The 144,179-nt window shown below is 41.7% G+C and overlaps 1 protein-coding gene across 1 annotated transcript; it reads left to right on the forward strand.

Annotated features, from left to right (window-relative positions):
* Positions 1-12,822: 12,822 nt before the first annotated feature.
* LOC140477129 (melatonin receptor type 1A-like) lies at positions 12,823-75,530 on the forward strand. The gene is made up of 2 exons (XM_072570482.1): positions 12,823-13,102; positions 74,489-75,530. The coding sequence occupies exons 1-2, from the start codon at positions 12,919-12,921 to the stop codon at positions 75,355-75,357; spliced, it is 1,053 nt and encodes a 350-aa protein (XP_072426583.1). The 5' UTR covers positions 12,823-12,918; the 3' UTR covers positions 75,358-75,530.
* The last annotated feature ends 68,649 nt before the right edge of the window (positions 75,531-144,179 follow it).

Raw genomic sequence — 144,179 nt, forward strand, 5'->3', positions numbered from 1 at the left:
TGTAATGTGGATGAATTTCCACAATTACACATACTTAAAACTCGGGATTGAAAGCGCAGTAGGAAATAGTCATATTTCCTGGTGTTCCATCATGATCTTTTTTCAGTTGTACCTCTTCATTTTCTGGCTTTTTGAATATGTACTTCTAGCAACTGCTCCTCAACCCTCTTTTCATAGACTTATGCCTGGACTATTGATACCAGGAATAGGGGCACAGAGAGAAATCCACATCACAGAGGTGGCAAGAAGAGACCAACTGGACTCACCAAACACAGCGCAGCTTCAAGGTGCTCTGGCAGTGAGCAACTGGAGTGTGGTCTCAAAGAAGTGGATTCAGCACCAGAAAGGTTAATGACCTTATGGGGTCTGACAAGGTGTGTGAAAGAATAGGTATTAAATAATAAAAGCATGATGAAGGGCTCTACAAATAAAAGTGTTCTTTTTGAAGAAATAAAGATTAAAGGAATTAAATGGCTCAAATTTTTAAAATGACAGATGCAGCTTACAAAACAAATACAAGAATCAAGAGGAAGAGCAGGCTATTTAGCCCCTTGAGCTTGCTCCACCAATCAACACATTCATAGCTGAACTAAATAGTCACCTCAAATCTATATGCTTGCATATCCCTGATGGCGTTTCACCTCTTTCTTCAATAAGAATCTGTCTACCTTTGCCTTAAAAATTTCCAAGTACACTGCTTCCATACTTCTTCAGGAAGAAAGTTTCAAAGATTCGCAAACATCAGAGGAAAAAAGGTTCAACGAATCTGTTTTTAAAATGGGCCACCAATGACTTTTAAACAGTGATGTCAAGTTCTTCTCCCATAACAAGAAATAACTTCTCCACATCTACCCCTCATGATCTTCTATGTTTTGTTCAAGTAGCCTCTCACTCTTTCAAAATCCAGAGGATACAAGTCTAACCTGCTCAGCCCAACCTCATAAGGCAACCAGCTCTTCCAGGTATTAATCTGGTAAACTTTACATCCTTCCTTAAGGTGATCAATATGTACACAGCATTTCAGATGCGGACTCATCAGTGCTCTGTAAAACTGAAGTGTAAATACCCTACTTTTGTGTTGAATTCCTTCACGATAAATGACAACATTTTATTAGCTTCCTTGGTTACTTGCCTTAGCTGTATAGTATCATTTTGCAATTCATGCAGGGCATACATGGAGATCCCTCTCCATTTCAGAGCCCTGCAAATTCGCACCATTTAAGCTTTTTTTTCTGTCAAAATGGATAATTTCATATTTTCCCATTTTCACAGTTTGCACATTCTCCCCGTAATTGTATGGGTTCAATCGGGTGCTCCAAGTTCTTCCCATAGTCCAAAAATGTGCAGGATAGGTCGATTGGCCATGGAAAATGTAGGCTTACAAATGTAGGGTTGGGGGATGGGTTTGAGTAGGATGCTGTTTGGAGGGATGGTGTGGACGAGATAGGCAAAATAACTTGCTTCCATACTGTAGGGATTCTATGGATTCCACATTATACTCCATTTGTCACATCTTTGCACGGTCACTTAACCTTAATATACATCTTTGTAACTTCTGGTATGTTCTTCATAACTTACTTCCCTACTTATCTTCTTGTTGATGTGAAGATGCCAGCAATGGACTTGGGTGGACAAAGTTAAAAATTGCACAACAGCAGGTTATAGTCCAACAGATTTATTTGAAAATACAGCTTTTGGAGCACTGCTCCTTTTTCAGGTAACTGCCTGACGAAGGAACCGTGATTTGGAGATGCCGGTGTTGGACTGGGCTGTACAAAGTTAAAAATCACACAACACCAGGTTATGTCCAACAGGTTAAATTGGAAGCACACTAGTTTTCGGAGTGACACTCCATCAGGTGATTGACACTCACCTGATGAAGGAGTGTCGCTTCGAAAGCTAGTGCTTCCAATTTAACCTGTTGGACTATAACCTGGTGTTGTGTGATTTTTAACTTTGTCAAAGGAGCAGCACTCTGAAAACTTGAACTTTCAAATAAATCTGTTGAACTCTAACCTGGTGTTGTGTGATTTTTAACTTTATCTTGGTGTTGTCAGCAATTTTGACAATCATACATTCTGTTCCTTTATATAGTTCACTTAGGTAAATTATAAACTGCTGAGGCCCCCCCAGCTCCGATCCCTGAGGCATACAATCCAGTTTGCTCAGACCGACAATAACCTGACAACATGTCCTGGACTTCCCACGTGGATGCAATGGTCAAGAAGGCACAACATCGCCTCCTCTTCCTCAGGCAGCTCAGGAAATTTGGTATGTCCAGAGGAAGATAATAATTTCAATTGGATAGGTAGATCATCAACCAGTTTAAACACTTTTGGAATCTATCTTTCTCAAACTGAAATAAAACAAAGAACTACGAAAATCTAAAACAAAACAGTAATTGCCATAGAGTTCTGATGAAGGGTTTCTGGACCCAACACATTGCCTGTTTTCTCTCCACAGATGCTTCCTGACTTGTTGAGTTTCTCCAGCAATATCTGTTTTTGTTTCTTAAACTGAACCCGAGGGGAATCATCTGAGACATATTCTGTATTATGTTGTATCTGATGGTCAGTTTGTCAGTACACCTTTAAGAGATATAACTCTTAAACTGCATCATAGCATGCGACCTGAGTGTACATAGATCTCATAATCGATTTTCCCTTGGATCTCTTAAGCATGGCATGTTCTGGAGGCATACTGTTCCATCGTAATTGCTTAAAATTGGCCCAGATATTTACGTGACTGAGAAATGTAATGTTTGGTAAATAATAGTTAGTTATATAAATGTTCAATACCAAAGTATCTGCACTCAGTTTCTTGTGTTATGGGAGATAACATAAGCATTGCCATATCAGGTGAATCACGCTGTTGGAGACAATCTCACACCATGTTAGCAGTAGTGAGCATGTCAAAAAGACACAACAAAGTGGTGGTAGACATTTAGGAAACTAAAAGAAATCCAACCAAACAGCAGCATTAAACATCAGCTGTGCAACTGTATGAGAGGCCAAAGTGAACATAGCCCCCTTAGAAAACAAGGTTTGCAAATTATAATAGAGAATTAGGAAATGGCAAAGGAGTCAAAAAATAAACATGATAACTATCACTTGAGAAAATCTACTACAGAAACTAAAGGATTTAGAGGCCAATATGTCCCCTGGACCTGAGGGACTGTATCCTAGGATTTTAAAGGAGTACATATATGGACAGTGGTACTGGTAGTAATTATCTAAAATGCCTTAGATTCTGGAAAATGCCCAGAGGATTAGTAAACTAACAATGTAACATTCTTATTCAAAAAGGGTTGGAATCAAACACAGTTAATTAAAGGCCAGTTAACTTAACATCTGTCAGAGTCTACTAAACAAGATTGAATAGCTCAACATTTAGAAATACATAACATGAGTAAACAGAGTCAGCATAGCTTCATGAAGTGTAAGTCATAACTGACCAATTTATTAGAGTTTTTCAAGGAGGTTAACAAACAGAATAGATCAAGGGGAACCTGTAGATCTAACATAATTCAATTTCCAAAAAAGCATTTGTCAAGTAACCGCACTTAAGTCTACTTAATAAGATAAGAGCTCATTGTGTTAGAGGGCAGTATATGAAGGTGGATAAAGGTTTGGCTACCTTATGGAGACAGAGAATTGGGCTGAAGAGAATAATTTCAGGATTGCAACCTGTAACATGTGGAGTGCCATGACAGGAGGCTGTTGAGGCCACGTCATTGAGTATACGGAAGACTGAGATAGATAGGTTCTTAAGTATCAAGGGGTTGCGGGAGAAAGCAGGAGAATGGAGTTGAGAAACTTAGCTGGTTTCTCAAATGATCTCAGGTTTCTCAAGCTAAATGGTCTAGCAGAATGCATGATATGTATCATCAAACGTGGAGAAGGGATTACCAATCCAACACAATTTATATTTAAAAGGGTAAGTGTGAACGAACTTGCCTAACAACTAATTGTCTAACCATTCCAGGATTCAGGATGTTCCCAGATAAAGAAGAATGAAAGAAGAATGATGGATGGCAAGTAGAAAATTACCAAAACTGGACAATTCATGACTCGGGCTCCACAACTTTCTGTGATAGTGAATTTGACAGGTTTACTATCCTTTGAGTAAAAATAAATCCATATCTCAGTCGTAAATAGCCCACCCTGTATCCTGTGACTATGACTCCTGGTTTAAGAATTTCCAACCAGGTGACCTAATCTGTCAACTCATTCCGAACTTTTTTACGCTTCAATCAGATTCCTACTCATCCTTCTAAACTGCAGTGAACATAGGTTCATTCAAGTCAATCTCTCCTTTTAGGGCAGTGCTGCCATTTCTGGTATCAGCCTAGAGAATGTCAGTTGCACTTCCTCTGTGGCAAGTATATCCTTTTTTTGGGTACGGAGAACAAAACTGTAGACAATACTCCAAATGCAGTCTCACCAAGGCCCTGTATAACTTCAATAAGGCATCTCTACTTCTGACTCAAATCCTCTTGCAATGAAGATCAATACATTATTTGTGATTTGGAGATGCCGGTGTTGGACTGGGGTGTACAAAGTTAAAAATCACACAACACCAAGTTATAGTCCAACAGGTTTAATTGGAAGCACTAGCGTTTGGAGTGCTGCTCCTTCATCAGGTGGTTGTGGAGTACACGATTGTAAGATTGTAAGGCTATAAACTCTGTGTTTGACAATCGTGTACTCCACAACCACCTAATGAAGGAGCAGCGCTCCAAAAGCTAGTGCTTCCAAATAAACTTGTTGAAATATATTATTTGTCATCCTAATTGGACTCTTTAAATTGTCTGTCTAATTTCATTGACTGGTGTGCAAGGACACCCAGATCCCTTTATATGTCCACACTTCCCTTCATACCACCACTTTGAGAATATCCTTCCTTCCCGTTTTCACACTGAAGTGCACAATTTTCCATCTAGCCACATTATGCTGCATCTGCCATGTGTTTGCCCATCTACTCAACTTGTCTAAATCTTCTCATATTAGATTAGATTAGATTACTTACAGCATGGAAACAGGCCCTTCAGCCCAACAAGTCCACACCGCCCCGCCGAAGCGCAACCCACCCATACCCCTACATTTACCCCTTACCGAACACTACGGACAATTTAGCATGGCCAATTCACCTGACCTGCACATCTTTGGACTGTGGGAGGAAACCGGAGCACACGGAGGAAACCCACGCAGACACGGGGAGAATGTGCAAACTCCACACAGTCAGTTGCCTGAGGCGGGAATTGAACCCAGGTCTCTGGCGCTGTGAGGCAGCAGTGCTAACCACTGTGCCACTGTGCCACCCTAACAATATTCTCCAAACAATTTACAAAACTCAGTTTTGTGTCATCAGCAAACTTTGAAATGTTGTACTTGGTTCCCTTATCCAAATCATTTATGTGTATCACCATTAGTTTGAGGCCCAAGCTCTGATCCTTTTAGTATCTCACTAGTCACTGCCTGCCACTTGGAAAATAATTAATTAATTCCTATTCATTTTGCTTTTTTTTGAATTGTTGCTACTAAAAAGAATCACTTCATGCTACAGTGCAGAAAATTGTACTTGTGCATGTGATATAGTGATAATATGTCACTGGACTAGTAATACTAAAAACCAGTCCAATACTCTGGAAATGTGGTTCAATTCCTATCATATAAGTTGGTGGAACTTCAATTCAAAAAATCTGGAATTGATAGTTTTATGATTATCATCACTGAAACTATCATTAATTGGCAGAAAAATTCATCTGGTAAGAAAATTTGCCATTCTTACCTGGTTCGGTCCATACGTGACTCCAGACCCACAGCAGTGTGGTTGACTCTTCATTGCCCTTAGAAATGGTCTGGCAAGCCATTCAGATCAAGGACAATTACAAAAGGGCAACAAATGCTGGCCTCACTAATACTGTCCACACCCCTGGAAAGAATTAAAAATTAATTATTCCATCAGGCTCTCCATGACCTCATCAAGGTTCACAATGCATCCAAGTTTTGTGACATTCATAACATTTGTAAAGGTACTGAATCTAAATCATTAATGTACCTCTTGAAAGCTGGAGGAACCCCACTAGTCATTCATTGGAAAAGGAACTCATAATTGCTATTTCCTGTAACTCAGGCAATTTCATATCTTCTGTCTTTCAGGAGTTTTGCATGTTCCCGTGGAGAAGATGAATGAAGGATATTAGGAGTCGTCATCGAAGGACCATTATTCTGAGGATATATCATCATATGGCTCCAATACGCCCTCCATCAATACTGATACACACATAATAATATTCTGTTGGAGAGTGAGAAACTTGAAAAGGAACAATTGTGTTTAACTTAGATAAAGGAAATTGCAATGAAGTGAGGATAGCATTAGCTGTAGTGAACTGGGTGAATAGATTAGCATGAATGACAGTAAGCAGGCAGTGGCAGATATTTAAGGAGATAATTCATGATATCCCAGTAAGGAAGAAAGATTCTAAGAGAGGGATAAAACAATCATGGCTAACCAAGAAAGTTAAGGAAACTATAAAATTGAACAAAAAAGCTTACAAGGAGCCAACGTCCTGAAGATTAGGATAAATTCAGAATCCAGCAAAGGAGGTCCCAAAAAGCTAATAAAGACAGGGAAAGTAAATGACAAGGGCAAACTAGCGAGAAATCTAAAAATGACTCTTTAAATAAATAAAAAGGAAGAGAGAGGTCAAAATGAACATATACACCTCAGAAAATGAATCTGTGGAGACAGTTTTGGGGAACAAGGAAATGGCAGAGGAGTTAATCAGATATTTTACATCAGTCTTTGCAGTGGAAAAACCTTAAAATGTCCCATTAATATTTAAGAATATGGGGGAGGAATTAAGTAGCATCACCATCACTAAAGAAGTAGTATTAGACAAAGTAATGGGGTTAAAGGCAATAAGTCCCTTGGGCCTGATGGCTTGCATTTTAGGATCCGAGGAGCGATAGCTCCATTGATAGTAGTTGCAAAGTTGTACATTTTCCTAAATTTGTTGAATGACAGAGAAGAACCAGAGGATCGGAAAACTGCCAATGTGCCACCCTTATTCCAAAAGGGAGGGAGGCAGAAAACAGGTAACTACAAGCTGATTAGTCTAACTTCTATTGTTAGAAAAGTATTTCAATCAATTATTAAGGACGTAATGGCAGAACATTTGGAAAATCATAATCCAATTAAGCAGAGTCAGCAGGGGTTCATGAAAGGAAAATTGTGTCTGACTGATTTATTAGATTTTTTGTCGAGGAAATCTCAATCTGAGTGGATAGAAAATAGATGTGTTGTATTTGGTCTTCCAGAAAGCAAGGAATAGAAGGAACCTCACAACAGGTTAAGTCACAAAATAAGAGTCCACAATGTTGGAGATAGTATATTGGCTTGGAAAGAGAATTGGCTCATGGGTAGGAAACAGTGAGTCAGGGTAAAGGGCTCATTTTCAGGCTGACAGCCCATGGCCAGTGGGGTTCCACAAGAATCAATGCTGGGACTGCAACTGTTTGCAATACATATTAATGACTTGGAGGAAGGAAGTGACTTCGGAAGCCAAATTTGTAGATGGGCTCAAAAATAGGTGGAAAGGCAGTTGGTAAGATGGATACAGTTTACAGAGAGATCTTGATAGACTGAGTAAGTGAACAAGGAGTTGGCAAATGTGGGAAACTGTGAAGTCGTTCATTTTGGAAGAGACAACAGAAGAACAGAGTATTATTTATGCAGTGAAAAACTGCATAAAGCTACAATACAAATGGCTTGGAGGTATTTGTATATGAAACACAGAAAGCTACACACAGATGCATCAAATAATCAGGAAGGCTAATGGAATGTTAATCCTTATTTCAAAGAGGTTGGAGTATAAGAGTAGGGAAGTCTTACTGCAACTGTACAAATGATGCTCAGAACACATTGTCAGCAGTTTAGTTCCCTTATTTCAGGAAAGATATCACTTCATTAGAAGCAGGTCTGAAAAGGTTCGCTAGAATGATTCCTTGGTATGGAGGCATTATCTTATAAACAAAGGCAAGACAGTGGGGACCCTACTCACTGGAGCGCAGAAGAATGAGACATGATCTCATTAAATCATTTAGGAATCCTAAGGGGCTGGACAGGGTAAATGCAGAGAGTACATTTCCCCTCATGAAGAGTCTAGAACCAAAGAGCATAGTCTCAGAATAAAGGGGCACTAACTTACATCTGAGAGGGATTTCTTCCTCACAGGGCTGCTTCCATTAGATTACTTGCAGTGTGGAAACAGGCCCTTCAGCCCAACAAGACCACACCAACCCTCCGAAGAGCAACCCACCCAGACCCATTCCCCTACTTTTATCCCTTCACCTGACACTACGGGCAATTTAGCACAGCCAATTCATCTAACCTGCACACCTTTCGACTGTGGGAGGAAACCGGAGCACCTGGAGGAAACCCACACAGACACGGGAAGAATGTGCGAACTCCACACAGACAGTTGCCCAAGGTGGGAATTGAACCCAGGTCTCTAGTGCTGTGAGGCAGCAGTGCTAATCACTGAACCACCGTGCCGTCCATGGCTGCTTCTTTGAAACTGCTGGGCACAGAGATCTGTGGGGACAAAGTTCTGGTATACACTTAAAGCTGGGATGTTTAGGTTCTTGACAGTTGGGAAATCAAGGGTTACAGGGAAAGAGACGGAAAATAAACGTGAGAAATGTTGCAAGTGTGTTGCTGGAAAAGTACAGTAGTTCAGGCAGCATCCAAAGAGTAGGAAAATCGACACTTTGGGCTGGAGCCCTTCATCAGGAATGAGGCTGGGAGCCTCGGGGGTGGAGAGATAAATGGGAGGGGGCGTGGGGCTGGGGGTAAGGTAGCTGAGAGTGAAATAGGTGGATGGAGGTGGGGGTAAAGGTGATAGGTCAGAGAGGAGGGTGGAGCAGATAGATGGGAAGGACATGCAAGATGTCCCGAGGACATGCAGGTCCTGGGCCTCCTCCACCGCCACTCCCTCATCACCTGATGCCTGGAGGAAGAACACCTTATCTTCTGCCTCGAAACATTTCAACCCCAGGGCATCAATGTGAACTTCACCAGTTTCCTCATTTCCCCTCCCCCCACCTCACCCAGTTCCAACCTTCCAGTTCAGCACTGCCCTCATGAACTGTCCCACCTGTCAATCTTCCTTCCCACCTATCTGCTCCACCCTCCTCTCTGACCTATCACCTTTACCCCCACCTCCATCCACCTATTGCACTCTCAACTACCTTCTCCGGAGCCCCACCCCCTCCTATTTATCTCTCCATCCCCGAGGCTCCCAGCCTAATTCCTGATGACCCGAAATGTTGATTTTCCTGCTCCTCGGATTTCTTCCTCACAGGGCTGCTTCCATTAGATTACTTGCAGTGTGGAAACAGGCCCTTTTCCAGCAACACACTCTCAACTCTGATCTCCAGTATCTGCAGACCTCACAGTCTCCTGGTGAGAAATGTTGAATTAGCCATGATCCAAATGAATGGCAGAAATGGCTCAAGGGGCCATATGGACCCTTGTGTTCCTTTTCTTACCGTCTTATGGTCTTATAATCATGGGTCCAGCTTCTCAGATAAATAACGTGACAGTCTGAGTGCATTCTGAACCCCACTAAAGGCCTATGCAGTCTGACAGTGTCAATAAAATTTTCACTTCAGTGGCTCATTGCCCCATTGCCATGGTCCTTGAAGCTCTGTTCAGATGTAGGAAGCATGGGCCAAAGAATCACAATGATAATGTAGAGGATAATTAAAGTGACAAGAAATACACGATTGTGCACTGAAGGGGATTGTTCTGCAAAGTGGGCCCTGGAACATGGGAAACGGCCATTGGAAACTCTTCTGAAAAGTCTGCATTGTTCTCAGTTCTTTCCCTTGGTTTATTGTACTCATGCCCTTTGGAACTCATTATAGTCATAGAGATGTACAGCAGGGAAAAACACCCTTCTGTCCAATTTGTCCATGCCATCCAGAGATCCGAAATTAATCTGGTCCCATATGCTAGCAATTGGCCCATATCCCTCTAAACCCATCCTATTCATTTACCTTTCTAAATGCTTTTTAAATGTAATTGTACCAGCCTCCACCCCTTCCTCCGGCAGCTCATTCCATGCGCACACCACACTCTGGGTGAAAACGTTGCCTATTTAGTTCCCCTCTCACCCTAAACATATGCCCTCTAATTCTGGACTCTCCCACCCCAAGGAAAAGTCCTTGTCTATCTGCCTTATCCATGCCCCTCATAATTTTACAAACCTCTTTAAGGTTATCCCTCAGCCTCTGACACTCCAGGGAAATCAGCCCCAGCCTATTCAGCCTTTCCTGATAGGTCAAACCCTCCAACCCTGACAACATCCCTGTAAATATTTTCTGAACTCTTCAAGTTTCATAACGTCCTTCCTGTAGGAGGGAGGCCAAAAATTGCACACAATATTTCACAAATGCCACAACTTTGTTTCAGCATCATAACCTCTTTGTTCCCACATCCTATTTGCATCTTCTAATCAAAAGAGATCAAGGTTATTATACACAGAGCATTGTAGAAAATGAATAACTTATCACATAATCTGGCCTTTCAATTTTTTTGAGTCACGCAGTTGACTGCACCAAACAATCCCACAAAACATTTCCCATGCGATAACATAAAAATGATGCCATGTATTTATGATAATACACAGTCAGGCAACATCTGTGGAAGGAATCACATAGTTAACGATTTAGGTCAATGACCTTTCATCAGAACTAGAAAAACTTGGACTTTTGACAAGCATTAAGCAGATCCAGAGGCAGAGAATGTTAGGTTAGGCAGTTGGTGGGGGAATTTGGAGCAAAGAACAATAAAGAAGTGATTAAATGGCAAAAGTAATTAAGTTATAAAACAAAACGGATAGTGACAGGACAAGTAAAGAAACAAAAATTGTAGTCTAGAGGAGTCTAAATGACAATAGCAGAGATATAACCAACACTGCTGTTTCACAAAGCAGTTCAAATAGACTGAAATGGTTGAACTCACTGCCATGTCTAGAAGGCTGTAGAATGCCGAGCTGGAAGGTAATGGTGCTCCTCAAAGCTCTGTTCAGATTTAATGGAACAAGGTAGGAGCTAAGACCAAAGAATCACAATGATAATGTAGAGGAGAATTAAAATGATAAGACACACAGAGTCATAATTGTGGACTGAATGGCATTGTTCTGCAAAGTGTTCACTCAGCCTGTATTTGGTCATCTAACTGTGGAGAAGCTCTCATTGTGAGTGGCGAATATAATAAATTAAATGAAATATCACTTTCAAGGTGCTCTGAATCTGCACCCCTAATTGCTTTGTTCTATACCACTCCCCAGGACTGTGTAAGTGCTGCTCTGGTTTGACCCACCAAAATACAACACCTTGCATTTATCTAAACTCCATCCATCATTTCTCAGCCTACTGGCCCAGTTGATCAACATCTCACTTTATTTCTAGATAGCCTTCTTCACCACCCACCATACCACCAGTCTTGGTGTCATCTACAAACTTACTAACTATACCTCCTCAATGCTCATCCAAATTATTTATACAAATGATGAATAACAGTGGACCCAGCACCGATCCCTGTGGCATACTGCTGGTCGAAGGCTTCTACCTACCTCTACCACCACCCTCTGTCTTCTGCCTTCTACCTCCAATTAACCAGCTCTCCCCAGATCCAGTGAGATCTAACCTGACTCAACAACGGCTTATGTGGTACCTTGTCAAAGGTTTTGCTAATTCCATGTAGAGTACGTCTATTGCACTGTCCTCATTTACTTTCTTGGTCACTCCTTCAAAAAAAATTCAATCAAAATCACGAGACACCATTTCCAACACACAAAGCCATGCTGACTATCCCAAATGAGTCCTCGCCTCTCCTTTTGCCTCAAGATCCTGTCTCTCAGAATCCTCTAATGATTTACCCACCACAGACATTAGGGTCACAGGTTCTGTAGTTCCCAGATATTTCCTTGCAGTCTTTCTTAAATAATAGCATAACATTAGCCACCCTCCAATCTTCCGGCACTTCACCAGTCAATCTTACAAATATTAAGGGCCCTAATGGAATATTTCCCAGACATGCAACTTCTTTTTGTATTTATTTTCTAATTTCGGAACCTGAGATACAGTTGGGAGTTTCACAAAAGGTCTGGAAATTATAAAACTGACAACTTGGTCTAGAAAACAACGAACATCTGAATGGAACGATGAAGTAGCTAAAGGAGTAGACAGAAACTAAAGGACAGGTTAGAAGAAGCACACGTACGGATGTCTGCAATGATGTCAATTGATGAATGAATGAAAGAACTGACAAAACCGAAAGAACTGCGGATGCTGTGAATCAGAAATGTAAAAAAAGAGTTGCTGGAAAAGCTCAGCAGGTCTGGCAGCATCTGTGCAGAGAAATAGGAGTTTCGGGATTCGGTGACCCTTTCTCAGAACTAGCGAATGCCTTGAAGGAGACAGACAGGGGGATTGATGTTACTCGGTGTGAGTGGTGTAGCGTGGGGATGAATGAAAGCTCCTTCTCCCCGCCACATAGGGGCGGTCTTCCTACACAGCTCAGTGCAAGCCGCCGTCACATGATGGCAGAAGGGCCGTGAACATTGAAGGGACACTAACTAGCAATGTGAGCGGGACACTGGGAGATATAAAAGTCCTGCCTCCGGTAGATTTAGCAGCTTCAGAAAAGTTAGATCCTTGGTTTTGTTTTTGTACCCCCCCCCCCCCCCCCCGGAAATAAAACTTTAACCCTGATGGATGTGGTGTAGATTGCTTTGGTCAAATTCATCACTGGTGACCAGGGTTACCGGGCTGGCTTTGGTGCTGAAGGTTGGCTGGATCCCTCCGTAGAATTTACATTTGCGGCGCCAAGTCAAAGTTAAGGAAAATGAGCACCAATGTGAGCTGTTTAAACCGTTCCGTGCTGGTCCCAGAACCGTTCATTCTGGATCGGCCACCCTGGGTAGCCACCATCCTGGCGGGGCTGCTTATATTCACCATCGTGATCGATATCCTGGGGAACCTCCTCGTCATCTTGTCAGTTTACAGGAACAAGAAATTGAGGAATGCCGGTGAGTGGGGAGAGCTCATGTCTCCGATATCAACCCGTTTCCTGTGTGAAATGTTAACCATTGTTTTTTTTTAAACTATGTTTCGCTTAATCAGAAGGATGCAGCTGAATGGTAATGCCCGTTTGAGTTGAATAAAGTGTTTGATATTAGAATGAAGTCTCCCTGATGAGACGACCCCCAGACAGCACCCGGTCAAACTGCTCCCCTAAACAGCGGACAGATTTTTTTAAAAATCGAAATCTGATTGGCAGATCGACTTGGGGATCCAGCTCGGGCAAGTTTTGCTGATAGAGATAGGGGAGACCGTTCGGCCCACTCTGTCTGTTTCGGCTCATTGAATGAACCACCGTTTCTCTAACTCGCTTCCAAAGTGACGATTTGTGCATCTTATACCTTTCAGATGCTGTCCTACAGATGGTTTCCATTTTGTAGAGTAGACTATCTACTTTATTCCAAACTTCACAGGGAATTTTTTTTAGCGCATGGTGAATAAATAAATGAGTTCATAATATGTTTCTATTTTACAAGTCGACAACTGGTCCCAGTGTTCCCGGAGTCCCCATCTCTGTCCGATTCCGACAGGATTTACTGATGCATCAACAGAAATTGCTGGAGATGCTCAGCAGGTCCGGCAGCATCTGTGGACAAAAATCAAAGTTAACGTTTTGGGTTCGGTGACCCGCCTTTATTCCTGATTTCCAGCACCCACAGTTCTTTCGGAGATTTTTTTAAACTGGTACACGACTGTCCAGTTTTACTGGTTTTTCACTCTGATATTAAGCAAAAAGTTGAAGCTGTTTTGTTTTTGTCTTCACAGTCACCCTTCTTTCACTATTATAATTGTGATGTAGATTTTCCATACTCTCGTGAAGAGCTCGATTTTAACAAGAGATCACTTCCGAACAGTCAATGTAGAAAGCCTCATGACGATGGCGAATCAGAATCTATTACAGTACCTATGAAATGATTCATTTGGCGGGAGTTATCTTTTCACTGTAGAACATTTCATTCAGGGTAGTAGAGGGAAGATTCTGAAATCCAGCGGTCCACTTGATGCTCTGGCCGGCACCCCATGCATGTTGATTTCACTTTCAACAGCGAGATCAATCAATTGCAGGAGCCCAGTGACCCCCAGACTGAAATGATTCATGTACGACAAACAAATGCAACATTTGCTGATGCTATCAGACCCAGCCACGATTTATTTGTCCTTGTTGCGTCTTATTGCGTATTTGAGAAACAAAAATGTGTGTCCGAGATGTTTTGAAGTGAAGCAAACACGGAAATTGCTGGGAGAAACTCAATCGGTCTGGCAGCATCACTGGAGATGATGCGGACATTCTGTCCACAGATCCTACCGATTTTCTCCAGCAATTTCCGTTTTTGTTTCAGATTTCCAGCATCCTCAATTCTTCATTTTATTTTAATGCTTTAAATAATACTGAATTTGTTCAGTGCAGGCCATACGCCTTATTGCACTTGCAGAACAACCTGCTGAATTACCTGAAAGAAGACAATTATTGATTCTGGCGGTTACTAGCGAATCCATCCAGATGTGGGAAGCTCCAAAGACAAGTTTTATTTTTCCTCATGTAGCAACTTGAAAAATAATTGATATCCGAAATGCAAGAGGAGGTTTAATAATGCAGAACTTAAAAAATCTGCACCTTTACTAACAAACTTGTTTCATTGAACTGGAGGGAGAAATATTAATTACTATTATTCTACCCTGGTTCATTATGGAATACTGTAAGCGAGCACAGAATGCGGCAATCCATTGGTACATCTGTCGACTTCGAATAAAGGGTCCTTCATTAATTCCCAATCGCTGCCAGTTCCTCGTAGCCTTGCAAGTCTTTCTGCTTCAAATCTTTCTCTGAATCAATAATCATGCTCAACCTTCATTCATAAATAAATGAATTTTGACTTAGTGCTATTTTTGCTTTTTCAACGCAGCTATAAATACTTCTTTATTCCAGCTCTCCCTGTGGTGATGCTGATATCTGCTGAAGTTAGTGAAGAATTCATTGTTGGAAAATAATGCAGCTTTCAAATAAAACTCCCTCTGGCAAATGTTAGATGACAGTGTCTTGTGAATACTGCATTGCCCTTTCCATTCAGGTTTAAGATTAACTCTGTTCCAGTTGGTATTTAAGTGTCCTCATTGATGCTGAGATTTGCTACTTACGGAGATATATTCGTCCAGATATTTGAGATTGTCTGTAACTTGCCTCTGTGTTTCTAATTTTATTGAATATTTTGGCATAACTTTATTTGGCTTCCCTGAAAAACGTCCGATAGGAGCATGATTACATGAGAACTAGCAAAATGGAGAAAATATTTTTGATTTTCAAGATTCATTCAGTACTAACTATGTACCCTTTGGGATAGTTCAATACATATTGATATCTAAAAATATTATTATCAAGGTCCTTTTCTCTAAGTAGACGTAAATGTATTGATAAGGTAAAAACAATGACTGCAGATGCTGGAAACCAGATTCTGGATTAGTGGTGCTGGAAGAGCACAGCAGTTCAGGCAGCATCCAAGGAGCTTCGAAATCGATGTTTTGGGCAAAAGCCCTTCATCAGGAATAAAGGCAGTGAGCATGAAGCGTGGAGAGATAAGCTAGAGGAGGGTGGGGGTGAGGGGAAAGTAGCATAAAATGGGTGAATGGGGGAGAGGATGAAGGTGATAGATCGGGGAGGAGAGGGTGGAGTGGATAGGTGGAAAAGGAAATAGGCAGGTCGGACAAGTCCAGACAAGTTGAAGAGCTTCAGGGCAGAGGAAATGACCTGGGAGTTGCAATGGGAGAGACTAGGTCAGAGGATTGTTAAGATTTCAAAATAGGATGATAGAAATGATTCCACCCTCCCCAGAATTGCCGTGTAATCATTTAATTAACCTATCAATTATATTCTGGGATCTATGTGTTGATACAAGTCTGACAACTTGGACAGACTTTCCTAACTTATTGAAAGGCATCAATAAAACTGTAATACTTCTGTAAAATAAACAGATTTCTTTGTAATAAAGATACAGCACACAACTGATTGAAAGTCAAATGTTGGCAGCTCAATACAAAATGAACATTACCCTTTTCTTATTGCATATTTAGAGAAGGTAAATGCAGAAAAATTGTGATATTGCTGAATGATTAATGTGTCTACAAATTGGAGTTTAATGCTCTTTGTGATGCATCCAAAATATAATCAACAGTTCAAAGCTTGTGAGAAGATTTGTAGCTCAGGTGCTCATTGTTATGGTTCTGTTCGCCGAGCTGGGAATTTGTGTTGCAGACGTTTCGTCCCCTGTCTAGGTGACATCCTCAGTGCTTGGGAGCCTCCTGTGAAGCACTTCTGTGATGTTTCGTCCGGCATTTATAGTGGTTTGTATCTGCCGCTTCCGGTTGTCAGTTCCAGCTGTCCGCTGCAGTGGCCGGTATATTGGGTCCAGGTCGATGTGCTTATCGATTGAATCTGTGGACAAATGCCATGACTCTAGGATTTCCCTGGCTGTTCTCTGTTTGGCTTGTCCTATAATAGTAGCACACAAACCAACAGTCACTCTCAGACAACAACTCACCAGGACGAAGGACCCGATACCCAGTATGAGCAAAACCAATGTAATGTACAAAATCCCATGCAAGGACTGCACAAAACACTACATAGGACAAACAGGAAGACAGTTAACGATCCACATCCATGAACACCAACTAGCCACGAAATGACATGACCAGCTATCCTTAGTAGCCACACACTCAGATGACAAGCAACATGAATTCGACTGGGATAACACTACTATTATAGGACAAGCCAAACAGAGAACAGCCAGGGAATTCCTAGAGTCATGGCATTCATCCACAGATTCAATCAATAAGCACATCAACCTGGACCCGATATACCGGGCACTGCTGCGGACAGCTGGAACTGACGACTGGAAGCGGCAGATACAAATCACTATAAATGCTGGAGGAAACATCACAGAAGTGCTTCACAGGAGGCTCCCAAGCACTGAGGATGTCACCTAGACAGGGGACGAAACGTCTGCAACACAAATTCCCAGCTCGGCGAACAGAATCACAACAATAATCAACAGTATTTCACTGATACTGTACTCATTTATTTCTGATACTCAGTACAGCAGTTTACAAATATTTCTAAAGATAGGCTCAAAGTACAATTTGTCCAAACACATTAGAATTAACACAGTAACAGAAAAAAGCAGCAGAACAAAACATTGGAAGAGATTTTTCATGCAGCAAGTAGTAGATATTTGAAATGCACTGCTCATAGTTTGGTGAGGAATTGAGAGAATTGGATTATTATTTGAAAAGAAAAAAAATATAAAAGGCTGTTGCATGAATGGCTGGCAGTGATATCTGGTGAATTTGATCCTTCAGAGAGGCAGTATTGACACTGGAGGTTGATTGGCTTCCTTCTGTGCTATAACTACTCTGTAATAAGTAAGAAAGTAACTGTGTTTATATCTAGCACAAGATCTGGCATCACAGTGAGGCTGCCAAAAGTATATGTCCTGTTAGGATGTAACAGAAAGCCACGGAGTTCAGATGAAGTTAGTGTTTGGTACTCGATTTTTGAAGTGTTCTCTTTGTAATGTTTTACCTATATCACACATTCTAATCTATCAGGCTACATATTTATAACTTGTTTTAAGATTATGTTTTACCTTAACAGTATTTACTAGTCATTTAATATTTGCAGAAATATATGTCTTCTGTGGGTCAATTAAGATGACTGATAGCTTAGCTATTTTTATTTATCTTCAGTACTGGTTTAAATTTCCTGTCCTATAAACGAAAGAGACTTTTGATATATTGTTTATTCACAATACTTTGTGATTTCAGCTTTTGGTATGAGAGTTTACATTTTAATAAACATACAATTAATTTGTTTTTCTTGGCAATCATATAAGGAGATATGTTTTAAACAAGCCCGGATGAAATACCTTCAATAAGTTTTTCTCGAGAGCAGCTCCATATTAAACTGTTCTTTCCAAGGAATTCAGTTGCAGAGTTTTCAAAAAAACTATGAAACGTTCTGAACAAAAATAACTCATTTGTGCAGTCAAAAATATTCGAGACAATACTGAGAAAGCACATACAGTGTAACAAGATTGATTTGTTATTGCAAATATGAATTGTAACACTGCCGTCTCATACTCAAATTGTAATATTTCCTCCTCAATTCTCTTCTAGTTTTGCTTTGTGAGTTTACATTGAGTTTGAAGTAAGCCATTGATGGTTAGTTGGGCATGCTGGTTCATTAAAATTGCAATTATTCCACATTACTGCTGTGAAATCAATATTGTAGAGTGAGAAGGCCAGCTTGCAACATTACAGTCGTATGGCTGGTTCTGTCACCAGGAGAGAGCACTTGGCATTATAAATTGACAAAGAGCTCTGCTTGGAGAAAGTGAGAACTGCAGATGCTGGGGATCAGAGCTTAAAAATATGTTGCTGGAAAAGAGCAGCAGGTCAGGAAGCATCAAAGGAGAAGGAGAATCGACGTTTCGGGCATAAGCCCTTCTTCAGGAATGAGGAGGGTGTGCCAAGCAGGCTATGATAAAAAGAAGGGAGGAGGGACTTGGGGGAGGGGCGTTGGGAATGCAATAGGTGGAAGGAGGTTAAGGTGAGGGTGATAGGCCGGAGAGGGGGTGGGTGCGGAGAGGTTGGGAAAAAGATTGCAGGTCAAGGAGGCGGTGCTGAGTCTGAGGGTTGGGACTGAGATAAGGTAGGGGGAGGGGAAATGAGGAAGCTGGAGAAATCTGTATTCATCCCTTGTGGTTAGAAGGTTCCTAGGCAGAAGATGAATTGCTCTTCCTCCAGGCATCGTGCTGCCATGGTCTGGTAATGGAGGAGGCCAAGGACCTGCATGTCCTTGGCGGAGTGGGAGGGGGAGTTAAAGTGTTCAGTCATGGGGCGGTTGGGTTGGTTGGTGCAGGTGTCCCAGAGGTGTTCTCTGAAATGTTCCGCAAGTAGGCGGCCTGTCTCCCCAATGTATAGGAGGCCACATCGGGTGCAGCGGATGCAGTAAACGATGTGTGTGGAGGCGCAGGTGAATTTCTGATGGATATTGAAGGATCCCTTGGGGACTTGGAGGGAAGTGAGGGGGAGGTGTGGGCACAAGTTTTGCATTTTTTGCGGTTGCAGGGGAAGGTGCCGGGAGTAGAGGTTGGGTTTGTGGAGGGTGTGGATCTGACAAGGGAGTCACGGAGGGAGTGGTCTTTCCGGAACGTTGATAGGGGAGGGGAGAGAAATATATCCCTGGTGGTGTGGTCCGTTTGGAGGTGGCGGAAATGATGAAGGATGATCTGATGTATCTGGAGGTTGGTGGGGTGGTAGGTGAGGACTAGTGGGGTTCTGTCCTGGTGGTGGTTGGAGAGGCGGGGTTCAAGGGCGGAGGAGTGGGAAGAGGAGGAGATGTGGTGGAGAGCATCGTCAACCACATCTGAGGGGAAATTGTGGTCTTTGAAGAATGAGGCCATCTGGGTTGTTCGGTATTGGAATTGGTCCTCCTGGGAGCAGATGCAGCGAAGGCGAAGGAATTGGGAATATGGGATGGCATTTTTACAGGGGGCAGGGTGGGAAGAGGTGTAATCTAGGTAGCTGTGGGAGTCAGTCGGTTTATAGTATACGTCCGTGTTGAGTCGGTCATCCGAGATAGAGATGAGAGGTCTAGGAAGGGGAGGGAGGAGTCTGAGACGGTCCAGGTAAATTTGAGGTCGGGGTGGAAGGTGTTAGTAAAGTGGATGAACTGTTCAACCTCCTTGTGGGAGCATGAGGCAGCGCCGATACAGTCATCGATGTAGCGGAGGAAAAGGTGGGGGGTGGTGCCAGTGTAGCTGCGGAAGATGGACTGTTCCACATATCCAACGAAAAGGCAGACATAGCTGGGGCCCATGCGGGTGCCCATGGCTACTCCTTTGGTTTGGAGGAAGTGGGAGGATTGGAAAGAGAAGTTGTTCAGGGTGAGGACCAGTTCAGTCAGTCGAAGGAGAGTGTCAGTGGAAGGGTACTGGTTGGTACGGTGGGAAAGGAAGAAGCGGAGGGCTTTGGGGTCTTCGTGATGAGGGATGGAGGTGTACAGGGACTGGATATCCATGGTGAAGATAAGGTATTGGGGACCGGGGAAGCGAAAATCATGGAGGAGGTGGAGGGCGTGGGTGGTGTCCTGAACGTAGATGGGGAGTTCTTGGACTAAGGGGGACAGGACTGTGTTGAGGTATACAGAGATGAGTTCGGTGGGGCAGGAGCAGGCTGAGACAATGGGTCGGCCGGGGCAGTCAGGTTTGTGGATTTTGGGCAGGAGGTAGAAACGGGCGGTGTGGGTTGTGGGACTATGAGGTTGGAGGCGGTGCATGGGAGATCCCCTGAGGTGATGAGGTTATGGATGATCTGGGAGATGATGGTTTGGTGGTGGGAGGTGGGGTCATGGTCAAGGGGGCAGTAGGAGGAGGTGTCCGCAAGCTGGCGTTTAGCCTCAGCAATATAAAGGTCGGTGCGCCAAACTACCACCGTGCCTCCCTTGTCTGCTGGTTTGATGGTGAGGTTGGGGTTGGAGTGGAGGGAGTGGAAGGATGCACGTTCCGAGGGTGAGAGGTAGGAGTGGGTGAGAGGGGTGGAGGGGTTGAGGCGGTCAATGCCATGGCGGCAGTTGGCTATGAAGAGATCGAGGACGGGTAAGAGGCCAGCACGGGGTTTCCAGGTGGATGGGGTGTGTTGGAGGTGGGAGAAGGGGTCATCAGAGGGTGGGCGGGGAGTCCTGGTTAGAAAAGTAGGCGCGGAGGCGAAGGCAGCGGAAGAATTGTTCGACGTCTCGCCGTGTGTTGAATTCGTTAATCCTATACTATACTATATACTATATTATACTATAAACCGACTGACTCCCACAGCTACCTAGATTACACCTCTTCCCACCCTGCCCCCTGTAAAAACACCATCTCATATTCCCAATTCCTTCGCCTTCGCTGCATCTGCTCCCAGGAGGACCAATTCCAACATCGAACAACCCAGATGGCCTCCTTCTTCAAAGACCACAATTTCCCTTCAGATGTGGTTGACGATGCTCTCCACCGCATCTCCTCCACTTCCCGCTCCTCCGCCCTTGAACCCCGCCCCTCCAATCACCACCAGGACAGAACCCCACTAGTCCTCACCTACCACCCCACCAACCTCCAGATACATCAGATCATCCTTCGTCATTTCCGCCACCTCCAAACGGACCCCACCACCAAGGATATATTTCCCTCCCCACCCCTATCAGCATTCCGGAAAGACCACTCCCTCCGCGACTCCTTGTCAGATCCACACCCCCCACAAACTCAACCTCCACTCCTGGCACCTTCCCCTGCAACCGCAAAAAATGCAAAACTTGTGCCCACACCTCCCCCCTCGCTTCCCTCCAAGGCCCCAAGGGATCCTTCAATATCCATCAGAAATTCACCTGCACCTCCACACACATCATTTACTGCATCCGCTGCACCCGATGTGGCCTCCTATACATTGGGGAGACAGGCCGCCTACTTGCGGAACGTTTCAGAGAACACCTCTGGGACACCCGAACCAACCAACCCAACCGCCCCGTGGCTGAACACTTTAATTCCCCCTCTCACTCCGCCAAGGACATGCAGGTCCTTGGCCTCCTCCATTACCAGACCATGGCAACACAATGCCTGGAGGAAGAGCGATTCATCTTCTGCCTAGGAACCCTCTAACCACAAGGGATGAATACAGATTTCTCCAGCTTCCTCATTTCCCCTCCCCCCACCTTATCTCAGTCCCAACCCTCAGACTCAGCACCGCCTTCTTGACCTGCAATCTTTTTCCCAACCTCTCCGCCCCCACCCCCTCTCCAGCCTATCACCCTCACCTTAACCTCCTTCCCACCTATCGCATTCCCAACGCCCCTCCCCCAAGTCCCTCCTCCCTACCGTTTATCTTAGCCTGCTTGGCACACCCTCCTCATTCCTGAAGAAGGGCTAATGCCCGAAACGTCGATTCTCCTGCTCCTTGGATGCTGCCTGACCTGCTGCGCATTTCCAGCAACACATTTTTAAAGAGCTCTGCTTGTCAAGTGGCTACGTTTTAGTGCTGAAAGAGAAAAAAGAAGGCAGTTATTTTCTTCATTGTTTTCAGATACTCAATAGTCCATTCAGAAGTGTCTTGGAGATTCAGTCAACTATATTTCCACACTGAACCTGATTTCACTGAACCTGTATAGATGTGTAGCCAGAACCACTCATCTCCTCTAAGATGATGGGCCATAGCTGCAACGTAACAATAAATATTATTTACAAAGCACAGGGCTGTATTTAGAGAGGTTCATGAATAAATAAAATGAGTAACATCGATGACTAATGCAAAAGGAAAAGATGTGGTGTGATCAGGCTCATGATGATTTTGCATATACATTATAAACATTTTTCAAGAAGCTAATTTGCCTTATTATCAGAAAGATATATTCAATGTAAATTCATTTATTCAGAACTCATTTAACATTCAATGCATTTTCTAGTTACATTATATAATCTTACTTATGAAAGAAAGCGTACTTAGTTTTGGTTACATATATTAATAGTTCATTAATAACCATTCACGCTAACCTAATTTGATTGTAAATGCATCAATATACATATTTTCTAATTTGATGAACAACATCTAGTGTGATGTGACAGGTCTTCTGTTTCCTTTCTACTCTCTTTAGCTAATTGTATGAGAAAAGATTTTGAGGAATATTCTAAATGCTTAACTTGTCTTAATGTTCTCTCTAAGGTAAAAACAATGACTCCAGATGCTGGAAAGCAAATACTGGATTAGTGGTGCTGGAAGAGCACAGCAGTTCAGGCAGCATCCAACGAGCAGCGAAATGTTCTGTCTATCTGAGCTGAAGAATTAAGTTATTTTTGTGTTTTATATTAATTACTCGTCTGAACTGCTAGAGGTAGACAAGGCTTTAAATCAACCTTTTACCCAGCTTCTCTGGGGGGGGGGGGTCTAAAAAACCATAACACCATTTTGAGGAACATCAGCTGTGATATCTTTGGTATCTGCCAATACTTATCACTCAAGTGGCAATATTAAACATAAATAGGTTATTCAGTCATTATCTCACTGTTGATTTTGGAAGTTAATTACAACTTTATATTTTTATTTTTATTCATGGGCTATGCTACTTTTGCTAATACTTATTGCCCATCCCTAGTTGCCCTTGAGAAAGTGGTGTGGTGAGCCACCTTCTTGAACTGCTGCAGTCCATTGCTGTGGGTAGGCCCACAATGCCTTTAGGGAGGCAATTCAAGGATATTGACTTCACAACAGCGAAAGAACAGCAATATGTTTCCATGTAAGGATGGTGAGAAATGTGTGGGTGGTGCTGTTCCCATTTACCTGCTGTCCTTGTCCTCCAAAGGATTTGATTTTCATACATTGAAGGAATGACTTCAATTCAAAAGACATGACATTGTCTGCAAAACATTTTGGGAGATCTTAAGATCATAAAAGTTATTTTACTATATATCTTCAAGCATAGTATAAGCAGTTGAATTTAGGAAGATACCTAACATTCAGCTGTAAAACTAGGATACATTTGAATGGGAGGAAAACTTGTATTTGGTGGTGTTCCCATGCAACTGCTGCCCTTGTCCTTCTGGTTGGTACAATTTCTAGGGAGTCAGAGGTTAAGTTACTCAAATTGCCAGCCTATAACCTGGTGTTGTACCACACTATTTGTATGATCAGTCCAATTCAACTTCTGGTTAATAATAAGCCCAGGCTGTTATAGTGAGAAACTCAATGATAATAATGATATTGATTGTCAAGGTAAGATGGTTGAATTATCTCTTATTGGAGATGGTCATTGCTTGGCACTTGTGTGGTATGCATGTAACTTACCATAAACCAGCCCAAGTCTAAATGTTGTTCAGGTCTTGCTGCATTTGGACAGAGATTGATTTAGTATCTGTGGGGTCATAAGTTAGGCTGAACAATGCAGAAAAATCAGCAAACATTACAACCTTTGACCTTAGGATGGAGGGAAAGTCATTGAAGAAGCGCTAATGATTATTGGGCCTCAGATTTTTCTCCATGGAGGAACTGACAGTTCCCCAAGATAGCAGCTCAGTTTTCTAGTAATCTATTAGATTACAGATTGTTAAAGCACTCTCAGAGTCTGCATGCTACTTTCAGCACAGATCTGCAGCTATGGTGACTGCATGGATCAGGTGAGCCTATTCTGAGCTTCTGCTGGAGCACCTAGCTGCTGGTGCTGTGAACGGAGTCGAGCCAGTAACCAGCAGATACTGTATGAAGGCTGTCGCTGTCATGCTGGAAAGGGTGTGTTCCAAGCTCTGCCTGATGCCCTGATCTGTAGCCAGACTCCTCCATGCTCCTTTTTAGTGACAAGTGGCTATCTGGCAACCTGCCAATGAACAAAACTTCTTGGTGTTCACCATCAACAATTTTTCTGACCAAAGTCAGATCTGAATACCCTGCAATAGAATTGTCTTTGACCTTGCCTTCTAGGAAGTTGGCACTCAAGCCGTCCTTTCCTCTGGCCTGTCTGTCTGTCAGTTTACCCTGTGCTGATCTCGACTATTTGTTAATCTCTATGTTCACAAAGTCTGGTAACTGAATTAGTGGCTATGCTTGTAAAATCAAGTGACAATACTTCCATATCACTGCTAAAAGATTATTGCTGCTCTTCATCTGCTGTTTCTAACGAGGCTATTCAACTGGGAGGTTTTCGAGATCTGAAAGCATACAAGCTGAAAAGAAGTGCTGACGTAAAGGCTGTGTTAGTGAGGGAGAAGCCAGGAGGTCCACAATTACATACTGCAGCATTCATTTCCTGCCCTACATCGGGATGTTGGTGAGGAGAGAGGTGAAAAGAGGCATGAGACAGTCACTTTGCATCACCTTTGGACCACAGACTGGATCACTTCTGGACAAAAACTCCAGAGTCCTATTTCCCTGTGAAGCTTGGGGCATGGATCAGGCAATCCCTCCTCCAGTGTTTCTAGGGCTTTCTAATGTTGGTTACAACCTTCTCCCCCAAGAGTGAATGTTGGTGATCATGTGCCACAATGCTTGGACAGTGTGCCTGCCATGTATGTGAAGGTTGACAATGGTAGCTATGTTGTCGAGAGTGTGGTACTGGAAAAGCACAGCAGGTCAGGCAGCATCTGAGGAGCAGGGGAATTGACATTTTGGGCATAAACCCTTCATCAGGAATGAGGCTTGTGGGTCGGGGCTGAGAGATAAGTGGGGAGGGGGGTGGGAAAGCAATAGGTGGGTAAAGGTGGGGGAGAAGGTGATAAGTCAGAGGAGGCAGTGATAGACAGGTCCAGAGGGTGGTGCCGCGTTGGAGGCTTGGGATTGGAATAATGTGGGGAGAGGGGAAATGAGGAAGCTATTGAAATCCACATTTATTCCATGTGGTTGCAGGGTCCCAAGGCAGAATATGAGGCATTCCTCCTCCAGGCATCGAGTGGTAACAGTTTGCAGTAGAAGAGGCTCAGGACCTACATGTCCTTGATGGAGTGGGAGGGGGAGTTGAAATGTTCAGTCACATGGTGGTGGGGTTGGTGGGTGTGGGTGTCCCAGAGATGTTCTCTCAAATGATCTGCAAGAAGGCATCTTGTCTCCCCAATGTAGAGGGTGCACCCGGTGTGGTCTTCTCTACATTGAGAAGAAAGGACACTTTCTTACTGATGAAGGAGCAGTGCTCTGAAAACTAGTACTTCCAAATAAACCTGTTGGACTATAATCTGATGTTGTGTGATTTGTCCAACACTGGCACCTCCATATTTAAAAAGGGAGGACTCACTGGACTGGGTGGTTTGCATACAGTGCTGCCTGGTCCTCCATGCAAAGATCAGAGACCTCAGGAAGCATTTGAAAGAGAAGCACAGAAGCAATCATTCTGATGAGCGGGGTATGTGGGCATTAATAAACTATGTGTGTCCATATTGATCTGATCACATTACTTCTTGAATCATGACCCCTGCAGGCTAAAAGGATATCTTTAAGATTGTTTTTGCACCCAATTACTTCATTAACTTGTCAATGAGATGACAATGCATCCCTCTAACAGAGGTTCTATTGTGTCCAAAGCTCCAGGAGATGTTTGTTTGTTCATTTGTCAGTTTTGCATTTTCTCTGCTCCTGTCCACTCCATCTGTTTCTTTTTCTTATTTTCTCTCTTTTATGTTTTTTTTTGCTTCTCTCTTCGTTCTTCTCCGCACACAGCTCTGTTTGTAAGGGGTGGGGGGAACTGGTGACTGGGTAGTTTTAAGGTAATAGGGAAGGGGGTTTAGAGGGGATTTTAGGAAAGAGTTTTTCACCAAGAAAGTGGTGGGTATCTGGAACGCACTGCCCAAAAGGATGGTAGAGGCATATACAGACACTTATAAAGTATTTAGATTAACATTTGAAACAAAACAGCATGCATGGCTACAGTGCCAGTGCTGGTAAATGGATGGATGCTTGATAACCAGCATGGACACAAGGTCAGCTTCATGCCATAAAAGCTTTATAACTTTATGACGTTAATGTACCTCATGCACCGAGTCCAATATAAAATGAAATAAGACTATTTAAGCCAACTTCAGTTCTTGGAAGCTAAATTTGATAATCCTCAAAAATGGGCATAAGTATTGTGATCCTTGTTTAACTCAACATCACTTAAAGCTGGCAGTGGAGCTGGAAGAAGAGAAGCATTGTGACTAGGGTGGTTGCTGGCAGTCATGCAGAAGTGAATTTGATGTAGGAATGTTGAATATTGGCATAACAGGAGAGTGCAGGCTCCAAGATTTCCAAATGCTGCATGAGAAGTATTAGTGAAGAAGTTTGAAATGAGAAGAGATGTTGTACATCTTCATACAGGTGAGCAGGGCTTGCAGAATTACACTCAGCAGAGAATGCATGCAGTTAGCTTTTGAGGTTAAAGCAAGGACTCAAGCCCTGAGGATCTGGTTGCAGTGTTGCAAGAACGTCAGTGACATTGCGAATGAGTGAATGCATCTTTAAAGGTTATATTTTTCCAACTGGTCAACTAGTCTCAACTTCTATTCAATTCACTGCAACCCTACCACTTATCATCCAACAATCCCTATCCATCAGGTTTCTTGTCTCACATGGATTTGTTTTACCTGACCCTCACTTAGCACTGCTGCCAGTGTCACACCCACATCCCTCAGAGTTCATTACCAGCTATTCAACTCTGTCCCACATAACTCATATTGCATGGCAGTCACTGTCACGCTTCCCCCTTCCTTGCAGGAGAAGGTAACTATCACTTGCAGGGTGAGGGAGTGGTGCAGACGCAGCATGCACGTTTTCATCCCATGGTGGAGGTGATGCTGGCCATTTTGGGAAGGCATAGCTTTAAATTAAGGGGGGGGTAGATACAGGACTGATGTTAGGGGTAGGTTCTTCACTCAGCGAGTCGTAAGTTCATGGAATGCCCTGCCAGTAGCAGTAGTGGACTCTCCCTCTTTATGGGTATTTAAGCGGGCATTGGATAGGTATATGGAGGATAGTGGGTTAGTGTAGGTTAGGTGGGCTTTGATCGGCACAACATCGAGGGCCGAAGGGCCTGTACTGCGCTGTATTCTTCTATGTTCTATGTCATTTACTGAATCTCTGGCCAGCGGTTGGGCTGAGATCACCAGGTACACTAATTTTGTGTCCCTGTTTACATCTCAATCAGCCCTAAGTTCAATATCTTTACTGACAGCATCAGGTAAATGTTAGATAGTCTGTTCACAAAGTTGGCAGGGTCCAAGATGATCTGCACTAGTAATACAAGTCAGGCTGAACTGCAATGCTGTAACAGGATTCCTTTCGGAGCAGGGTGTTATAGACATGTGGTCATTACAACTCGCTGAGACCAGCCTTGCAGGTTCTTAAACAGGAAGCAGATTTAACTCAAGTAATGTTCAATTTGTCTTCAATAACCAAAAGCAGATCCTGAAAATGCTCACTGGATTCCTGTCAAGCTGCCATGATTCTTTAATTCTGATACAATCCCAGGTGCCTCAATTGTTCCCTGTGCCAGAGAGCCATCATGGATGGATCTGAGATGAACAAAGATGTCTACTGAGCATAAAAAACATACAAATTAAGAGTTGGAATAGGCCACATGGCTGCTTGAGCCTGCTCCACTGATCTGTAAGATCATAGCTGATCTGATTACTGCATATTCCTGCCTACTTCAATAACCTTTCAACCCCCTTATTAACAAGAATCTATCCCACCTCTGTCTTAAAAATATTCAAGAACACCACCTCTACCACATTTTGAGGTCTCAGTCTCTGTCTTCTGTGAGAAAAATGGTCTTTTCGACACTTTTTTTTAATATAATGGTGACATCTTATTTTTAAACACCTACCCTCAGTTCTGAAGCCACTTTGCTGATACCCTAGCAATGGCCCAGTACCATTTCAGAGGGTTCAGAGGGTTCCCAGGACTACAACTTGGATTTGGTTAAATGCGCTTCAAATATTTATGCCCTCCAAATATGAATCCTGAAGGGTCTCCCATAGCATGGTGGTGTTCTATGCTCTGTACATCCTGACACATCGGAGAAGAGTTGAATTAGATGATTCTCTTGAGCACCTCTGAAGAGCATGAGCTAGATTTGATGGACAATAGCCATGTTCAGGAGGCTGTGTGATGAAATCTGTGCCTCCCCCATTACACGAGATTCAGCAAGACTGCCTGTAGGTGCTTTGATAGCCTGTGAAGCCAGGAAAACGGTCTCACCAAGCAAATGGATCACATTTTGAAGTGCCAGACAACAAAACAAGAGTTACAGCTTACAGCTACACCTCTGGATCTGTGGCTAACAGGAGAGATCATGTTTGATATGGCATGTGAGAAGGATCTCTCCAAATTCCCTGAAAAGCAGGATGCACTTCTTGACAAACAAGGAAGGATGAAGATGGCGTATGACAGCCATGCAGGTGTGGAACTATCTCAACTACACATAGGTCAAGAGGTCACACACCCTGTAATATTACCAAGTACCCACTCAGGTTTCCAGATTGTACAGTTGCACTGTAGACAAAGGTTATATCTGGGGATTAATTGGTACTAGGAGAAAGTGAGGACTGCAGATGCTGGAGATCAGAGCTGAAAATGTGCTGCTGGAAAAGTGCAGCAGGTCAGGCAGCATCCAAGGAACAGGAGAATCAACGTTTCGGGCATAAACCCTTCTTCAGGAGGGCTTAATTGGTACTGTCTGTATTAGTTTAGCTGTATATAAATCCATCAGAGATCTTTGAGCTACCAGACTCCATATACCTCATTTGTATTACATTTAGGTGATACAAAAACTTTCTCCAATAGCTGTCAATGACCATCTCCCAATTGTCAATGTCAATGCCCACCATTTTCATATCTCACTTGTAGGTGTCCTTGTTGTCGAGATAAGAACACCAAGAACATTGTGAACAGTTAACCAAACAGAAGATCTTTGCATTCCCAGCTGTCATCCACCAGACGAATGTTGCTGAGCCAGAAAAGTTGCTGTTTCTTTCTCACTGAATGGAATTAATCATTTCCAGGACTTCTTAGCTGGAGACCTTGTCCTGCCAAGAGATGCTGAAGATATGTTTGAGGTAACAAAAGTGGAAACTGCTCAGTATTTGTTGCTGCCTGGCATATGATATCCAAGTCTCACCAGTATTCTGGGAGCACAAACTTGATAAACATTCAGTTTTGTGTTCTCTGTTGTTCTACACTTTCTTACTCAACTTGCATGTAACAATTGCAGTTTTGTGATGAATGTACTGATTTTAGCATCGAGTGACAGATTGATGGTGATTGTGCAGCCAGCTTTGTGTTGTCATGCAGCCATCTATCAATATTGACAACTTTCTGGACCATCACATTCTCAAATATGTTGCTTGATATGTTCAGCCAATATCTGAAGTCTGACAAACTTGACAGCGCAAATTATTTCCACGATGTCCTACAAATGTTGTAGTCACTGGAACTCTTATATGATAATTTTTGCATCACACATATCCTGCCCTTTCTCTAGTACAGACAAGAACTTTATGCAGTTGTGCCTTTTGTTTTGCTTGATGTGGTATATCATCATCACTTGTCTTTAATAAGCAAGTCGATAGCTAATCATCTACACTGTGGTTTCATTATCCGATGGTACCATAATGGACAGGCTTCCTTGATGACTAGAGTCTTCAAGAATACAAATTAAATAATGTTCCAAATATATCTTCACCTGCAATTGTAGTAAATATTGAACTCCCCTACCTATGTTTTCGATGGATTCTTTTCTTTGGTGGTGGACGTGTTGCCTTTTTGATCCCTCTATACATGACCTTGATATTTCCTGTAACAAACGACATCTAGATATTCTGATAAAGTTGAGATCAAAGGCCACATTGCCTAGCATTTTCTTAGACTTTATTTTGAGTGTCTTTTAGTGCATCAGTCTTGCTGTTCCAATTTCTTTTGTAATTAATAGAAGTAGGTTACTTGCCTTCAATGATAGGTTCCATCACAGTGATACTAGCCATAAGACATTCAGCACTTTCTCATCTTGCTTCTTATATGTTGAGTAAGTATGACCATAGATGATGTTTCAACATTTGCTCCATTTATCTTCTGCACTGTGTGTGATAATACTAGACAGCCTGTTTTTAATCAGGTGGAGGAACAGTTGGTTCTTATCTAGTTAGGTAGTGTGGTTAATGTTCACATGAGGATGGAATTTGAATGAAAAAGTTCAAAAATTGCACTGTATCCTATAGGGTGATCTATATGTCAGTCATGCTGCGGGAGCTGTGTATGTTGAGAGAGTTATGTCTGTTCATGATCAGATCTAGCTAGTGCTAATGCCCTGATATGTCCAAAAAATTTGTGGCCTCGTTTGTTCTGAAAGAAGCTATACAGAGTTTGCATTCAAGTTATACAAAGCTTGTGGTAGCAGCAAAACTCAAGTTGTCTCTCTCCATTTTCATTTTTTTTATACCATCATGTCTGAGGCAGGAAGTCTATGCCTTATAGTCTGTACCACAATTGCAATGATATTACGTATTTAAAAACCCTTGGCTTGTTCTTTCACTTGGAGCTGGGCTCCATGGCACTCAAACCAATCAAGTATCCCCTCAACTCTCAACCATTCCAAACGTACAAGTAGAGATCAATGACTTTCAGTGAAGTTCACACAGATAGAACATAGAACATTGAATAATTGTGCCAACTTTTTATCCTACTCTAAGATCAAACTAATCAACATACCCTTCATTGTACTATATTCCATGTGTCTATCCAAGAATCGTTTAAATGTCTCTAATATATCTGACTCTACTACTACTGCTGGCAGTGCATTCCACACACCCACCACTCTTTGTGTAAAGAATCTACATCTGACATCTCCCCTATACCTTTCTCCAATCACCTTAAAATTATGACCCTCGTGATATCCATTTCTGCCATGGGAAAAAGTCTCTGGCTCTCCACTCTGTGTACGCCTCTCATCATCTTGTACACACATCATCTATCAAATTACCTCTCATCCTTGTTTGCTCCAAAGAGAAAAGCCCTAGATCCCTCAACCTTTCTTCGTAAGACATGCCCTCCAGTCCAGGCAGAATCCTGGTAAATCTCCTCTGCACCTCCTCTAAAGCTTCCACATCTTTCCTATAATGAGGCGACAATATCCCAGTGTGTTCTAACCAGGGTTCCATAGAGCTCTGAAATTCAATCTCCCTGCTAATGACAACCAATACACCATACACCTTCTTAAAAACCCTATCAACTTGGGTGGCAACTTTGAAGGATCTATGGACATGGTCAACAAGTACCGTCTGTTCCTCCACACTGCCAAGACTCCTGCCTTTAACCCTGTATTCTGCATTCAAATTTGACCTTCCAAAGTGAATGACTTCACATTATTCCCCGTTGAACTCCATCTGCCACTTATCAGTCCAGTTCTGCATCCTGTCAATGTCCTGTTGCAACCTACAACAGCTCTCTACAGTATCTACAACTCTACCAACCTTCATGTCATCAGCAAACTTACTAACCCACCCTTCCACTTCCTAATCCAAGTCATTTATAAAAATCACAAAGAGCAGAGGTCCCAGAACAGCTCCCTGTAGATAACCACTGGTCACCAAGCTCCTGGCTGAATACTTTCCAACTTCCACCACCCTCTGTCTTTTAAGGGCCAGATTTCCCTGTATCCCATGCCTCCTTAGTTTGTGAATGAGCTTACAGCGGGAAACTTTATCAAACGCCTTGCTAAAATCCATGTACACCACCTCCATTGCTCTACCTTTATCAATGTGTTTTGCCACGTCCTCACAGAAGCCATTAAGGTTTGTGAGGCATGACCTGCCCCTCACAAAGCCATGCTGACTATCTATAATCAAACTATGATTTTTCAAGTAATTATAAATCTATCTCTCAGAATCCTCTCCAATACTTTGCCCACCACAGACATAAGACTAACTGATCTGTAATTCCCAAGATTATCCCTATTCCCTTTCTTGAACAAGGGAATAACATTTGCCACCCTCCAATCATCTGGCACTACCCCAGTGATCAGTAAGGACACAAAGATGATTGCCACAGGCAATATTAACAGATGATAACTTTTATTGTTCATTCATAAGGTGTTGGCATTGCTGGCTAGGCCCAGCATTTACTGTCCATCCTTAATTTCTGAGGGGCCATTAAGAGCCAATTACATTTAGGGCAGACTGGGTAAGGATAGCAGATTTCCTCCCTAAGAGACATTAATGAACCTGATGGGGTTTTATGAGAATCAAAAATGGATACATGGTCACCTTCACATCAAAATTTAATTCCAAATTTCATAATTTGCTGTGATGAGATTTGAAGCCAGGATTACTAACCCAGTGACAATATCACTAGATTATCGCCTACCCAAGAGTTATTTGCAACTTAATTCAAACTTCCCTAATTATTTCTAAGTTTGATCAAATTTAGTTCTGCATTGTCTCCAATTTCTGTTTCTATAATGTATTCATTATACCAGATATTAGTGTTTGAACTGTCCCTTACTTAGAGAAAACCTGTCATTACTTTCTTTTAATGAGGATACAGATTTTTAAACACTTGTACAAGAATCATAATTCTTCTGCTTCAAATTTTGTAATAGCTGATGCTGCCATGCTCTTATTTTACATGGAAGTACTAACTGAATTGATAGCTGTGATGAATTCGATAATATATTTGTGGGATGTGGTGTCTGTTTGATTTAGGCCAGGAATTTACTTGGAGCTGCTTTGGCTGCACTGACAAAACCTCAGTGCAACATTTTAAAGGTGATCAAGAGAGAAAATCAACACAAGATTTGGAGGTAGCTCAAAGAGGAGTGCTGAGGCAGGTTACTGGTAAATGGGACCAAGTTAGGAGGAAAGAATGCAGTAACTTCAAAGATTCAGTCTTGACAGAGGAACAAAGATCAAAGAGGTGACATTTTAAAGGTTAATAACCCAGCGAACAATAACATTAAATCTGGAACAGTACTTCACAAATTAACCAGGATAATTGTTACAAACTAGTCAAAGGAAAATTTACGACTAATGTCAGGAAATTTTATCTCAATATCAGCATGAAAGCATAAATCAGAAAATAAAGAGTTGACAGAGTTGGGAGATCTGCAGATGTTTATGAATGAAATAACTAAAATGAACTGAATCATCCTCTCTGTTGTGATTACAAACTTCGGCCAGAATCTTGCAGTATTCTAATTGTCATGACATGAGGACTTCTGCACATTGGCTGGACGTGTGCAATTATTCGGTAGTCTACCAACTAGACATTTATGGATGAGGGGCCTGGCCAGTGTGGCCAACCATGGAGTAGTCAGCACAACATCCTCCCACTACTTCTTGGGGTCAAAGGCCCAGTCACTATATTAAAAGGCATCTAGACAGGTATGAAGGGCTCCAGCCTGAAATGTCGATTCTCCTGCTCCTTGGATGCTGCCTGACCTGCTGTGCTTTTCCAGCAACACACTCTCGACTCTGATCTCCGGCACCTGCAGACCTCACTTCCTCCTATTCATTCCCCACAATCCAGTAACTTCAGTTTCGCTGTGTGAATGGATGTTTTGAGGCTATAACTGCTGCTAGCACCTTCTAAACTCTGGCTTCTGCATAGCCTCAATCGCTATTACTACTTGCTATTCTGGAGTGACGCCTCAGAATAGATAAGTGGCTGTGTGATTTAGCAATTCCTGTTCTATATTCTTCTCCAGGAATGGTAGAAGCTGCTGTCTCTCAGCGATTGCAGCACAAGGCCTTATCATCTGAGAAAGGCAGTCTCGTGATGCACCCCAATACGCCAACATTTTCATGTGCAAGCTCAAGCAATGCTTCTTTGCTGCACAGGACCTCTAATCAATGCTGTACACCAGATACATTGACAACATTTTCTTCCTCTGGACTCATGGCGAGGAATAACTGAAATGATTATACAACAATATCAATAAGTTCATCCCACCATCAGATTTGCCATGGACCACTCTTCAGAATCTGTCTTGTTTTTGGACACACATTTGTCCATCAAGGACAGACACCTCTGTACCTCACTCTACCACAAGCCCACAGATAACCTCAGGATGCTGCACTTCTCTAGCTTCCACCCTAAACATGTTGAAGAAGCCATCCCCTACAGATAGCCCTGCGCATACACAAGATCTGCTCAGATGAGGAGGACAGTGATGGACACCTAGAGGTACTGAAAGATGCCCTCATAAGAACAGGATATGATTCTCAACACATCAATCACCAGTTCCAAAGTCCCAAAGCAAAAAACCGTGGCGACCACCGCAGAAAACAGACACAGGATATGACCAATAGAGTACCCTTTGTTGTCCAGTACTTCCCTGGAGTGGAGAAACTACGTCATCTTCTTCACAGCCTTCAACAAGGCATCAATGACAATTAGCATCAATGACAACACTGCCCTCCATGTATACGGCAGATACCCATGTGACTCGGCCAATGCTGTCTATCTCATACGCTGCAGGTAAGGATGCCCTGAGGCATAGTATATTGTGAAGACCACACAGATGCCAATCTAAGGAAGGTGCTGCCCAATTATTACCAGAACATTACCTGCCCCACCAGGGGCCCGAACATTTTAGACCACAGCTACATCACTGTGAAAGATGCCAACTGATCCATCCCTGCCCTCATTTCAGGAACTCCAACCACAATGCCATGTTTCTTCACCCGGCTTACAGGCAAAACCTCAAGCAGGAGATCCCCTCGCAGATACAGGCCCAATGCTGGTCAGAGGAGGCAGAGGATCAACTGTCTGGAATCGGCTGATTGGGCCATGTTCAAACAGTCCACAGGTACCTTGGACGGGTATGCTATCACCGTCACAGACTTTATCAGCAAGTGTGTGGAGGACTGCATACCGAGGAAGTCAAACCAGGTGTTCCCCAACAGGAAACCCTGGATGAATCAGGACATACAGAACCTACTAAAAACCAGGTGTGAGGCCTTCAGATCAGGAGACCCACTCAGATATAAGGAATCCAGGTATGACCTTCGTAGAGCCATTAAGACAGCCAAGGACCAATACCGATCCAAACTAGAGACCCAGACAGACACCAGTGACTCTGGCAAGGACTGAATGACAGCACAGGTTCTAAAAAGTGACAATGCAAGATAGCAGACAATGGCCTATCCCTCCGAGATTGTCTCAACACCTTCTATGCTCGCTTTGAGCAGAATTTTGGCAGAGAGGTAATACCTATTCCAAAAAGTCCTGATAAACCTGTCCAAACAGACACTGCATCAGAGATCAGATTGGTTTTCCTTCGTGCGAATCCAAGGAAAGTGATGGGAGCAGACGGAGTACCAGACCGTGTACTCAGAGCGTGTGCAGATCAACTGGCAGAGGTCTCCTCAGACATCTTCAACCTCTCCCTGCAGTAGGCCACTGTCCCTGCCTGTTTCAAGAGGACCAACATCATTCCTGTACCTAAGAAGGCTTGTACAGCATGAATCAATGACTACTGCCCAGTGGCCCTAACTTCGATGGTCATGAAGAGCTTTGAAAGGTTGGTCATGGCATTAATCAGCTCCAGCCTCCCCACTACTCTTGGCCAACTCCAATTTGACTATTGGACCAGGAGATCCACGTCAGATGGAATATCACTTGCCCTTCACTCTTCCCTAGAACATCTTGATACCAAGAACAGCTACATAATAATCCTACTCATTGACTACAGTTCAGCCTTCAGCACTATTATCTCCTCGAGACTGATTACTAAACTTAGTGATCATCAAATAAGCCCCGCTCTCTGCAACTGGATCCTCAGTTTCCTAACCCACAGGCCACAATCAGTAAAGACTGGGAACAATATTTCATCCTCACTAACACTCAACACTGGAGCCCCCCAGGGGTGTGTACTCAGCCCCCTACTGTACTCACTGTATACCCATTACTGCGTCGCCAAATACCAGACGAATGCCATTTACAAGTTCACTGATGACACCACCATAGTTGGTCAAATCTCGGATGGTGATGAAACAGACCACAGACGGGAGGTGGAAGACCTGGAAAAATGGTGCAGTGAGAACAACCTAGCTCTCAATGCCAGCCAATCCAATGAACCCTTTGCTGACTTTCGGTAGGATGTTACTCATGGCCCCCTATACGGTAATAGCACAGAGGTGGAACGACTGGAGAGTGTCAAGCTCCTGGGATTGTTTATCCACCACAAGCTTTCTTGGACTGTTCATGTGGATGCACTGGTTACAAAGGCCCAACAACATCTCTTCTTCCTCAGGCAGCTGAGGGAATTTGGCATTATGGTGAATACCCTTGCTAATTTTTATAGGTGCGCCATCAAGAGCATTCTGTCTGGATGTATCACTACCTGGTATGGCAACTGTACCATTCAAGATCAGAGACAGTTACAGAGAGTGGTGAACTCGGCCCGGACAATCACAAAGGCCAACCTCCCATCTATAGAATCCATCTACCAGGTCCGCTGTCAAGGAAAGGCCGCCAGCATTCTCTAAGATCCGTCCCACCCTGGCAATGTTTTTCTACAACCTCTACCATCGGGGAGAAGGTACAGAAGCCTGAACACATGCAACAGCCAGTTTCTTAACAGATTCTACCCTACTGTTGTTAGAATGCTGAATGGACTCACAAACTCTTAACATTCGCCTGTACCTGTTTTTTTGTTTTTGCTGCTGTTTACCTATTATTTACTTATCTATGTTCCTTAACTCTGTGATCTGCCTGTATTGCTCGCAAGACAAAGCTTTTCACTGTGCCTTGGTACACGTGACAATAAATTCAATTCAATTCAATTCAATGCTACAGCAACGGAGGAATGGACACTGTGCAATAATCACCAGACAGAGATGTTCCCTCCCAGTCACGGAACATTTCAATGCCAAGGATATTCAGCCTGCTATCTTCGAGTAAGTGTCCTCCAAGGTGGACTTTGAAATACACAACACAGAATCGCCGAGCAGAAACTGATAGTGTAGTTCCATACCCATGAAGGCAGCCTCAACCGTGATAATGGGTTCATATCACACTACATGTGACCCCATCACACTGTTCTGTATCTGTAACATCTTCCTTACTGTCCTGTTTTGACACTATCACCTTGATAACCTGTTATGATCTCTCTACCTTAATTAGTTTGTACTGTTTTGGATTACTTGTTACTTTGGTTAGATCCTTGCCATGCAACACTTGCCTTGCAGCCACTTGCCTTGTTATTCTAGCCATTTGGTTTGTCTCCAGCACCAAATTATTTTTAATTTTTTTCTCCCTCACTTAATCAGATTATAGGACATCCCTTCACTTACTATTCAGCTATTGACACTTTACTCACACTGTCTGACACTTTTGATCACCTGCAGAGATTTATTATTCAACCTGTCGACACTCCACTCACACCATTTGTATGACCTTTTGATTTCCCTGCCCATTGAGGTCTCTGCTGATAAATTCTGTGCCTATGTGCTTTTCTTCACTTCACCTGATGAAGAAGCAATGCTTATGATTTCAAATAAACCTGTCAGGCTATAACCTGGTGTTGTGTGACTGCTGACCTTGTCCACTCCAGTCCAACACCGGCACCTCCACATCACAGTGGAGACTAGCACCCATGGAGTCCTCCTTCAAAACTATGTCCAGTGAAGAACAAGAATCAATCTCTTCTGGTACTACACAAGGAAAAGAGGCGTTGGCTGGTTACTACAAAGTGACACTCACACAGGCACCAAACAGTGTCAATGCTCAAGTGGAGAGGGATGTCATGCTGGAGATTGCAAAAAGAGAACTGCGAACTGGCCTCAGTTCCAACGGAACATGTCAGAACTAGTTCATACAATGAAAGTTTTCTCAACTGTAGGAGAGTGATGGCAGCTGTCATAGTTTTGTGTGTTGTGTGTAGAAAAGGCAAAGCTGGGGAAGGAGGGGCTGGAAATGCCCCAGAAATTAGACTCCTGATCAGCACTGAAGAAGAGGCACAGGTCTGGAGGGGAGGGTGGTGACCAATTCAATGTCGATGGAAAGGGCTGGAGTTTCAGGGCATCAGAGTGAGTGAGGATCTTGTGTTCAGATCTGAGAGAACAGGGATACCGATACAGGGCAACTAATGTCTGTGTTCACTCACACAGATAAACAGAGTCATAGACTAACAGTGAAAGCAACCTACAGCAAGCCTAACCTCCACATCTGAGGATGCTGAACTGGACCAGCCCCAGGATACACTGTCGCATCACTCTACATCCTCCACCATCGCAGAAACATTCAATTCAATGCATACATTTTCACAATTAAACTGAAGGTCACAAACACACCCCTGCAGCAGATGGAGGATGTGTCAGTCAGAGGACTCTTGTGGATCAGCTCCTTGCTGAGCCCCATGCAAATGAAATACATTCGTAATGGTTATCAGAACCTTGGAGATGCGGGGTCAGTTAGCGGAACATTTGGCAGCAAAGTCAGAGGTAATGTACAGCCTTGAGGGAAAGGTGGAGTTGTAATCCAAGTCCTGAGTTCTGCCATGGATCTGGCACATGCCTACCTCCATGTTGACAGCAATTAGCAACAATCACAGGGAGTCAGCTTTATCAGAACACTGTAGCTACCAGATATGGACTCAGGCCCACATTTGGGCACACTGGCCATAGGCTCTACATCTCAGGGTGCACTGTTGCCCCTTCTCCTCAGTCGAGGAGATGGAGCTTGCACCCATTACAGGACAACTCAAGCAGGCTGGCACCTCCTGGGTCTTGAACAGCAGTGAAAGGCCACCCTGGAAACAGGGCACAGCATACATAGACTTCCTCCATCTTAGCTGCAGATGTCGGGGTTGTACTAAGGATAGTGTAAGAAAATAAAAGCTGAAGGATTCTAATTGCCAATGATGGCATAGATGCCTCATTTATTCATTCTATGGCTATTATATATCATGTGGAAACAGGCGCACACACGCGCACGCACACGTATATTGTTTGGTCACTATTTATATGTGTTAATAATTATTATGTAGGGAGTTGTGCAAACTGACAGGATTATTTAAGGTTGTGATGCTCATTAACTATTAAAGGGTAGAAGCTTTGGGAACATAGGAACACCATTAAATGTATCATCTTAGAAGAAGTGTCATCTCTGTTGTTGAAGAGTCCAGGTCCAGAGAAAAGGGAAAGGTGTTGTCTTTTAATACCGAGATGAAGACAAATTTCTTGTCTCAGAAGGTAGTGAATCTTGAATTCTTTTCCACAGTGGGCTGTTGAGGTTGGATCATTAAGAATATTGAGATAGACAGGTTTTTAATCAGTAAGGGAATCAAGGATTATGGGTTAATGGCAGGAAGTGAAGTTGAGGATTATCAGATCATCTGTGATCTCATTGAATGGCAGAACAGAAGCAATGAGCCAAATGGCCTACTTCTGGTCCTCTTGCAACATGCAAATCTCTAAGTTAGCAAGCATTTGTAAGGTCAGGAGTTTGGAAACTGGCTGGCAACCCAAGGTGATCATCCCCTTATTGTCTATCAGAAGCTGTTTCAGCAGCATCTCTACCTGAGGCATTTGATATATTTCAGGTGAATATAAAGAGTTCTTAAACAAACACAAAATAACTGCAGATGTTGGAGATCAAAAACAAAAACAGAAATTGATGGAAAATCTCAACAGGTCTGGCAGCATCTGTGGAGAGAAATCAGAGTTAATGTTTCAGGTCCAGTGACCCTTCTTCAGCACTGAACAACGAGTTCTTAATGAGGTATTGCTGGCATTTGGAGTCTGAGTCAAAATCCTGGAATACCTTCCCTAACAGCATTGTGGGTCAACCTACAGCAGGTCAACTGTAGTTGTTGAAGAAGGTAACTCATTACCACCTTCTCCAGGGCACCTACAGACAGGCAATAAATGCTGGAACAGCCAGGAATGCCTAGAAACTATGAGTGAATTAAAAAAATCTGAGACACATGATTACTTGTGGATGCATGAGCATTAGCTTGATGCTGCCATTTTTTTTCTAGATGCCAAAGGTTATGGGAACGTAGGTTGGTCTGGAAGGACTGTGCTGTATCTATTCACATTTCCACCACAACATTTATTCACATGATCAAAAGATCATGTTGGGGGCCTTACTTTTGTTGAAATTTGATTGCTTTGGGATGAGACATAATTGGTCCTGTTAGTGCCCTGACCTCTGGAGTGGCGGCTGCACTACACTCTCCCTTTTTTCTTCTTCATTATCTGAAGAGGTTCCATCTTTTCACCCAACAATTCCTCACTCCTTTGGTGCATGATTTGTGCAAAGCACAACAGACCATAGTGACAGAATCATATGGTATAGATAATGAGTCTGGAGTCTCTCTATCTCTCTCTCTCCCTCTCTGTTGTACACTGTGGTAATCAATCTCAGTGGAACCTCACCATCAGCAGTTTAATGGTCTGTTGTTACCCTTGCTGAGGTATTAACAGTGTTGTATCTCTTCTGCTGGGGCTGTGGGTTCCCACACAACTAGGCCTTGTAGCTATTGCCTGTCACTCCGAAGCTACCCTTACAGATGCTGAAGGGGAACAACCCCTCGTGGAACCTGAGACAGTGAGGCTGGACAAATCATGGGACTACTTGGCTTGTGCCCACTTGACGGAGTCACTTGTGACAGGCTGACATTGCTGCACATTGCAAGAATGGGAACGTCCTTTCATTGTCTCAATGCTGGGTTGTGCCCTGCACTATACGTGCACAATCAATTGCCCCTTGTATTTTTGGAAGTCCAGTAAGGACAACAAATCCTAGGCTTCCCTTTCTCGGGGTCTGTGGTAATCGAACAAAATCATTGGCTCTCCTGAGCAGAATATTAGTGATCTTCCTGAGATATTTGTGTGTGGCTGTCTGTAAGGTGCCACCCACATTCCCAGTGGAGCCTTGAAAAGACCCATGGATGTAGAAATTCAATACTGTGCTGAGTTTTCAACTTCTGGCCAACTGATCACCAGCGAGTCCTACTGTGACAATTACAGGTAGTTAGTGCATTTGCAGTATATTCAATTATGTGCTGATGCTCCATATCACACAGTGCCCTTGTTTCCCCAACTTCCTGACCTTCTGCTAACATCCCTTGTTGAAGTAATGGCTATTGTTACATTGTTCTGGCCTGACGCTGCAGAAGTGCCAATATTAGCAGAAGAACAGGGTGTACCTGTCCAATCTTGTACTATGGAACTTTTCATGTTGTTGTGGCTATGTCCCTGGACACCACCACATTGACCTGCAGCAGGAGGCTATTCCCCTGCCTCCTCCCTAAGTTACCTTTAACCTTCCCACCTTTTGCCCTTACTCTAGCACCTAATGCCCTGTTTCTATTGACCCTCAAGTTATCCCCATTGGCCTTGCTCAACTTGTACTCTGCCTAAAGCTGTCCCTTGTGACCATAGATCTAGCCCAAGCACCATGGATCTGGTTTATAATGGTTGAGTATTAAAAGTGAAGGCTTGTTGGCAAGCTTCAGGAATAAAAGGTGCAAAATGTAAATAAAGAGGTATCAGACCATTAGCTAGGATATAACAGCATAGTTTCTGTATCTATATCTGAGCGTACTTCACCAAATTAGTTTATGAAACTTAGATTGGCCATCAAAACAGGCAAGGAGGATTGACCGGAAAGGATCTATTAGCATTTGCACAAAAACACTGTTTGCCAGTGCACCAAACTGACTCAGCCACATAAGCCACATACTTATTTCCTTTTCTCCAACTGAGGAAAGCAATATGAATGTGAAGGATTAAATTGAGGAGAAATATCGATCACAACTCGCATCAAACTCTACATTTTTGACAACCTTTTGGATGGCAGTTTGATAGAATTTGGAGTTTAATCACATTTATTTAACATCCAAAAAAACAATTTCCTGAGACGGTGTGGAATGATGTATCATTTTTTTTTCAGTCAGAGATAAGAGTCATAGAGTCATAGAGATTTACAGCACGGAAACGGATCCTTTGGTCCAACCCGTCCACGCCGACCAGATATCCCAACCCAATCTCATCCCACCTGCCAGCACTTGGCCCATATCCCTCCAAACCCTTCCTATTCATATACCCATCCAAATGCCTTTTAAATGTTGCAATTGTACCAGCCTCCACCACTTCCTCTGGCAGCTCATTCCATACACGTACCACCCTCTGCATGAAAAAGTTGCCCCTTAGGTCCCTTTTATATCTTTCCCCTCTCACCCTAAACCTATGCTCTCTAGTTCTGGTCTCTCCAACCCCAGGGAAAAGACTTTGCCTATTTACCCTATCCATGCCTCTCATAATTTTGTAAACCGCTATAAGGTCACCCCTCAGCCTCCGACGCCATGCCTATTTTTCTTTGAAAATTGCATACAGTTTTGTGCTTGCATTGCACTGAGTCACAATAATTCAGCTTTATACGTGGTAAGACTTGATGCTAATATGGTCTGATTTTACAAAGATGATTTAAACTACCTTCTACTAAGTTAATAGAGCGATGCCAGGCGACAAAATGACTGTGGAGAAATGTCTGGCTGATTTAGTGTCATCTTGGTTGTGTCAGAATTTAATTCTATCCTCAGTTGAATTTTAGCCTTAAATCATGTCAAAACCTTTTAACTTGCATTCACAGATACACGGGAATCCCCTCATTCCACTGGAGTCCCACATCTTCCTTCGTTTTCAACAGCCATTTATTTTTATAAATAATGATGTCCAGTGATGATTGCGTAATGTTCAGCACTAGTCATGGTCTCTCAGATACTAAAGCAGATTGTGTGTATGTGCAGCAAGTTCTGGACAACATCAGGTGTAAGTTTATAGCTAGCAAATACCGTTCATGCTTCACAAAGACCAGGCAACCACAATTTCCAACAGGAGAGCATCTAACCATGGCATTCTCCTTGATATTCAATGGCATTACCATAATTTAATCTCATATGTCAACATCCTGGGCATTATGATTAACCAGAAACTGACTGGACCAGGTGTATGAATAGATTGGCTTTAAGACTGGGTGAGAGATTTGGCGTTCTAAGGCAAATAGCTCTCCTCCTGTCTCCTCAATGCCAATCCATATGACAAAATCAGAAGTGTGACGGCACAAATTGCATGGCTTTGCCAAGTGTGGCACCGAAAACACTCAAGACATTTGACACTATCCAGGGCAAAGTAGACTGCTTGACTAGCAACTCATCCACCAACATAAATATTCACTAATGGCCCTTCGTGGCAGTGGTGTATAAAATCTATAAAAATGTACTTCACTCATCTAGGGTCCTCTGATGGAGCTTTCCAAATCTACAACTTCAGCCACCTAGTTGGGCAGGGACAGGAATCACATGGGAACACAGCCTCCTGCAAGTTCCCCTCCACGCCCCACTCCATTCTGATGAGGAAGTGTATCGCTATTCTGTCAATGCCACTGTGTCAAAATCCTGAAATTCTAACAGTGCTGTGAGTGTTTGCAGCAGTTTGAGAAAGATACTCATCACCAGCTTTCCAGGGCTGTGCAATAAATAAATGCTGATTTAGCCAGCATCCTGTTAAAGGATTATAAAAAAGAACAATTTAGCCCTAGATGGTATTGAACTTCTTGAGTATTGTGGGAGCTGGAGTAATCCAGTTAAGCGGGGAGAATTCTTTCATATTCCTGACTTATGCCTTGTAGATGTCTGCCAGCCTCTGGAGATCAGCTACTTTCAGCAGGATTCACAGCCCTGGACTTGCCTGGTTCTCCCATTGGCCCTCTAGCCTAGGGAGTCAATCTGCTATCCTCACTGGGATGGTGTGACTGCTCATCGGCCTTTAGTTTGCTGATGGCTTGAAAATAGCTGTGGGCATGTCAGGCTCACAAACAGCAGGCTCAGGAACCAGAAGCGTTCCCAATCTCAGAGACTCAGAGCCAGAATAAAAATCCAGGCGAATAACTTTGTGTCTCTATTGGAAAAGTATTCCAAAACCAGACCCTTGTCTCAGTGTCCTTTACAGTATGTTCCAACTTGTTCATGAAAATGTTACGAGGGAGTTGTGGGATGTGGAGAGGATGGAATGATGAGATATGACCTTGACACATGAGGCAATATCATCCTGAAATCAACATCCTCAATGTGGATAGTGTGCGATAAGATTGCAGCAGATCACAGTCCAGGATTTTATTTTGATGTGATAATTTTAATTCTTTTTATGTTAAGTTTAATTAAAAGAAGTAGAGTGTTGCTGTCATTGTGTCACCATTTGCTTTGTCCTCAGCTCTCACACATCCTAGAGTGGTAGCTCGCCTGTATTCATAGATGATACCTTACCCATCTGCTCACTCTTCATGTTAGGCTAGGCTGCACCTGATGGCAGTCTGTTCAAACTGGGCAGGACCATGAGCAAGTCTAACATTCACAACTGAAGCAACCATATTTTGAATGGGACTGAGAACTCTTACTGAATTTTCTCCTCAGTAGCCAGGGGCGTCAATCTGAGAGTAGCATTGTAACTGCCACGAAGCTGTGAGTCAGTTAATTGAGCAAAATCAGAAATTAACTTTCTGATGAAGAATCACTGGACTCAAATGTTACTTTGCTTTCTCTCCACAGATGCTGCCAGAATTTTGCCAGCAACCTCTGCTTTTTGTTTCAGATCTCCAGTATCTGCAGTTCTTTGTTTTGTTATAGTGTTTAATTCACTCCCATATCTCTCCCAGGTATGCTCACCTTTAAGAAGCTTTGCTCCTTTCTCTGATAGGATTTCCATTCTAACCTTTCTTATTGTTCATCATCATTACTTTTCTCTCCTAGTATTTGGCAAAGTCTTTGGGCAAAGTGTGGATTCCAACTCAAGTTTCATCCTTCATGTTTTGGATTCACCCAGGATCACAGCTATCTCTATGATGTACAGTGCTCCTCAGACAGCTGTTTTCACCTCATCCTGAGATTCACATTCAGTGCTATGTGTCACCATATACATACGCTCAGACTTCTCTCTCCATCACCATCGCCTCACAGTGGCTCCGAGATGCCCTGCCTCCCCTGTTCCACTTCGTCCACTGTCTTATTTGATGTTCTAACAAGAAACATTTTCTCTTCCTTTCGGTCATTGGGGAACATGAAATGCAATAACTCGGGGATACCTACACCCCTCTGGAACCATCCTCCCCTACCCTTCCCTCTGACTCCATCCCCTCCCCTAACCCCACCTCTTGTAGTTTTACTATCCCTACTGACTTCTGACACTGAACATTCTATACTCAGAAAAGGTCTTAGTTTCATCCCCCTGTGCCCAAACCTCAATGACTTTTGGGCACGACGTGATGTTGAACACCTCTTCTGTGACCTTCACCTCTATACCCACTCCTTTGGACAAGAGTCCTCTTCCTGTCCCACATTCCCCTTCATCCATCTTCAACACTGTCCTTCCACCTTGAAAACATCTCTCTGACCTTTTACCTGCACTCAACGTGTTAATCGAGAACTGTTGATGTTAAACTGGTCACCTTAATTTCTCTGCCATCTGTCACCCATTTAAACCTATCTCCCTTTGAACTGACTGCACTCCATGCTCTCAGACCCAATCCTGACATTTTCTTTATGCCTTTTGAAAAGTGTGGTGCTGTTGTTGTTATCTTGTGGACCGACTTGTACATTGCAGAGCCTGGGCACCAACTCTCAGACGCATCCTCCTATCTCCCCCTGGACCATGACCACACCACCGAACACTAGGCCTTAGTGTCCATGACAGTCATCAACCTCATCTCATCTGGGGATCTCTCCCTGACAATCTCCCAGCTCATAGACCCCCCAATCTTGTACAGCCTACTTATACCTCCTTCCAAAAATCCTCAAAGAGGACTGACCGGGCAGACCCATTGTTTCTGACTGCTCCTGCTCCACAAAGCTCACCTCTTCCTACTTTGAATTGATTTTTTACTCCCCTTGTCCAGTCCCTTCTCACTTGCATCCACAATTCTTCTGACACTTTTCAGGATTTCCAGTTCACATGCTCCAGCTGCCTCCTCTTCACCACAAAACATGCAATTCCTTTACATGTCCATCTCCCATCAGGGTGGTCTCAGGGCTGTCTGCTTCTTGCTGGAGAAAAGGCCTTAACTGACCCATGGACCACCACCCTCCCCCGCCTGGCTGATCCCGTCCACACTATGAAAGACTTCCCTTTTAAGTCCTCACTTCTGATGATGAGTCACTAGTCTTAAAATGTTATCAATGCGTTCTCTCCCTAGATGTTGCCAGACCCGATGAGTTTCACCAGCAATTTCTGTTTTTGTTTCAGAAATTAAATCTGGGGCCTTTTCCAGTTGTGTGGCTGCATCTGAGCTCAGGAAATGTCCTTATCTGTTAAAGGAGCAGTTTGTCACTGGCTACTTCAGTGCATAGTTCTGTTTGTGAAGCTGTTCCAGGTATACACTTACCATTTTGACAGTACTCCTTTACAGTCACGAGGCATTGCCATTGGGTCACCTGCACCAGTTTGACCAATTCTGCAAATTAAACTGACAGGTGTGTGTCATGACCATATTACAGCAGGTACATGCACATGCTTATTGCATTCTGCCGGAACAATTCCGTACAATGAGCAATTAAATTTCGACACGTTATTTTAAACCTTGCTTCTTCTAACAGTGAATATTCCTCAAGTGAAAACTCGTGAACTGCTTAGGTCCTTAACCCAGATTGAAGGCTGGATATTACCATTATCTTCATAGGTGGATAATCCTTTAGATACTACTGCACTGTTCATTATTTCAATTGGGGATTAGTCCATTTCACATGACTGTCAGGTACTATCTCACAAACTGTTTATGAATCCATCCATAAATATTACACTGCATGTTTAGCCATAAATTTCAATAGTAACATCCTTTCTATGATTTTATTTTCAATAAGTACTTTGATCAGGTTGGATTCCCAGGAAAATTCTTTTTTCACATTTCGCTCTTCCAGGACTTCTGCATCAGACTGTTTTTGGATAAATACAATGTCAGCTCAGCTCCTTCCCTTCTTATATCTATGCTTGTCAATTATATCTCTTGCAGAGTTTGGAGCAAGAAACTGAGTTATTCATGTTGTTTGGACATACCAGCTCACTGTGTTGTATGAACTGCTGTGCATGATGAAGATTGTTGCCCCTATCATCCTTAAATGCAGGCAACAGCAGGACCTGCTTGTTCCAGTGTGACAGAGGACAACCACATCCTGGTCTAACTATATTGTATTGCATGTTAGAGCTCACTACAAGTTACATTGATATGGTCAACATTAGTACAGTGACTTTGAGGAGTACTACATGTTAGGTCCCACTCTTTTGAGATCCCAAGTTGTTCTGCCCACAATTCATATGACGTTATCATGTGGGTTATTCATAAGGCGCTCCTCAGTGTTGAACATTGGAGGTTAAAGTTTGGTTTGACAAAATTGAAGCACCAACTTTCCCTTTCTATGCTTTATTTCAGTTTTAGATTACAAAAGACCAGCACTTATTACTTGTTTCCCATCGATATACCTCTCAATTACCCACCAATAATCCCTTAAATAAGATATTATTATCACCTGCATTTGGTCTCAGGTATGTATGCCAGACCTGACTAGATGGTAACATGTTTCATCTTTTTCTTTTTTTAAAATAAAATAATGTATAATAATAATGAAAAACTAAAAATATATAAAATGACAATATATTGTGCAGAATTCCTGATATATTTTAGTGGACAATAAAGTTCCAAACATCCTTTTTTCAAATATTTCTAATAGTTTCACAGTGCTGGCTCCTTTCTTTGTAAAACAACTGGGTGGGTGATAGCTGTTATTCACCCAGTTCATACTTGAGATTTCTCTTGTCTCCAGCGCCTGTTTTAAAATTGCAATATTTGCCTGGGTCAAATTGACCAAATACCTAGTTGAGCTGAAAATGTGTTGCTGGAAAAGTACAGCAGGTCAGGCAGCATCCAAGGAACAGGAGAATCGACGTTTCGGGCATAAGCCCTTCTTCCTGAAGAAGGGCTTATGCCCAAAAAAGAAGGGCTTATGCCCAAAACGTCGATTCTCCTGTTCCTTGGATGCTGCCTGACCTGCTGCGCTTTTCCAGCAACACATTTTCAGCTCTGATCTCCAGCATCTGTAGTCCTCACTTTCTCCTCAAATACCTAGTTGAGCATTGCCATGTTGTTATGAACCAGACCAGACCCACTCAAAGCATTTAAAGAAGGTAGCCCAGACCCTAAATTTGCTAGATGTTTTAAGCAGGTGTATAGTGGATATTCCAGGAGTGATGTTGTTGGTCCAAAGATGTTCAGGTCAGGTGAATTGGCCATGCTCGATTACCTGTAGTGTTAGGTGGGTTACTCTTTGGAGGGTTAGTGTGGTCTTGTTGGGCCAAAGGGCCTGTTTCCATATTGTAGGGAATCTCATCAATTAAAAACCACTCAGTTTTAAACAAAATGGAATTTATTTACAGACTACCAAATAAAACACAAGCAAAAGAAAACAGAATTTAGAATGACAACTATTTGAAAACCTCACCGACTCAATATCCCCCATAACTTAACAATGAGCTGTTCTGATTTCCTGCAGCAACCCGTAAACACATCCCCTTGGCAAAAAGGTACATTTAAACACAGGTTCTTACAGGACAGAGACAGATTGCAGAGAAGATCAACCAGGGATCATTGGCTGAAACATGGAACATCTTTTCTTTTCCAGCAGCTTCTTGGGGTCCCCAGTTAAAACTAACCCAAAACTAGAATCAGATCCCTGAACTGGGAGAACTGGCCATTCCCTTTCATTGTACAAGTCATCGAGTCAAAAAAAAACTAAAAGTGTTTTGTGATTGTTGATTTATGCAGCATCTGTTAGCCATTAATAAAGTAGCCAGTTCAAACATTTTGGCTCAGTCTTTATGATCCCTCATGAAAAAAGAACCAAGGACAGAACAACCTTGTTAAAAGAGCAGCATTATCACATCTCCCACATAAAAAGAAACATTAATATCCAAAGATGGCTTCATTTTAAAGCCCCTTAATCTTATATTGTTCGTACACCACAGCACCCATGTACATTACATTGACATAACCATGCAAACATGCACTACAACATTGTATTTCAGTCCATTTACTCCTGTCACCGGACACCTCCGTTTCTTATCCAAGTCTTGACAATGTGTCAGCAAACATTTACTCATCCTGTCCACACGCACAATTTTCAAATTGAATGGCTGTAACAACAAGCTTTATCTAAACAGTCTGGAATTTTGTCTTTAAATTTCTCCACAGACTTCAATGGGTTATGATCAGTGTATATGATTGTCTCCAACATTGTGGATGGCACAGTGGTTAGCACTGTTGCCTCGCAGTGCCAGAGACCTGGGTTCAATTCCCGCCTCAGGCAACTGTGTGGAGTTTGCACATTCTCCCCCTGTCTTCGTGGGTTTCCTCCAGCTGCTCTGGTTTCCTCCCACACTCCAAAAAAAATGTGCAGGTTAGATGAATTGGCCATGCTAAATTGCCCGTGGTGTTAGATAAAGGGGTAAATGTAGGGGAATAGGTCTAGGTGGGTTGCTCTTCAGAGGGTCAGTGTGGACTTGTTGGGTTGAAGGGCCTGTTTCCACACTGTAAGTAATCTAATCTAATCTTAAAAAAAACACATTCATGGTAACATAAACATTGAAATTTCTTAATGCCAACATCAAAATCAAAGAATATTTCTGTGATGAATGTTCAGTTTCCAAGCGAATTACCCGATAGGTCTTTCTAGCTTCTTGTTGTCTTCCTGTAAGAGCACATCACTCACAAGCCACCTTGAATGGCTTTGAGTGGTTAGGTGTGGCTAATACTGGGGCGGTAGCTAACGCAGCTTTTAGGCTGTCAAATCTCTATGACAGTCCGCTGTCCACTGAAACTTCTTGCCTTTCTTTAGTAATTCAGTGAGTGCAGTAGCCACACTGCTAAAATTTGGTTCAAATTTCTGATAAAATCCACTCAATCCCAGGAATTCTGTTCTTTTTGTCAATTGTATGGAAAACTCCCCAATAATCTTTGTTTTGCATTCTGTGGGCTCATTTGTTCACGGCCCAGGAAGGTGACTTGGACTTTGGCAAATTCAATCTTAGCCAGGTTTATCACCAAGCCTGCCTTCCAAAGTCAATCAAACAATTCTGATAAATGTTGCAAATGTTCCTTCCATATGTGACTAAAAATCACCAGGTCATCAATATAAACTACACAATTGGATAATCTGGAAATGGCCTTATTGGTTAGTCTTTGAAATGGGGCTGGCACATTTTTCATACCAAACACCATGACTTTAAACTGATACAATCCATTTGGTGTTACGAAAGCCAAAAATGTCTTCGCTGTTTTGGACAAAGGTTACTGCAGTATCCTCTGAGCAAGTCCAACTTAGAAATATGAGTGGCTTGTCCCATCTGTTCAATACAGTATTCCAAATGTGGAATTGGATAAGAATCAGACTTTGTAACTGCATTGACTTTGCAATAGTCCACACATTAACCGTTGGGTACCATCTGCTTTTGGCTCCAATACTATGGGTGAGCTCCAGTCACTGCAAATCACTTTGATTATGTCATCTCGGAGCATGAATTCAATCTCCTTTAGAACCTGTGTCAACTTTAGAGGGTTAAGCCTGTAAGGATGTTACTTAATTGGAACAGCAATTAACATCATGCATAATGAGATTTGTAATTCCAAGCTTATTTCCAAGTGTCTCCCCATGAGATAGCAATAACTCTTTCAAGTCATTTTAGATTTTCCTCTGGAAGGTAACTCAATAATTTATCCCAGTTTTTGACAACTTCCTCATTGTCCAATTTAATTTGAGAAATGTCTGATTCAGAATCCTTTGAACTTGGTTCTTCACTCTGTGTTGTAAACAGTAACACAGTCTCCTTTTGCTTTCCTTCCCTTCCATAATACATTTTGAGTACATTTACATGACACACTCTATGAGATTTCTGTCTGGAGTCCTTATCAAATAGTTCACCTCAGTCAACCTCCTTCCAACTTGACAAAGTCCACCAAACCTTGCTTTAAAGGGTCCACTCTCTTACTGGAAGGAACACTAACACTTTATCTCCAATAGCAAAATTGCAAGTTTTCGATTTCTTATATGCCTCCTTTTTCATTGTATGCTGTGATACTTTTAAATGTTGTCTAGCCAACTCCCCCACTCTATTGAACTGTTCATTAAAATTTGACACATAGTCTAAGTTTCTGAATTATGACGTACCAATTTCTCCTTAATCGATTTTAGTGGTCCTCTCACTTCATGCCCAAAAGCTAGTTCAAACGGACTGAATTTAGTTGATTCATTCAGTTCATGTCTAATCGCAAGAAGTACAAATGGAATTCCTTTATTCCAATCATCTGAATAGTCTTGACTAAAAGCCTTTAACATGGTCTTTAATGCCTGATGCCACCTCTCTAGCGTGCCCTGCAATTCTCAATGGAATGCAGTAGATTTGAATTGTTTTATTCCTAAGCTGTCCATAACTTCCTTGAATAATTTTGATGTAAACTTTGACCCTTGATCTGATTGTATCTCTTGTGGTTAGTCCATATCTAGTGAAAAATTTGAATAACTCCTCTACAATCCTTTTCGTTGTGATATTGTGGAATAGATTGGACTCTGGAAATTTAGTGGACACATCCAGTATTGTTAACAAATACTGATTTCCTCTTTTTGTTTTAATTAGGGGTCCTACACAATCAATTAAAACTCTTCTAAAAGGTTCCTCAAATGCATAAATGGGATTAAAGTTGTGGGTTTTATTACTGCCTTTAGTTTTCTAATTACCTATCATATATGATATGTCTGGTAAAATCCAACTACATCCTTGTGCAGTCCAGACCAGTAAAAATATTTTTGGATATTAGCTTGAGCTTTCCTTACCCCTAAATGACCTCCTGCCGGTAGTTCATGTGCTACCCGTAACACCTTTTTATAACCCACTGACAATACGACTTGATGAACTTCTGCCTATTTCTTATCTGCCTGAAGATATGATGGTCTCCATTTCCTCATTAAGACATCATTTCTAAGATAATAGCATTCAGGGATACGTCTAGATTCTTGTTTTGTGCATGCCTTTTGATACAATTGCTTTAGTTTTCCATCTTCCTGCTGTAACTTAGGTAATTTCTCTGAGCTAAAGATGTCTACTTTGTCATCCATCTGCTCCTGGTTTGTTTCAACCATCTGATCAAACAGGGTGTCTGATAATTCCACTTCAACTTTCTTATCTGTACTCTTTGATCTCTCCTATTTCAACTGGTGACTTTGTGACCTTCTCACCACACAGTCATAGATTCATAGAGTCATAGAGATATACAGCATGGAAACAGACCCTTCGGTCCAACTTGTCTATGCTAACTAGATATCCCAACCCAATCTAGTCCACCTGCCAGCCTGACCCATATCCCTCCAAACCCTTCCTATTCATATACCCATCCAGATGCCTTTTAAATGTTGCAATTGTACCAGCCTCCACCACTTCCTCTGGCAGCTCATTCCATACACGTACCACCCTCTGCGTGAAAAAGCTGCCCTTTAGGTCTCTTTTATTTATTTCCCCTCTCACCCTAAACCTATGCCCTCTACTTCTGGACTTCTGCCCCTTCACCCGCCCCCCCCCCCCCCCAACCCAGCGAAGAGACTTTGTCTATTTATCCTATCCATTCCCCTCATGATGTTATAAGGTCACCCCTCAGCCTCCGACGCTTCAGGAAAAATAACTCCAAACTATTTAACCAGGAAAAATCCCAGGATATGCTTCCTGTAAGAGTTCAGTTGCCTGATTTTCCACTGGCTTTTCAATCCCAGTAGGCAGCACTCCTACTTAGGAACCAGCTGAATTGTTAGCATGGACAAATTGTTTTCTAGTAGTCTTACCATGACTACCTCACTTTTTACTGGACACACTAACTTCACTCTACATTATTAAGCACTTATGTCTCTCTGTGAATTCGCAATACTAGCAAGCGTCCTTCTGTGGTATATATCTCCTCATCTTTCAACATCAAAGATTTAGCGGATCCAGTATCTCTTAACATTGTAACCTCTTTATGTGCTGCTCCTGATATATGCGAGTTATCTTCACCTTCACAAATATATGGTTTAAGAAGATTTGGCATTTCCTCCTTAACCAATCTCTGGCCAGGTTGTACATTCTGATGCAGCTTTTTAGCCTCCACTGTGCTTTCCATTACCACCCCATCAAAATTCACTGTCTTATCCTGTTTCCCTACATCTGGTTTACCAGTGCTTTTTCTAGCTCACCTTCACTGTGATTTAATCTGGCCTACTTTATTGCAGTGAAAACACCAGAGCTTTTCAGCTTCCCTTTCTCCTTCAAGGGTTTCCTTTTTACCCTGTGGTAGGTTATCATTATAATCTTCACCGGGATCTACTTTTCCCTCACCACGTGAGGAATTGTCTTTTCCCCAATTTCTATTCCTCACGGATTAAAATTGGTGTTGGAAGCCAAACTTTGATTTATGGAACAACTCATAATATCAGCCATTTCAGTTGCTAATCATGCTGTTTTCACTCTGCTCTTCCACATGATATCTCACTACTTCAGGAAGTGAATTTTTGAACTCCTCCAAAATAACCGTCTCTCGAAGAGGGTCATAGGTTTGCTCCATTTTTAATGCCCTTATCCACCCATCAAAATTATTTTGCTTGATCCTTTCAAACTCTATGTAGGTTTAATCAGGGTTCCTCCTTAGATTCCTGAAACATTGTCTGTAGGCTGTTGGCACAAGCTCATATGTACTTAAAATGGCTTTCTTCACCTCCTCATACTCCCCAGGTTCCTCCTCAGATAGTGATGTGAATGCCTCACCAGCTCTACCTACAAGTTTTGTTTGGATCAACAAAACCAACATGGTCACTGGCCTGTTCGTTTGTTTAGCCACCTTCTCAAATGAGATGAAAAAGGTTTCCATATCCTTCTCCTCAAATTTAGACACTGCTTAGATATATTTGAACAGATCCTCACCAGGCCCTTGGCTGCCAAGGGTTTGCTCACTCTCTTCCTCACTAAGCTTACCTTCAGCCTTCATCTCCATCATTTTAAGCTGTCTTTCCTGTCTAAGTGGCAATTTGTGAAGTTCAAACTCCTTCTCTTTCTTCCTTTCTTGTCTCTCCTTTTCTTTTTGTTCTGCTAAAGCAAGTCTGCCCGTTTCTTCTTGTTCTGCTCGGGCCTCTCATTCTTTTTCCTCCGCTTTTACTCATAATGCAAACAGTTTAATTTCTTTTTCTCTTTCTTTTTCTTTTGCCACAAACTCAAGCTGCTTCATTTTCAATTGAATTTTAGCCATCTCCAAAGATAACATTTCCAGCAAATCTAAATGCTAAGCTATTGTTGTAATGATCTCTCCCTTTCTTATAGATGAAGGTTAACTCCAGCTCCAGCTTGTCTGCCAATTCCAGCAGCTTTTCCTAGTTCACCTTTTGGAAAGCCCCCAAAGTCACTTCTTCCACCCCCAGAAATCTCTTAGTGACTGAAAGAGCCATTAGTACACCAAGCGCAGTCTAAACCAACCGAATTCAACAACTGGAACAAAGGATACTAACATTTATCAGTCCAAAAACCCTAATCCCAAACTGGAACCATTGAATAAATCCCTCAAAGTGCCTGCAATCTATTGTGGACCAGACCAGGCTCCCTCAAAACATTTCAAGAAGGTAGCCCAGATCCTAACTTTGCTAGATGTTTTAAGCAGGTGTGAGTGGATATTCCAGCTGGTCAAACACTCAGTTTTAAACAAAACAGAATTTATTTACAAACTACTGAAACCCAACCAAAAGGAAATAGAATTTAGAATAAAAACTACTTGAAAACCCAACCAACTTGATATTCCCCACAACTTAACAAAGAGCTGTTCCAATTTCCTGCAACATCCCATAAAGGGATCATTGGTTGAAACATAGAACCTCTTTTTTTCCCAGTAGCTTCTTGGGGTCCCCAGCTAAAGCTAAACCAAAACGAGACAAATCCTTGAACTGGGAGAACTGGCTACTCCCTATTCATTGGACAAGTGTTTTTCTTAAAAGAAACCCTGAAAGCCTTTTCTGACTGTTGACTCAGGCAGCATCTGTTAGCCATTATTAAAGTAGCCATTTCAGACATTTCGGCTCAGCCTTTACGATCCCTTGTGAAAAAAAAACTAAGGACAGACTAACCTTGTTAAAGGAACAACATCATCACAATGGTCAAAAATAATATATCATCGCCAGGAACAAAAAATGTAAGTAACCTCTTTCAACCCCTTTTGGTTTGTACTCTTGATCTGCAGACTTTGTTCCTTTCTCTGTTCTCCATCCACAATATTCTGGAAAATCTATCTCATCTGTGTTTTTCAACTGTTTAAATTTGGATCAGTAATTAATTACATCCTAACAGTAAAAATTGATACATTTGTTTAAATAAATAAGTTTTGGCTTTTTTTATTCATGAAACCTGGTGTGAGTTTATTTTATCTTAGTCACAATTATACATTAACCATCCTAGTGACTGAATTAGGCATTTCTCTCATTTGTGACAACTTGTAGAATAGTAGGGATTGATTTTGTAGTATACTTTTTCAGACAAGGTTTTGACAGAAGCAGCATTATCTTTTTGTTGGCATCTACTTTTACTGCAATTTTAATAAGGCAGAACTTTTTGACATGTACCAGACTCTATAAACATAATTTATATACACATTTACTTAACTTCCAAGTGTCTCACTGCAGAAATGCTAAGAAAATCTTCAGCATTGCTTTTTCTGCCATGAGTGCACCTATAAAATTTTAGTTCATATAGTTTTTCTTCAAAACATCATGACTCAAGCCTGGCTTTTAACCTTGTATAGTCCCATTGGGGGACAATGTTTTAGAATCATAGAATCCCTATAGTGCAGAAAGAATCCATTTGGCCCATGAATCTGCAGTGACTTTCTGAAGAGCAGCCACCCAGAATGCACCCTGTCTCTGTAACCCCACATTTACCATGGCCAATCCACCCAACTTGCACATCTTTGAACTGTGGAAGGAAACTGAAGCACCTGGCAGAAGTCCATGCAGACACGGGGAGAATGTGCAAACTCCACACAGACATTCAGTCAAGGCTGGAGTCAAACCTGGGTCCCTGACACTGTGGGGCAGCAGTGCTAATTACTGAGCCATTGTGCCACCACTAGCATGATTGAAAAAGGGAGGGAATTTTACATGCATTTCCGTCCATGTGAGAGGGTTCGCTGCCTCATATCTGACAGCCTTGTGTACGTTCCAAATTTTCTCCAGTTTTATAACACTTACTGATTTGTTAACTGTAATTAACTTATCTTCTGATTTGTTTGTAGCCACCAAAAACATTCCGATCGTGTGGGTTTCTGCTCCTGGTAGCATTCCTGGTCCATACTTTATTTCTTGATCTTGATAAGCTCCATCACTCCACTTGCTTTCTATCTCTTTTTGAAATATTATTGTTTGATAGCCATCTCCTTTAAATAAGATTCATTTCATAGCTTTGTGGTCTATTTCCACGGCTGCATGTGCTCCCAAACCTATTGTTTGATGCCAGATAGCAGTCAATGTTTTAGAACTTTAAAAATATTTAAGAAAACCTCCACATTTATATAGTGCCTTTATGACCATCACATGTCTCAAAGTGCTTCACCGTAAGACATCGAAGTAGAAGATGGCCTTTCAGCCCATTATGTTCATTGCACAATTCAATGAGATTGTGGTTTATCTGATAACCTTCAACTCCAATTTCCTGGCTTTTCCCAATAACCCTTGATTCTGTTACTGATTAAAAATCTGTCTATCTGAACAATGAATATGAACAACACAACAGTGACACCTTACTGTGGTAAATAGATTCACTACTGTCTTGGCTTATAAGAACTATTAAAAGGAACTATGAAAAGAAACTAGCCTGGGACATCAAAATCAATAAGAGGAAATGTTATAGTTACATAAAGGGAAAGTGGGTGGTCAGGAGCAATTCTTACCTACTACAGATTGTAAGTGGGGATATTGTCAATGACTATGGGGAAATGGCAGACATACTGAATAATTTGTTTGCCTCAGTATTTGCAAGAGAAAAGGAGGATAGCTTGCTGGAAGTCCCAGGTAAACCAATAACCGACCGGGAACAGGGACTGAATATGGTAATGCGGAAATTAATTGAATTAAGACAAATCCTCCGGACCGAACTGTTTCCATCTGAGGGTGTTAAAAGAACTAGGGGAGTACATTGTAGGTGCTCTTACTATCATCTTTCATGTCATTCCAATTTTTACAAAGGGTGGAAGAGAAAAAACAGGGAATTGCAGAGCAGTTAGCCTAACACCTGCAGTGAGGAAATTGTTAAGTCTGTAATCAAGAATGGGGTAACCGAACACCTTGAGATTTCTCAGTTAATCAGGGAGAGCCAACGTGAACCTGACAAACCTCATTTTTTGAAGAGGTAACTAGGGTATTGGAGAGGGGAGTGTCTATGGATATTGTTAATATGGACTTCCAGAAGGCATTTGGTAATGTCCCACATATAAGACTGTTAACTATGATAGAAGGCCATGAAATTGAGGGCTAATTACTGACATGGCTGGGTAGCAGGTGACAGAATGTAGGGATAATGGATGACAACTCAAATTGGCAGGACATGACCACTAGTCTGTGTTAGGACTTCAATTATTCACACTATTTAGTGATAACTTGGATAATGGCATAGAAAATTCTCTCTCTAAATTTGCTGATAACAGCATTATAGACAATGTGCATGTGCACGACAGCACAAAATTACAAAAAGGATATTGATAGACAAAGTGAATGGGCAAATCTGTGGCAGATGGAGTTCATTGTAAGCAAATGTGAGGTTATCCATTTGAATCACAAAATGATTGATCATTTTGTGGATGCTATGAAATAATTTCTGGATGCTATGAAATTAACTGCAATGGATGTTCAAAGAGACTTTTGAGTTCAGGTACGTAGATCTTCAAAATGTCATGAATAGGTGCAGAAAATTTAATAGAATGCTGGCTTTTGTAGCTAGAGGACTGGAGTGTAAGGATGCAGAAGTTATGCTGCAGCAAGACAATACCCTAGTTAGAACTGTCTTGGAGTACTATGAGCAGATTTGGACACCACACCTTAGGAAAGGGAAAGCGACAGGGAGTATGGAGTCAAGTAGAACGGTGGCACAGTGGTTAGCACTGCTGCCTCACAGGAACCCGGGTTCAACTCCTGCCTTGGGCAACTGTCTGTGTGGAGTTTGCACATTCTCCCCGTGTGTTATCATAGGTTTCCTCCGGGTGCTCCGGTTTCCTCCCACAGTCTAAAGATGTGCAGGTTAGGTGAATTGGCCATGCTGAATTACCCGTAGCATTAGGTGAAGGGGTAAATATAGGGGACTGGGTCTGGGTGGGTTGCTCTTTGGAGGGTCCGTGTGGACTTGTTGGGCCGAAGGGCCTGTTTCCACACTGTAATCTAAAAATAAGCGGCAGGTTAGCATGTGTGTAGTGTTTAAGTTCAAGGAAAACTAGGAATAAAGCAAAAAGGAAGGATAACTTAGGACATACCACCAGAGATGTTGGAAATCATGAGGATAAGAAAATTAGCATTAAGGCATTTTACCTGAATGCTCGTAGTATTCACAACAAAGTAGATGAATTAACGGCATAAATCATCGTGAATGATTATAATGTGATAGGCATCACAGAGACATGATTTCAGGGGGTTCAGGACTGGCACTTTAAGGATTTACAACTTATTGAAAAGACGGAGAGGTGGGCAGGGGAGGTGGGGTTGCCTTGTTAGTTAAGAATGAATTTTAATCTGTGGCTTTGAATGACATAGGGTCAGTGTGGACTCTGTGTGGGTGGAGTTGAGGAACCACAAAGGCAAAAAAGCCACAACAGGTGTTATGTTCAGACCTCCCAGCAGTGGTCAGGACCAGGGGCGCAAGATGTACCAGGAACTAGATAGGGCATGTCAGAAAGGCAAGGTCAAAGTGTTCATAGGGGACCTCAATATGCAGGTGGACTGGGTGAATGTTGAATTGAATTGAATTGAACTTATTGTCACGTGTACCAAGGCACACTGAAAAACTTTGTCTTGCGAGGAATACTTGCAAATCACATAGTTAAGTAGCAAAGATAAGTAAGTAATAGGTAAACAGCAGCAAACAGCAGCAAAAACAAAAACACAGGTACACGCACGTTTGTGAGTTCATTCAGTTTTCTAACAACAGTAGGGTAAAAACTGTTACGAAACTGGCTGGTGCATGTGTTCAGGTTTCTGTACCTGCTCCCCAATGGTAGAGGTTGTAGAAAAACATTGCCAGGGTGGGATGGATCTTTGAGAATGCTGGAGGCCTTTCCTTGGCAGTGGGCCTGGTAGATGGATCCTACAGATGGGAGGTTGGCCTTTGTGATTGTTCGGGCTGAGTTCACCACTCTCTGTAACTGTGTCTGAAGAGTCCAAAAAAGCTTGTTGTGGATGACCACTCCCAGGAGCTCGACACTCTCCACTCATTCCACCTCTGTGCTATTAATGTGTAGGGATACATGAATAACATCCCGCTGAATGTCAATAATGAGTTCCTTGGTTTTGCCGGCATTGAGAGCTAGTTGTTCTCAGTGCACCATTTTTCCAGGTCTTTCTCTTACCACCTCCCGTCTCTAGTCTGTTTCATTGCCTTCTGAGATTCGACCAACTATAGTGGTGTCATCAGTGAACCTGTAAATGGCATTCGTCTGGTATTTGGCGATGTAGTCATGGGTGTACAGTGAGTACAGTAGGGGGTTGAATATGCATCCCTGGGGAGGTCCAGTGCTGAGTGTTAGCGAAGATGAAATATTGTCCCCAGTCTTCACTGATTGTGGCCTGTGGATCAGGAAACTGAGGATCCAGTTGCAGAGAGTGGAATTTAGTCCAAGGTCACTAAGTTTAGTAATCAGTCTTGAGGGGATACGAGTGTTGAAGGCTGAACTGTAGTCAATGAGTAGAATTCTTACGTAGCTGTTCTTGGTGTCAAGATGTTCTAGGGAGGAGTGAATGGCAAGTGATATTCCATCTGACGTGGATCTCTTGGTCCGATAGGCAAATTGGAGTGGGTCAAGAGTAGTGGGGAGACTGGAGCTGATTAATGCCATGACCAACTTTTCAAAGCACTTCATGACCACCGAAGTTAGGGCCACTGGGCAGTAGTCATTGAGACATGCTGCGTGAACGTTCTTAGGCACAGGGATGATGTTGGTCCTCTTGAAACAGGCAGGGACAGTGGCCTGCTGCACGGACAAATTGAAGATGTCCGAGGAGACCTCTGCCAGTTGATCTGTGCACGCTCTGAGTACACGGCCTGGTACTCTATCTGGTCCCATCGCTTTCCTTGAATTCACACAAGGAAAACTGATCTGACTTCTGATGCAGTGATTGTTGGGGTAGGTTCATCAGGACTTGTCAGAATAGATGTTATCTCTCCGCCAAAATTCAGCTCAAAACAAGAATAAAAGGCGTTGAGATGTTTGGGAGGGATATGTCATGGTCTGCCTCTTTTTAGAATCTGTGATGTCATTCAGTCCTTGCCATAGTCGCTGGTGTCTGTCTGGGTCTTTAGTTTGGATCAGTATTGGTCCTTGGCTGTCTTAATGGTTCTGCGAAGGTCATACCTGGATTCCTTATATTTGAGTGGGTCTCCTGATCTGAAGGCCTCACACCTGTTTTTTAGCAGGTTCTGTATGTCCTGATTCATCCAGGGTTTCCTGTTGGGGAACCCCCGGATTGGCTTCCTCAGTCTGCAGTCCTCCACACACTTGCTGATAAAGTCTGTGACGGTAGCGTACCTATCCAAGGTACCTGTGGACTGTTTGAATACAGCCAATCAGCCAACTCCAGACAGCACCGGAGTTGATCCTCTGCCTCCTCCAACCAGCACTGGGCCTGTATCTGCGAGTGGGTCTCCTGCTTGAGCTTTTGCCTATAAGTTGGGAGAAGAAGCACGGCATTGTGGTCGGACTTCCTGAAATGAGAGTGGGAGATGGAGCTGTAGGCATTCACAGTGGTGTAGCAGTGGTCTAAAATGTTCGAGTCCCTGGTGGAGCAGGTAATGTTCTGGTGGTACTTGGGAAACACCTTCCTTAGATTGGCTTGATTGAAGTCGCCAGTCACAATAAACAGGGCCTCGGGATGTTCCGTCTCCAGGGTGTTAGTGGTAGAGTACAGCACATCCAGAGCTTCCTCAACCTTTGCTTGTGGCGGTACGTACATAGCATTTAGTATAGCAGCAGTAAATTCCCGTGGCAGATTGAAGGGGCGGCACTTGATGGTGAGGAATTCAAAGTTTTGGGGACCAATGGCTGCCCAGATTGCAATGTCCATGCACCACAACTTGTTGATAAAAAAGCAAACCCCTCCACCCTTTGTCTTACCTGAGGACGCTGTATGGTCCATACGATGGATAAAAAACCCATCAGCCTGAAGTGCGCAGTTGTGAATGGATGGGTTGAGCCAGGTTCTGTGAAGCAGAGTGCACAGCAGTCTCACAGTTCACGGTGGAAGCTGAGCCGTGATCTGAGTTCGTCCATCTTGTGCTGCAGCGATTGTACGTTTGCTAGGAGTAAGCTAGGAAGGGGGGAGGGGGGGGTGCCTCAAAACCACATAGTCTCAGTCTTACTAGCAAGCCAGCATGCTTACCTCGCTTCTTCACAGGTTTCTTATATTTGAGTGGTCTGGTGGTCTGGTGGAGTGGATTGTGACAGTTAGGTGATCCTTCCTAGGACCCTGTGGAGCAGGTAGGTTGCAGTTGAGTGTATTTTTGCAGAGAGTCTGCTTTGGACCCAGTGTAGCAGGTAATTTACTGTGTAGTTTTTTTTACTGGATGGCGTTTGCTTAGGACCCAGTGGAGAAGTTCCTAGTTTCAGTTGCTGCCGATTTGCTGCTCCAGGTCCAACCACATTGTTTTGGAGAGGTGTTTGGGCTGCTCTCCAGGTACGTTCTGATAGATTTCATGTCCGGCAGATGTCTTATGGGGCCAGGAGTGTTTCATGTCGGTTCTCCTTCCTGGGGCAGGTCTCTCAAGTCCCTCCATTTTCCAGCAGGCCCAAGCCTGGGGCTCGCCTAGGTTGCACCTGGCTGACCTGGTGGGGTGGTTGGATGGGTCATGGGCACCGCATGGTCTGCTGCCTTCATCCAGTAAACTGGCTTTGAGGATCAGAGGAGCTTCAAACCTGTGAGTTTAGATAAAATATATTTATTAGTAATTTTTAAAAGTATGCTATTAAGTTTAAAGAGTGTAGAAATAGGAAACTTAGATCCGCACGCAGGAGCTTGCAAGGGAGTTGACCATATCCGGTGCCATCTTGCATCCAACTATTGCCAGTAGATCCAAAGAAAGGGAAATCGCGGAATGCTTTCAGGATCGCTTTTTGGAACAGCTTCTGATGGACCCCACAAGGGAGCAGGCTATTCTGGACTTAGTGCTATGTAATGAGCCAGAGTTTATGAAAGATCTTAAAGTAAGGGAACATTTAGGAGGCAGCGATCATAATATGGTAGAGTTCAGTCTGCAATTTGAAAGAGAGAAGGCAAAATCAGATGTAATGGTGTTACAGTCAAACAAAGGTAATTGCAGGGGCATGAGAGAGGAACTGACAAAAATCAAACTGGAAGCAGAGCCTAGCGGGGAAGACAGTAGAGCAACAATGACAGGAGTTCCTGGGTGAAATTGAGGACACAGCACAGAGGTTCATCCCAAAGAAAAGAAAGATTATCTGGTGGAGGGGGCGGGGGCTAGGGTGAGATTATACAGCCATGGCTGACAAATGAATTCAGGAAACGTATCAAAGAAAAAGAGAGAGCCATAAAGTGACCAAGAGCACTGTGAAATCAGAAGATTGGGAAGACTACAAAAACAAAAAAAAACAAAGAGAGAAATAAGGAAGGAGAGGATCAAATATGAAGATAAGCTAACCAGTAATATTAGAAATGATAGTAGAAATTTCTTTCAATACATAAGAAACAAACGAGAGGCAGAAGTAGACATTGGGGCACCCCAAATTGATGCAGGCAGGCTAGTGATGGGAGATAAGGAAATACCTGAAGAACGTAATAAGTACTTTGTGTCAGTCTTCACAGTGGAAGACAGGAGTAATATCCCAACAATAAGGAGAGTCAATTAGCCATTACAAAAGAGAAAGTACTAGAAAAGCTATAAGATCTAAAAATTGATAAACCTCCTGGCCCCGAAGGGCTACATCCAAGAGTTCTGAGGGAGGTGGCTGAAGAAATAGCGGGGTGCTGGTTGTAATCTTTAAAAAATCACTGAAGTCAGGAAAAGTCCCAGATGATTGGAAAATCCCTGTTAAAACCCCCTTGTTCAGGAAAGGATCAAAACAAAAGATGGAAAATTGTAGGCCAATTAGCCTAAATCCGGTTGGTAAAATTTTTAGAATCCATCATTAAGGATGAGATTTCTGAATTCTTGGAAGGGCAAAGTCAGCTTAGAACAAGTCAGCATGGATTTAGTATGGGGATGCCGTGCCTGAAAAGCCTGTTAGAATTCTTTGAAGAGGTAACAAGTAGGTTAGACCAGGGAAACCCAGTGGGTCTTATTTATCTAGTCTTCCAAAAGGCCTTTGATAAGGTGCCTCGCGGGAGGCTGCTGGGTAAGGTGAGGGCCCATGGTATTTGAGGTGAGCTACTGGCATGGATTGGGGATTGGCTGCCTGACAGAAGACTGCGAGTTGAGATTAAAGGTTCTTTTTTGGAATGGCAGCTGGTGACAAGTGGTATCCCACAGGGTTCAGTGTTGGGGCCGCAGCTGTTCACTGTATATATTAATATATATTATATATTAAATAGTACTCCGACCCCTTGGCATCATGGTAGCCCACAAACCCACCAACACACTCAAACAGCAGCTAATGAACTTGAAAGACCCTATAGAGACAATGGGCAAAACTAACGTCATTTACAAAATACCGTGCAAGAACTGTAACTAACACTACATTGGACAAACAGGCAGGAAACTAGCCACCAGGATACATGAACATCAACTAGCCACAAAAAGACATGATCCTCTCTCACTAGTATCCTCACATACGGATGAGGAAGGACACCATTTCGACTGGGACAACACATCTATCCTAGAACAAGCCAAACAAAGAAACACACAAGAATTCCTAGAAGCATGGCATTCCAACTGGAACTTTATCAACAAACACATTGAGTTAGACCCCATCTACCACCCCCTGAAAAAAGGAACAGGAAGTGATTTCACCACAGGAAGTGACATCACCAACCCAAAGAAACCCAAATATATAAATCGAAAGCCGGAATTTTCAGCATTGCTTCACCTGAAGCCCACTGAAGATGTTACCTAGGAAGGTAACGAGATGTCTGGAAATGAACCTCCAAGCTCAGCGAGCAAACTTACATCCACATACTGGCACTGGAGCGTGTCCAGCCGAGATTCACATGGATGATCCCTGGAATGGTAGGCCTAACATACGATGAATGTCTGTGGATCCTGGGATTGTATTCATTAGAGTTTTAAAGGTTGAGGGGAGATCTAATAGAAAATTACAAGATAATGCATGGTTTAGAAAGGGTGGATGCTCGGAAATTGTTTCTGTTAGGCGGGGAGACTAGGACCCATGGGCACAGCCTTAGAATTAGAGGAGGTCATTAGAACGGAAATGAGGAGACATTTCTTCAGCCAGAGAGTGGTGGTCTGTGGAATTCATTGCCACAGAGTGCAGTGGAGGCCGGGGCGTTAAATGTCTTCAAGGCAGAGATTGACAAATTCTTGATCTTGCAAGGAATTAAGGGACATGGGGAGAATATAAAGTTATAAGGAGAGATTACACAAATTAGGCTTGTTTTCATTAGAATTTAGAAGGTTAAGATGTGGTTTGATTGAAGACAGGTTAGAAAGCTTGAACAAGTGCAACAACAGGTTCAGGAACAGTGACTTCCCAGCCATTATTAGACTGATGAATGGACTCTCTAACTTATCTTGCTAATGTTAATCTTGCCTAGTGCACACTCTGTGCAGTGTAACCTGTATGCCTCTGTGCAAGTATTTTTTCTCACCCTGTGACCTCTATGTCCTTGCTTACTATGATCTGCCTGTACTGCTTGTAAAAAAGCTTTTCGCTGTAGTTTGGTACACATGACTATAATTACATCAAATCAAATAAAGATAAACTATTGCCTCTGGATGGGGATTCTCGAAAAAGGGTGCATTGTCTGAGAATTACAGCCAGACCATTCAGTAGAGATTTTAAGGAGCACTTCGACACATGAAGGTAGATTTTTGAAACATTTCCACGACTGGCAGTTGATGCTAGATCGGTTGTTAACTTTAAAGCTGAGATACAGATTTTTTTTTGTTCAGCAAAAGTATTTATGGATATGGGCTAAAGGCAGGTATATGGAATTAGGCCACAGATCAGACATGAGCTCACTGAATGTTGGAACAGGCTAAAGCTGCAGAATGGCCTACCCATGCTCCGATGTTTCTCTGTGCCCGATAATACCACAAGGTTTGCAACACAAAGGCTAGACTTGTACTCACTGATTTAATGTGAATTTGTATCTCTCTAGGGTTATGGGGTCAGCATGTATCAACTTCCTTTGCCAGTTTTCTAGCACTTCTGCCGTGTTAAAAGGAAACAGTATTTTAGGCAGAAGGAGTTGAATATTAAAGTGTAGCAAAAGATTGGGGAATTAACAGGACAATATAAGTGTTTAGTTAAGATTTCTATTGAGATCAAAAACTTAAAAAGAGATGCGAATTTCCAGTGACTAATTCAAATGGTCACACAAGATTTCATATTATAGGATTTTCACTGAAACAAGCAAATTAAAATTGGCATAGACTACCATTAATCAGTAGACAACTGATACACCAAACTACAGGAATGGTGTCCTAATTAACTTCTGAACAATAGAAAAGTTCATTTCACATTTGTGCATTAGGCAAGACTTTGATTGAAGTCCAGTGCTCTTTCCTTTCTCTAACAGGAGCCCTCTTCCTGCTTTACCTGAGTGAATATTCCAGCATCTTTTGAAACAAAGTTTTCTTCAATTAAATAAAGCAAAGAACTACCGATGCTGAAGATCTGAAGCAAAAACAGAAATTCTTGAAGAAACTCAATAGGTCTGACAGCATCTGATGGGAAGAAAGCAGAGTTAACGTTTTGAGTCTGGTGATTCTTCATTAGAACTCCTTCACTTAACTTATGTTTTATCAAATGTGATTCTCACTGCCTCTTCCTTTGAGTCAATATTTTAAAATTTGCACCTAATATTGGAAGAGTTTGAATTTGTGGTTCTGTTTCACAAGAAGCAAGTCACATGGGTTTGTCTCTATATGATTTAGCAAGAGGTCATGTTGATTGTTCCGCAGGCAGATCTCAGAGGAAGCCTCATTTTCATCTCCACATTACTTAATTTTACCTTGTATTAATGAAACCCTTCAAACTATAATCATGTCATAAAGTTAAGCTTCCACAGCAGTTTGTCATGCTAAACTGGTTACTGAGTTACCATAGTAACTGTTTTTTTTTGTGTGATACAGATTCATAGATTCACTGAATTGTTACAGCACAGGAGGAAGTCATTTGGCCCATTGCAGTGTCGTCTCACAATTGTGAAAGGTCTTCAGTCAGGAGGTATAACCAGGATAGCTGAAGAGCTGCAAATTATAGCATGAGAAGACCACAATTTAATTGTGACAAACTTCTAAATTCACATGAATAGCAAGAACAGCAGCAGCAACTTGTGATATAAAATTCTCAGATCTCTACTGAAGTGTCAGTCACATGGCAAACAAATGCCACACTGCAACCACTCTAATATTACAAAAAACACTGGTTATTGACAATGTGCACTGGTGGATTTCATAGATGCACTGGCACAGCTTCCTATTGCTCCTTCATTGAAGTGCACCTTCTTCATAAAGATCTGCTCACTAAAGTCCTCACTGAACCTGTGCTGTTTATACTTGCTTTGGGGAGGTGTGTGAGCCATTTTGAAATGATGGATCAATTAATTTTTTATATTCTTTATCTATACCTTAAACATTTTCCTGTATCTACTTGTTTCTGAGAAGATATCAAAGCAATGGAGATTTTGGAAATTATTACAAAAGATGTAGCAACGCACTTAGAAAATTTCAAGGTATTCAGACAGAGTCAACATGGTTTCATGAAATGGAAATCATATTTAACCAACTTATTTGAGGATGTAACTTGTGCTGTGGATAAGGAGGGACTAAGTGATGGAGGTGGAGCCTCACAGTACCAGGGACCCCGGTTAGATTCCAGCCTCAGGAAACTGTCTGTGTGGAGTTTGCACATCCTCCCCATGTCTGTGTGGGTTTCCTCTGGGTGCTCTGGTTTCCTCCCACAATCCAAAGATGTGCAGGTTAGGTGGATTGGCCATGCTAAATTGTCCAAAAAGTTAGGTGTATTAGTCAGGGGGAATGTAGAGAAATAAGGGAATGGTTCGGGGTGGGTTACTCTTCAGAGGGTCAGTGTGGACTTGCTGGGCCAAAGGGCCTGTTTCCACACTGTAGGGATTCTAAGTTCCGTACTTATGTTTCCAGAAGGCATTGATAATGTGTAACATAAACAGTTATTTAGGCAAGTAAATGCTCATAATATAAGGCATAATATTTTGACATTGATAGAAGTTTGGCTGCCTAAATGGGAACAGAGAAACAACATGAATGAGTCTTTATCTAGCTAGCAAAATGTAAAGTGGTTGGAGGGATCGGTGCTCAACATTTTTACAATTTATATAAACCACTTGACCATCGAGACCGAAGTTATCGTTGTTAAATTTGCTGATGACAAAAAGATGGCTAAGAAAGTAAATTATACAGAAGACATAATGAGGCCTCAAAAAGATGTAGCTAAGTTAAGTGAGTTAGAAAAGATCTGGCAAGTGGATTATAATCTGAAAAAAGTTCATAATCTTTTTAATTGACTTGTTTGAAGGGACAATAGGTATGGTTGCTGTCATTGCTCATGACACAAGAATAGGTAGAAAAGTAAGTTGTGAACAGGACATGAAGATTACACAGAAATAGAAGTGATTAGACAAAGAACAGCATGTGATAGAATATGTGCACATAATGCTGAGATGGACATCTCAAAATACAGCAGAGTTCATCAATAGAAAAGTTTTCCATTCTATTAATGTGTGAGTGCCTTCTGATCATTGGTACCAATTCTTAGATGTTTGCACCTGGGACCCTAGAGCTGCTATGATTCCTACATCCTTGACAACTCACATATTCCCTCTGCTTTTGAGTGACTAGATTTCTGAGGAGAAGGAGAATGAGGATTTTGAACTGCAGATACATTACAGCGGTCTTGGGCACTACAAGTCTAACAGGCCTTAGTTAACTTCCGATCCCAGTAGATGAGAGCTGGGTACAGTGGTTACGCATTAACTGTAAAATACATATTGCTCACATACATGCCAATTTGTTTGTAATGCAGCTCCTGCTTCACCTTTTGGTGCTTGTAAATAAGGACTACTCTTTTGAATCATTTGAAAGTAATGGCCCCTCATAGAACAATGATAAGTTGCTGGGCTTTTACAGGCATTGGCAAAAGGATAGTGGTAACATAGAGAGGGCTGAAAGATAGCATATAGCTAAGGACTGGTGAATAGCATGGCCTGGCATACAATGGAAGATGTGAGAATGTGCAGTTGTAAATATAAAGCAGTATCAGTATATGATTATTTTTTAAATAGTTCAACAACTGGTTTGTATAGGGGGCTGCATGGCATGCTCTGTTCCAATATTTTCAGTTGGCTATGAAAGCTCAAAACTCGCTAAGCTTAAAATAGAGCCTAGAAAGTGAATCCCTCAATATAAACTGTGTCATCTACATTTTTCAAGCACTTAGAATTCTTAAAAAAATGTAGAAAAAAGACTGTCAGTGGACCAAAGCACTTTGCTTAATGGCATGAAAACTGCTGTTTCGTGAAGCAGAGAAAAGATTGCGCTTTTTGTCAGCTCTGGCTCAGTTGATATGACTTTCACCTCCCACTCCAGAGAATTAAGCACAAAATTTCTAGGCTGATACTCCAGTGCAATTCTGAAGGAACCTGCATTAATGGAGGTGCTGGCTTTTGTATGATCCATTAAACTGAGACCCTGACTACCCTTCCCATTGAGTATTAAAAAAATCCTAGTGGTACTATTTTGGAAAAGCACAGGGAAGCTATGTTATAGAATGTCACAAAATCCATTATAAAAATTTCAAGCATTCTGTAATGCTTTTTCACAACAGACCTCTAACAGTGCAATGATGGAAGAGCAGGCTTCCAATCAGATTCAAAGAGCGCATGGCTTACTCCTGCTCTTATTGTTAATGTGCTGTTGCAGCATTTGTGGAGAAAGACAGCCAGTGTTAAATTTACAAGACTTTGATATTTACAAGTTAAATGCTATCGCTGTTTCTCTCCACAGATGCTGCCAGAGAAGCTGACTCTTTCCAGCATTTTCTGTTTTTATTTCTGGTTGGAATATTCCTGGAGGTTTGATCACATGGCATTCTAACCACATGATATCCAAGCATTTGATGCCTCATCACATGACATTAGATCATGTGACTTCTGCCAATGACATTGCCTTTACTTTATAAAGGTTGTGCTTACCATAATTTAATATTTTTACTTATGATTTTTGTGCCAGCAGTTATTGTTTGAAATGTTCTAAAAATTTGAAGGCTGCCTTTGGTCAGATGAAGATAGTGAAGAGGAGATCAAGGACTGGGATCTGAGGGAAGGGAATTAGAGAACAGCAAGGAGGTTGAGTCAGGTATGGGGAACTGACAAAAATGAGGGTGAGAGATCAGAGATGAGATTACATCAAGCCATCAGGGGATAGCCCTGATTGACATTTTCCACAGTTCCAAGCTGCACTCACACACAAAAAAAATCAGAATATCATGCCATAAATCTGGAACTCTTTCCCTAATGACATTGTCTGTCTACCCACATGAAATAGACTTCAGAGTTTTAAGTTGGTAGCTCACCACTACCTCCTCAAGATGGACCCGGGATGAACAATAAATGCTGGCCCAACCAGTGACACCTGCATCCCATTAAGTAATTATAAAAAGAAGAAAAGAGGCTGCTATCTAAATTTCAGTGGTTTATGACAGTTATCTCAGTGTGCTGTTGCTCTTTCCTCTCTGTGCCATTGTACTGTATAAAACTGGAATCAAGCTGATTAAATGCAAAAAAAGCTATTAGAGACCTTGAAAGAGTAGATGCTGAATGGCTGATTCCCAGCACTGGAGAATCTAAAGCCAGACAGCATAATCTTCGGTTAAGGGGTCAGATATTTAGAAACAAGATGAAGAGAAATTTCTTCACTCAATGCATGGTGAATCTTTGCAATTCTGTGCTGCAGGGGACTGTCGATGCTCAATCGTAGTAAATACACAAGATTGAGATTGATTAAGTTTTGAACGCTAAAGGAACTCAAAAACCAGAAGATATAGAAGCACTTGTAAGCCATTCAACCCATCAAGTCTGTTTCACCATTCAATGCAAGCATCTCTGATCGACTCCACGTTCTTGTCTTTTCACTATAACTTTGATCACTTTACTAACTAAAGATCTGTGTCTATCTCAGCCTTGAATAGACTTATTTGCCCAACTCAATAGCTCTTTGCGGAAAAGAAAATTCATGGGGATTCATTATATGCTGAGAGAAGAAATTCCTCCTAATCTTCTAAATCTTAAATTTGTGCACCCTTATTCTGAGATTATGCCTTCTGGTCCTAGACTATCATACAAGTGGAAACAATCTTTCAACACCTACCTTGTCAAGTTCCCTAATAATCTTGGACATTTCAATAAGCCTCTTATTCTTCTAAATTCCAGTCAGTACAGGCCCAACCTACTCATCCTCTCCTCATAAGACAGCCTTTCCATATCTGACTTCAGTCTAGTCAACATTTGTAGAAGGTCTCCAAGATTTGTGATGCAGAGTAACACTAACAGCACTTGTTCAATATCTGCACCAGGTTACCATGAAGGAATCTCCTTCTCAGCCTTTCCCCTCCCCTGAGGTGTGGTGATCCTCAGGTTAAACCAATACCAGTCATCTCTGTCCAATGAGAAAGCAGCCCTATGTTCCAGTTGGGCTTTTTATATGTTTTTATATCTCCCTCCACAGCAGGTGGACAGCAGTGGTTTAAGAAGTCAGCTCACCACCACCTTCTCATGGGCAACCTAAGGACCGGTAATAACTGCTGGCCAGCCAGCAATGTCCATATCCTACAAAAATGAATTAATAAAACAAAAGATCTTTTCTTAGATAAGGAACCTAAAGCTGTTTACAGTTTTCCAGGTATATTTTGATTAGTACCTTGTAGAGTTTTAGCAAGATCTTCCTACTTTTATATTCCTCTCTCTTTGAAATAAAGACCAATATTCCATATGCCTTTGCTTTATTGCTTTCCTTTATTGGCCAGCGCATTGAGTATAGATGTTGGGGGAATCATGTTGCTGCTGTACAGGACATTGGTTAGGCCACTTTTGGAATATTTCATGCAATTCTGGCCTCCTTCCTCTTGAAAGGATGTTGTGAAACTTGAAAGAGTTCAGAACAGATTTACGAAGATGTTGCCAGGGTTGGAGGGGTTGTGCTATAGGGAGAGGCTGGGGCTATTTTCCCTGGAGTGACGGAGGCTGAGGAGTGACCTTATAGAGGTTTATAAAATCGTGCGATACATGGATAGGATAAAGAGACAAGCTCTTTTCCCTGGGGTGGGGGAGTTCAGAGCTAGAGAGCATAGGTTTAGTGTGAAAGGGGAAAGATATAAAAGGGACATGAGGGGCAGCATTTTCATGCAGAGGGTGATACGTGTATGGAATGAGTTCCCAGAGGAAGTGGTGGAGGCTAGTACAATTACAACATTTAAAAGGCATCTAAATGGGTATATGAATAAGAAGGGTTTAGAGAAATCTGTGCTAAGTGCTGGCAAATGGGACTAGATTGATTTAGGATATCTAGTCAGCATGGACAAGTTGGACTGAAGGGTCTGTTTCTGTGCTGTACACCTCTATTACCTGCCGAACTTTGATACTACCTTTTCGTGATTCACAGTCAAGGACTGCCAAATCCCTCTCTTCTGTAGTTTTCTGCTGTCTTTCTCCATTTAAATAATATTCAGTTCCTCTATCCTTCCAGCCAAAATGCATAACCTAGCATTCTCCCATATTCCATTTGCCAAATTTTGCCCACTCTCTTAACCTGTCTATATCTTTTTTTTAACTCCTCAAAGAATTCAAATAAATTTGTCAGGCATGAGTTCCACTTCAGTAAGAAACAAAGATGTAAGAAGTAAAAGGAAGTAAGAGAGATGACAAATAGAGAGGAAAAGTGTTAATGCAGCAATCTAGCTAATGTTATTGCTCCCTTATCTTATATTCTTGTAATAATAACAATGTCTTTCAAAAGTAAAAGCAAAAAGCATTTTATTCACACAGAAGTGGAACTTTTCTACCATAACCTGTGCATAAGAATGTGAATGCTGGCTCAGTTGAAATTTAAAGGCTAATTTTGAAAGATTTTGTTAATTAACTCTATCATGAGGTATTGAGCAAAAGTGAAAAGATGAAGACGAGCTTCAGGTCAGTCATTACTTGATTGAAGATAGGAAACACCAAAGGAGCTGGATTGCCTTAATAGAGTTATACTGTATGGAAAGAGATCCTTCGGCCCAGCTCGTCCACACCAACCAAGTTTCCTAAACTGAGCTAGTCCCACATGGTGTGTTGGCTTAGTGCTTAGTGCTGCTGCCTCACAGTGCTAAGAACCCAGGTTCAATCCCACTTTTGGGCAACTGTCTGTGTGGCATTTGCACATTCTCCCAGTGTCTGTGAGAGTTTCCTCCTAGAGTCCAAATGCAGGGTAGGTACATTTAGCTAAATTTCTCATTCTATCCAGAGATATGCTGGCTAGGTGAATTAGCCATGGAAAATGGGGATAGGGTAGGGGCCTGGGTGGGTTGCTCTTTGGCTTGGACTTGATGAGCTAAATGGCCTGCTTCCATCCTGTAGGGATTCTATGATTTGCCTGTGTTTGGCCCATAAACCTCAAAACTTTCTTATCCAATTACCAGTTTAAATGTTACAATTGTACCCACCTCTATCACTTCCTCTGGCAGCATATTCCATATATACATCACCCTCTGTATGATAAAGTTGTTGCTCAGGCCCCTTTTAAATCTTTCCTCTCACACCTTAAAACTATGCCCCCTAGTTTTTGACTACCTTGCCTTGTGGAAAAGACTTAGGCTATTCAACCTATCCATGCCCCTCATGATTTTATAAACCTCTGCAAGGTCACCTCTCAACTTGCTACACTCCAGGGAAATAAGTTCCAGCCTATCCAACCTCTCCATATTACTCAAACACTCCAGTCTCAGTAATGTCCCTTTAAATCTTCTTTGCACCCTTTCCAGCTTAATAATATGACTGAGAACTCTTGTTCTAGTATTACGTGCTGTCACAACCAATCCTGGACTAAACAACCAGATTTTTTCAGCAAGTCGTCGGGAAACTGGTCACAAAAATTATGTTTTCGGAATAAAATCAATGTTTTAGCGTTCTTAGCTTATATTTTATGGTGCAACACCATTCACCATTAACATTTAAATTAATTTTCAACAAATAATACTTGTTTGTGCAAATATGAATATGTATAATTATTTGCCTTACAAGTAAATATGGTGCTTTATATGTAAATATATGTATTTAACATTCTTTTTCTCTTTCTTTGCTTAAACAGGAAATATATTTGTTGTCAGCCTAGCCGTTGCAGATCTAATAGTGGCAATCTACCCATACCCCATGGTCTTGACATCCATATTTCATAATGGTTGGAATCTGGGCTACATGCATTGCCAAATCAGTGGCTTCCTGATGGGTCTGAGTGTGATCGGATCAATTTTCAATATTACTGGCATTGCCATCAATCGGTATTGCTACATCTGTCACAGTCTGAAGTACGACAAGCTCTACAGTGACAAGAATTCCTTGTGTTTTGTCATCCTCATCTGGATCCTGACGTTTATCGCAATCATCCCAAACCTGTTTGTGGGATCTTTGCAATATGACCAGCGAGTCTACTCTTGTACATTTGTGCAGTCGGTGAGTTCTGCCTACACTGTCTCGGTGGTGTTCTTTCACTTCATCCTCCCCATTGCCATTGTTACCTTTTGCTACTTGAGAATATGGGTCCTCGTCATTCAGGTCAGAAGACGTGTGAAGCCAGATATGAAACCCAAGCTGAAGCCCCACGACTTGCGGAACTTTGTGATGATGTTTGTGGTCTTTGTACTCTTCGCTGTTTGTTGGGCACCCCTTAATTTTATTGGTCTTGCCGTGGCTGTCAACCCAGATACAATTGCCCCAAGGATTCCAGAGTGGTTGTTTGTAGCGAGTTACTTCATGGCGTATTTCAATAGCTGCCTTAATGCGATTATCTATGGACTTTTGAATCAGAATTTCAGAAGAGAGTACAAAAGAATTATAATCTCTCTGTGCACCGCAAGGATTTTTTTCCCAGAGAGTTCAAATGATGTGCCTGACAGAAATAAAAGTAAACCTTCTCCTGTAATGACAAACAATAATCAAGTGAAGGTAGATTCTGTCTGAATGGTTTATGCATTCACTCCACGTGCCAGCCAATGAATCTTAAACAAAAAAGCACATTATGCAGAATCGATGGAAAGCAAAACATATTGTCAATGATTGTTAAACCTATGGTTGCATTTATTTCACAAATTAATGAAAACAATACATTTCTATTGTACATAAGTGACTGATGTTTTTGGAAACAGTAAACTTCATTTGATTATAATCATATCTATGTCACAATATATACAGAGAGAATATTTATTTTAAGATGATTGATGAATTCTTCACAGAATTAGGAATGAGAATAGGAAACTTCATAACTAGAAGTGAACAGTTGAACTTAAGTATCTTAACTTAGATTTAATCTATCTGTAAGTTCTCTTACAGGTTTAAAACCAAGACAGAAATTGCTGGATAAACTCAGCAGATCTGCCAGCATCTGAAATCAGAATTAACAGTTTGCATCCAGGACCCTTGTTCTCTTACAGGATATTTGAGATTGGAAAGAAACAGTGAGCTGAAATCATATTTTGACCACTGCATATTAAATATCTTGGATAAAAATTATATTTACTGAAATAGATTTGAAAATCAGAATGGCTCGCTGTTGTAAACAGTCCAGAGTCTGAAGTGCACAATCAAATTTGAAACTATGTTGTAAAGCACTATCATACTCTGAAGTGACAGAAGGAAGTATTTTAGCATGTTTACCAATTTTGAGAAATGACCAATGTCACTTCATTAGCAAATTATAAAGTATTTTTGAAGAGTCATTAAAAAAGTGAGTTGTCAGTTATAAAGTGAAATGTCTAATTTGGTTAGGGTGCATGCAATTCTTGTACACAAAAACGATTTTAGTTTTACCAAAAGTGCTTTTATAAAGTTTGATATGAAAGTTTTGGCTTCAGTGTAATGAAAAATTTATATGAAATGTTTCTGAAATGCAACTGGTTTTGAAAGTCAAGAGTGCATTATTGCTGATGGGCCAACATATCCTGTATGTACTATTTATGGCAGAAGTATTCAGTTCAATTCAATTCAATTATTTTGATAGAGTAATTGATCAGTTGATAGGTTTGTGAGTATATTGTGTCAGATGGGAATAAATCCCGTTGGAAGCTAAATTGGGAAGCCTCTTCAAAAAAGCCTTAGAGATTGTAATTGTGATTAATTGATGCCAGCACACCAGCTTCATGTTACCTTCACAATGGAATAATCTCTGCATGGGTCCTCTTGTGGCTCAAGAGCAGTGTCCCTATTCCTCGACCTGGATTCCTGGGTTCAAGTCCTACCTGCCCCAAGAGACATGTAACAACATCTCTGAACAGCTTGATTAGGTGAAAAAAATTCCAGCCAGTTAACCACTCTGCTAATTGGCTGGACTCACAATCAGGGTTATTGTTTGGCATTAAAGCTTGCCAGCTGCTCTTAAAGGAGCAGCGCATTGTAGTTGGATCAGATCACACTGTTCGTGATTAATCTGGGTCAGAGTGAGGAATGGTTCAATAGGGAAGTAGGGCAGCTCTGAGCTTTCCAGCTGCTGCAACAGAGGTCTTGCTGGAGGAGAAGAGGTTTCCTGTATGTGCAATGGGAAGGAGACCCACCAGATACAATCAAAGTGCAGTGGTCGCAGTGGTGTCCATCCTAAAGGATAGATTAAGTTTAATGTTGCACATGGGAAGATATTTTTTCTAATTAACCTGTTAGGAGGTATTATTCCGCACTTCTGGACCAAGTGGAATTTGAATCTGGGCCTCCTGATTCAGAGATACTACAAGTTCACCGTAACAGCCCTAAGAAAAGGCTTTAAATCAACCTGCATTTGGTAAGATGACAAAGACAAATGGTCTGCAGCTGACTGACCTGCCTGCTCTGCTGGTAGAATGTCACTAGTAACTACACAAAAAAAAATACCTAATACCTACACAATAATAGTATTACCTAGCTTAAAAATGTGTTGCTGGAAAAGCGCAGCAGGTCAGGCAGTATCAAAGGAGCAGGAGAATTGACGTTTCAGGCATAAGCCCTTCTTCAGGACCCTTGGATTCCAGCGAGAACTAGCCATTTGGATATAGAACTGGCTTGAAGATAGAAGACAGAAAGTGATTAGATTAGATTAGATTAGATTAGATTACTTACAGTGTGGAAACAGGCCCTTCGGCCCAACAAGTCCACACCGCCCCGCCGAAGCGCAACCCACCCATACCCCTACATCTACCCCTTACCTACATTATGGGCAATTTAGGATGGCCAATTCACCTGACCTGCACATCTTTGGACTGTGGGAGGAAACCGGAGCACCCGGAGGAAACCCACGCAGACACGGGGAGAACGTGCAAACTCCACACAGTCAGTTGCCTGAGGCGGGAATTGAACCCAGGTCTCTGGCACTGTGAGGCAGCAGTGCTAACCACTGTGCTGGAGGGTTTTTTTTCAGGCTGGAGGTCTGATGCTGGATTCACTGCTTTTTGTCATTTTATATAATTGAATCAGATGTGAATATAGGAGGAATAGTTAGTAAGTTTGCAGATGATGCCATAATTGGAGGTTTAGTGGATTGTGAAGAATGTCACCTCAGATTACAATGGAACCTCGATCAAATGGACAGAAGGACCAAGGAGTGGCAGATGGAGTTTAATTCAGACAAATGTGAGGTATTGCATTTTGGTAAGGTGAATCAGGGCAGTACGCATACACTTAATGGTAGGGTCTTGATGAGTGTTGCCAAACAAAGAGACCTTGGATTGCAGATTCATAGTTCCTTAAAAATGGAGTCACAGGTAGATATGATAGTGAAGAAGGGGTTTGGTACACTTACCTTTATTGGCCAGTGCATTGAGTATAGAAGTTGGGAGGTCATGTACAGCCATAATAAGGCATTGGTTTGGCCACTTTTGGAATATTGCGTTCAATTCTGGTCTCTGTGCTAAAGGAAAGACGTTGTGAAACTTGAAAGGGTGCAGGAAAGATTTACAAAGATTTTGCCTGGGTTGGAGGGTTATAGGGAGAGGTTGAATCGGCTGTGGATATTTTCCCTGGAGCTTCAGAGGCTGAGGGTTATAGAGGTTTATAAAATCATGAGGGGAATGGATAAGGTGAATAGCCAAGGTCTATATCCCAGCTAGGTGAGTCCAAAACTGGAGGGCATAGGTTTAAGGTAAGAGGGAAAAGATATGAAAGAGACCTAAGTAGCAACATTTTCCAGCAGTGGGTGGTGCTTGCACAGAATGAGCTGCCAGAGGAAGTGGTGGAGGCTGGTACAATTACAACATTTAGAACGCATCTAGATGGGTATATGAATAGAAAGGGTTTAGAAAGATATGGGCCAAAATGCTGATAAGTGGAACTAGATTAATTTAGGATATCTGGTTGGAATGGATGAGTTGGACTGAAGGGTCTGTTTCTGTGCTGTCCATCTCTATGACTCAATGACAGTTTGGAAATCTATGGTTAATTTCAACACCCATAAACACCCCTTCTACTTCAAAGACCCTGGGGATTTTATTTATACTTCTTGAAACTCTTTCTGTCATTTCTTTTTTCCCTGGTAATTGTCCAGGGAACTCATAACAGATTGCATGATACCTGGACTAAAACCAAATGATAAAATAAAGATACAAGCCCATTTCACACAATTCTGTGCTCCCTGACCCTATGATGGTAGCAGCACATGGGTTACCATCATTCATTGGTGATTGCCAGCTACACTGAGTGGTACTGCAGGCCAAAGCTGGGTCCCCTCTCACATTCAGTCCAGGTGAAATGAATTCATTGTTACCTACAAAATCTACCAAACAGAATTGAATATGAGAATGACATGAGGAGAAATATGCATCCAACTTCCAACCCTTCTATACACTTTACAGCAGACTATGAATCCCATGAGCAAAGTGACTTAAAATATCAAATGGCAAAATCTACTGCAATGATTAAAAGTTCAAGAGGTAATTTGATTGGTATATTTTATTTTTAAATGTAGTAATCAGTGCATTTCTAACACTCACTAATGGAAATGCCATTTTGATAGAACTTGCTCCAATCTTTTTCCTCTAATATTCCAAGGAGCTGGAAAAGTTTAAAAAATAGACATTCTGAAATTTCAGTCACGTAATTTAAGGCAAAATCTATTAATAATACCTATTCTGCCCCCTGGCAGGTTGTGGCTTAGTGATTCACTTTTGTTGTTCTTTTTATATCTAACTGTATAATAGAGTTGGTCACTTGCTTCAGTACCTTCTGTTCTTAAGAATTCACAGCATAGAGAAATATGCAAATGCAGATCTTAATATCAATGCTTCACACAATATGGGATTGAATCTTTTTCAGTCATTCAGCTATTGCCTGAGAGTTACCGTTTTACCATTTTGTGATTTACTATATTCACCTTAACTTTCATTTTAAATTTTGATGGTCTATTCATGAATGAACTCCATTGACAAATCTAGGTCCTTTTTTTATGCTTGTATGTTCTCCCAGATTGTGCTGACATGAACTATGTTCAATATGCAGAGTGATATATCTGTTTGGATTTAATGCCCTCTTCTTGTTTTGAGTAAATAATTGCCATGACTTCAATTCAGAATAAGATTCTTGCAAACATCAGCTGACATAAGCAACAAAGTATTTTGTGTTTGGCAGCACATACTCTGTCAATTCTAACTCTCAGATTCTCATCTGCAAAAGTGTCCAGTTTTCTATTTGAATCCAGTGGGTAGTGACAGATTGTTAGGGGCTTGTAAAATATGGGTAATGAAATCTCACTTGATGTTTGAGGAAATGATCCCCAGCCCTCAGGAAAGTTGTTCGATGGGGACCCAAGAATTCTTTATGGTCAAGGATTAGGGCAAAGCTCCAGTTAGAGAAGGTTGAACATTTTGAGTTGTTCCTGGAGTTATAAAAAGAAAACTCCCATACCTTGTTGAGTTTGTTCCAGCCTCAACTTTAATTGAACTTGCCATTTTGTGTCTGATCAAAATTGTAGACAAGCCTCAACAGCATTAGCAGAACTCAAAATCTACAAACAGTGTATTTATGAAAGAGCTTTGCTGTCTTCTGGTGAATGTCCCTCTGTTTGTTCAGAAAAGCAAGTTGAAATCAGTACCTGTGGGCAGTTAGCAGCATCAGGTTGGGTAAGCATTCAAAATTATTTTACCTGTCAGTGTCCTGTATCCTCCAGATTGGTGGAAATAAAACTGATCTTTCATGTGCCATAGCAATAGTCCCCAGGCAAGACAAGACCTTTGGAATATCTTATAAAATTATTTCCTTTGGGCATTTCTAATTACCCTAAGTGCCATTTGTTGAAAAGAATCTGTCTAGTTCCTTCTTCATTGACACATAGAAAATAGAACCAGGAGTATTCCATTTAGCCCTTTGAGCCTTCTCCACTATTCAGTATGGCTGATCATCTAACTCAGTACTTTATTCCCATTTTCTCCCCTATACCCTTTGATCTTTTAATCCTAAGAGTTATATATAAATCCTCCTTGAAAGCATTTCATCTTTCAACTGCTTTCAGCAGCAAAGAATTCCATAGGATCTGAGTGAAATTTCTCTTCCCCTTAGTCCTACATGGCCTAACCCAAATCCTTCGACTGTAACTCATGGTTCTGGATTCACTTGTTATTGGGAACATCCTTCCTGCATATACCCTGTCAGGTCCTGTTAGAATTTTATAATTTTCTGTGAGATTTCTATTGTTCTTCTAAACTCCAGTGATTATTATCCTAACTGATCCAATCTCTCTTCATACATCCATCCCACCATCCCAGTAAATAGTCTGGTAAACTTTTGTTGCACTCCCCACATAGCCAGAACATCCTTCCTCAAGAAGGAGATCAAAACTGCACACTCTACTCCAGGTGCATTCTCACCAAGACCCTGCACAATTGCAGCAAATCAGCTCTGATCTGGTATTTGAAACCTCTCGCTATGAAGGCCAACATACCATTTACCTTCCTCACTGCTTACTGCACCTGCATGCTTATTTTTACTGACTGACATACAAGGATACACAGGTCTGTTGCACCTCTCCCTTTCCTAATCTATTCCCATTCAGCTAATAACTTGCCATTCTGTTTTTATGACCAAAGTGGTATCTCACATTTATCCACATTCTACTTCATCTGTCATGCATTTGCGAACTCATTCAACTTGTTCAAATCACACTGAAGCATCCTCCTCACAGTTCATCCTCCTACCCAGCTTTGTGTCATTTGCAAACTTGGAGATATTACATTTGGTTTCCATGTCTAAATCATTATTATATGTTGAGAAGGGCTAGGGTCCAAGCACTGATTGCTGTGATACCCCACTAATCACAGGCTCAATTTGGCAAAATACAAATTTATTCCTGCTTTTTGTTTTCTGTTTGCTAACCAGTTCTCTATCCACGTCAGTACCCTGCCCTTACTTACATGCATTTTAGTTTTACACACTGATTTCTTACTTGGGACTCTATTGAAAGTCTTCTGAAAGTCTAAGTAAACATCCACTGGCTCCCTTTATCAACCCTAATAGTTAACATCCTTGAAAAATTCCAATAAAATTGTCAAACATGACTTCCCATTTGCAAATCAATGCTGACTCTGTCTGATCCTGTCACTGTTTTCCAAGTGCTCTGTTATTAAATCTTATTTTAATGGACTCTATCATTATCCCAACTACCAATGTCAGGCTAACCGGTCTATAATTCCCTGATTTCCATTCAAACCATTACGGTATCTTATTGCACTACTCTTGCCAATAATTTTTCCTACACATGCAATATCCAGTATTTAAGCAAATACATTTCTTCCTGATTTTCATATTTTCTTTTGTGGCACTTATTTTATCATATTGTGTTTAAATTCTGTACACAGCAGTAATGTTGACTTAGGACAACTTGTTCAAATTTCAAACACTTCCGTCACATTCCCTGTCATACCATAATGTTCTTTTTTTCAAGTGAGAAAATACCAGGGTTTTTTCACATGTTATTTCCTTTGCTTCTGGGATCAATTAAGCAGCCCTTCTTAGTAACTCCTCCATTTACAGAATGGCATTTTCAAAATCTGCCAACTGAAAAAGCAGACAGTGCTCTGAGGTCAAACAGAGGTTTGAAGTGACTTCCTTGCATTAATGTTATTGCCCGTGCTTTTATCCAACCAGGGAACATGGCACCGAAGGTTCCAATTATCTTTTCAATAACACAGTAAAGGGGCAGTACTTTGTCTTCTGAGGCCCTGAATCATGACAGGCCTAAAAAGTGAGACAGAGTTTCACTTGGGGGTGTCTCAGATTTTCTGGCCCAGTTACATTCTTTAAAACTTGTTGAGTACATGTGTGGGCAAAGCACCAACTTCTGCTGGTGGCTGGGTAGAATGTTCAATCTCCTGCTAGCATCTTTCATACTCCAACTTCTAAACATCAGATTTAAAAGACAATGCATAGCCATTGGAGCACCTTGCATCTCTCCCTTATACAGTCCTGGAGAAGGCAGAACTTAGCCCTGCAGCTTTGTGACCAGTCCTAAAGTTGACCTTGTAGGGTGTGTGTGAGCGCAGGGACATCCTGTCTCCAAAGGTCCTTCCTACCAGCTGACAGCAGCACCTATGGAAATAGCTGAGGCAGTTGTTCAATCCACTCAGTGGCAGCACCATGAGAATGAATAATCTGTTGCGATCAGTCACTGTCTACTCAATCCTTTGTGACTCTATGACTGTATCATCCCATAGTCAGCCTACCACAGTACAGGATTTTCATACACACCTTTAGATGACAGACATGTCCATTATATGCCTCATATCTAATCAGTGTCTCTCACTTCATTGCACATATCCAGTTGCATTAAGAGACACATGGTGATACATCTTGCAGCTTTGTTGCAGCTCACATGCCAAACTGAAAGGGTCCTATGGCCCTCAGCAACTCACACATCACCAGCTCACTCACCTTTTATCACAGCTCAGCGAATCTACATGTCATAGTTTCAAACTAAATGGGACAAGGACATGACAATAACTGGTCAATTGAACATCAACACCTCAACTGAGCATCATGCAAGCATATCATACAAAGCTTCATTGAAATCTATCAATACCAACCAGCAGGTACCTTTCATTCGGTACCCTTTCAATCGTTACATCCCTCAAACTGCTTTCTTCTTACTTGAAGCATGCGTGGACAATTGCAGCTTTAGGTGTTCACATCTGTACCTGTACCTATCAATGCAAGAAAACTGATACTGCATTCAGGGTACTATCTCTTAATGATTTCACCCTTTGGCAGGAGAAGAACTTGCACAATCAAAGTGGGTATGGCAGTAGAAGTAATATGTCCAAATTCTAGGTCCCTCACTGTGTTTGAAGAGGATGTTGTGGAGTTGGAAGGAAAGGGATTCAGGAGGCGAGATTGGATTTGTCCAGCCACATATTGAGAAAATGTTCAAGCAGCTTCTCACATCTGCACATCAAACAATAAAGGTCTACTGCAAGCGTTGGTAAGGGTGGCAACTGGCAACGCTAATACATGTTTATGTTTTTCTCTGCACTCTCAGGATCAGGATTACAGAGCCATTGAAGACAAGGAAAAGCTAATCCCCAGAAGCCCCCTCTCTCAGCCCCACCCAGCCCATGAGAATCCCATGAGAATCTCAGGATCCCAGCCAGGATCCTGAGAGGTGATACCATCATGGTCGTCCACCCTGACCTCCACCAATGCAGAGGCGTCCACCTTGGTGGCTGATGTATGTATAGTCAGCTTGCAGTCACATTCTGGTGACCACAGCACTGCCACAGGCCAAAAGCTGGGGAAGGAGAAATGGCCAAGGTCTTTGACACTGCTGGAGAATAGGCTGAGTTTCTCCAGCATTCTCTGTTTTTATTTCAGATTTTCATCATTTGCAGTGCTTTGCTTTACACAAAATGCTGCAATTATTTCCGGATGACTCAAGGGCAGTGTACATGATATCTTTGCATGATTAGAGAAGATGTCACTTATACCCACCTCCTCCAGCAGCATTCAGACCTGCAATCACCAGGCTTGAGAGGAAACACTATGCCTGAATGCTGAAGATCACCACAGCATTGAACATCCCTCAGCAATTAGTGTTAGGGATGAGAGCTCGAAGTATTAATTAGCCTGCACAAATGTAACAGCCAAACCGTACCTCTGCTCCACCAGATTATCTCCAAGCCTGGCTCAGGAGTGGCAAGTGATAACTTCAGAGGCATGGCTAATGACCTCAGTGCAAACTTCTGAGTTTCTCTGGCATGTTCTGCTTTCTCTATAACCTGTCTTAAGAGGAGGATCAACATTGCTGAAGACCTTGGTCCCTGTCTTCATGTAGTGTTGCTCATCCCCAGCTGGAGCCCCCAGGCATCATGTTTCCAATTATGCTATTGTGCTCTTCCCTTCATCCCCTCCTTTTTCTTTGTCCTTTCAATGCTAAGGCAGCTGCTGGCTTCAGTGGATAAACATCAGGCATGGAATTCCTAATCTGTGAAGAAAGAATAGGAATTCTTTTTTATTTATTCATTTTGCAGGATGTGAGGGTCGCTGGCTGGCCAGCATTTATTGCTCATCTCTAGTTACCCTTGAGAAGGTGGTGGTGAGTTGCCTTCTTGAACCGCTCCAGTCCACCTGCTGTGGATTGACCCACAATGCCATTAGGGAGGGAATTCCAGGATTGTAACCTGGCAACAGTGAAGGAACAGCGATATATTTCCAAGTCAGGATGGTGAGTGGCTTAGAGGGCAACTTGAAGGTGGTGGTGTCCTCAAGTATCTGCTCCCCTTGTCCTTCTAGATGAGAGTGACCATGCGTTTGGAAGATGCTGTCTGAGGGTTTTTGGTGAATTTCTGCAGTGCATCTTGTAGATAGTATACACTGCCGCTACTGAGTGTCGGTGGTGGAGGGAATGGATGCTCATGGATGTGGTGCCAGTCAAACAGGTTGCTTTGGCAAGCATGGTGTCAAGCTTCTTGAGTGTTGCTGGGGCTGCACTCATCCAGGTAAGTGGGGTGTGTTCCATCACACTCCTGACTTATGCCTTCTCGATGGTACCCAAGCTCTGGGGAGACAGAATGTGAATTACTTGCCATAGTATTCCTAGCTTCTGATCTGCTCTTCTTTGTGTGGCGAGTCCAGTTGAGTTTCTGGTCAATGATAACTCCCAGGATGTTGATAGTGGGGGGCTACAGTGACAGTAATACCATTGAATACCAAGGGGTGGTGGTTAGATTGTCTCTTATTGGTGATGGTCATAGCCTCCCATTTGTGTGGCACACATATTGCATGCCACTTATCAGCACAAGCCTGGATATTGTCCAGATCTTGTTGCATTTGGGCATGGACTGCATCAGTACATGATGAGTTGCCAATGGTGCTGAACATTATGCAATCATCAAATATCCCCACTTCTGGCTTTATAATGGAGGGAAGGTAATTGATGAAGCAGCTGAAGGTGGTTGGGCTGAGGAAACTATGCTGATGAACTCCTGCAGAGATGTCCTAGAACAGACATTACTGATCTCCAACAACCGCAATCATCTTCTTTCATGCCAGATATGACTCTAACCATGGAGAGTTTGCCCCTGATTCCCATTGATTCCAGTTTTGCTAGGGCTCCTTGATGTTACATTCGGTTGAACGCAGCCTTGACGTCAAGGGCTGTCACTCTCACCTTACCTCTGGAATTTAGCTCTTTTGTTCATAGTGGGATGTATGCTTTGTATCAGATATTTTGTCATAATCATGGCAATTTTGGGGCTTTCTCAGAATGCTCCTGCCTTGAGTGAAAACCTGCCTTGTGATCCATTGAAAGCATCTCATCCAGATACATCACAGCTTGGTATGGCAACTGCTGTCCCCAATACCACAAGAAATTACAGACAGCTGTGAGTGCAGCCTGGTTTATCACACAAACCAGTCTTCCTTCTATTGACACTGTCTACACTTCCCACCAGCTTGTGAAAGCAACCAACATAATCAAATCCCCCTCCCACCCCTGTTTTACTCTCTTACATCCTCTTCCATTGGGCGGAAGGCATAAACGTTTGGAAATACACACCAACAGATTTGAGAACAGCTTCTTCCCCACTGTTATCAAACTTATGAATGGATCCCTCATATATGAGAGTTGATCTTTCTCTGCACACTCTCTGTAGCTGTAATATTATATTCTGCATTCTGTTCCATAATCCTGATGTATTTATGTAAGGTATGATATGTTGGATAGCATGCAAAACAATACTTTTCACTGTATCTCGGTACATTTGATAATAAAAAATATACAATCAACAAATCGATCCCCTGTATATGAGAAATACAACTGCCATAACGCAAGCTGCTTCTCCCCTTTCCTTCTGCTGACATGTGCAAGATGTTTTAACTGTTTATCTTACGACACTTTTGCAAAGTGCTTTATAGGATTGCTTGCACAAACTTTAGCACATTCAATTTCGACAGCTTCGTTTTATGTTCACTGTTTCTAAGCTTATGCAAACAGATCTAAGGGCCCTGTCTTTTGCACTGCAAATTTTTGAAAGCCTCATTTAGAGAACACCTTTACAAATGATGCTGGTGGTTAACTTTCCTTTTGGTCTTTAACCTTTTACCCTTCTCCTTTTGAGCATACAGCACCCTGCAGCCATAGGTGCTGATGGTGTTCTCCTCTCATCTTCCTTCCCCTATGCCTTTCTTCAAATCCACCTCCACTTTGACTCTCAGGTCTTACATGGTCTGCATGTTGCTGTTCTTCTCTCTAGTCCCACTTTGAGATTCTCATGCTTAGTCTTGTTCTGTCCCACCCCTCATTTAGTTCCACTGCATTTTATCCATCCCCAAACTACCAACACCAAATTGTCCCATTATGTTTGCACCCTTAATATCCAGCTCCAACCTTTCAATATCAGTTTTTCCCCATGACATTTACTCTGTCCACTGCACCAAGGTTCACTCCTTCCATTCCTCAGCATCCCTCTAGTCCCAGAAAAGTCACACCTTTAGTTTCTATTCCATTCTTCTAATTTGCACCCAGACCCTTTCTTTATCCAACTTTTCTGTAGGAGCCTTGATTCCCCTTTAGATTATTCAACCATTTATGTTGCTCTCCCTTTTAAGTTGTGCTCTGCTTGCTTGGCCTGGTCATGTTTGCTGCAATCAGTCAGTTTGGCTATTTGGCAGGCTAGTAGGTTCGTTGAGCTTTCATCCCGAACACTATCAGCAATTAAGCACAAGTTGATATACTGTACCAACTATGGAGTATGGAGAGACTTCAGCTCTAACTCTGTAAGCCTTTGCACAGAGAAATGACATTTTATTTTCTCTGAGGGAATCAAGTTAGTGAAAAGGTTTCCACTCCTTGTGGTTGGAGAAATCAATTGACCCTATCAGGTATGTACCTGGTATGTTTTTTTGACTGACAATATTGAATTGAATTGAATTTATTGCCATGTGTACCGAGGCACAGTGAAAAGCTTTGATCTGTAGCTGGTATCTCTGTATTGTGCCCAGGAATATAATTTCAGTGGGCTGGGTTTTTATTGGGCATTCATGGTATGCTAACAAATACAAAAAAGGTTCCCACTGATTTTCAGTCTTGCCTGAAAAGCTCTGAGAATTTAAGAGAAGTAATTTAAATAGTCTTTGGGAAACTGAAATCAATTAAGTTCCCATTCCTGTCCTTCTGAAAGCACAGTACCAGCCAGGAAGATTCCACCAAGGATTTCTAAAACCAGATGAGAAGATCTAGCCCATTGAGGAGTGATTAACAAACTGAATGGGATGTTGGGCTTCATAATGGAGGCACTGAATACAAAAGCAGGGAAGTTAGCTGAACCTATATAAAGTTCTGGTTAGGTCCTAACTAAGATATTCACAAAGTGTTTGTTGGACTGCTCCATTTTAGTGGTGAATTTGAATACCCATTAAAGCATTTAAAGAAATTCTCATTTGAGGCTGAAGATTCAAATATTGCAACCATATCATCTTCACATTAAAACATATACAAGGGTTCAATGTGAGTTATCTTTCCACCTAAAACACACTTCTCATGAAATCTGATGGAAATAGTAATGAGAGTTGGGCCCAGAGGAGATCCAGGAGTAATACAATCTATTCAGCTGTGCAATATGTCATTTAAGGTGAATTCAATTATATAAGTTGTTAAGTTCATAAGATTGGCGATTACAGATTCAGAAAATAATGATGCATCTAGATGACTTAGTGAAAATGTCTGTTGCTTCCTCAATTGGCACATTAGTGACTAATCATAGTTGAGACAGCACATTGACACAGTGTGGCTAACGATATACCCACAGAGTCTTCATGAAAATGAAGAAATCATTCAGACCTGACTAAGGTAACTAATCCATGTTGTGCAGAGCCAGAATTAGATAAAATAGGGCACACAGGGCTAACACATGTTTTGGGTTTTGGACAGCACAGTCATGCATTAAACCAAGTACAAGTTATAACTGTCACTCACACCACTCTGCAGCTTATTAGTCCAATAAACATTTTTGCAATGTGCTTCCAAGCAGGGCTGTGTGATCATGCTTAATAGTGGATCCAAGGATTTGGATTTTGGATCCATCATTAACAACAGTGTGCTCTTGTCAATAAAGTTACATTTTTGATGTGACAATTTCAGTTCCTTTTTTGGGCTTGCAAATGGATTGGCCACTCACAATCTCACCAGTCCATTGTGCTGCGTGTAAAAATTGGATATATCATTGGTTATCCTGCAATGATTAGACTAGTTAGGTGTGCTTTGAAGGATTCAGTATTTTCATTTGATACCGGCTTGTAACAGGATAGCTTGGAATAGAGAAACACAAACTCAGGGAATGCTTTTCTTGTTTGGTGTGAATAATCCTGAATGTGAGAATTTCAATCACAACCAGTTTAAAATTATCAATCAGGTTTGCAGTGTGGTTCATTATAGTGACATACATTTATACACTGAACATGCTTCTGTGCAGGTGAAAGGAATTTATCAAGACATCGCACCTTTTCAATTAGTTAAAAGCTTGTGCAATACTGATCCCAAGTGCAATTCTCAGTCAGTCACAGATTTTTTTAATTTAAACAAAAGTTTTGGGGTGACTGTTATCTGGTGTATTCTCCATGACAATACCTAAGCCAATCAGCACCCTGTTTCTAATGCAGTTACATGATTTTTTTTTGGATTTCAATATTCTTCTTCTATCCTAATGAATGCAAGGCTAAAATTTTCAACAGCACTTTGCCTTTTCAACTCTGAAAGTGAACTGGAAAGTTATGTGGGTAAGGTTACATGGGTTATGTCTTCTCAGGGTGGGGTCTGAAGGGAAGTCAAACCTGCTTGGGTCATAAGTATTTTCTTCTTTGAATGTTATGAGGAAAAACATCTACCTTTTTGTGCAACTGGTTTACAAACCCAGTGCAGTAACATTTAGCACCTACAGATGCACACTGAAGCTGAATATTACGTTTTAATTAAAACAGTTCATTAAGTTCTGGACCATATTCCGATTCCCTTTTGCTGAAATGCAATTCATTTACAAACAATGGTGGTGTTTGTGTGTAAGAGTGGGCTACCATTGGGGATGTGGATTTGCAGGTCGCAGGAGCAGGGAATGGAATGTTCCAGAAAGTACAGGAAGAAATTCTGTTTCCTAGAGCAAAATATAATGTGTTATATTTGGTTTTCCAAGGAAGCTTCACTGGATCCAAAACATTAACTCTGACTTCTCTCCACAGATCTGCTGAGCTTTTCAAGCAATTTCTGTTTTTAGTTCAAAATAAACCTTGCTTACCTTAATACTGATTGACATTTTCTTCCCAAGGTTTCTATATTTTATCATTTATAATAGATTTTCTCTTATATCTGTATGCTTCATAAAAAGCACTTTCAGATTGATATTCCAATGAAACTTTAGCACATCACTATAGTAGAAGCCTGGATACAAATAAAAATACCTATGCACAAATTACCAAACATTAATGTTGCTCTTTGGTGCCTCTTCATATTACTAATCTCCAATGCATCATAGATGTTAACAGATGAAAAGACTTTTCAGCACAGAATGTCACTTCACCCAGAATGCACTGGAGAAATGTCCTCCAGCTATTTACTGAAATTTAGATTTCCCTCCAGCATGACAGCTTCAGAGCCCTCGGCAGATGAATTGATTTTATTAATAAACCAGTGAATTTGAAAATAAAAATAGAATTGGGTGCTGCTTTTTTGAAAGTAAAAACAGGATTGATAGATTACTGGACATAAGGCTACACAGATTTTTTAATTTGCTTGCCATTACATTTTTGTCAATCTAAAATCTACAAATCTCTATGACTGTGTTCTTATGATGCCTTTGTTAATAAATGTTCTTCCTTCTCAAAGGCAATTAGGAATAAGTATGAAATGCTTGCCAGTGATGTTCACATCCCATAAAGGAATTAAAATAAAATCCTTGCTTCTTGCCTGGCTGCCAAAGTTTATAATTACAACATGTTCAAAGATAAGAGGGTTGTATGATAACTTGCATTTTTCATATTTTTCTTAGAGCTGAGTTATTTAACAGCTTAAACACATAACATGAGAGCATAGTGTTTGTGCTCTTGGTGGGCGATGTTCATGTGATTTCAGAGCCAAATGCACAGAGTGATTGAATGCTTGAAAATATACTTTGGCCCCAATTTCACGGTCAGCAGCAAATCAATGGCAATCAATCTTCGCCGCAAAGAAAGGTTTCGCAAATATCTCGCAATCATTGTGCTCCTTTCCCAACAGCAGTTTAACTCTGGTGCCAATTCAAGGAGATACAGCACACAGCACAAAAATGGCACACAGCAGCAGTGACATCAGCAAGCGGGTAAACAGCCAGATACATTCACACAAAAGTCAAGTGTCCTGATATTCCAATTAAACCATTCAGAAAGCCAAATAAATTATTTTAATTAGATCAAGATAGAAACTAAAACAAAAATGAACAGGCTTGTGTTGGAAAGCATTTTTAAAAAGTAAGGCAATTGTTAACATTATGCCTCACAGCGCCAGGGACCCATGTTTGATTCCAGCCTCAGATGACTGTCTGGAGTTTACACATTCTCCCTGTTTATGTATGGGTTCCTCCAGGTCGTCCGATTTCCTCCCATAGTCCAAAGATGTGCAGGTTAGGTGAATTGGCCATGCTAAATTGCCCATAGCATTCAGGGATGTGTGAGTTAGGTGCAGAAGTCAGGTGTTAATATAGGATAATTGGGTAGGCGAATGGGTCTGGGTGGGTTATCCTTCAAAGGGTTGGTGTGGACTTATTGGGCCGAAGGGCCTGTTTTCATACTGTAGGGATTCTATGATTCTATGGAAAACAGGAATTACAGCATGAAATTGTTATACTGATTAAAAAAAATAGTTGTTCTGCATTCATTAAGGTGCAGCATTTTCAAATGTTTTTGCAGTATGTCTAATAGAAGTTCTTGTTAGTCCAGTCATTGATAATTGATTCTAGTCTGGATGGGGGATTAGAACAGTGCATCCAAAAAAGGAGTATGGAATCATTGACAGCAACCTCTGATATTCCATGTCTCTCTGTACATGAGGTTTGGTGCCAGAAGTTACTGTCAACCCCAATGGCGTAATGACAAAATTTGGGCTGTTATTGTGGATTTTAATCAAAACGGTAAAAATACCAACATTTGTCTTTTCTCTTGTAAATGGAATGAAGTATAAAAATCTAAGATGTATCTTTTCTGATATTTCAGTCAGCATTTACTTGGCATGAAGTGATTAACTATTGAAAACACAAAGTATCCCTTACTCATTTTTCAATGTTTCATAACACAAACTCCTCCTGGCAAACAAAGGTCAAGTTGTGACACGCTAATTGCAACCACTTCACCATCCTCTAGATTTTATGTAGAATCCATTGAACAGATATTAAAATTGAAAAGCTATCTGTTGGTAATGCTGGGATTCTGAAGTAAACGAATAAACTATTGGAAGCACTCAACAGGCCACACAACACCTTTAGAGAGAGTAACAAAATTAACATTTCAGTTCAATGACATTTTAATAGAACTGGAACACGGAGGACATTTCTACTGATCCAACAATACAGCCTAAACAAATTAAAATAAAGGAATTAAAAGCAGTGTTAGTGACATAGAATTGGGTATAATCTATGTGCATATGAAATTAAATACTGTGCTTTTGGGAGGATATCATAGAACATAGAACATAGAATGTAACAACGCCGTACAGGCCCTTCGGCCCTTGATGCCCATTTAAATGCCCTTTAAGTCAGCGAGTCTACTACTGTTGCAGGCAGGCTGTTCCACATCCCTACTATACTCTGAGTGAAGAAGCTACCCCTAATATCTCTCCTAAATCTATCATTCCTCAATTTAAAACTATGTCCCCTCGTGTTAGCCTCCCCCATCCGAGGAAAAAGGCTCTCACTGCCCACCTTATCTAACCGACTGATTATCTTATATGTTTTGATTAAGTCACCTGTCAACCTTCTTCTCTTCAACAAAAACAGTCTCAGTTACCTGAGCCTTTCCTCATAAGACCTTCCTTCCATAACAGGCAAGATTCTAGTAAATCTCCTCTGAACCCTTTCCAAAGCTTCCACATCTTTCCTATAATGCGGTGACCAGAACTACACAAAATATTCCAAATGCAGCCTTACCAGTGTCTTGTACAACTGAAGCATGACCTCATGGCTCTGAAGCTCAATCCCCCTCCCAATAAACGCCAACACACCATATGCCTTCTTAACAACCCTATCAGCCTGGGTGGCAACTTTCAGGGATTTATGCATCAAGATCTCTGTGTTCATCTACACTGCCAAGAATTTTACCAGTAGCCCAGTACTCTGCATTCTTCTGAAGTGAACTACCTCATATGTTTCCACATTAAACTCCATTTGCTACTTCTCAGCCCAGCTCTGCATCTTAACTATGTCCTTCTGTAACCCACTACATCCTTTGACACTATCCACAACTCTGCCTACCTTAGTGTCATCCGCAAATTTACTAATCTATCCTTCTACACTCACACCCAGATCATTTATCAAAATAACAAGCAGCAGTGGCCCCAAAACAGATCCTTGCGGCATACCACTGGTAACTGAGCTCCAGGATGAAAGCTTCCCATCAACCACCACCCTCTGTCTTCTTTCAGCTAGCCAATTTCTGATCCAAATCGCTAAATGACCTTCAATCCCGAAACTCCGTATTTTGTACTATAGCCTGCCATGTGGAACCTTATCAAATGCCTTACTGAAGTCCATAAACACAACGTCCACTGCTTTACCTTCATCCAGCTGTTTTGTCACCTTCGTAAGGGATAGCATGTCGATGAGAAAGAGAGAGGACTAAGAATAATTCCTTGAAGTGTACAAATCATGCTGGACTAGAAAGAAAAATCATGACAGATTGAACTTCATGAACTTAAAAAAAGTGTACAAATGTCTAAAATGAGGCTTTTAGTCCACCATGCCTTTATCCTTATGGCCTCACTCCACCAGCCTATATGGACGTATTTTATTCATCTTTCTTTATACCCCATAATTTGTTTTTGTAATAATGTATTTATCTAAATAACTCTGAGAAATTGTAATCAACTCAACTTGAACAGTTGTTAGGCAGTCTTTCTTATAGTCTAATGACATTTTGCATGAAAATAACCTTGCTAATTTTAATCAATGCTTATGATGCAATTGTAGGCAAGCAAATAAACATTGAACCATAGGAGACCAAAAGCAGAAAATGGCAATTGTAATTCTTGTGTAACTGTAGTGTTGAATAGTATAAATCACCTAAATTAAGTAAGTTAGAATCAGGAATAACAAAATTTTGCATGTGGTAATGAGAAAGTTTCTCTTAAGACTAGAGGAAAGAAACTGTCAGTCCCTTTTGTATATTTTGCAGTTCATATCTGATGAGTTTTTTTTATATTAAGCAATTATGTAAACAGAAACAGTGGTAGCCAATGCTCTGTTTCTAAACAATGTCCAAAGAAGCACAAGTGCAACTCAACAGTATTTTTTGTTAAAGTTTCAAATAGGTTTTTAATGAAAATGTTCATAAGGTATCTTACCCAAAGTTGGATGGTGCATTTTCCTGAAGCATTTAATTTCAGCTTCCCACCATTTTCTTATATCTGAAAGCAAGTATAGGAAGGTCACCCATCCATGATGAGCAGGGACAAACTTTAAATGACAAAGCCACCTCTGGATTATATCACTGGAATTCTTATGCCTGTCAACTGAATACAAACTACTCAGGCCTGTGCAAGTAAAGAGCAAGTCACATCTGAGGCACAGAAGCCCCAAATCAGCTTTATTTTTGACATCATGAAATTTTCTTTTTCTGATGCTGCAACAATAACCTGGGCTGCTCCTCCATGGAGCAGATTTCCATTTTCCCCTCAATCACAAACTAAATTGGTTCTCACAATACTGACCTCAAATTTAACTTCAAATGGACTTCAAATATGTTCTATGTTCACAAATAGACCTATTAGGCCTTAAATGAAGCTCATCAGATAAATGCAAGTCAGTTATTTGATCAATGTAAGACAAGATTTAATTTTAATGAAGAAATATGTTGTTTAGTTGTGTCAACAAATGAATTTCAATTCATTAGTGTGCTTTTGTTACCCAGTTAAGCCTCAGAGTACAAAACATATTTATAGGCGGGAGAATTGGATGTTGACTGTAACAGGTAATCTTGCTTTGATCAGAGAATGTTTTAATTTTAGAATTTCAGACTTATTATTCTTAAGCAGTGTAGTCTTTTGATGCATTCTGTATTGATGTAATGATTGCGAGCTTTAACAGAAATATTTATATCAATAGCACCGTATTTACAGAGTCATAGAAACGTACAGCACAGAAACCGACCCTTCAGTCCAACTTGTCCATGCCCACCAGATATCTTATATTGATCTAGTTTCATTTGTCATAATTTGGGCCACATCATTCTAAACCCAACCTATTCATATACCTTTCCAGATGCCTTTTAAATGTTACAATTTACTCACCTCCATCACTTTCTCTGGCACCTCTTTTCATTCACATCCCACCTTCTGTAAGAAAAAGTTGCCCCTCAGGTCACTTTTAAATCTTTCTCTCTCACCTTTAAGAGGTTTTGGGCTCCCCTACCCTGGGGAAAATATCTTAGCTATTTCCCCTAGGCATGCCTCTCATGAATTTGTCATCCCTCAGCCTCTGATGCTCCAGGAAAAAAAACCAGACTACTCAACTTCTCCCTATAGCTCAAACCCTCCAATCCCTGCAATTTCCTTGTAAATCTTTCTGAACCATTTCAAATTTAACATCATCTTTCCTATAGCAAGGAGACCAGAATTAAACACAGAATTGTAAAAGTGGCCTAACCAATATCCTGTACAGTCACAACATGACCTTTCAACCCCTGTATTCAATACATTAACCCATGAAGGCAAACATGCCAAATGTCTCCTTCACTACCTGAGGGACACAGACAGTATAGTGGCAAAAGGTTTTTAATTTAGAAAGGCATCATATATTGGCACAGGCTTGGTGGGCCAAAGGGTCTGCTTTTGTGCTGAATTGTACTTATAATGCACTTTATAACTGAATACATGTTGAAAACATTTATTCTCCACATGGTACAAATCCTCAGTTCCTCAGGGTAGTGTGATAAACTACACAAAGCAGTAGGTATTAGGCAGATTTTTGGTTTGGCAGGAGGCTGGGTAGATATTAGATTTTGATGGCGATGAAAGTCAGTGAATAGTGAATCAGCAGCTTAATTTACACCCAGACAAACAAAATACTGCTGGGAAATTTAAAATCAATTCAGAATTGCTGGAAATTCACAGCAGGTCAGATCATATCTCTGGAGTGAGAAACTGAGTCATGTCCTGCGGCAGATCCTTCACCAGAACTCAAAGTTTATCAGACTATTTTACTTCAAATTAGATGATCTGATCCATTGAAAAGAAAATCAAAAGGGTTGTAAAATTGACTGCAAATAGTATACTGTGATTTATCTTGTGCTGTCATTGAATTTGAATTTCACTTTCTGCAGATGAATTTTGCAGAGAGTAAAATGGTTCTATAATGTATTATCTTTACATCAAGAAAATATGATTACAGTTGTTTAATTGTGCAAAACAAAACTGAGGAATGCAGAGCTAATGTGGCCATACATGGTTTATTTTCATTCACTAGCATGTTAGGATAACATATTTTGTTTAGCTCACTTGTAAAGGTTGTTTTCTTTTAAAAACAAGAAGCATTTATAATTGGAGATTTGTAGCAATCTCTTTTGCATGAACCATTTGCATGTATAAAATATTTGTGCTATGGCTCCTTTTATAATGAGAGAAAGTACTTTCAGCAATGGGACCTGAGACCTGTACGTCACTAGTCTAAAACATTGCCATTGAACTAACTGATGTGATGCAAGTAAAACGTACTGAACCAAATACACAGTTACAGACTGACTAAAGATAAATTGATCTAATCGGTAAAGCTGTAAATAATGCATTTATCAGGTTGAAGCATTTCATTTCTTGAATGTATAAGCATCATAATAAAATGCTGAAATATTTAATGATTATGTGTCTCTGTTATTTCAGTAACAGTTGACTCAGTGAAAAATATCTTCTAAAGATATAATCCTTTCTGTTTGCCTTTAGCAACAGCATATTATGACTCACATTGTACTCGCAGAACAGCATAAAAAATGGTGATTGCCATTTAACCCATTGAACCAGTAAGCGTTCTTCCACCATTCATCAAGAACATAATTGATCTGAATTGTGGCTTTCACTCAACTTTGCTGCCTGCCTTCCATAACCCTGGTCTAATTTGTTGATCATAAATCAGTCAAATACAACTTTGAAGTTATCATAGATCATCATAGAATCCCTACAGTGTGGAAACAGGCCCTTTGGCCCAACAAGTCCATACTGAACCTCTGAAGAGTACCCCACGAAAACTATTTCCCTACCCTATAACTCTACGTTTACCCCTAAGAAATACATCCCCCTGAAGACTATTGGCAATTTAGCATGACCAATTCACCTAACCTGCACATCTTTGGATTGTGGGAGGAAACCAGCGCACCTGGAGGAAACACACGCCGACATGGGGAGAATGTGCAAACTCCACACAGACAGTCGCCTGAGGCTGGAATCGAACCTGAGTCCATGGCACTGTGAGGCAGCAGTCCTAACCACTGAGTCCCTGTGCCACCCCACACTATCAAATGATCTAACCTCTTATGTACAATGAGAGGAGAATTGCAGAGTCTAATTACCTTAAATGGGAGGCTTTTATTTTTAAACAGTGCACCCGATTTCTAGGCTCCTGCACAGAAAGAAATGTGCAGCATTGACCTTGTCAAATCTCATTGATTGCATATGTCTTAGTAAGATAGCCTTATTTTCCAAACTCTGAGGAGTATAGTCATAACCTGCTCAAACCTTTCCTCTTACGTAAAGACAATTTTGTGAATATGACAGCTGAGCTAACTGAAGGGAAATCATTTAAGAGGCAATGCATGGAGTTGTTTCAGAATACTCAGAATAAGTTCATTCTTATTATAAACAAAACATACAAGGTAATAATTTGCCAACTAAAGTTTACTAAAAAAAAAGCTAAGGAAAGCTTCAAAAGGGTGGCACAGTAGTTCAGTGGTTAGCACCCTCACAGTGCCAGGGACCCAGGTTCAATCCCAGCCTTGGGTGTCTCTCTGTGTGGAATTTACACATTATCGTTGTGTCTCTGTGGGTTTCTTCCGGGTGCTCAGGTTTCCTCCTATCAGTCCAAAGTTGAGCCGGTTAGGTGGATTGGCCATGCTAAATAGCCCATAGTGTCCAGGGATGTGCTGGCTAGGTGGATTAGCCATGGGTTGCAGAGATAGGGTGGGTCCAGGTGGGATGTTCTTTGGAGGGTCGATATGGACCTGACAGGCCAAATGGCACTGTAAGGATTCTATGATGAAAAAGCATATAATTGTGCAATAGTGAACAGCAGGTGAGATCAAGAAGAGTTTCTATAGATATCTAAAATTGATAATATGAAGTAAAGTGAGCATTGGTCAGCATTCCTTCTAAGCTGTGTCCTGTGTACACATGTCACTGTTCCAATGTTCTGCTCACAGTGGTCAGCAGCAGCATTCTGATAGTGGCATTGATTTCTGCTTTGGAATTCACTGCAGTGACCCATGCAGCCCATCAGAAAATTAGGGGACATGCTGGTGCTGATCCTCTAAAGGGTGACACTGGGGAGTTAATGGCTAGTATAACTTTTCCTTCTGTCTTCATGATTGAGAATATAAAAAAAGTCTCAGTACTGAATATCAAGAGGGCAAGTTGAACTTGATAAAATTGTGATAACTAGGAAATTGATACTGAGCAACCTAGTGGGGTTTGGGTTGATAAATCCTTGGCTCCTGATGGACTTCATCCTCAGCTCTTAAAATAAATGACTAATGAAGTAATAGATGCACATCGTTGTTAATTTTTCAAAACTCATTAGCTTCTGAAAACATTCCATCAAACTGGGAAGTAGCTCAAGACCATTAGACATAGGAACATGAATAGGCCATTCAGCCCATTCTTCCTGCTGTGACTTTTATTGTGATTGTGGCTCACCTGATAATCCTTAACTTTGTTTTCCTGTACATTCCCCATAACCTTGGATTTCCTTCCTGATTAAAGATCTCTCTATCTCAGTCTTGAATTTCCTCAAAGGTGCAGCTTGTATTGCTCTCACTGGTAAAGCTTAAGACAGATTCATTAACCTTTGAGAGAAGAAATTCTCCCTCATCTGTGTCCTCACCAGTTAAGCCATTATACTGATATCCCGCCCTCTGGTCCTGGACTCTCCTACAAGTGAAATCAATTTATCAGCATCTACCCTGTCAAGCACCTTAATAATCTTATGTATTTCAATAAGCCAATAAACTCCAATGAGTACAGGTCCTATCTCAACTCGACTCTCCTCAAAATAAAATGCCTCAATACCCAGAGGCAACTTTCTCTGAACTGCCTCCAATGTCAGTATATCTTTCCTTTGATAAGGGGACCAAAACTTTTCACAGTATTCTAGGTATGGTCTAATTATTTCCTTGTTTAGTTTTATACTCCATCCATTTGAAATAAGAGGCCATTTACCTTCCTTATTACCCTGAAATCCCTCAGTGCTGCAGCTTTATGCAGTTTCTATTTTAATAATTCAAAGTTTGTGAGACGATTTGTAGCTCGGGTGCTCGTTGTTGTGATTCTGTTCGCCGAGCTGGGAATTTGTGTTGCAGACGTTTCGTCCCCTGTCTAGGTGACATCCTCAGTGCTTGGGAGCCTCCTGTGAAGCCAGGATTCTCAGGAGGCTCCCAAGCACTGAGGAGGTCACCTAGACAGGGGACGAAACATCTGCAACACAAATTCCCAGCTCGGCGAACAGAACCGCAACTATTTTAATAATATTGATCTCCACTAGTCTTCCTGCTAAAGTGCATAATCTTGTATTTTCCAACATCATATTCCACTTGCTACATTTTCGCTCAATCGCTAAACCTGTTTATATAACACTGTAGATTGTCATCCTCACCAAATGCTTTTAGTGTCAAATACAAACCTGATAATAGTCCATTTATTTCCCTCTTTGAAGTCATTGATATATATCGTATATAATTACAATCACAGCACAGATCCATGTGCCACTCCACTAGTTACGGGTTGCCATAAAGTTGCCATTCTCTGTCAATTAGCCAATCCTCTATCCTTGCTAATTAATATACCCCACTCCAGGACTCTTATCTTTTTAAATAGTCTAACAAAGGGCGGCCAAATAGAGGTTTATAAAATCAGGAGAGGCATAGATGAGGTGAATAGCAAGGTCTTTTCCCCAAGTTAAGGGAATTCAAAACTAAAGAACATAGGTTCAAGGTGAAAGGGGAATGATTTAAAAGGGACCTGCATGGCAACGTTTTCACACAGAGGGTGGTGCATATGTGGAATGAATTGTCAGAGGAAGCAGCAGATGCAGGTACAGTTACAACATTCAAAAGACATTTGGAGAAGTACAGGGTGGCACAGTGGCTCAATGGTTAGCACTGCTGCCTCACAGCACCAGGGACTGGGTTCAATCCCTGCCTCGGATGACCGTCTCTGTGGAGTTTCCACATTCTCCCCATGTCTGCGTGGGTTTCCTCTGGGTGTTCCAGTCTCCTTCCACAGTCTAAAAATGTGCAGGTTAGGTGGATTGGCCATGTTAAATTGTCCAGGGGTGTGCAGGTGAGATAGGTTAGCCATGGTATTGGGAGAGGTATGGGTCTAGGTGGGATGCTCTTCAGAGGGTCAGTGCGAATTGATGAGCTGAATGGCCTGCTTCCACATTGTAGGGATTCCACTCTATACATACAGGAAAGTTTTAGAGAAATATGGGCTAAACGCAGGTAAATGCGATTAGTTAAGTTTGGGAAAACTGGTCAGCATGGATGAGTTGGACTGAAGGATCTGTTTCTGTACTGTGTGACTCTATGACTCTATAACATCTGTTTGTGTCAATAATTCATTTAGTTTTTTTTCTCTGAGTACAATATGCATTGAACTACAGAGTCATTACTTTTTCCAACTTGCCGAGTTTTCTCCCTTTGACTTTATTTGTTTCTATGCTTGTTTATTCCATCTCTTGTCATCCCACTTTGGGTATTGTTTTCTGAATACATTACCTTGTAATGTTACCATATCACTTTGCTTTGTAAGCTTACATTTCCTCTCTCCCAAACCCACTCTGTCTCTATTTAGCTATAAGCTCTTTCTACAGTCCTAGTTACTTGATTCACCAGGTCACTGGTCCCAGCATGGTTCAAGTGAAGCCCATTCCAACAGAACAGCTCTCTTCAACCATGAACTGCCAGTGCCCCATGAACTGAAAGCCATTCCACCCACACCAATATTTGAGTTACACATTGAGTTCCTTGACTTTATTTACTCAAGACCAGTTTGCCCATGCCACAAGTAGCAATCCTGAAATAATTAGCTTGGAGGCTCTGTTTTCTAATTTAGCCCCTAATTCATCAACTTCTTTCAGTAGAACCTGTTTTCCAGTCCTAACAGTGTCATTGAAACCAACATGGACAATTGTAACTGGATCCCTTCACTCCAATGTCAATTTCCTTTCCAGCCCTTGAGATGTCCTCAACCCTGGCTCTGGATGGATAACATGGTGATTGGAATCCTTGCTTTTGGTTGCAATGAACAATCTGTTTTTCTAATTATACAGTACTGCCTGCCAGGGCTGTATTCTTATTTCCTGCCCAAACACAAACTGATGACCTTGCTTTTCCTTTAACTTATTCTCTGGTTTTGCTAACCAATCAATGTCTTGCCCTACACTTTGATAATGCTGTGGTTTAACATCTCTTCTCCACTCGTGGGCAATCCTCTCGATCCACGTCTTTTCATGTCTCCCACTTACCTTTTTCACTGGAGCCTGTTTCTTGCAGTAAACATTACTTAACGCCCCTTTGACCCTCTCTGGAACAAATCCTCACTTTGAACCAAATTCCCTGAAATATTCACTTGACCTTTGTCTCCACTCACACTAGCCTAACAACTTTAGCAAATATAACTCCTCTATTCAAGAAGCGAAGGAGTAGAATACAGAAAGCTATGGAGTTAGTTTGGTGTCTATCATAATGAGTGTGAAATAATCCAAACAGGCTGGCATCCCATCACCAAGTCACCCATTATTTTCATGTGGAGAGTCCTTGACACTAATCCAGCTCTCTCAGAGTGAGCAGGATGTCTGAAATTCCTATTCTTATCTGTCAGCCAGGGCTCCCTAAGTGGACCAGATTAACAGCCCCAATCAGGGAACTCATGCTCTATGAGATCCACCTGGCTGACTTTGTTACAATCACTACAGAAGGTACTAGTATTGATCATTAAGGAGGTTCTCACTGAGCACTTGGAAAATCTCAAGGTAATCGGGAAGTATGGTTTTGTGAAAAACTAATCTTGTTTAACCAACTTATTGTAATTTTTTTGAAGAAATAACAGTCTCTGTGGTTGAGCCCATTAATGTATTGTACCTGGATTTCCAGAAGACCTTTGACAACGTTCCATTCAAAACATTGTTCAATATCAGATTCATGGTGTAGGAGGTACCAAAGCAGCATGGATAGAAACAAAAATAGAAATTGTTGGAGAAACATAGCAGGTCAAGCAGCATCTGTAGTGAGAAAGCAGAGTTAACATTTTGAATCCAGTGACTCGACTGAATCTCAGGGCTGCTTGCTTGTTATCTTAGCTCTCAATGACTTAGCACTTATCTCCATACTCGTAGCATTCATGTATTGCCTCGCTTTGTCAATAAGGCACTCACAAAAACAGGTAGCTTCCCTTGTTGTCAAACAGTCCTCAGTCCAAGGGCACACATCTTGCTGTACAGCAATGTATTATGTCAATCTCACATCTGCACCATGTGCAAGCAATTTATGCAGTAAGCAAACATCCATGTCTAGAAATCTTAGGGGTGTATTCCTTACCAACGTCCATGGATGTAGCAGGAGGTTCTAGAGCAGTTAGTTAAGGGCAACTTCCAATGTCAGTCCAGGAGATTGGCTTTAGTCAGGTATTCAGATGGGGATTGATCAGCAGGATTTGAAAAGAGAAGGTATGATAAAGCATGGCTGGGAAGGATGCAATGGGGCTGTAGGCCATCACATGTTCAGGAGCACACTGGTCTCAAGGAGGTGGGAAGACAGTGAATGACCACAATTCCCACGTTGAGCTCAAATGCCAGGGCCTGGGTGGGAAAAGTTGGCAGTAGTAAGTGCAAGTAGCTGGGTTGAGTGGGAATGTGGGCCTGTAGCATTAATAGATGGGAGATGAGATGGAATGTTTGGGAACTCATCAACACACTAGGTCGAGATAACAGCAGATAACTATTGCCTTCTATCTTGATGGAAATTGGAAATGCGCAGCTTGGAAGAAAAAGATTGCGAGTGCACTCGTGGGGTAATAGGCTTGAGCTATGACTAGGGGGACTGTAGCAAACCCTACCTCCAACCACTCTCATGTAGACAGTTCCAAAGTCAAACAATACTCTTGAGAGAAAATTAAATATCCTTTGCAGCATTCTGAGTGTGACCTTGAATTTTAAAACAGTGCCGTCCAGGCTGGACTGATCCACAAATGGGAACATGCTTTCCAATCCAACATTGTTAGAATCATGTCATTCCTCACCATTCCAAACTTGATTAGAAACAAGACTGGCCTGTTGAACCAATCCTCATCAGACAATCCATCGATTCCAGGTATCAAGCCAGTGAACTTCCTCTGAACTGACCAATGCACTCAAACAAGGGATTCAAAACTGCTTTCAGTATTTGAGATGTGGTGTCAACCATGCCCTGTATATCTGAAGTATAACATTTTATGTTCTGAAGTATATCTGAAGTATAACTTTTATGTTCAATTCCTCTCATAATAAAGAATATTAAGCCATTATATGATCATTGATGTTGTGTCGTGTTTGCATTCTCTCGGTTTTTGACTCAGGGAACAGAATACAGACATCTCAGAATTCTGCAATTATTCATTCCATTTAAGTGATATTCTGCTTCATTATTCTTCTGCCCATGTAAATGGCCTCACATTTTTCCTACATTATACTCCATAAAGTCATAGAGTAATAGTGGTGCACAGCATGGAAACAGACCCTTTGGTCCAACTCATCCATGCCGACCAGATGTCCTACATTAATCTAGTCCCATTTGCCAGTATTTGGCCCATATCTCTCTAAACCTTTCCTATTCATATACCCATCCAGATACCTTTTAAATGTTGTAATTGTACCAACCTCTATCACTCAGTCTGGCAGCTCATTTCATACCCGCACCACCCTCTGCGTGAAAAAGTTGTCCCTTAGGTCCCTTCTCCTTCTCACCCTAAACCTATGCCCTCTAGTTCTGGACTCCCCCAACCCAGGGAAAAGACTTTTATCCTATCCATGCCTCTCATGATTTTATAAACGTCTATAAGGTCACCCCTTAGCCTCCGATGCTCCCAGGGAAAAATGAGCCTTTTCAGCCTCTCCCTATAGTTCAAACCCTCCAACCCTGGCAACATCCTTGTAAATCTTTTCTCAACCCTTTCAAGTTTCACAACATCCTTCCGATAGGAGGTCCACCAGAATTGTACACAATATTCCAAAAGTGCCTAACTAATGTCCTGTACAGATGCAAGATTTTTGTTCACTCACTCAACCTATTTTTATTCATTTACAATGTCCTCATGTCTCCTTCCCAACATACATTCGCACTTATATATGTGTAAGGCACAAAGTTAGCTCCCATGTTTCTGCTTGCTTCATAATTGATATAAACTGTAAAAACTTGAGAGTCCAGCACAGATACTATGGATCTCCAATAGTTACATCCTGCCAAAGATTCATTGGTATAATCTCTCCATTTTCTACCAGCTAGCTAATCTTCTATCAATGATAACAAGCAACCACCCAGAACCATGAACATGCTGCAATTTTCTGCAGTAACCTTCAATGTGGCACCTAATAAATTGCCTTTTGGATATCCAAATATAGTACATCTACACCCTCCTCTTCACCGATGGTGCATGTCACTCCTTCAAAGAATTCCAATAGATTTTTATTTTTCATTCACTCATGAGATGTGAGCATCACTGGTTGGTCTATCACTTTCATACTATCTCTAATTGCCCTTGCAGAGATGGTAGTAAGCTACCTTTCCAAATTGCTGCACTCTATATGCTGTAGGTAGACTCAATTCTGAAGAATTATATCAAACATGAAACATTAACTCTCTCTACAGATACTGCCAAACCTGCTGTTTTTCTCCAGCCTTCTCTCTGTTTGTTCCATTACTACAGGTCCCAATTTACAAGCATCTAATTTATCAATGCAAAACCATACATGTTTGTAATTTTGAAAACCCGACTTACGAAAATGTCCTTTGCTTGGTCCGCTGCTTTGCATTGTCCAGCATTTTGTTCTGACTTGCAGATGAATCAACCTGCGAACAGGCTCCAGAACTGAACCTGTGCACAATCTGGGAACTGCCTGCTCTAGGGGGGCTGAAAGATTGACGATGGGGACTTCCGCATGCAGGTCGTTCTGCTATAACACGTGTTTTGTTAAAATGAATTCGCTGGAACGCGATTCCAAAGTTTGTTTCTAAAATGCGAACTTTTAAATGTGAGTTGGCTGTAACACGATTACATCGCCAACACTTTAAGCAGCATTTCAAATGCACAATTCTTCTATAATGTAGGGTTGCACAAGAACACAACCATTGTATTATAGAAGAACTACCTGTACTTAACCCCCTCCCTCCTTACCCCACTTCTGACTCACATGATGCTTATTGTAAATGGAGGGTGTAAGCCTTTTAATTTCTCTTCTGCCATCACTCCATTCTAACCTTTGTCCCTGTCTGTGTTCCGGATCCCCAGACGCAGGCATTGGGAAAAAAGGAAGATGATGGCCCGATTTATATTCCTGGGTTGGATGAACAGAGGCAGGAGAAATCCTGCCTCTGTTAACTGTAAGGCCAGCCACACTTTCTGCTTTTCAGTCTGTTTGAGGATGAGGATGTTGAATTAGATGGCAGTCCCAGTCACCCGGAAAGTGCCTATGATGCTGCCCATTCTCAAAACAGGCTGAGAAGAAACCCTGCCTCGGGGCTCCAGCACTGTAGTCAAACCTTAAACATTAATGTGAAAATACAATCCTCTGTCCTCTGTCATACGTTCTATATCACCTTATGTCCAAACCTACCCATCACCTTTTATAGCCTATGTGCCATTTATTCCTCTAACTATCCCAATAAGGCTCTTCCCAACCTGTATGTCACCTTATGGTCATACACATCATCCATTGGTCATACTAAATTGCCCATAGTGCTAGATGCATTATTCAGGGGTAAATATAGGATAGGGGAATGGGTCTGGGTGGGTTACTCTTCTGACAGTTGGTATGGACTTGTTAGGCCAAAGGGCCTGTTTACATACTGTAGGGAATCTAATCTAATCTCTGGCAGGAGAGCATTCATCTAGTACTTCACAAGGATTATGTGCACAGGTCTGTGGAGTGAGTCTTGAAACCACATTAGCAGAATAATGATCATATCAGCTCATACCTCCACAGAGCAATCACAGAGCAGACCATTGCCATGCTCAAAATGCACTTCCACTGCTCTAACATTTCAAAAGGGGCTCTCCAATACACACTACAAAGTGTGTCATGAATAGTCAGGGACTGCTGTGTATTGCACAAACTGGCAATGTAACAGACATCTGTTACAACAGGATGAGCAGAAGGAGAACAATTCCTTTGCAGATGAGGATGAATTGAAATGGTTTGAGGAGGAGGAGGCCATGAGTATGAATGACCTTGTGCTGACTGCCAAGGGCCATGTGACATGCATGTAATACTGGATATAACATTACATACACATAATCTAAAATTCATTCAGCTTTTTATTCAACACATCAGCATGTACCAGCATTCTGCTCTGGCTTATTTTCAGATTTAATGACCAATTTACATTTCCATATCTCTAAAGCAATCAGTTGAGAAAAGGACAGATGTTAATGTTTGACACTATGCTCTTGTTGATGCATTAACTTTGCTGGAGCTAGACTATTCCATTCAATATTTACTTTGACAAAATCAGGAGTGGAATACCGATGGGGTGTCCTGGGACTGTATTGCTCATCTTCTTGCTAATCATAAAAATATTCCAAATAAACATTAATCGTTAAGCAGGAACTGCTACATAATCATTTTCCTGTGTCACAGCTATTTACTATGCAGGACAAGGCTATATTACACTGAGATCGGTCTTAACAATTCTGGATAGATATCATATTCCAGACCTCCAGCAGTCCAAGGGAGTCAAACCTTTATCTTATTACAAAAGGACAAACTCTGGTTTAAAGTACACCAGGCTTTATTGAAGAGTCATGCCAGGTTCATGGTGCACTGTTAACCATTACGCACTAGACATGCAAACTGTAGCAAGGTGTAACAGAATATCCAGTATGATATAAAAAACAGCCCAAAAAGGACCAGATCACCGAAAGAACTGCGGATGCTGTAAATCAGAGACAATATCAGAAACTGCTGAAAAAGCTCAGTGGGTCTGACAGCATGTGTGGAGAGAAATCAGAGTAAATGTTTCGGGTTGAGTGACCTTTCCTCAGAACCTTAAATCACACTGTGCTGAAAAAGACACTGAGCAGAAAGAAACAAGTAGCATGTTTCACATCCCGTCATCTCCCACAACCTGTTCCTATTCCTGGGCTCACTACTTTCTCTTGTTTCTCCCTGATCTCTCTTCATGTCCTTTCTCATCTCAGTTTCTGCATGAGACCAACCTCAAGGTTTCCCCCTAGATTGCTAATCAGTCAACTTCCATTCCCGGTACCCATATTAGCCAATATTATCAACGGTTCCTTCTTGTCAGATACTATTCTCCGCTCCTTCAAAACTGATATCATCACGCCCCCACCGCAAAAACCAACCTTTGACTTCACTGTCCTTAATCTATCGTCTCATCTCCAAACTCTCCAGTCTGTTCAAAGTCTTTGAACCTGGTGTTGCCTTCCAGAATTCCATCCCTGAATCCCTCCAGTCAGGTTTCTGCCCCATCACAATATCGAAATAAAAGTTATCAATTCAAAATGACATCCTATGTTGCTGTGACAAATGTACATTTTCCATTCATTTTGTTCTCAGCCTGCCTCTAGCCTTTAATTCAGTTAACTGCACGATCCTCCTCCAAAGCCTCACCACTATCATCTAGCTGGGTAGTGACAGACTGCTCCCACTATGTCCACTCTCACCAAACTAATCACAGCCAGAGCATCAGCGTTAACTCTGTTGTCCCCCAAACATCTATTATCTGCTGCAATAGAAAACAGTTCAAAAGTTACAGTTTTAACATCAAATGTCAATTTACTCAGCTAGATATTGTTCTCCATCATATCATCTGAAGGTAGAGTGTTAGGTTTTAACCAGCTGCAAATTTCAAGACCTCTTCCTGACTCCTCCAGTGTTGCAAATTTATCAGACTGCTTATCTGCCATCCCATCTTGGATGAGCACTTATGTCCTCCAATTAGGAAAATTGAAGCATTTCCTTTCAGTTCCTGCTCTGGAAACTATTTTGTAGCTGCCAATTGTAAACAGATCTCCTACTGGCTTCAGGGGAATGAGGATCAACTTTTAAGGCTGTTGACCACTTCTCAGCAATTGAAAATGGAACCTGAGAGTCTGACAATAATAAGCACTTTGCTGACCCACAATACAATAAAGCAGACTATTGGCTTTTAGGGGTGTGCCATGGTTGCCTTGATCACGCTGAAAGAGCTGTACAATATTTCCTGGGAGAATCTCCAGAATTACCATGGTGATGCATCTGAGGATCTTGTTGTAAAAGTGTTAGTGTCTGAAAGGGTTAATACTGAGGAGCAGCATTCCACCTAAGGTGCTCAGTCACATGACTGCTCTGAGGGTCTGCGAAAGCCAATTGGCATGCTGAAGCTGTTCACAGCATTGATGTCTAGTTCTGGAACCAAGAGTGCCTGAAAGTGTGATATAAATCAGAGTGGGAGAAGCAGGACAGCATTGGATCTTGAAGGAACAAGGTTTTATTTTATTAATTCATGAGACGTGGGCACCACTGGCAAGGCCAATATTTATTACCCAACTATAAAGAAACTTCTAGAAGGTGATGTTGAACCATCTTCTTGATCCACTGTAATTCATAGAGGGTACACCTTCAGCACTGTTATAAAGGGATTCCAGGATTTTAAGTACACAATAGTGAAGGAATGGTATCATCATTTGAAGTCAGGATGGTTTGTGACTTGGAGGAAATCTTATTGCCTTTCTTATACAACTGCTGTCCTTGTCCTTCTGGGTGGTAGAAGTCACAGGTTTGTAAGGTGCTGTCAAAGGAGCCTGGGTGAGTTATTGTAATGCTTCTTGTCGATGAGGGTACATGTTATATGAAATTGGAACTCATGGTGTGAGGGATAACATATTCACATGATGAAGAATTGATTAGCTAACAGGAAGTAGAGAACAAGGAGGAATAGGTCATTTTCAGATTGCCTTCACCTATAACAACCAATGATGGTGTGTTATTGTCGCTAGTCTTATAATCCAAAAGACCCAAATAATGTCCTAGGGAGCTGTGTTTGAATCTCACCATGACAGTTAATGAAAGTTGAAATAAAGATTTCTAATGATGACCATGCAACCCATCTAGTTCACTATTGCCCTTTTTTTTCCTTTTTAGGGAAAGAAATTCCCACATCAGTGTGTTAGGCTCTTAACTACCCCTGACATGAGGTAGAAAACTGCTCAGTTGTATTAAACTGCTAAACATTTCTCAAAGAAGGAATGAAATTGGATGTACCATTTGGCATCGAACTAGGCAGCAGAATGGCAACAGCAAACACAGCCATGTTGACCTTACAAAATTGTCCTTACTAACATCTGGGAGCTAGTGTTAAAATTGGGAGAGATGTCTCACAGACGAGGCAAGTAACAGCTTGACGTAGTCATACTCACAAAACCAAACCTTACTGTCAATGCCCCAGATAATCATCACCTGGGATGTGTACACTCCCACCAGCAGGACAAACCCAGCAGAGGTAATAACACAATGGTATACAGTAGTGCCGGAATGTCTCAGACTTGGAGCTTCGATAACCATCATCAAGTGTGGCTCAGCAGCGGCACTACAGGTAGTTCTCCCATAACGCAGGTTTGTCAAACACGATTTGTCTGAGTCGTGATATATGAATTATCTTCCATTTTTAATAAAGTGAACTCTTGTTCACTGCTACATGACTCTCATCCCTGGCACTCGGTGTGGCAGTGGGAGACAGTAAGGATTGCAGATGCTGGAGATCAGAGTTGAGAGTGTGATGCTGGAAAAGCACAGGCAAGTCAGGCAGCATCTGAAGAGCAGGAGAATCGGCATTTTGTGCCGGAGCCCTTCATCATCCTGCTCCTCGGATGCTGCCTGACCTGCTGTGCTTTTCCAGCACCACACTAGGTGTCTCGGTGCGTGGAGGACTGGGCTCCGTGTCAGCATCATATGATCAATTGGTTCGTGCACCTTCTCCTGAAGAGCTTCGTGAAAGGTATTTTGAAATGTTAGTGTTAGTGGACTTAGAAAAGCATCATGAAAATGTCTTTACAGCCTGAGAAAGAGAAGCAGGGAGCAATCTGTTAATTTAAACTCTTAAAGAGTTGAGATAATAGTGACATTTCACTGGAATTGACTAACAGTAAAAAGACAGGGCTGAGGAGTAGCCTGAAACTAGGCTTTGTTGTTTGTATTAAGAGCTTTTTGTCTCTCTTTTTGTTTAAAAAAGACATGTTTAGGTGTTAAAGAGTTTCTGCAGACTCATGTGAATTTGTTTCAGTGACTAACCACTATGGTAACCAAGTGCAAAAGTATACCAGTACAAGAAACTTGAACGTGGTCAGTCAGCTACTCAGGGTAATCAGAGTCAGGAAACTGCACAAAGTGGATGAAGGAGAGAAAGGTGGGTTACATTTTTGGTGCAGATGTGGAAATGTCCTGAGGGGGTGAGTAGGCTGTATAGAAGAGACTCAGGGTTAGTCAGGCTCAGATGTTAGTGAGGATGAGTGTGAGTAGGGAAGATGTTGCAGGAAATGGTGGGTACAATAGCAGAGATAGAATAAGTGTGAGGTATCAATGACAAGATGGTGGCACTTTCATTGGCAGAGTGGAGAAGGTCATTGATCTTCTTCCTATGTTCTGTGTATTCCATCAGGTGGTTGAGACTGCACTCTCCTGGATGGTAACCCTGGTCCAGGTTGGTGTGGTTCCAGTAGAATGGTGTCCTTTGTTGGTCTAGGAGAAAACAACTCTGCATCACCAACACCCCCATCCCCTCCCCCCCCCCCCCCCCCACCCCATCAACAGTACCTTCATGTCCCTGCCCACAAAGATAGGCACTAACTTTCCATCGTCTGTCACATCCAGGACCAATATGAGAAGCCATACAGGGCAATTCTGGACTGGCAGCTCTTGTCTGGGTGCACAAAGCCTTTTTAAAAATGGTGTTGCACCACAGATGTTGGTTAATTCTGGAATATCCAGGAAATGGTGAGCTGTTTTGGAAACGGCACATGGCATCATGGTGCTAGAATGTGTGAGAAGGCACCAAAGGGCAGGATAGATAATAAAATAAGGTGATAGATGTCCCCAAGCATCACGATGTAAAACCCTCTGAAAAACTTGACAAAATGGACTCTTAGCGAAAGAAATTAAGATTCAACCCTTGATCTATCAAGGCAGGTTTCATTCTGGGATCTGACTTGTGCAGTGTTACCATTGGATGGGATCAGAAGACTGGTCAGAATGTAATGCAGCCAGCAGGTATGATGCCAATCAAGAGTAATCAGTTGAAGATTCTGATGATTTGCACTACACAGCACCATACAACAGACCACTTACAACAGATCAAAATTTACTTAGACTGTGCTATTGTTTGTGTTAAGCTAACTACTATTTTTGTTTCAATTTTCTTTGGTAGTTTTGGTGGTTCACGTCAATCCTGTTTTTCCAATAGACCCTATTATTTCTATTGTACAATTTTCTATAACATTGTATCGGATAGGAATGCAACTATGGTGTTAAAGGATTTCTACAAAAAGGAGAAATGTACTTGACCTCATCCTTGCCAATCTGTTTAATGCAGATTCATCTGTCAATGACAGTATTGGTAAAAATGATAACTGCACAGTCCTTGTGGAGGTAATGTCATACCTTCATATTAATGATATTAACCTCCACTATGTTAAATAGTGGTCAGTAGGGTGGTCAGTAGGACTTTAAACTTCTGAGTTGGGGGGAAGGGAAAGTGAAAGCAACAGGGAGTATGGCGTTAAATGGAAAGACAAGCAGCAGGATAGCATGTGTCCAGGCGGATTTAAAATTGAGGCAGACTGGGAATGCAGAAAAAAGCAAGGATAACTTAGGACATCATATGACTTCCAATATCTCTAATGATAAGAAAGTTAGCATTAAGGCGCTTTACCTGAATACGCGTAGCATTCATAACAAAGCAGATGAACTAATGGCACAGATCATAATGAATGATTATGATGTGGTAGGCATCACAGAGACTTGGTTACAGGGGGGGTCAGGACTGGCAGTTAAACCTCCAAGGATTTTCAACTTATCAAAAAGACAGGGAGGTCGGCAGAGGGGATGGGGTTGCCTTGTTAGTTAAGAACAATATTAAATCTATGGCACTGAATGACATAGCGTCAGATGATGTGGAGTCTGTGTGGGTGGAATTGAGGAACCACAAAGGCAAAAAAACCATAATTGGAGTTGTGTACAGACCTCCTAACAGTGGTCAGGAGCAGGCACGCAATATGTACCGGGAAATAGAGAAGGCATGTCAGAAAGGCAAGGTCACGGTGATCATGGGAGCCTTCAATATGCAGGTGGACTGGGTAAATAATGTTGCCAGTGGATCCAAAGAAAGGGAATTCATGGAATGCTTACAGGATGGCTTTTTGGAACAGCTTGTCATGGAGCCCACAAGGGAGCAGGCTATTCTGGACCTAGTGCTTTGCAATGAACCAGACTTTATAAAAGATCTTAAAGTAAGGGAACCCTTAGGAAGCAGCGATCATAATATGGTAGAGTTCAGTCTGGAGTTTGAAAGAGAGAAGGCAAAATCGGATGTAATGGTGTTACAGTTAAATTAAGGTAATTATGAGGGCATGAGAGAGGAACTGACAAAAATAGACTGGAAGCAGAGGCTTGCAGGGAAGACAGAAGAGCAAAAATATCATGAGTTTGTGGGTATAATTAAGGACACTGTACAGAGGTTCATCCCCAAGAAAAGAAAGGTTATCCAGGGAGGGATTAGACAGCCATGGCTGACAAAGGAAGTCAGGAAATGTATTAAAGAAAAAGAGAGATCCTATAAAGAGGCCAAGAGCAGTGGGAAATCGGAAGATTGGGAAGGCTACAAAAACAAACAGAGGATAACAAAGAGAGTAATAAGAAAGGAGAGGATCAAATATGAAGGCAGGCTAGCCAGTAATATTAGAAACGATAGTAAAAGTTTCTTTCAATACATAAAAAACAAACGACAAACAAAAGTAGACATTGGGCCACTTCAACATGATGCTGGAAGCCTAGTGATGGGAGATAAGGAAATAGCAGGAGAACTTAACAAGTACTTTGCGTCAGTTTTCACAGTGGAAGACAGGAGTAATATCCCAACTATTAAAGGGAGTCAGGAGGCTGAGTTGAGTATGGTTGTCATTACAAAAGAGATAGTGCTAGAAAAGCTAAAAAGTCTTAAAATTGATAAATCTCCTGGCCCCGATGGGATACATCCTAGAGTTCTGAGAGAGGTGGCTGAGGAAATAGCAGATGCATTGGTTGAGATCTTTCAAGAGTCACTGGAGTCACAGAAAGTCCCGGATGATTGGAAGATTGCGGTTGTAACCCCATTGTTCAAGAAGGGATCAAGACAAAAGATGGAAAATTATAGGCCAATTAGCCTAACCTCGGTTGTTGGTAAAATTCTAGAATCCATCATTAAGGATGAGGTTTCTAAATTCTTAGAAGAGCAGAGTCTGATTAGAACAAGTCAACATGGATTTACTAAGGGGAGGTCATGCCTGACAAACCTGTTGGTATTCTTTGAAGAGGTGACAAGCAGGTTAGACCAGAGAAACCCAGTGGATGTGGTCTATCTAGACTTCCAAAAGGCCTTTGATAAGGTGCCACACGGGAGGCTGCTGAGCAAGGTGAGGGCCCATGATGTTCGAGGTGAGCTACTGGGATGGATTGAGGATTGGCTGTCTGACAGAAGGCAGAGAGTTGGGATAAAAGGTTCTTTTTCAGAATGGCAGCCGGTGACGAGCGGTGTCCCGCAGGGTTCAGTGTTGGGGCCACAGCTGTTCGCATTATATATTAATGATCTGGATGAAGGGACTGGGGGCATTCTAGCGAAGTTTGCAGATGATACGAAGATAGGTGGACAGGCAGGTAGTACTGAGGAAGTGGGGAGGCTGCAGAAGGATCTAGACAGTTTGGGAGAGTGGTCCAGGAAATGACTGATGGAATTCAACGTGAACAAATGCGAGGTCTTGCACTTTGGCAAAAAGAATAAAAGCACAGACTACTTTCTAAACGGTGAGAAAATTCGTAAAGCCAAAGTACAAAGGGATCTGGGAGTGCTAGTCGAGGATTCTCTAAAGGTCAACATGCAGGTTGAGTCTGTGATTAAGAAAGCGAATGCGATGTTGTCACTTATCTCAAGAGGGTTGGAATATAAAAGCACCATTGTGCTACTGAGACTTTATAAAGCTCTGGTTAGGCCCCATTTGGAGTACTGTGTCCAGTTTTGGTCTCCACACCTCAGGAAGGACATACTGGCACTGGAACGTGTCCAGCGGAGATTCACACGGATGATCCCTGGAATGGTAGGTCTAACATATGAGGAACGGCTGAGGATCTTGGGATTGTATTCATTGGAGTTTAGAAGATTAAGGGGAGACTTAATAGAGACGTACAAGATAATACATGGCTTGGAAAGGGTGGATGCTAGGAAATTGTTTCCGTTAGGTGAGGAGACTAGGACCCGTGGACACAGCCTTAGAATTAGAGGGGGTAAATTCAGAACAGAAATGCAGAGACATTTCTTCAGTCAGAGAGTGGTGGGCCTGTGGAATCCATTGCTGCAGAGTGCAGTGGAGGCTGGGTCGCTAAATGTCTTCAAGGCAGCGATTGATAGATTCTTGTTGTCTTGGGGAATTAAGGGCTATGGGGAGAATGCGGGTAAGTGGAGTTGAAGTGCCCAGCAGCCATGATTGAATGGTGGAGTGGACTCGATGGGCCGAATGGCCTTACTTCCACTCCTATGTCTTATGGTCTTATGGTCTTAAATGCGATAGATTTTGAATCAATCTAGCAATTCAAAGCTGGGCATCTATGACATGCTACAGGCCATTAACAGCAGCAGAAGCATTGTACTTAAACACAATTTGTAACCTCATGGCCTGGCATATCACCAACTCCACCAACACCATCAATTTGGGGATCAGTCGTGGTTCAATGAAGAGAGCAGGACAGCATGCCACAAGCAGCATCAGTTATATCTAAAAATGAAGTGTCAATCTAGTCAAGCTACAATATAGGACAACTTGCACACCATATAGAATAAGCAAATGATAGACAGTGCTTAATGGAGGGTCCATGAATATTCCACACCTTAATTATGGGGAGCCCAGTGCAAAAGACTACATCCGAATTATTTGCAACTATCCCAGCCAGAGTTAGCATAAGGCCATAAAACCATAACATATAGGGAGAGAATTAGGCCATTCAGCCCATTAAGTTTGCTCATATGTTTCTCAATTCCATTCTCCTTCTCCTGTAATCTTTGATCCCTTACTAATCAAGAACTTATCTATCTCCATCTTAAGTATGCTCAATAGCCTGGTGTCCTTAGCCTTCTGAGGCAATGAGTTCCAGAGATTCATCATCCTCTGCTGAAGAACTTGTTCCACAACTCAGTTTAAAGGACTGTCCATTCAAGTCTCGTCTCATGTTCTAGTTGAAACATCTCCTCTATATCCACCATATTCAGGCATCACAGTATTCCATTTCAATCGAATCTCCCTCATCCTTTTAAACTCCATCAAGGACAGCCTCAGAGACCTCAACTGCTCATTTTATGACAAGCCTTTCATCCCCAAGATCATTCTTGTGATGGTCCTCTGGGCCCCCTCCAATGTCAAAATATCCTTCCCTGGATACGTGCCCCAAAACTGTTCACAATATTCCAAATGTGCTCTGACTATAGCCTTATACAACCTCAGTAGTACACCTCTGCCCCTCCAACTAGCCCTCTTGAAATGAATGCTAACATTGTATTTGCCTTCCTACCTGCCAACTGAACCTGCACGTTAACATTAAGAGAATCCTGAACTGGGACTCCTAACTCCCTTTCTGCTTCAGATTTTCAAAGTCTTTCCCCAGCATCACAAATGCTAGTCTTTAGCCAATTGAATTTCCTCCATATGATATCAAAAAGTGGCTGAAGGCATGAAAGTCGACAAAACTATAGACTATAATGGCATTTCCACAATCATACTTAAGAATTGTACTTCAGAACTTGCCACGTTACTTGCAAGCCTGTTCCAATACAGTTACAACATTGAATTCAGATATACCTAGTATACATAAGGTAGGAGAAATCCAACAGAAATCTCAACTATGTGATGGAAAATGGCATGTAACATTTATATTGCACAAGTACCAATCAGTGACCACCTCCAATAAGAGACAACCTAACCATATCGCCATGACATTCAAGAGCTTTACTCAGAAAGAATCCCTGCTATCAACATCCTGAAACCGAACTGGACAGACATATAAATTCTGTGTTTCCAAAAGCAGGTCAGGGGCTAGGAATATTGTAGTGAGTAACTCCCCTCCAGACTCCCCAAAGCTTGTCGATCATTTGCAAGGCAGAAGACTGAAGTGTGATGGAATATTCCCAACTTGGCTGGATAAGGACAGCTCCAATAACTGCCCACCTGTTTGACACCACACCACAAACATCCTCTCCCTCTATCACTGCCACTCAGTAGCAACAGTGTGCACCATCTATGAAATGCACTGCAGGAATTTGCCAAAGATCCTGAGACAGCACCTTTCAAACTCATGACCACTTCTACCTAGAAGGACAAGGGCAGCTGATACACTTTCCTGGCTTGCAATTACATCACAAATCTTTCACTGTCACTGTGTCAAAAATCCTGGAATTCCTTCCCAAACATTATGGTGGGTCAACCTACAGCATGTGGACTGCAGCAGGTCAAGAAGGCAGCTCAGCATTACCTTCTCAAGGGCATGGACAATAAACGCAGATCAGCCAGCGATGCCCAAGTTTCCCAACTAAAAATAAAATGCTCTGTCCTTTTTATTAATTTCAAAAATATATTGTATTCATAAAAAAACTTTATATACATTCACAGGTACTAAAGCAGTTCTGTACCATTTGTGTGTATCAAAAAAAAATAGATATTGGGATTTGACATTCCCTGCATTTGCAATAATCAAAGATATTTCTTAATCACACAGGATGCTATTTGCATACATTGAGGTAATGAGAGGGTCTGATAAGTGAACAGACCCCTGTTAAACTTTGGCAGAATGACCTTTACCCACTGTGTCTTGATGGCAGCTGCCCCTAGCCTAGCACATCTCTCAGCATATAGTCCTGGATGTTGGAATGTGCCAGTCTCCAACACTCTGTCAAGTTCAAATCTTTACACTGGAGGAATAAAAGGTTTTGAGCAGACCAAAAAGCATCTTTCATCGAGTTGATGGTCCCTCAGGTGTCCTTGTTCCTGGCACCAGGAAGATAATATTTATCTAAAGCTGCAGAGACATCTGTGTTGCAGTAATGATTGCATCCCCTAGCACTAAAACTGTGTATCAGTAATATACAAGAATGCTTGAAAAAGTAAACGTTGCATTCATCAAAACAGCACGTTAGCGATGATTAAACCAATTAATCTCAGGACATTACTAATAATCCCTGTGGATAAAGTTGGAAATTTCTCCTTTTTGATTAGTGATACAAATCATAGAAGGAATAATGTTTGACCAATATGTGCTGAAAGCAATTAGAAGTTATGTTTGGATCGGAAAACGGCACAGCTATCTATTTATACATACTAGATAGATGCCTTATGATCTTAGACTGGTCGATAGTTCTGGTAGCTTAACCATAGGCTGGATCCAAAATGGCATTATGCACATCTCTGGGACCAAAAGAGCTTATGAAGTCATAACCTAATGTTTCATATTTCTAGCCTCATTGATTCAATTTTGAACAGTTAGGCACCAGTTGAAAATCAAATGCATGGTCTATGAATTGCTCGCCGAGTTCAATTATGTAATATCCTCCATTTCTTTCTCTAAGCCACTTAGCTAAAGCTCTGTTCCATCACTGCACAATGTGCTGGTTAAGTGCTGATAAATTATTGACAATTCACCAAGCTTCACTTTGTTAAATTATGTAATTCTCAGCCTAAAGGAAATGTTTCAGCATGCAACAATGTCAGGTGTACTTGAAGTGTTGCGTACTTTGTTGTTTGATATATTTTTAAGCATTACTAAATATGACAAATTCCTTGTGACCTTCGATGGAATGGGTACTCTTCTCACATATCTCAATTTGAATTTGGCATCAGTGTTTATATAGGTGAAAGTCTGTTGCTTTGGTTTATTAAATAAAACTTGGATCTAAGAGACAGCACAAATGAATCACATTTGTGGAGCTATTAGAGATCAATATCACTTTTTTAAAAAAGACAAAAATGTCACATTGCCTGTTTGTAGAAATTATCCTTTTAATGCTTAGTATGCATACATCTGCATTTTGTTTTTGAAGATGCATTCTCACGGTATTGATATTATTGTCAGTTAATAGTGACTTGACAGTTAATACTGTCAAATCACTGATACCAGATTGAATAGGGGTAGCAAGTTCACGAACATGAAACAGTTTGACTTCCATGAAGACCTCATTATTTTCTTGAATGGTGTTCTCCCTAAATGGCTACTTTTAAAAATTCCTTTTTGCATTTTAATTTGGTGTGATTTGAGTTTGAGTTCTGAATTTCCAGTCCTATCGATGGGTGTGGATGGATATTTGAATAGGAAGGGTTTAGAGGGATATGGGTTAAATGCTGGCAAATGGGGCTAGGTCAATTTAGGATATTTGATTGTAGTGGACAATTTGGAATGAAGGGTCTGTTTTCATGCTGGATATCTCGATGACTATGACTACATGACTTCAGTGAAAGTGTAACTGCTTCTAATAGCAAAGCCAGCTCTTTGCAAATTATACCTCATTAAAGATTGATATTCCTAATATTTACACGTTCCTGCTCTTCGTAATTTCATCCTCACTTGTAAATGATTTTAACTTCCAAGAAGGCATAAGTTTTGGTTGGATAAGTTAAAATTTTGAAATTTAAAATGCATCTCCAACCCATTTTAAAGATATTAGTTTTGGTTTCAGCAAATTTGAAGGAGGCAAAGGTTGGTGGATCAGGGACTAATGGATTCTGGGGATTGTACTTCCGAAATGAAAGATCATGGAATTTGACCAGATGAGGGATCGTCCATCATCATTCTTTTGTTCCTTCTCCTTTCATCTGATCCTGAGCTGCTCATCAGACCTTTGGTGCTCTCATGATGGTCAAGTTTAGGAGGATACAGTAGGCCATTTTCTATCGGAATGCCAACCCAAGCAAGTACTGTCGAGTTCATTCAGAGCAGGAAGAGGAGCCATTTTCAGCACATTTGGCAGCATGTCTCCTATTGTTCATGAACCAATGGGTATTTCCATTACACAGTAGGATCAGGAGCCAGGTATAAAATAAATTACTTTGACTATATGACTTCAGAGCAATTAGAGATTAGTAATAAATGCCTGTGACATCTAATCTGGTTAAAGGAGACTGGATTTGTACAGAACTAAAGCAGGATCAATGCTACCAGGATAGTGGGCATTCACCAGCATGATGTACTGAGGGCAGCTGCGCAATGGCAGTACATCCGGTGAGTGGTACACCTTGCAGTTACAATTGGTCTCATGGTCAGACATGCTTTGGACACAAGCTGATCACAAAGACAGGCAGAATGTCTATAATGCTGTGAAATCTGTTGACAGGCCCAGCCTACCAATTCATCATTAATCTCAATAAGGACAAGTCAATATTATTCACAAAAAAAACTAAACTAGTGAAAGATGAGCAGGCCAATTTAATCAGCCTTTTTCCATCAATGAAGAAGCATTGACCATGTGCTAGACTGTACAATTTGCCATCAACTGCTGTTGTGTTGACTCACTGACATTGTTGGAATAACAAAAACTACCAAACACTTGTCTAGTGTCAAAGCTCGAAGTGTTGAAGCTGTTCCAGCTGAGGACTACAAAGCTGGAAGTCAGGGCCTGAGTTGAGAAGCTTACTCAACTTTTCCAGTCTATGACTTTCAGAAATCCTCTTCCTGCAAGATCCTTCAAGTCCATTTGTCGACTTAACAGTCTTGGGGTAATCATACAGGAACCTTACTTCTCTTCATTGCTGGTAATACCTTTACCAAAATCATTCTGAACCACTTAATGTAACATCTTGACCAGGATCCTCTGCCAGGGAGTCAGTGAAGGTTGAGGAACCACTGATGTGGTACTTATTGTTAGACAACTCCAGGTGAAATTTGAAGAAATCTGTGGACCTATAGAAAGTTAGTCATTTTATTTTGTTTGTTTGTGGGATTTGGATGTCACAGGCATTTATTACCAATCTCTAATTGCTCTTGAGAAGGTGGTAGTGAGTTGCATTCTTGAAGAACTGTAGTCCCTAGAGTGTCAGTGCATCCATAGTGCTGTTCCAGAGGGCGCTCCACCATCAACAAGGAATAGGTCAGCACAGCAAAAGAACAAAAGAGAAGTACAGACCCTTCGGCCCTCCAAACCTGTGCCAATCATCATGCCCAAACTAAACTAAAGAACGAACCTTCTGTCCTTATTCACTCTATTCCCTCCCTATTCATGTAACCATGCAGATGCCTCTTAAATGTCACCAACATGCCTGCTTCCACCATCTCTTCAGGCAATGCGTTCCAGGCTCCTACCACTCCCTGCATGAAAGACTTCCCTCACACATCTCCCTTTAACTTTCTCTCTCTCACCTTGAACATGTGCCCCCTTGTAATTGAAACTTTAAACCTTGGGAAAAAGCCTCCGACTATCCACACTATCTCTGCCTCTCATAATTTTGGAGATCTCTATCATGCCTCCTCTTAGCTGCCATCTTTCCAGTGAAAACAATCCTAGTCTTTTTAACCCTTCCTCATAGCCAATGCCATCAAGACCAGGCAACATCCTTCTCTGTACTCTCTCCAAAGCTTCCACATCTTCTAGTAGCATGATGACCAAAACTGCACATAATACTCAAAATGCAGCCTAACAAGTGTTTTGTATAGTTGTGACATGGTTTGCCAACTTTTGTACTCCATGCACCAGCCAATGAAGACAAGCACACCATATGCCTTTTTCATCACCTTAGCCACCTGCGTTACCACTTTTAGGAAACTGTAGACCTGCATGCCCAGATCCATCTGTATGTTAATGTTCCTAAGGATTGTGCCATTTACATTATAATTCACACCTCAATTTGATCCTCCAAAATGTATTACCTCCCATTTGTCTGGATACTCTTCACTTGCCTGGGCTAGGGCAGCTCCAACAACACAAGGAATTAACATCATCTGGAAGATACTTGACTAGCATCGAAGGCAGCAGTGTACACTGCACAAACTCATCATGTCTCCTCATATTGCACCTTCCAAGCAAACATTCTCCATCACCCAAAAGGACAAGGGCAGCAAATGCACGGGAACACAGATGACTATACATTCCCCTCCAAGCCAAAACCAATCTTGATTTGAAATTATATCCTTAACAGTTGCTAGGTTACAATCCTGGAATTCTCTTTTGAGCAAAACACTGGGGACTGCAGAAGTTCAAGAAGGCAGCCCATTTGCAACCATCTGCAAGGCAACTTGGGATGTGCAGTAAATGCTGGCCCAGTCAGTGACATCTGCAAACTGTGAACCATAACAAAATTGGCAGCACACTCTATCAAGCTGTCTACATCAATGGCAAGATGAATGCAAGAAGCAGTGTAGAATTTGCCAGATTGCAAGCATCAATCTGGCAATAAAAAGGTGTAAGATTGCCTATTAAACTGAATGGCTCCAGAACTGTAATCCTCAAACTCTGTTTATACACATGAGATTTGACCCCTGCGCTGTCATCATGCCAACCATTTTCACTTATGCTGCTTTTGGAAGCATCTGAAGGTCAGGTGGTAGGACAAAATACCAGACATGAAAGTACTTATCTGAGCTAGCTCACCAAATATCCACACTCGATTGAGATTGTCATGTCTGACAGTCACACCTGAGTTCTGCACATCCATCTTTTATTAGGCCTCCTAAATGTAACACCTCACACTCAGTGGGATTAAAAGCTCTGCCATTGCTCTGCCCAATTTACCAGCTAATCGATATCTGACTGTAGCCTGACACCATCCTCCTCATTATCAACGGCACTATCAATTTTAATGTCATGATTTGGAGATGCTGGTGTTGGACTAGGGTGTACAAAGTTAAAAATCACACAACACCAGGTTATAGTCCAACAGGTTTAATTGGAAGCACTAGCTTTCGGAGCACCGCTCCTTCATCAGGTGGTTTTGGAGGGCACAATTGTAAGACACAGAATTTATAGCAAAAGTTTACAGTGTGATGTAACTGAAATTCTACACTGAAAAATACCTTGATTGTTTGTTAAGTCTCTCATCTGTTGAATGACCATGCTAGTTTCATTTCTTTCATATGTAAATCACAAAACGTTTTTTAACAGTTACATTCTCAGGCTAACTTTAACAATTGGTGTCAGCCAGATAATGTGTTCAGGGTGTTTTCCCCCTGTGTGCTGCTGTCTGTTCCATAATGTTTAGACTGATTCTAATCGAAAAAATGAGTTAACAGAGTCTTACATGGATTCATGCAGTTTTTGAGCAAAGTACAATGTAACTCGGCAAATACAAATTCACCCCACAAATGTATATGTGTATGAGTGTGTGTGTGTGTGTGTGTGCGTGTGCGTGTGTGTGTGTGTGTGTGTGTGTGTAGGAGTGTTTCTGTGTGTGTGTGCGTATAATGCAATGTAGTGTGATATGAATCCAAGGTCGGGTTGAGGCCCTCCCAATGGGTACCGAATTTAGCTATCAGCCTCTGCTCAGCCACTTTTCGCTGCTGCCTGTCTGGAAGTCAGTCTTGGAGGATGGTCACCTGAAGGTCCAAGGCGTCTTGCAGCGCCTACTGTAATAGGGTTGTATGGAGTTGTCCTGAAAGCCGGGCAGCTTGCTACGAACAATGATCTGTTTGAGGTTTGGTGGTTGTTTAAAGGCAAGCAGTGGAGGTATAGGGAAGGTTTTGGCGAGGTGCTCATCCTTATTGATAATGTGTTGCAGGCTGTGAAGAACATGACGTAGTTTTTTGCCTCCTGAGAAATACTGGACAACGAAGGGTACCCAGTCGGTTGCAGCACGTGTGTGTCTCCTGAGGAGGTCATTATGGTTCCTTGCTGTGGCACGTTGGACCTGGCAGTTGATGAGTTGATTTTATTATCATCTTCAAACTTACCAATTATATCCTGATACTTGCATCCATATCATTAATGTGAATAACAAACAATGAGGGTCCCAACACTAATCCCTGTTGTACACTCCTGGTCACAGGCTTTCAATTACAAAAGCTTTCTCCCACCATTACCCTTTGCCCCCTATTTGTAAGCCAATTTTAGATCCAGAGTCGAGAGTGTGGCGCCGGCAAAGCACAGGAGGTCAGGCAGCATCAAAGAGCAGGAGAATTTATATTTTGGGTATAAACCCTTTATCAGCCCTTCCTGATGAAGGGCTTATGCCTGAAACATCAATATTTCTGCTCCTCAGATGCTGCCTGACCTGCTGCGCTTTTCCAACACTGCACTCTCAACTCTGATCTCTCGCATCTGCAGCCCTCACTTTCTCCTAATTTTGGATCCAGATAACCAACTTGCCTTGGATTCCATGGGCTCTTACCTTTTGGATGATGTAGGACCTTGTCAAAGACCTTACTGAAGTCCATGTAAACCACATCAACTGCACTATCCTCATCCATATATTTAGCCCCTATTATAAAACAAAATTGTCAGACAGGATCTCCCTTTCATAAATCCATGCTGACTATCCCTGCCCAATCCCTGCCTTTTCAAGTATTGATTAATCCTGACCCTCAGAATCTTTTCCAATAATGTCCCTAACATTGACAGCAGACGAACTGGTCTATAAATACCTGGCCTATCCATGCTGCCCTTCTCAAACAATGGAATGACTCACTCTCCTCCAGTCATCTGGCACTTCACCTGTGGCCATTTAATCTGTGGCCAAATGAAATATCTCCACCAGGTTCCCAACAATCTCGTCCCTTGTCTCCCATAGCAACCTGGGATACGTCTCACCAGGCCCTGGGGATTTATGCACCTTTATGCTATTAAAACATCTGATACCTCCTTATTAGTTTTAGCACCCTCCAGAAAATCACTATGCCAACTGAAATCCCCAGCTTCAATGTCTTTCTCCTGTGTGAATACAGATGAGAAATATTCATTTTAGACCTCACAAACACTGGCTCCATGCACAGGTCGCCCCTTTGAGACTTTACTAGGCCCCACTCCTTCCCTGGTAATCCTATTATTCTTAACCTAATTATAATATGCCTTGAGGGTATTTTTTATCCTATCTGCCAAAGAAAGTTTATAGCCCTTCTTCGCCCACCTAATTTTTTTAAAATAACCTTCTATATTCCCTATAATTTTGAAGAGCCTCCTTTGGTTTTGGCACAAAATATAATGACATTGGAATTTACAGAATTATGATCACTATTCGCAAAATGCTCACCCACTGAAATTTCAACCACTTGACCAGCTTCCTTCTCAAGTAGGACTATCTATGTACTAGCACAAAATACTCTCCTGAATGCACTTTAAAAATTCCACTCTGTCTAATTGTTTCACATTAAGGTGCTCCCAGTTAATGTTGGCAAAGCTGAAATCCCCATCAACTATAAATCTGTTTTCCCTCACACCTTTCTGTGATTTGCTTACATATCTGCTCCTAGATCTGTTTCTGACTGTTGGGAGGCCTGTACTATAATCCCAACAAAGTTTACTTCTAAGCTCTACCCAGATGACTTTATTTGAAGACACTGATAGGCTGTCCTCCTCATTACATTAGATTAGATTACTTACAGTGTGGAAACAGGCCCTTCGGCCCAACAAGTCCACACCGCCCCGCCGAAGCGTAACCCACCCATACCCCTACATCTACATCTACCCCTTACCTAACACTAGGGACAATTTAGCATGGCCGATTCACCTGACCTGCACATCTTTGGAGTGTGGGAGGAAACTGGAGCACCCGGAGGAAACCCACGCAGACACAGGGAGAACGTGCAAACTCCACACAGTCAGTCGCCTGAGGCGGGAATTGAACCCGGGTCTCTGGCGCTGTGAGGCAGCAGTGCTAACCACTGTGCCACTGTGCCGCCCACATTACTTCAGTGATGGTTTCTTTCATCAATAACGCAAAGCCTCCACCTCTCTTACCCTCCTCTGATTATGCCTGAACCTTCTGTACCCTGGAATATTGAGCTGCCAGTCCTGTCCTTCCTTCCACTGTGACTCAGTGATTGCATTAATAACATATTCCCATGAGGTGATTAATGTTCGAAGTTCATCCACCTTACCAGTCAAGCTCCTTCCATTTCTTCTCTATGTCTTCTCCACCTACTGGAGAAAATTCCTTCTATATCTGACTGAACCTTTCACCCAACTTCACATCTTCTCAGTGACCCACTCACCTCCCAGATCAGTTGAAAACCTTTTCAACACCAGGAGCAAATGTCCCAGTAAGGATATTGGACTCATTTTGATTTGGGTGCAACCAATCCAGCTTGTACAGGTCCCACCTTCTCCAGAATCTGTCCCAATGATCCAGAAATCTAAAGCCCTCCCTCCTCCACCATCCCTTTAGCCATATATTTATCTGACCTATCTCCCAATTCCTGTACTCAGTAGGTGGCATGGGAAGTGATCCAGAAATTACAACCTGAGCATTCTTCTTCTTTAGTCTGCTACCAGGCTGTCACCAATCCTTCTGCAGGACCTCAGGTAGTTTCTTTTACCTGTGTTTTGTTACCAACGTGTACCTTGACTGCTGGCTCTTCACCCTTCCTCTTCAGACTGCCCTGCAGCTGCTCTGAGGCATCCCTGACCCTGGCACCAGGGGGGGCAACATTTCATTCCAGAGTCACATTTGCTGTCACAGAGCCGCCTGTCAGTTCCCTCGACAACCGAGTGCCCAATCACTAAGGCTCTCCCAGTCTTTTTCCTCCCTTGCTGTGCAGCAGAGCGAACTGTGGTGCCACAAACCTGGCTGTTGCTGCTTTCCCCTGAGAAGTCATTCCCCCCTCGGTTTCCATCATGGTGTATCTGTCTGAGAGGAGAATGGCTACAGATGACTCCTGCACTGCCTGCCCATAGTTACTCATCTTCCTCATTGTCAACCAACTCTTTTCTGCCTGTGTAGCCCTTAGTTGTGGTGTGACCCACTCACTAAACGTACTATCAACAATATTCTCAACCTCATGGATGCTCCATAGTGAGTTCCTTACAGTTCCTGCATATATGGTCACCCTGGTTACAGTGAATGTTCCTGATTTCACACATATTACAGGAGGAGTATTCCACGGATCCGGGTTCTCCTGTCATTGTAAAACTCACCAACTATAAACAATAAATTGGGAACCACTTACTCAACTTTACTCAGTACTCACCAAATCAGATTTCTCTTTATTATATCCATAAATATATATATATATTCCTAACAAACTACAAACCACAAACCACAAAAATAAGGGATTTACACTTTGCCTCTATGTTGGTATTGCTCACTCAGTTTCTGAAGCTGGGTCCCAAGCTGCCAATCTTTTTGTGCTATCACACCTCACCTCAGGAGCTCTGACTCTGGATTCAGTGAAGGTACCGCCTGCTGTGTTCCTCTCCCTGCTCCGGCTGAGCTCGATCCAATCCATCTTCCTTTCTGACTGACCTTGAGCCACTCCTTTCATGCTCCAACTGACCTCGATCCACTCCCTCTCCCGTTCTGACTGAGCTCAATCATCTCCCTCGCCCATTCGAACTGAGCTCGATCCACTGCCTCTCCCTCTCCAACTGAGCTCAATTCTCTCCCTTTCCCATTCCGACTGAGTTCAATCCGCTCTCTCCCTCTCTGACTGAACTCGATCCGCTCCCTCTCCCATTCTGACTGAGCTCAATCCACCCCCTCTCCCATTCCAACTGAGTTCGATCTGCTCCTCTCCCGCTCCGACTGAGCTCAATCCTCTTCCTCTCCCATTCTAACTGAGCTTGATCCGTTCCCTCTCCCATTCCGACTGAGCTCAATCCGCACCCTCTCCCACTCCAACTGAGCTCAATCCACCCCCTCTCCCATTCCAACTGAGTTCGATCTGCTCCTCTCCCGCTCCGACTGAGCTCAATCCTCTCCCTCTCCCTCTACAACTGAGCTCAATCCTCTCCCTTTCCTATTCCGATTGGGCTTGATCCACCCCCTCTCCCTCTCCAACTGAGCTCGATCCTCTCCCTCTCCCTCTCTGACTGAGTTCAATCCTCTCTCTCTGCCACCTCCGACTGACCTCAATCCGCTCCCTCTCTGACTGACCTCAATCCTCTCCCTCTCTGACTGAGCTCAATCCTCTCCCTCTCCCTCTCTGACTGAGTTCAATCCTCTCCCTCTCCCTCTCTGACTGAGTTCAATCCTCTCCCTCTCCCTCTCTGACTGAGTTCAATCCTCTCTCTCTCCAAGTGAGCCCAATCCTCTCCCTCTACCATTCCGACTGAGCTCAATCCTCTCCCTCTCCCATTCCGCGACTGAGCTCAATCCTCTCCCTCTCCCTCTCCGACTGAGCTCAATCCTCTCCCTTTCCCATTCTGACTGAGCTCGATCACCCCCCCCAACTGAGCTCAATCCTCTCCCGCTCTGACTGAGCTCAATCCTCTCCCTCTCCCGCTCTGACTGAGCTCAATCCTCTCCCTCTCCCGCTCTGACTGAGCTCAATCCTCTCCCTCTCCCTCTCCGACTGAGCTCAATCCTCTCCCTTTCCCATTCTGACTGAGCTTGATCACCCCCCCCCCAACTGAGCTCAATCCTCTCCCGCTCTGACTGAGCTCAATCCTCTCCCTCTCCCGCTCTGACTGAGCTCAATCATCTCCCTCTCCCGCTCTGACTGAGCTCAATCCTCTCCCTCTCCCTCTCCGATTGAGCTCAATCCTCTCCCGCTCTGACTGAGCTCAATCCACTCCCTCTCCCACTCTGACTGAGCTCAATCCTCTCCCTCTCCCTCTCCGATTGAGCTCAATCCTCTCCCTCTCCCTCTCCGATTGAGCTCAATCCTCTCCCTCTCCCTCTCTGATTGAGCTCAATCCTCTCCCGCTCTGACTGAGCTCAATCCTCTCCCTCTCCCACTCCGAATGAGCTCAACTCACTCGTCTCCTGCTGCTACTCTGAGTGAGTTGTTCTCTCTGTTTTCAACTAACCAGCCAATCCATGCCAATATATTACCCTAATTAATGCTATGTGTGTTAATTTTCCCAAATAACCTATGATTATTAAATGTTTTCTTGAAATCTGAATACAGTGCATCCCCAGTTCCCATCTATCTACAGATAATTATTACTTTAAACAAGCCTAATAAGTTGGTTAAAAAAAACAAAAGTTTGCGGATGGTGGAAATCAGAAGAATAAGCAGAAATCCCTGCAGAATCTCAGCAAGTCTGGCTGCATCTGTGGAGAGAAATCAGAGTTAACGTTTTGGGTTCAGTGACCTTCCTCATAGCTGGTCAAATGAGCCAGAGGATAGCGTTGAATGGGGACAGAAGAGCTGTGAGGTAATGCTGATGGAAGAGAAGTCTGAGCGTGTGCATACAGTGACACATGTGGATCTCAGGATGCAGTGAGGACAGCTGTCTGAGGAACATTGTACATCACAAAGATAGCTGTGATCCTGAGACGATTCAAAACATGAAGGATGAAACTTGAATTGGAATCCACATAGGGTGAGTCTGAGCCGGAGGCAGACACTGAAGAATGTGATGTGGCTGTTCAAGTGAGTTTTGGTAAATACCATGACAAACATTAGGAGTGACAATGAAAGTAATGATGGTTACCAAGAAAAAAGATTAGAATGGAAATCTTTTCTGAGAGAAGAGCAGAACTTCTTCAAGGTGGGTGTACCTGGAAGAGAGGTGGCAGTGAGGTAAACACTGAATAAAATAAAACCAAAGAACTGCGGATGCAGGAAATCAGAAAAAAAAACTCAGCAATCGCTGCAGAAACTCAGCAAGTCTGGCAGCATCTGTGGAAAAAAAGAGCAGCGTTAATATTTCAAGTCCAGTGACCCTTCTTCAGAACTTGGTTAAACATGATTGTCCCTTCAAAAAAACCATGCTGACTCTTCCTGATAATGTTGAGATTTCTTCAAAGTACAATGTTCTAATCTCTTTAATGATCAATTTGCAAGACAGATGTCAAGCTAACTGCCTTTCAAGTTCCTGTTTTCTGCTCAGTTCCTTCTAGAGTTGATGGGTTACGTTTGCAACTTCTTGTCCAATTGAACTTTTCATGAATCTAAGGAATTTTGGGAAATTAACACCAACACTTTTACTACTTCATTAGTATTCTCTTTTAAACCTTTGGATGAAATGCATCTGGACCCAGAGACTTGTCAGCATGCAGCTCTATTAATTGATTAGTATCTAATCTGTGGTAATTGTAATTTCACAAAGTTTCTCTCTCCCTTTCAACTCCTTTTTTCCTGCTTTTAGTGGACTTTTTTTGTATCCTCTATACTGAAGCCAGAAGCAAAAAAACTTCTTCATTTTCATCTGCCAATTCCTTGTTATTTACTATCAATTCCCAATTCTAACGCTTTAGAGGACACTCACTTTACTTACTTTTTCCTTTTCTGAATGCTTATTGAAATATTTGTTAGCCTTTTTTCCTTTGTGGCTAATTTCCTCTCATGCTCTAACTCTTTGTCCTGAGTAACAATCTTCTCATTTCTGCCATTCTTAATATTCTGACCAATCATCTGATCTGCCACACATTTTTGTGCGGTTATATGCTTCTTCCTTAAGTTTGTTGCTTCCTTCAACTTCTTTAGTCACTAAAAGATGGTGTTCCCTCCCTTTAGAATTTTTCCTCTATCCAAAAGTACAGCGTTCCGAGGAAACCTTTTGTAAGTCAGAAATGGCATAAAGTGAAGGTGGCTTGTATGGTAACAAGTATTGCCATGTTTTGTAAAAGCAAAAATCCTCTTTGGATTCACAAAAACAGGTTATAATGTAGGTCTTTCGTAAAAGCGAATTTGCGTAAAGCGAATGTTTGAAAAGTAGGGGATACCTGTATTGTATGAATATAGTTTGAGTGTTCAGAAATATCACCTTGAAAGCCTGTCACAGCCTCTGCATTCACCAATCACTGAGGGCAGCATTAGTGGCACATTATAGCTTATATTTAAGTTTAAAGTAATAGTCTTAGATCCAATCTCTTTTCTTTCAAATTGGATGTAAAATTCTGATACTTTGTGGTCACTGTTGCCTAAGAGTGTTTTTTCTCTGAGGTCACCAATTAATTCTGTCAGCACTGTCTGGGATCATGAATACTGTCTGAGTGTTCTTTTATTCATTCATCGTATCTGAGTGCCACTTGCCAGTTAGAATCAGCGCTCTTTAGGCACCATTTCTTTGTAGTTGGGCCCATCTTGCTGATGGGCCATCAATGATGGGACCTCATGATGGACCCACCCTCGCCCCACAATCAGAAATCCCCAGTTCCAGAACTACCACAACCAGGAGCTGCCTCCCCTGCCTGGCCGATAACCAGGAGTCCCCACTCTGGGCCTATGACAAACAGGAATCCCTGGCTCCACTGCCACCCGCCACCTTGGTGCTGTCTGGAGTCCCAGCTCCAGGCCTACCACAACCAGCCTTCCCTCGCTCTGCTGCCAGGAACTGCCAAGAATCCCGCTGCCTTCCCCTCCTCTGTGATATCACCTTCTCTGCCGCCGGCAACAGGAAGAAGATGAAGAAAATAAAAAAGAATAAGAAAGAAGACAAAAAGGGCAAGGAAAGGAGAGAGAGGAAGTGGCTGGTCTGGAATGGAACCAAACACTGTCTACCTTGCCTGTACCGCCATCTTGGAATTTATTATGAGTAGTGCCATGGGATCTCATTTGTCCACTTGAAAATGTTGACAGGATCTCATGTTGACCCCACATCCAAAACCTTAGCATGTCTAACAGTACAGCAAATGGTCCAGTTCTTACAATTTACATCTTCCTAGAATTGAGTACAGAGTTAATGGGCCAAATGGCCTCCTGTGATATACTATTGTATGATGCTACGCTTCGATTTTGCCATCTTTGAAGCTGGGTTCATAGCTACAATCTGTTGACTCAGATTCAAGATTACTACTGCTAAATGTTAGGTAAAGGGGTAAATGTACAGGAATGGGTGGGTAACGCTTCGGCGGGTCGGTGTGGACTTGTTGGGCCGAAGGGCCTGTTTCCACACTGTAAGTAATCTAATCTAATCTAATCTAAATTAGAAGTGAACATAAATAATTCATCATTATGAACAATATTAGCATGAAAAGTAAATAAATTAAGATAATCAAATAATAATGCTTAAGTTACAATCTTATTAAAAACATTTACCTGTCTATTTCAACTTTATATCTTAACATATTAGCTTCTCCATTAAAATAAATATAATATTTACTGCTATATGGTTGTGCAATCCCAATATTGCAAATTTTTAAGAAAAAGCTGTCAAAACAATAGCATCAGAGAGCAGTATAGCATGGAAACAGACCCTTCAGTCCAACTCATCTGTGCCGACCAGGTATCCTAAACTGATCTAGTTCCATTTGCCAGCATTTGGCCCATAGCCCTCTAAACCCTTCCTATTCATATACCCATCCAGATGCCTTTTAAATACTGTAATTGTACCAGCCTCCACTACTTTCTCTGGCAGCTCAGTCCATACACTTACCGATTGGTTTTGCTTTACAATTTATACTTTAAAACGAAAGCCTTTAAAAGTTTGTATGAGGTGAAAGTCATCAGTGTATTACATTGGGCTGGTTCAAAACCTATTAAGCTCTTATCTCAGCTGCAATTACGCAGGCATTTGAATTCAATCAACCCTTCAACAACACAAAATTTGTCTTTTTAAAGGTTTGAGAATTCAAAGATTCTGGGAGGACAAAAAGCATAAGGGATGTCAACATAATTAAATTCTTTGCTTGATTAAAAAAAAGGTTCATTTTTCAATTAATGTAGCAACTGTTTTGCTTCAGATTTGATAAAGAAAGGTTGCAGAATTGTATACAGAATCCCAAGGAAGAGTTCGTATGAGACATCAGGAGAGAAGGTTCTGGCTGAACAAACAGTAAAGAGGGAGGTTTTCAGTAATCAACTGCTGTTCTGCTGAAAGGTTCGAGGCAATTTGCAAATGCTGAAACTGCAGAACAAGAACGTGAAAAGAAACTTGCTTATCTGCTGAGTCTACCTGTACAAACATTAGCTATTCAATTACAGAAGCCATTGCAACTGCTAAAGCCTCATTCCTGATGAAAGGCTTTTGCCCGAAACATTGATTCTTCTGCTCCTTGGATGCTGCCTGTCCTGCTGTGTTTTTCCAGCAACACACTCGACTGCTAAATCTGATGGCAAGTTTCAGTACTTTTATTGCAGAAAGGGAAACCTCAAGAAGTAACAGACCTGCAATTCTTCTAGAACCTCCCCTTATTTTCATCTTTATAAGTGTTTTCTGCACTTAGCTACTTTTGAACATTGTACATTAACTTGTAGCGATTATTCTTATCATTTTTACTTGAATAATTAGAACTGTAGTGTTGAATAAATTCAGATTTATCTGTTGAAGATTAAACCTTTGCAATTGTTTAATTTTATTTTGAAACCCTCAGAAACTGAAAGAGAGAGGGACATATGAGGCAATGCAATGCCTCAGTTCAAGGACTACTCTGAGGACACACTTAATGTGGTCAGGGCATTTACAAATGCATGAGAAAAGGTTATACTTTACTTTGGAAATAGTAACCTACTTATAAAGGTTCTACCTTTAAGTCTGCAGTTAATCATACCTTGTCCTTACATTACCTGTGTTCTCAAAAGGATATTGATTTTTATCCCATTGCCCATGTCCTTTACCATTTGAAAGTTTCTGGGGCTCAGTAGGAAAGGCACATGTCAGCCAATTTAATAGTCTCTTGATGCCTTCACTGGGCTTATGTTGGATGTGATGTGACGGCTCTGACCTTTTGTGACTGAACATTCATTAGTGGTTCATTACATCTTGCCTTGTACATATTGTGCACCTCAAAGGATATCACCGCTGGTGCTTCTGAATTTGCATGACTAACACGGATTTTACTTGCACTTGTCAAGTTCAAGGAAGTGAACAAAGTGTAGGGAATTAACAAATATGTTTAATGCTGAGTGTTAAATTAATAAACAAAGACGCAAAAGCTGGAAATGGTGAGAAACAGATGACATACATAGTGTTGCTCCTACTGCTAAGACAGTTTCCCCTTATCTCCAACCAATGTGTAAAGTCATTGGTGAAAAATAAACAAACAAGAATGATGAATCGATTCCAGCCTTAGATAAAATTAGCCACTTCCACCTGCACCAAGGGAATGTGTTGTAAAAGCTAGAACAGGTAAAAGAACACAGAAGACTGTTGCCAGGACTCTGCCAAAATGTAGCAGGCATGCTTCCACTTGTGAAATCAAGAAAGGAGTCTGTGAAAGTTGAAATGTTTAGTTTTAGTTTAACTATGGATGTGCAAAATCTTACTGATGTGACAAGGATACAGAAGTTATATCTTTGAAATGGTATTTGTCAGAAATTGATTGAGGAGTCTAAAATGGAGAGAGAATATTCTGGGAAGGGAAGAGATTGAACAGTAGAATCTTCTTATGCTGATTTGCTGTCTTTCAGCTGTGACAGCTCTTTGTCTTGCTGGATCTTGCTCTCCTTCTGTATCTAGCTCCTCATCACTGTCACCATCTTCCTTCTCTACCACTTCCACTCACGCAGCTTCAAGGCAACTTTTTGTATCGCAAGATTTTGGAACACAGAGCAAATAGTAATAAATCTTGACACTTGCTCTGAGCTTTACTGAAAGATTCCTCTTGAGCTGTTCAGACAGTGGAAGTGTTGCTGAGAGTGCTCACAGCATGCTCAATCCTTGTTGGTGTTTGGCACTTATTGTTCCTGATACTCATGCGGAAGCAGGTAAAGAGTGACTCAGAGAGCATGGAAGAGATCAAGAAACTTAGAAGAATAGATTCACCTCAGGTTCTGATCAATTCGGACTGATTGGCATCTTTGAAATAAAACAACTATCTGCTGGACGCGCTCAGAAGGTCTGACAGCATTTGTAGAGAGAGAAAAGTAGAATTAACTAGTGAAAAGGAAGAATCAGTTAGCACCAGTAACTGTGTCCACATTCATTTCCCTGTCTTAGCTGCAGCTACAGGAGGAACAATAATTCATTAACAGAGATGTCTTTGCCCCTTAAATCATAGAATCCCTACAGTAGAAGCAGGCCATTTAGCCCATCAAGTCCATACTGACCCTCTGAAGAGCATCCCTTGCAGAGACCCCTATCCTAAAGCCTTGCATTCCCCATTGGCTAACCAACCTAGCCTATACATGCTCAGACACTATAGGCAACTTACCATGACCAATCCACCTAACCTGCACATCTTTGGACTGTGGGAGGAAACCCAAAGAATACCCACACAGATGTAAAGGGATTGTGCAAACTCCACATAGACGTCGAAGGTTTGAATCAAACCCAGGTCCCTGGTGCTGTGAGGCAGCAGTGCTAACCACTGTGCCAGCCCGAAACATTGAGCAGACACATTGATTGTTACTGATTATGATATACTGGTGGCTGGTAACCTTGACTAAAGGGCCATGCTTGTCCCCACTCAGCCACTAGTTCACTCTCACACAGCAAATGTGAAATACCCCAGATACTGGAAATCTGAAATAAAAACACAAGATGCTGAAAGAAATCAGCAGGTCAGGAAATAGGGGTAGAGAGAGAGGTAAAGTGTCAATGGAATTTGTTGCCATTGTAAATAAGAATGGCAACATGTATTACTTTATATTATTAAAACTGTTTGGAAAAAAAAGTGGGGGATTTTTTTTAATGTATTATGATGGCACAAGTAATTTGTTCTGCAAAAGTGCCATGAATCTTTAGTTTTATGGGTTCTTTTGGCAGGTGCCCTCTATATGACTTGGAAGAATGTTGTCCAACAGAAACTCAATATAATTTTAACCCCAAAATAATAGTTTTACAATGCCCTGACATTTTCTGCTAGTTTGATGCAGATGTTACAGCTTGTCACTCCTCCCAATGAAATGGGGTTGTTCTAAACAGGCACATAAAAATTAAGATGATAGAATCAGTCCCCTTTGGTATTAAGGCTTCAAAAAGACATTCTTTTCCCGATTTCCCCATATGAAGATTGCACATGGTTAGTGAGTTTCCAACATAGTTTCATGAAACTCAATGAACAATCCCCAAAGTTAAACAGAGGGTTTAGCATAAGGAAGACCCACAAGTGAACTTATCCAAATCTTTAAATGAAGAGTTGATGATTAATCAAGTTCCAAGAAACAATTTTGGTTCCCACTGAATCACTTCAGAAGCTGCATGTAGTTTATGCTTTTACTGTGTATAAGAACAGGAGTAGACCCTTCAGCCCCTCAAGCTTGTTCCATCATTCAATGAGATCTTGGCTGATTTATGGCCCAACTATCTTTGGCCCATATCCCTGAATACCTTCACTTATCAAAGATTTATTTATCTCGGACTTAAAGTTAACAACTGATTCTGCATCTACTGCACTTGTGTAAGAGTGTTCCAAACATCTACTATCTCTTGTGTAGAAGTGCTTCCTAATATCTCTTTTGAAAGGTCTGGCTTTTATCCTCAGACTATACCTGTTGTTCTAGAGTCCCCAGCCAGTGGAAATAATTAATTTTTATTTACCATGACTTTTCCTGTTAATTTATTTGAAGACTTCAATTAAATTAACTGTTTAAGTTCCACATTGTACTCACTCCAAGGCCAATAAATGTATTACAGAAGTCACATGGAAAATCATAATCTAAATAAGCAGAGGCAGTATGGCTTCATGAAAGGGAAATTATGACTGACTAATTTATTAAAGAGTTTTTTGAGCAAGCCTCAACCAGAGTGAATAGAGGAGAACCAGTAGGTGTGCTGTATTTGGACTTCCAGAAGATGTTCAAGAAGGAACTTCACAAAAGGTTCAGCCATAAGAGCTCGCGGTGGCACGCAGTTACAGCAGGTAATCAGGAAGGCTAATGGAATGATGGCCTTTATTTCAAGGCAGTTGAAGTACAAGAGTAGGGAAGACTTACTGTAATTATACAAGGTGCTGCTAACACCACATCTGCAATACTGTGAGCCTGGGAGAGTCTAGGACCAGATGGCGTAGTCTCAGAATAATGGGGTGCTAATTTGAGACTGTGATGAGGAAGAATTTCTTCTCTCAGAAGGTTGAGATTATGTGGAACTCCCTGCCACAGAGGGCTTTGGGGATAGAGTCCTTGTGTGTATTTGATCAGTAGGGGAATCAAGACTTATGAGGAAAGGACAGGAAAGTGGACATGAGGAAGGTCAGGTCGGCTATGATTGAATTGAATGGCAAAGCAGGATTGAGGGTATACGAAGATGATCAAAGCCTGTCTTTCAGAGGTGTAAATCCTCGAGATCCAATTCATTTCCTTGTGATACCCAAAATCTCTATTCCATGAACCAGTAAGGCAGCAAATGATGACAAAGATTTAGGAAAAGGTGGCTAATGCATGTAGAACATAATACCATTATGGTTGGTGATATGTGGAAACGTAACTAAGGCAATTAAGACCAGAACAGTTTAATCGCTAGTCTGTACTGCACTAGCTTATCTCAACAGGAGCTGTATTGGAGTTTGTACAGTTGGCCTTAACAAAGTGAGCCTAATTAGCTAAGGTTTCTGTTTCCAGAATTATCCATAAAATACAGAAACACTGGGGCTTTATTCCCTGGAGAGTCCGAGGCTCAGGGGCGACCTTATAGAGGTCTATAAAATCATGAGGGACATGGACAGGGTGAATAGCCAAGGTCCTTTCCCAGAGTGGGGGAGTCCAAAACTGGAGAGCATAGGTTTAAGGTGAGAGAGGAATGATTGAAAAGGGACCAAAAGGGTAACTTTTTCATGCAGAGGATAGTACGTGTATGGAATAAGCTGCCAGAGAAAGTGGTGGAGACTGGTACAATTACAACATTTAAAAGGGTATATGAATAGGAAGGGTTTAGAGGGACATGGCCAAATGCTGACAAATGGGACTAGGTTAACCCTCTCCAATTTAATAGTAACCTTCATCTTACAGGATTACCAGAACTATACACAGTGGCCTCACCAACATCCTGTGCGACCTCAGTAAGATGTCACAATGCCTATTTTCTCAATAGGCTGAGCAAGGAAGGGAACTAAATGCCTTCTTAGCTGTCCTGTCTACCTGTAACACAACTCTCAAAAACTATGTACCTGAACCAATAAGTCTCTGTTCAGTAACACTACCAGAGCCCTACTATTATATTAACTGTACAAGTCCTGCCCTTGTTCGTTTTACCAAAATGCAATACCTCACATTTATCCACAGTTGGAGGCACTGGTGCTTCAAAGGTTACAGGCTCTGACCACATTATGGCAATAGTACGGAAGACTTGTGTTCCAGAACTTGTCATTTCCCATAACTCTTCCAGTATGGTTACAATAAAGGAATCAACCTGACGATGTGGAAAATTGCCCAGGTATGTCTTGTAAAGAAAAAGCAGGACAAATCCAAACTGGCAGTTACTGGTACCATCAATCTACTCTCAATCATTTGTTAAGTGACAGAAGGTGTCATCAACAGTGCTGTCAAGCAGCACATGCTCAGCAATAATCTGCTCAGTGATGCACAATTTGTGTTCCGCCAGGGCCACTCAGCTCCTGACCTCATTGCAACCTTGGTTCACACATGGACAAAAAGCTGAATTCCAGAGGTGAGGTGCGAGTGACAGCCCTTGACATCAAGGCTGAATTCAACTGAATGTAGCATCAAACTGGAGTCAGTAGAAATCAAAGCGGAATATTAGCCACTGGTTGGAGTCATAACTGGTACAATGGAAGATGGTTGTTGTTGTTGAAGGTCAGTTATCCCAACTCCAGGACTTCTCTGCAGGAGTTTCTCAAGGTAGTATCCTTGGGTCAACCATCTTCAACTGCTTCATCAATGACCTTCCCTCCATCATAAGGTTTGACAATGATTGCACAGTGTTCAGCACCTTTAATGACTCCTCAGATACTAAAGCAGGCAATGTTCAAATGCAACAAGAACTGGACAATATTCAGGCTTGGATTGACAAGTGGTAAGTAACATTCATGCCATATAAATACCTCATTTAGATGGACAGGCAAGCATTCCATCAGCTTTCCTGATTGTGTTCTGCACTTGTGATGACATTTTAAAGATCTATGCAACTGATTTGCCAAGTCTGTTCAGTTAGCCACTCTATTTAATTTCATATGATCTAGGAAGTAACCTGATCTATTCTTTTCAGCTCAAAATGGATAACTTCATACTTGTTGACGTTGAACTCCATCTACCCCAGTTTTGCCCATTCACTTATTCTGTCACTAGCCCTTTGTAATTCATAATATCATCTAAACTGCCTTACTTTGTGTCATCAGCAAATGTAGATATATGAATTTCTATGCCATTATCCAAGTTGATACTAAATAATGTGAATAATTGAAAGCCCAACACAGATCATTTCGGGACATCAATGGTCACATCCTGCCAATTTGAGTACCAACCCATTATCTCTTCCATCTGTTGTCTGCCACTCAGCCGATTTCCCAGTCGCGTCATTATAACTTGGTTACCTGTTAAGCTAAAGTCTCTTATCTAGACTCATTTCAAAATAATCCTTCCTGCAACCTCTTTCAAAACTGCTCGGATTTTGTCATCATCTTAAAGCTTACAAGGGAAAGATGCCTTTTCTTTCATTGAAATTGTGGATGAATCATGAACATTTTGTGTTGTTCACCCTCTGACAAAGAAAAACATTATAATGATATGGTTATCTAAAGCTAACTTTTACTTCACTTTAATTAAATTGTTGTGTTTTTGTTGTGAATAAAAATTCATTTCTACTCATGATCATGATTATTTTAACACATACATTTGAAAGAAGTCAAAAGCTAAACAGCATTTAGCAACTCCAAGAAACATTTACTAATTAACTGCTTCCCATGAGTGGAATGACTGCCTACCAGTCACAAAGTATCAGGAGACTCTACTTTGATTTTCGTCCAAATTAATGGCAGCCAATTGGAAAAAGCTTTGAAGATGTTTCTGGCAGGTTATCAGCTGTTGTTGATGGTGTCAATCAGAAGTAGGAATGTTCCCAATGCTGAGGATTCGAGGCCAACCAGAATCCCATCTCAGATTATTCTGTGAGAAAGTGAGGACTGCAAATGCTGGAGATCAGAGCTAAAAATGTGTTGCTGGAGAAGCGCAGCAGGTCAGGCAGCATCCAGGGAGCAGGAGAAAGAAGGGCTGAAGAAGGGCTCATGCCCGAAACGTCGATTCTCCTACTCCTTGGATGCTGCCTGACCTGCTGCGCTTTTCCAGCAACACATTTTCAGCTCTGATTATTCTGTACCTTTCACCTATTTCTTATCCAGACTCAAGATTTCTTCAGAATCTCCAGGGCTTTAAATTTATCTATTAATCTATAGCTGCCAGCCTTGGTTCAGTGTGAGCATTTTTGCCTTTAGGAGCACACAATGAAGACTGATGCTGCAGTAAAATATGAAGGGAATGTGCCCAAGTCAAAGCTTCTTGCTTCCTTCTCAGATACAAGTGAATGATCTTATGGCCTTTTACTGAAAAAGAAGAGGTGAGCTCCCCAGTGTCCTGGCCAATAAATTAACCAAGTTCATGAAAAGTCTTTATGGTCATTTATTCAATTGCTTTTTGTGAATTTCTAGTCTTTGCAAACTGATTACAATCTTTGCACAGATTTCAACATTGGTTACGTTTTAAAACTTTGATATCATGAAAATGACAGACTCTGTATAAATGTACAATGTTCTTCTGGATCTTCATTTCTTTTTTCAATTTTGCCAAATGAAGTTTAGAAGCTAAAGTACAACATAGCAGCTGCATATAAGATACTACATGTTACTGCACCAGTTCCTTTGGTTCAGGAAAACACTGAAGATCTGGTGTCTAAACCCATCAAAACATAGCGAGGTTTATACTCAGATTTGGGTTTCTGCATTTTGCAATAGTCAGTTCTGATGTGTAAACTTGTGTAAATTTTGATGTCTTATGAGTGAATAAAGATTTCATAGCTCAGTTAAAAAGAAACAGCTTGAATTTCTCCTGGTGACCTGGTCAACAAGTAACATTGGAAAAAAAAACTATGGGCAGAATCTACGTCTCTTTGGCTGAACATGAGGTGTGTTAACATTTTGGAGGGTTTCTGACTGCAAGGCTGAGTGAGATCTCTTGCCATACCAAACATGTCACACGAACTTCCTACCCTGTCCTGACAATGTTCCTCAGTCAGATTTCAGCCCCACCTTACCACATGCCATCCCTGAAATAATTCACGACTTAGCACATAACTCTCAAAAGATCAATGGTGCAATGGGCCAGCACAAAAGACAAAGGGGGTTACTAACAGTGGAGAAAGAAGAACGATGTGAAATGGGCTTGAATTAAGGAATGTAAGAGAGAGAGAGAGAGAGAATGGATCTTTTCAACTGAGATCAAAGTAAGCAGTACACAAGAGAAGGCTTTTGAAAGAAAGGAGAACACATGTTCAAACAAAGGATAACAGACGTAAGGTGGTCAGTTTCTGAAGTTACAGGATTCAATATTAAAACTCCAAGATTGTGAAGTACTTAAATGGAAAATGAGGTGCTGCTCATTGAGCTGGCATTGTGCTCCTTTGGAACACTGTCGCAGGCACAGGGCTGACATGTTATTATTAGACAAACTTTGTATGTTATTATGGGAGCCAGGTAACTTATTGCAATGACAAGGAACTGGAAGGCCAGGGTCATTCCTATGGATAGAGTGGAGGTGTTTTCAAAGTGGACACACGATCTGCTTTTGGTCTTGCCAATATAAAGGAGACCACATTGTAAGGAGGCAAACGCAGTAACTAGATTGAAAGGAATACAAGAAAAACATTGCTTCACCTGGAAGTTGTGCTTAGGCTTTGGACAATGAGGACGGAGGAGGTGAATGGGAATGTGTTGCATCTTCTGCAATTGCGTGAGGAGGAGTCAAGAGGTTAGGAATGATGGGGAAGTGGACAAGCCTGTTGCAGAGGGAATGATCACTGCAGAATGGTAAGAGTGGAAGGGGTTGGTGACAGCATCCTGCTGGAGGTGGTGGAAATGGTGGAGCATGATCTTTTGAATGTGGAGACAAATAGGCTGGAAAATTAGGACAGGACAAACTCTAACATTATTTTGGGAAAGGGATGAGGGCAGAGTTGCAGGAGATGATTTGGACATGGCTGAAGACCTGTCAACAACAATCTTGGAGGGGAAAGAATCTTTGACTGAGGAAAGAATGGTAATGTTGGAGGCAGTCTGGTGAAAAGTGGCATCATCAGAACAAGTGTGATGGATAGAGGTGGAAAACCTATCAGACTGAAATGGAGTTCTTGCAAGAAGCAAGGTGTGAGGAAGTGTAGTTGAGGTGACTGTGGGAGTCAATGGGCTTCTAAGCTCAGATACTTCACGAGGGATGCTATTCCCTATTCTTTCCCTGGCCACTGTGTTCAAAACTCCTGGTGTGAATGAGTTTGTCTACAGGGCAGGGTGGTGCTCAGGAAACAAGAACTAATGCCTAATGCCCCGCCCAATCGATTTACATGTGCTTATACCTGCATCTGGGAAGCTTTTTCCAGCCAATCATTTACTTCTGAGAACAAATTATAAAAGTCTATTACAGTGGCTGTTGCTCGTGGGCTTGTCTGTACATATTTTGTTTCATTGGACATAGGAACCTTGACTATCTGAAGGACACAGGCGGGGAATATTTCATTCAGTTAATCGAATTCCGGATAATCGAATGCTGGTTATTTGAAGTTCTGCTATACTTACAAGTCCTCCAAAATGGCAGAGGCCAGGAGCACATACTAGAAAAGCTTTAAAACATTAATATTGATTTCTTATAATGGAATGCTGTTAAAAAAAATCAGAGTTCATGTGGAAATATTATCACTAATTATAATGAAGAGCTGGTTGATTTATAAAATGTGGTCAGTATATAATTTTCAAATTGGTGATTAATATTATTAGTAAAGGCAGTCATTGAATACAATAGGATGACAAATCCATTAAATTCTGTTTGAAGTGAAATCGAATATGAAGTGACTAATAAATGGAGAAAACCAATATAGTGTAATTCGACTTCATTGCAGAATGTTTGTAAAATTTCAATTGTTATGGGTTTTACAAATTTTAATATTATGAAAACAATCCTAATCACATTTTAAACATAATAACATATTCAAAAGCCAATGTGACAATAAATATGGCAAGGAATCCTGACCTTCATGGTCATGTACATGTTTTGAACTCATTGGCTTAACACAAATTCTCAATGATTAGATTAGATTTTGATTAGACTTACAGTGTGGAAACAGGCCCTTCGGCCCAACAAGTCCACACCGACCCGCCGAAGCGCAGCCCACCCATTCCCCTACATTTACCCCTTACCTAACACTACGGGCAATTTAGCATGGCCAATTCACCTGAGCCTGCACATCTTTTGGACTGTGGGAGGAAACCGGAGCACCCGGAGGAAACCCACGCAGACACGGGGAGAACGTGCAAACTCCACACAGTCAGTCGCCTGAGGCAGGAACTGAACCCGGGTCTCTGGCGCTGTGAGGCAGCAGTGCTAACCACTGTGCCACCGTGCCGCCCACAACCCAGTGGAATTATGCTCATAGGTGTGAGTTTGTTAGTCGAAAATGGGCATGACACATGTTCACATATCTGATTATATATCAAGCGGGATATACAGCTTCCTGCCAGTTCTGGTTAGTAAACCTAACTATTAATCCATTATTTGGATCCTTCAGAAACAAGCTGTTTCATTGCACAAACACTTCTGGTGGTAGAGCTGAAGGTTCTCAGTGTTCAGCTGGAAATTGTTTACCATGTTACTGCTGAGTGCTGGTGAGGAGTGGAATGGTGGCTGGAGTGATGTGGGAATGTTGTCGGGCTTGGGCCTGGTGCCACATGCTGGGCTGCTGCTGTTTAGAATTCTTTACCGGTCTGTAATGTGAATCCTTTTCATAATGTTTTAACTAACGCATTTCAAGCTTATTCTTAGACACTCTAAGTAATGCTGTTGCTTTCCCTTTTATCCTCTTTTGTATAATAATACTTTTTTTTTGCTCTGTAAGATTGTACCTAGGTACTCGTACCTAAGATGGCATCATTAAGGGGTGCCATTGTAAAAACTTTTCACCGTTCTACTGTCTACTAGAGTACAAGTGACAATAAAGAATATTCAGTAAAGAAGGCAGTTGGCCAGACTACTTGCATTTAAATGTCGACAATATTAATGTGAAGGCTCTCCATGTTCAGCAGCTTATGAGTAGGCACATAGGCCAACAGTTTACTGCAATAAGATTACTTTGACAAAGGGTTAGTTAGACTTGAAATGTCAGCCCTTTTCCCTCCTTACAGATGCTGCCAGACCTGCTGAGATTTTCCAGCATTTTCTCTTTTGGTTTCAGATTCCAGCATCCGCAGAAATTTACTTTTATAGATTACTATTTATCCCTGGCTGAGGAAGCAAGCATGCCTTAACTTACAAAGGAAGGTGAACTGG

Source organism: Chiloscyllium punctatum, chromosome 1 (assembly GCF_047496795.1).
Source record: "Chiloscyllium punctatum isolate Juve2018m chromosome 1, sChiPun1.3, whole genome shotgun sequence".
In the NCBI taxonomy this organism is placed as follows: domain Eukaryota; kingdom Metazoa; phylum Chordata; class Chondrichthyes; order Orectolobiformes; family Hemiscylliidae; genus Chiloscyllium; species Chiloscyllium punctatum.

Coding starts and splice junctions, on each gene's coding strand:
- LOC140477129 (XM_072570482.1), top strand. CDS start 12,919: ATGAGCACCAATGTGAGCTGTTTAAACCGTTCCGTGCTGGTCCCAGAA. Junction 13,103..74,488: donor CAAGAAATTGAGGAATGCCG/GTGAGTGGGGAG, acceptor TTGCTTAAACAG/GAAATATATTTGTTGTCAGC.